This window comes from Hemiscyllium ocellatum, chromosome 28, assembly GCF_020745735.1.
Source record: "Hemiscyllium ocellatum isolate sHemOce1 chromosome 28, sHemOce1.pat.X.cur, whole genome shotgun sequence".
NCBI classification, from domain to species: domain Eukaryota; kingdom Metazoa; phylum Chordata; class Chondrichthyes; order Orectolobiformes; family Hemiscylliidae; genus Hemiscyllium; species Hemiscyllium ocellatum.
The window spans coordinates 5,683,126-5,793,559 of NC_083428.1; the positions used below are offsets into that span (position 1 = coordinate 5,683,126).

The 110,434-nt window shown below is 45.5% G+C and overlaps 3 protein-coding genes across 5 annotated transcripts; 1 reads left to right on the forward strand and 2 right to left on the reverse strand.

Moving 5' to 3' along the window:
* Window positions 1-1,784: 1,784 nt before the first annotated feature.
* Window positions 1,785-25,300, reverse strand: borcs8 (BLOC-1 related complex subunit 8). 3 transcript variants are annotated; one of them, XM_060846067.1, is made up of 6 exons: window positions 25,233-25,300; window positions 21,773-21,885; window positions 19,198-19,262; window positions 14,928-15,035; window positions 12,644-12,671; window positions 1,785-2,398 (listed from the first exon to the last, which is right to left on the reverse strand). In XM_060846067.1, the coding sequence occupies exons 1-6, from the start codon at window positions 25,267-25,269 to the stop codon at window positions 2,312-2,314; spliced, it is 438 nt and encodes a 145-aa protein (XP_060702050.1). In that variant the 5' UTR covers window positions 25,270-25,300; the 3' UTR covers window positions 1,785-2,311. The 3 variants fall into 3 exon arrangements, with proteins under 3 accessions (XP_060702050.1, XP_060702053.1, XP_060702052.1); XM_060846069.1 differs by having other exon boundaries at window positions 2,327-2,398; window positions 12,644-12,729; XM_060846070.1 differs by lacking the exon at window positions 12,644-12,671.
* Window positions 25,301-47,628: 22,328 nt separating this feature from the next.
* Window positions 47,629-56,400, reverse strand: mrpl34 (mitochondrial ribosomal protein L34). Its single transcript, XM_060846460.1, has 2 exons — window positions 56,311-56,400; window positions 47,629-48,064 (listed from the first exon to the last, which is right to left on the reverse strand). Exons 1-2 carry the CDS (start codon window positions 56,343-56,345, stop codon window positions 47,743-47,745), a joined length of 357 nt encoding a protein of 118 aa, XP_060702443.1. The 5' UTR covers window positions 56,346-56,400; the 3' UTR covers window positions 47,629-47,742.
* Window positions 56,401-74,182: 17,782 nt separating this feature from the next.
* LOC132829127 (protein ABHD8-like) lies at window positions 74,183-101,539 on the forward strand. Its single transcript, XM_060846450.1, has 5 exons — window positions 74,183-74,257; window positions 90,596-91,357; window positions 94,776-94,946; window positions 98,963-99,179; window positions 101,187-101,539. The coding sequence occupies exons 1-5, from the start codon at window positions 74,253-74,255 to the stop codon at window positions 101,349-101,351; spliced, it is 1,320 nt and encodes a 439-aa protein (XP_060702433.1). The 5' UTR covers window positions 74,183-74,252; the 3' UTR covers window positions 101,352-101,539.
* The last annotated feature ends 8,895 nt before the right edge of the window (window positions 101,540-110,434 follow it).

Below are 110,434 nucleotides of genomic sequence, written 5' to 3' on the forward strand. Positions count from 1 at the left end.
GTGTTGTCCATACCGGCAGAACAAAAGGAGAGTTTGCCAAGTAAACAGAGGGACTTTGATTTCCTTCATCCTTTAACTAAAGACTGGTGGCCTCACCCATGTCGTCTTGCTCTGCAAGGCCAATCTGAACGCAACCTCCACAGGAACCACCTGAGGGTGTTGGACCCTGTAGCACCTCAGGCTGCCCATTGCATTTGGGAAGTCCAGGCTCAGAGAATCCTACTGATGTTCTAAATAAAAACCAAAAGAACTGCAGATGCTAGCAATCAGAAACAAAAACAGAAATTGCTGGAAAAGCTCAGCAGGTCTGGCAGCTGGAGGGAAATCATAGTTAACATTTCAGGTCCAGTGACTCCTCTTCAGAACTGATGGTAGCTTGGAAAATGTTTTTTGTGTAAAAGATAGTGTGAGGGGGGTGGGGGGAAGGAAGGTGTAAATGATAGGTGGAGATAGAGCCCAAAGAGAGAGAAGAAAAGTTGTACCAACAAAGGAGTGGATAACAATCAGCCTGGGAGAATGAATGGCTGCAAATGGGGAGTGTTAGCCACTAACAATGGGTGGTGTGAGATAGCAGACCATGTGATAACAAGGCCTGGTATATTGTGGTTGGGATAAGGACATGGGAAAAGCCCTAAAACTATCGAGCTCAATTTTGAGTCCAGAAGGCAGTAGAATTCCCAACGAGGTGCCGTTCTGCTTGGTATTTAGCAGTGAAATCAGCACCTCAGCAGATAAGGACAAATAGTGAGAGTTGCCCCACAGCCTGCCATTCTATGACACAGTGTCTTAATATCCCAAGGACTGCAACAGTTCAAGAAGATAGCTCATCTCCACTTTCTGTAGCACAACTTGGGATGTGCAATAAATGCTGACCTCACCAGTGGCACTCACAAGCAAACAAAAATAATTATCCTGAAAGACTGAACAGGTTTGGACTCTTTCCTAATGAAGAGCTTATGCTCAAAATGTCAACTCTTCTGCTCCTTGGATACTGCCTGACCGGCTGTGCTTTTCCAGCAAAACACTTATTTGCTCTGATCTCCAGCATCTGCACTCCTCACTTTCTCCTTGGACTCTTTCCTGTACAGAGGAGATGGTGGAGGGGTGGCCTAATAAGGTTGATGCAGAGAAAATATTTCCATTTGAGAAGGAAAACAGAACGACATAAATAAAAGAAAGTCTCCAACGAATTGGGTGGTTCATAGTGACATGGACCCAGGTTTGATTCCAACCTTGGGCAACAATGGGGAATGTGCATGTTCGCCCTGAACCTACATGGATTTCCTCCAGGTGCTCTAGTTGCCTCCCACAGTCCAAAGATGTCCAGGTGAGGTGGATTAGCCATGGTAAAAACCAGATACATGGAGTAAGGGAAATGGGGTGGAAGGATGGGTCAGCGCAGACTCAGTGGGCCAATAGCATCTTTCTGCACTGTCGGGATACTATGAAATTTAGGATAAGCTTCTTTCACCAGACGCTGTAATATTCACTACCAAAGGGAATGGTCACGATGTGTAGAACTGATGCATTTAAGGAGAAGCTGGATAAACACTTGAGGGTGCAAGGCATGGGATACGGTGATAGTGACAAAAGGGGGGGAGAAGACTCCTATGGAGCATAAACACTTACAGATACCCAGTGGACTGAATGGCCTCTTGCTGTGCTGTAATATCTAATGTAATTTAAAGTAAGTCAGTGCAGGCTTCCAGGGAACTGGTGGGGCATGAGCTGGACTAAAGTATGGAATGGGGTTACCTGAAATAAAAGATAGAAAACCAACACAGTTTGACCTGTCTCTCTCCAAACATTTATTTATGACAGTATACATGCACAGGTGCTACAGTCAAGGCAAACCCATAGAAGAAATGACAAGTAACCCTCCTCAAGCAGTTTCTTCTCTCAGCACTCTCTGTGTCCCAAGATCGGAAGTGAGGATTTTTAAGCAAATAAAAAACTGGACAATGTTATACAGGAAGCACTCCTGGCACCCTGGAGAGGGAGTTATTAGCCAGGACGATAAAGGGAGCAGATTTCCTTCATACAGTAACTCAAGTTAGTTCTTTACTCTCTGAGAATAAGCATTGTTGGGGGTTGGAGAGGCAGACCTTTGGGAAAGTTATGACTCACATGAATTAACTTCTCCGCATCAGCTTCAGTGCTGTTGTAAACTGCCGATGGGAAGAACGTGAAGCTGGTTTTTTGTAAAAGCTGCGTTCGGCAAAGTAAAAAGATATTGTCTTAAGCTTGTGAAAATGTACATACAAACACACCCACGTGAAAATACAACAGTGCCGTTAACTGTCCAACTCTTTCAGAACCTTATCCCGTCTGATCCCTTTTCTTCACATGACCCAGAACGAGCTTTGCGACCATTGTTCACTGAATACACCATCCAACACTGCAGAGAAACCAAACCAAACATCATCCACATTAGTGTCAGACTCAGTGGGAAAACAACCCTGTTTTGTAAACATTGACCCTAAAGACCAGAGAGCACAAGTTGACAGTTAACACTTTCAAAAGAAAAATTAAATACAAGAAACTTTGTTTTAACAGGTGTCTTATAAACTTGATAAACTGGTAAAAATTATACACCTCAGATACTAAAGTTTACTGTATGATCCTGATCTCCACAATGTCAGATTAGTCAGGCAAAGGTGAAAATGAGAAGGCTCTCTGCCAGTAAATTTCATTCAAGGCAAAGTTGCATACTTTAGTGATGCATACTAAATCTAACAGTGACATGTATATCCCCTGCTTATGTTTCTATTAGTTAATGTGTGTATTTACACTGATTATGTGGACCTCTTGATCAACTGAAATATTTGATCAAATGGTACACTCCTGGTCCCATAGGTGTTGATTAATAAATGGTTTTCTGTACTTGAGAGGCCAAATCATTTAAGGCTCTGAGGAAAGGGAGGGCAGAGAGGATCTTGGTTTATCATCTCATCCAAAAGCCAGACCCTCATGAGCATTCCCTCATGGAGGCCATGTCAACCTGGATCAGGGCCACCCATCTCCAGAGTGTTAAACCTACAACCTTCCCGTAAGACTGCTGACCCCTATAACTGATGAACACTTTGATAGGGCATTGTGTGATAGCATTTTCATTTTGATCTAATGCTGTACGGTGAGAAGTGGCTGAGGGAAAACAGCAAATCTGAAGAGCAGTTTTGAAACAAGGGTCGATCTTCCTTTCTCAAGTCATAGGCAAGAATATTAAATCATAGGACACAAGATTGAAAGCGATGCCTTCAATTGACTGTACAGCACTCGAAATGAGTAATGTTTGAAATCTTCTGAGGGTTAAACGGCAGCTAATAAATGGAAATGCTTTGGAACGTTAAAAATATAGTTAAATGCTCTCTGCAAAATCAATTTGTCTAGCCTCAGACCAGATCTTCTCTGACAGGAATCCAATATGTGGAGCAAGAGGAGGCCATTCAGCCCCTTGAGCTGGTTCTGCCATTCAAGTAGTTGGGAATGTCATGTTGCAGCTGTACAGGACATTGGTGAGGCCCTTTTTAGAACACTATGTACAATTCTGGTCACTCTCCTATAGGAAATATGTTGTGAAACGTGAGAGGATGTATGAACGATTTACAAGGATGGTGCCAGGACTGGAGGGTTTGAGTTACAAGGACAGGATGAATAGACTGGGGCTGTTTTCTCTGGAGCATTGGAAGCTGAGGAGCGTGGATGGGGTAAATAGACTCCCCTGAGGTGGAGTCGTCCAAAACTAGAGGGCATAAGGTGAGAGGGGGAATATTTAAAAGAGACCCGCAGGGTAACTTTCTCATGCAGAGGGTGGGTGCATGTATGGAACAAGCTGTCAGAGGAAGTGATGGAGGTGGGTACAGTTACACCAATTAAAAGGAATCTGACTGCTACATGAATAGAAAGGATTTGGCCCAAATGCTGGCAAAAGGGACGAGGTCAGATTGGGATGTCTGGTCGGCGCGGACAAGTTGGGTTGAAGGGTGTGTTTCCGTGCTGCATGACTCTAAGTAACTCATGGCTGATCTGCTTCCAACTCCAGCCACCTGTATTGGTTTCATCGTCTTAAAACTCTTGACCAACCAAAAGTTCTCAATCTTGACTTGAACCATGTGATCGGTTCCCAGCATCTACAGCAATTTGGAAGGGGAAGGGTCAGATCGCATGACATTTTTATGCAACGTTTCCTGATTTCATCCTTTGTATCGGGATCCCCCATCACAGGAAATGGTTTCTCTACTGAGCCTATCACCCTGAACATTACAATTTGATTACCCCATAATCTATCACATTCAAGAAAATACAGAGCTAGTCAGTGCAACCTTTTCTCATAATTAAACCAATTTCACTCTGGTCAGTCTACAGTGCAATCCCTCCAAGCCACAATAAGATGCAATGCTCAGACTGGATTGTCTCTCACTGCCAATAGCATTACTCCTGGGTAGCTGGTATGAATGTCTCCCAGGAGGTACAGGAGGTATCGTTCTATCTAGTTTTTTGCTGCACCTGTCACGGGAGTATTTGATGGAGACAATGTCAAGGTAGCTTTACTTTTGGTTTACTTTGAGTTTGAGTGCATTTTACCCTGTCCTGGGAGTGTTTGATGAGTGCAGTATAGAAGTAGAGTCGAAAAGCGTGGCGCTGGAAAAGCAGAGCAGGTCAGGCAGGATACAAGGAGCAGGAGAATCAACGGTTCGGGCATAAGCTGTCCGTCAGGAATGGTGTGTGTGGGTGTGTGTGTGTGTGTGTGTGTGTGTGTGTTGGGGGGGGGGCTGAAAGATCAATAGCTTTGCCAGCATCACACTTTTAAACTCTGACTCGCCAGCATCTGCAGTCCTCATTTTCTCACAGTGTAGGGGTAGCTTTATTCTGGATCTTATCCCGTGCTGTAGCTGGTCTCAGTATCTCAGATGTTGACACAAGAAGCAATGAATTGAGAGGAACAGCTTCCTGATTTTGCCAGTTGCAGTGCTAATGCTCAGAGAATTTGGGCATACCTTATTGCCAGGTCGGTGGGATCTTACATGGAGATTCCTGTGTTTTCTTTTCCAGCTTTATCCATTTACGTGCTGTTGGAGTTTGAGAAGGAGAGTGCAATGGCAAGTGCCGGAGTCCTTGCTGCTGGGGTGCTGGTGCTCTTCATTATCATCATCCACGCCACGGTGAAGGCTCGGTGCGCTGGCAGGACCCGGCACCCTGAGCGTGGCACCACCATGTTCGAGAATAACCGCACTCCGAGAGATGGCTGGCCAGAACCGGAGCGTTCGGATCCCCAGGCTGAGGATGAGGAGTCGCGTATGCCCGCCTTTCGCAGGGAGACAGCCTACGAGCGCTACCGCGAGCAGAAAGCCTTTTACTTGGCCACATCGGCAAGTCACGCCGGGCCTGCGCCAACGGGACGGGATGGGTATGGGCACACCCGGGCGCTTTCGGCAGGACGCAGCATGCCTTGCTCCGGACCCTGGGACGGGGTGACACACGAAATGAGGCGGGTACTGGCACACAAGGGGACTATCTGTCGAAAAGACTCAACACTGGTCTGAGTTTGGTGTCAACCAGCAGAGATCAGACTCGTGCAGTGACTGGCAAAACTGGCACAGATCCCACAGGAGCATGCATGACCCCTTTAGTGAAGACTTTTTAACCCTCTTACCCCCTCCGTTCCCCTACAACCTCACTGTTCAGGTCGGAGAGAGATTTTGGCTGTGATGTTGCAGGTTTCAGGCAGGGTAGGCAATAGGGCATTTGGCACCTCCGTGAATGATGGAACTAACCTCCTGAACCAAACATTAAGGAAAGGAACAGATGGAGCAATGGAGAAGGATGTAAGGGAGAATCAGAATTTAAAACAAAGTTCAGAAGAGGAGTAAAGAGAGGGAAATGATTATTGGATTAAGAAAAGGTTTGATGAGGAAAAGTATGTATATAAAAAAAACTTTTAAAATTCTCTTTAACAATTTACTACCTAAAGAAATGAGATTCTGCAGATTTAACTGTTGCATTCCAGGGCCGAAATTAAGCAAGAATGTAAACTTCCCATTAAAAAGTTACTTACGCTGTTAAGATGCAATTCTGATTTTCTGCATTGAACTGAATTCATGCACAAAATGCAACAATTTCACAAAACTCAGGGGGAAATTACAGGCAAGCTGCTGTATACACGTGGCTAATGGTGGGGGGGGGGAATGGTGGTGCATATACAGTCCAGCAGCTTACAGTCATGAGCAATTCATGAGGCATCATTTCTTGCCACATGCTTTGATAAATATGAGGCCCGTGAAAGTATTTTGGCAGCAAGGTCTGGGTCAATGCCATAGTGGCAGGAGTCCCACCTTCATCAGGAAGGGAAACGGTACAAAAACTGCCAAAAAGGCACCAGGCATAAGTGGAGATGTTTACCGTATTTAATTACTGACTAGGGCAATTTTTTGTTTGCTTATAAGGGCAGGTACAATTAATCCAAGGAGGAGAAGCATGTCTTAATGACACTGCTCTTTAACCTAAAAATACTGATTTATTTTGCAGACATACGTATATATTTTTAACTAACACTTTTTCCACGTTGCAATGCCAGGATTATTTAAAAAAGTAGCAGCTGTCCTCGACAACTTGTCGTTTATATTCAAGTCTTACAAAGTATCATCAAGCTGAATGACACAGGAAGGCATCACATCTGAGCCTTTCTCCAGCTGATGAACCACAGGGAAAAGTTTGATGGATTTTCCATGTGAACCCTTACCTCACAGCCCAGGGGGTGTGAGGCTGACCCCCTCTCAATCTATTAATCCAAACAATTCCCTGATCTTTTTCATGAGAAGACTGAGGTGACAATTGGCATGGTGATAACTTCCTGTTTTTGGAAGAGTACCAATCCCAGGAGACCAAAAGCATAAAATCCAAAAAACATACAGAAAGATTCCCGTTTCCTGGAATACTATCAAATGGTACATAAGCCACAGTTTTAGGACATTTTCCTGACTTTCACTCTCAGTTATTATTCCATGACAATCCATCTATTCAGCACAATCACTATCCATCTTCTATCTCTGCCTCATATAAAGGAACCTGTGTCAGCAAAGAATCACCAACAAATTCTTCGTGACAAGCCCCATCTGTCAAATGGCAGCATCTGGACAGTCACAATGACAGTGGTCCTTGCTGAACAGGTTCAGGACAAGCCAGGGTCACTGCACAGCCAACCTCCATGGTTAGGACCTCAGTTTAAACCAACCCCCCCACCCCGTTACACGTCTGGAGAAGAACAAACATTGCTGCACATTACCCTCTACAGTGTAAATGGTGGACACATCATCTCAACCTCAACAAACAAGGAGGCTTCCAGAATTTGACATTTACAAAATAAATAAATTCACGATTTGGAATGCCACAAATGCAGATTCATGTCAACTTACTTGTGCTGGTCACAGATGCCCTTGGCAACTCCAGAACAACAAACAGAAGCTTTGGGCTTCACTGTGGCACCTCCACCATCAAACAGCCGACCAATGTTCACTGCCAAAGATGACAGCCAGACCATGGGCAATTGGGTGGGTTACTCCATCTCCTGCAGGGTCGCAATTCTGCTCAATCCTCTCCTCTGAACAACAGCTAACACCCACATCTTTTAGTGGATGGGTGGGGAAGGGAGGGCATGTCATGCCAACAGCATCTCTGGAGGCTTCGAGATCACGTGTGCTCCTCCTCTCCAAAAGCGATCAGCTCTCTCCACCTCAGCCTCGATTCTGGCCTGGGAAAACTCTTTATTGGTCTGATCCAGTGGGTTCACCATTCAGTGTGAATACAAATAAAGCGATTCATTGTCACATTAACGCACCCTTGACATTGCTGATTGGGTCAAGTGATAATCAGGTATTTTGGAGGTGGAATCCGGATTGAGGTATCAGGAAGAAATGAAGAAGAATAAATGATTGCCTCAAACTCACCTAACTTTGTAAGGCTGAGCATGATGTTCATACCACTCAATCTCTTCAAGCTCAGGACATGTTTTACACCGCTTCCTGCGGTGGTTTATAAAAGAAGTCACTTGGTAACTCTTGTCCAATCAAGTGAATTTAAAAAAACACACGAAGCAAGCCCGGTTGCAATCAGCATTATTTTCACTTGTTGCCTCCAGAACACGGGTAGCAAGAAGCATGTGTTTAGCTACACAAGTTAAAAAGGAAGAGATACTGACTCCTTAACTAATCAGCAAGACCCAGCAGTCTTGGTAATGAGGCGCTGAATGTGTTCAACTCTGGTGCTGTTAGCCAGGAAAATGTAACTTATCGGCACCCTGACCAGGTTATTGTTCAAAAAGACTGATGTCTCTTTAACGCCTGTATCACCAGACTGAACCCACTAGTTGCATCGCAAAGGGAGGCTATTTAGCTATTGAAACCATACTGGGTCTCTGTACACCAATTCAGGCACTCCCATTCCCTCTCCCTATCCTAGAAGCCCGACCTGTTTAGTCCTCTCAAGCACCAATGCAATTTCCTTTGAAAGTTACAGATTGTCTCACTTCCACCAATCTAGTCGGCATCCTCCCACTCCCTCTTCGCTCAGTACTGGCTCATCATTGTTCAATCTTTTTCAATCTGATTTGTCTGTATCACTTGTACTGCTGATGTTCTCAGACTGCTTCACCAGTACCTCCGAAGGGTCATTCCCTGTGCAACGCTGCTCTGATCTCTAACCTGCCATTTCCGTCTCCATCACAACTACTCCACCTTCCTTTCTCCTGTTTCACTGCTGGTTTCCTCTCTGTAGTTTTAAATGCCACATCCTTCAGTCTCCCAGGAGTTGCCAATGCACCAGTATTGTCCCTGAGGCTCCAGCAATCAAAAAGGTGATTTTCAGAACTCTGCTGTGAGCAACTCTAGGAAAATAAACTTAATGCTTTAAATCAAAGTTGATTTCTTTGTCCCTGTTTTGTTTGGACATTATTCATTATGAAAACTTTAGAAAACGGGTCAAAGACAACATTCAAGGGGACCAGTTCAAAGCTCATTTGGTTTCCATTGGCTGTGGAAGGTGGTGCCATACGGGAGGCAATGCCCTAGTAGTGTTATCACAAGAATATTAATCCAGAGACCCAGCTCTGGAGACCATGGCAGATGGTGGAATTTGAATTCAGGTAGAAATCTGGAATTAAGGGTCTAATAATGATCATGAAACTATTGTCGATGGTTCGAAAAACCCATCTTGTTCATTAATGTCCTTGAGGGAAAGAAGCTATCATCCTTACCTGGTCTGGCCCACATTGTGACTTCACACCCACAGCAATGTTGCTGACTCTTTACTGCCCTCTGAGTAATAAATGCTGGCCTAGCCAGTGACACCCTCATCCCATGAATGAATAAACAAAGTATGAAGATGCTGGACAACCATTCATGGCAGTGTGTGTGGGGGTAATATTTCTGATGCTACTGTGCCTAGAGATTTTGTCACAGGAATAGTAACCCTGAGGCTGCACTACACAGTGACACAAATTAAGATCCCCCCACATCAACTGGAAATTTTAAAACTTAACAAATCAAATATAATTCAAATAAGACAGTAAGAAACCACTGATATAAATGAATAAAGTAAAACCTCCTTTGATTCACTAATGTCCTTTGGGGAGGGAAATCTGTCGTCCTTACCCAGTCTAACACACATATGACTCCAGGAACACAGCAATGTAGTTGACTAAATGTAGATTGATAAATTCTTGATCTCACAAGGAATTAAGGGCTACAGGGAGAGTGCTGGTAAGTGGAGTTGAAATGCCCATCAGCCATGATTGAATGGCGGAGTGGACTCGATGGGCCAAATGGTCTTACTTCCACTCTTATGTCTTATGGACTCTTGAGTACCCTGTGAAATAAGCTAGAGAGACCCGGCAATTATGTACAGACAATAAATAACGGCCCAGCCAGTGAGACCATGACCCAAGTGAATAAAAAATACTCAGTTGTCAAATGAACATACGTTTCCCAGGCAAAGGGAGGTCATTCAGTCCCATGAGTCTACTCCACCACCCAATAACAGCATGGGAACACCACCACATGCAACTTCTTCTCCAAGCCACTTGTCATCCCAACTTGCTGTTCCTTCACGGTCACTGGGTCAAAATCCTGGCATTTCCTCCCTAATGACATTGTGGGTCTACCTCCAGCACATGGACTACAATGGTTCAAGGCGGCAGCACACCGTCACCTTTTCAAGGGATGAGCAATACATGCTGGCCCAGCCAGCAATGCTCACAGACCACGAGGTAATAAAAAATAATTTCACCCTTTGCTTATCAATAATCTATCTCCCTCAGTCTGCATTCACCATCTTTTGAGGAAGACATGTCCAAAGACTCATGAGGGTGATTTAATCAATACCTAACCCCACGCTGGACATGGCTGGGAAATTTGAAACACTGCAGTGTAGGGGCAGCTTTACTCTGTATCTAACCTCACTCTCTACCTGCCCTGGAGATTTAGATGGGGATGGTTTAGAAATGGGGAATCTGGTGAAATGGCAGGAGAACTGAAATAATGTGATGTTCTGTGGGGGAAAAAAAAGCCTTCTTAACTGTCTTAAATGGACAATTCTTGTTGTTTGAAACAATGGCCTTGGATTCTAGGTTCTCCCATAAGTAGCAGCATTTGTTCCACATCCACCCTGTCAAGACCTCTCAGGGTTATAACTGAAAACGGCAAATGCTGGAGATCACAGAGGGTCAAGGCAGCATCTATATGCTTTAATCGAGTATCCTCTTAGTCTTATATACTCCAGCAGACACAAGCTAAAACTGTTCAACTCTTCCTCATAAGACAAGCCCCCATTCCAGGTAAATCTGGTAAATCTCTTGTGATCTGCTTCCAACACATTTACACCTTCCTTAAGTAAGGAAAAGCTAAACTGTATACAGTATTCCTGATGTGGTCTCACCAATGCCCTGAACAAGTACAGAATAACCTTCCTCCCACTATATTCAATTTCCCTCCCTTATATTCTGTCAGCTTTCCTAATCAGTCACTGAATGTTTTTTACAATTCACGCACAAGAACACCCAAATCCTTCTGCATTTCAAGAGCTCTGCAATCTCAGGAAATGGCTCAATATTATCTTCTCAAAGAAAATTAGTGATGGGCAATAATATTCACAGCAATATTCCCATCCCACGGATAAACAAAACTAATACATTCAATAGAGTTGCAACCCTAAATGATGCAGATTGATGCCAACAGTGTGGACTGAATTTCCATGCCAGATGAGATTACCATGAAAAGACTCTAGCTTCACCTGAGGTGTGATGACCCTCAGGTTAAACCACTACCAGTCATCTCCCTCTGCAATGAGAACAGTCCGATGGTCTTGTAAACTATGGCGACTTCACCTTACCTTTAACCCTGAAATCCTTGCATTCACTCTTAATACATTCTCTCTCCTAGGACCTCAAAGCTCAGAAATCCTCACCTTCCTTAGTCTTGTGTTCATTCTCCTCATGAGGAAAGGTGGAGATTGTACTTAGGAGAAAGTGAGGACTGCAGATGCTGGAGATCAGAGTTGACAAGTATGGCACAGGAAAAACACAGCAGGTCAGGCAGCATCCAAGGAGCAGGAAAATCGATGTTTTGGGCCTAAGCCATTCATCAGGAATTGTACTCAGTAGAGGTTAGCAGAATAAAAGGCGACTTTGTAGAAATATAAAACTCTGATAGGGCTGGAAAGGATGGGCACTCAGAACACGTTTACCCTCATTGAAGAATCTAGAAGGAGGGGAGTACACTTTCTAAGTAAGAAGGAGAAATTTCTTCTGTCAGGAGACTGGCAGTGTTTGGAATTCTCTGCCCCAGGGAGCAGTTGAGGCTGAGTTATTGAAATCGGTCATGGGTGTGTTAGACAGATTTTTGATCAAGGAGTCAAAATTTTTTTTTGGTGGGGTGGGGGCACGAAGGCCACAATTTGATCAGCCAAGACCTTCCTGATTGGTAGAACAGGTTTGAGAGGACAAGTGCCCGGCTCCCACTCCTTTTTCTTATGATCTAACTTCGATCTTCCTGTATGTGAACTTTTGAAATCTGTGTTTGATGTCACTTCCTCTTGATGTACCTCAAACCTATTTATTCTATGTGATCAATTGATCTGCAATTTAACAAAGCAACAGTCCTGGGCTTAAATGCTCAAGATATTTAAATATGTCCACAATCCTTGTTAGCGATACAGACTTGCCCCTGCTCTGATACTACAGATTGGGGAGAATGTGGAGATGGTTAAACAGCCTGTGGAGGGAGGGAAATGGGAGAGAAAAATATAACTCTTGACACACGAGCAGAACTTCCAAACTTGAGGTAATTTTCATTCCCGTGATAATAAAGCCAAAGCCTTGAAGTGTAAACAAATCAACTGCAGATTCAGACATTGCCTTCAATTTTGGACTGCCACTAATCCTTCCCGATACAAAGTAAAGGCATACTTATTATTTACGCAAACCTTGAACATATTTATTATGGTTAAAATATCTTATGAGAATGCTCAAAAATGATGGCAGCTGGAAGGTCTGCATCTATCAAGCATTCATCACATTTCAACTTTACTTGAAGCTGCGTAGGCCCCAAGCCTGGCATTAGATTTTGGTTGAGCTCCCGGTTTCAGAAATACTAACCTGGAAAGGAAGGGGCGCACGCTTGGCTCTGCACTCAGGAAGAAGAGAAGGAGGGAGGTTCAGGAACTGCCTGTATAACAACGGAACTGTAACAGACACTCACATCACTAAAGCTGCATGCAGTGGTGGGGAGAAAGAAAAGAAAATGCCAAACTGCAACAAAATCACTGGAGTACTGAGGGTGCATTTTAACATCGTGCAATTTAATGAAGCTACAAGTGGGAGACAAACTTGGCCCTGCCACACATACAATGTTAGCCAGTCCTTCAGATTCTGAAAATCTAACATCCCACAAATGCTTAGGAATGAGATAGATTTCTTTCAGGTCATCATGACACTGAGAGTAATTTAAAATATGAGGTGTAATGAGATAGCATGCTCCAGAATAAAATGGTGACTGCCTCAATAGCTTGCTTGAGATTATTAATAAGGACTCTCCTTCTCAATCTCTCTGCTCTCCTGAGGTGTGGTGACCCTCAGGTTAAACCAGCACCAGTCACCTCTCTCTAATGAGAGAGCAGGTCTATGGTTCTGTAAGATTATGGCAACTTTTGCCACCACCAAGGGTAGATCTCAGGTCATAACCATAACAGATGTATGAATAGACCCTGAGACATAGGAACAGGAGTAGGCCATTCAGCCCAATGAGTTTGTTCCATCATTCAACGAGAATCATGGCAGATCTGATAACGCTCTAACTTCACTTTCCTGCTTTTGCACATAGCCCTCAATAACTCTTGAATAGGAATGATAGGTCATTAGCCCCTCAAACCGTCCAATAAGATTACAGCTCATACCTGACTTCACACTCTTGCTCTAATACCAAACAATTCATTCCCTCAGGATCGGAAACCTACGCATCCATCTCACTCTTGAACTCAAAGATGGAGCATCAACACCTCGCTGCAGTAGAGAATTCCAAAGATTCACGATGCCTTGATGGGAGAAAATGTCTCATCTCTATTCTGAATGTCCAACTCCTTAATCTGAAAATTGACCTTTTAGCTCCAGATTCTTGGGGAAGGGGAAGGAACAACCTCAGGCCATCTACCCTGTCAAAAAAGCTGAGAATTTTGCGCATTTCAATAAATTATATCTTAATCTCCTAACCTCCAGAAATATTGACTCATTCTATCCAATCTCTTGGTCTGTCATAGACTCATTCATAAAAGAATGATTCCCACAATTAGTCAATTATCAACCAGAATTTCTGCATTATCTTTCTTTGGCAGAGTGGAGTGGACATCAAGGAAGAATAAGATAGCATTCTGAGGATCTTGGTACCATTGGCTGTCAGGGCTCAGTTCTGAAGAATGGCCTCTTGTACTGAGGTATAAGGGTAGAGGGGAAGTATCCATGGAGCAGCACTCTAACAAGAAGTTGGGTAATGCTGCGGGGGTGGGGGCAGGGTGAAAGTTTAATTTCTTCAGAAACTGAGGTTAAAAAATTCCTGGGAGAAACTAGTTAGATACACCATGATTGCCACATGGACTGCAGACTATAGTCTTTCAGCACTGAAGAAAACCTTTCACTGAGCAACATAAACATGTGGATGGTTTTGATGCAATCAAACACTGTTTCCATACAGAAGAACTTTTTGGGGTCTCCCTCTCATACCCTATAGCCTAACAAAATGCAGGAGTGCTGATAGAAGCACAGGATGTAGGGAGTGGGGAAAAGACACAAATATTAAAACAGGCACTTGATGCCACAATGGACACTCAGTACTCTCAGAACTAAAATTGCTACAAACAAAAAATTTCAATCAAACATCATAAATATATAATCCCCGCAGGAGGTTTCATTAAATCGCATTTCTTCACCATTGTCTTTGTAGTGTACGTCTCTGTATCTTTGTAAAAACAGAGTGTACATATGCACTTGCTGCCATGTGCACATTGTTAGTAGCTGAGAGAAAGGCGTAATCAGAAAATACATCAGCTGTAATCACTGCAAATTGTTTGTCAACCGTTGCTTTTAAATTTGCCAATGTCATCAGTCACACTGCAATTGCAAGCTATGGCCACTATGCGGCTCTGATTTACCTTTATGTCTCCTTTCTTCCCTCCTCCCCCAAGAAGTTGTCAGGTCTCTTCTCAGTCAGGCCAGACCGTTTATCTAATGTAATTCTACCTTCACTCCAATATAATGAGGTTCCGTGACTCTCCTGATTTCAATGATACCTCCTGACATACACCCAAGCTGACAACGGAATGATCAAAATTAAAAAACGGGGGCTGGAAACGATGGGCGCACCAAGCTGAACCCATGACCCTCACAGTACCTGCGGCTCTGCAGAGAGCTCATCTGGTCCTTAATGCTGATAGCGTGTCGGAGTAGCCCCTCAATGTTCTTGAAGTAAGCCCCACTGTTGGACATACTCTTCACAGCACTACAGAGAGAGTGGAGGTGGAGGTGGAGGAAACAAAAAGCAGAATTAATTCCTTCACTTTAGAGCAGTGGGTTAGTTCGCAGTGCTTAGATACTGGAGTGACAGGCCTGACAGCTGAGAAAAAAGACTGCTCTGTCTGTTGGTCAGAAGAACACTGCTCTGTTAAATGAGTTAGGGTTTCCAACGAGGTCCCACTGGAAATATGCCACAAAAGTACAATTCAGGAACACACCATCTCTATATCGGAGCAGGACTGTCCCTGTCCTGGAAGTGATTGTGGGGGATGTTGTAGGAGTTTCCTTCTGTATCTACCTCAGTGCATTTTTTTAATTCCCCCGAGGAATTAGGCCGACACTGGGGCAGCATTTATTGCCTGTCCCTAGCTGTCTTTGCGAAACTGGTGGCGGTGAGTTGCCTTCCTGAACCGCTGCAGTCCATGTGCTGAGGGTTGACCCACAATGGCATTAGGGAGAGAATTCCAGGATTTTGAGGCAGCAACGCTGAAGGAACTGGTGACAAATTCCCTAGTCAGGAATATGATTTGTGTTGGACTGGGGTGTACAAAGTTAAAAATCACACAACACCAGGTTATAGTCCAACAGGTTTAATTGGAAGCACACTAGCTTTCGGAGCATCGCTCCGAAATCTAGTGTGCTTCCAATTAAACCTGTTGGACTATAACCTGGTGTTGTGTGATTTTTAACCAAGTCAGGATAGTGAGTGGTGTGGAGGGGAACTTGCAGGTGGTGGTGTTCCCATGTACTTGTTGCTCTTGTCTTTCTAGTTGGAAGTGGTCATGGTTGAGAGTGTGGTATTGGAAAAGCATAGTAGATCAGGCAGCATCTGAGGAGCAGAAGAATCGATGTTTTAGGCATAAGCCCTTCATCAGGAATGAAGCTTGTGGGCTGGGGGAGGGCTGAGAGATAAATGGGTGAGGGGTGGGGACATCTACTACAAGCCACCAACTCCCACAGCTACTTGGACTACACCTCCTCCCACCCTATCCCCTGTAAAAATGCCATCTCTTATTCCCAATTCTGCCACCTTTGCTGCATCTGTTCCCAGGAGGGATAATTCCATCTCAGAAAATCCCACATGGTCCCCCTTCTTCCAAGATCGCAATTTCCCTTCCCATGAGGTTAACGATGCCCTCCAGCACATCTCCTCCACTTTCCACACCTCCACCCTTGAACCCACCCTTCCCAACACAAGGAAAACCCACCCCCTTCCCACTTATCTCTCAGCCCCACGGCCCACAAGCCTCATTCCTGCTGAAGGGTTTATGGCCAAAACGACAATTCTCCTGCTCCTCGGATGCTGCCTGACCTGCTGTGCTTTTCCAGATCTCAGATACTGGAGTGACAGGCTTGACAGCTGAGAAAAAAGGCTACTCTGTTTGTTGGTCAGAAGAACACTGCTCTGTTAAATGAGTTAGGGTTTCCAACGAGGTCCCACTGGCTCAGATCTCCAGCATCTGCATTCCTCACTTTCTCCTGGAAGTGGTCATGGGTTTGGAAGTTGCTGTCTAAGGATCTTCAGTGAAGGAGGTGGCTCTGGAAATCGTGGACGCATTGGTAATCATTTTCCAATGTTCTATAGATTCAGGATCAGTTCCTGCGAATTGGAGGGTGGCTAATGTTGCCCCACTTTTCAAGAAAGCAGAGAAAGAGAAAACAGGGAATTATAGACCGGTTAGCCTGACGTCAGTGGTTGGAAAGATGCTGGAGTCAATTATAAAAGATGAAATTATGACTCATTTGGGTAGCAGTAACTGGATAGGTCAGAGTCAGCATGGATTTACGAAGGGGAAATCGTACTTGACTAATCTTCTGGAAGTTTTTGAGGATGTAACTATGAAGATGGACAAGGGAGAGCTAGTGGATGTAGTGAACCTGGACTTTCAGAAAGCCTTTGATAAAGTCCCACATGGGAGATTAGTGAGCAAAATTAGGCCACAAAGTACTGGGGGCAAAATACTGACATGGACTGAACATTGGCTGGCTGACAGAAAGCAAAGAGTAGTGATAAACAGGTTCCATTCGGAATGGCAGGCGGTAACCAGTGGTATATCATAAAGTTTGGTGCTGGGACTGCAGCTGTTTACAATATACATTAATGATACTGATGAAGGTATTAAGAATAATATTAGCAAATTTGCTGATGACACAAAGCTGGGTGGCAGGGTGAAATGTGAGGAGGATGTTATGAGAATACAGGGTGACTTGGACAGGCTAAGTGGGTGGACGGATGCATGGCAGATGCAGTTTAATGTGGATAAATGTGTGGCTATCCACTTTGGTGGCAAGAGCAGGAAGGCAGATTACTATCTAAATGGAGTCAGGTTGGGTAAATGGGAAGTACAACGAGATCTAGGTGCTCTTGTACATCAGTCAATGAAAACAAGCATGCAAGTACAGCAGGCAGTGAAGAAAGCTAATGACATGCTGGCCTTCATAACAAGAGGAATGGAGTATAGGAGCAAAGAGGCCCTTCCATAGCTGTACAGGGCCCTGCTGAGACCGCATCTGGAGTATTGTGTGTAGTTTTGGTCTCCAAATTTGTGGAAGGACATTCTGGCTATTGAGGGAGCACAGTGTAGTTCACGAGGTCAATTCCCCGAATGGTGGGACTATCATATGTTGAAAGATTGGAGCAACTGGGCTTGTACACTTGAGTTTATATGGATGAGAGAGGATGCATTGAGACGTATAAGATAATTAAAGGATTGGACACTCTGGAGACAGGAAGCATGTTTTTGCTGATGGGTGAGTCCAGAACCAGAGAGGACAGTTTAAAAATAAGGGATAGGCCATTTAGAACAGAGTTGAGGAGAAACGTCTTCACCCAAAGAGTGGTGGCTGTGCAGAATGCTCTGCCCCAGAAGGTACTGGAGGCCAAGTCTGTGGATATTTTCAAGAAAAAGATGGATAGAGCTCTTAAAGATAGTGGAATGAAGGGTTATGGGGATAAGGCAAGAACAGGATATTATTGTGGACGATCATAGCGAATGGTAGCACTGGCTCGAAGGGCCAAATGGCCTACTCCTGTACCTATTGTCAATTGAGTGAGTCTTGGAGCAGCACAAGGGTGGACGAGTGAGTCCTGGAGTGGTGTGAGGGGGAGCAAGTCCCAGAGCGGTGCGAGGGGGGGAGCGAGGGAGTCCCAGAGCGGTGCGGGGGGGGGAGCGAGGGAGTCCCAGAGCGGTGCGGGGGGGGGGAGCGAGGGAGTCCCAGAGCGGTGCGGGGGGGGGAGCGAGGGAGTCCCAGAGCGGTGCGGGGGGGGGAGCGAGGGAGTCCCAGAGCGGTGCGAGGGGGGGAGCGAGGGAGTCCCAGAGCGGTGCGAGGGGGAGTGAGGGAGTCCCAGAGCGGTGCGGGGGGGGGAGCGAGGGAGTCCCAGAGCGGTGCGAGGGGGGGAGCGAGGGAGTCCCAGAGCGGTGCGAGGGGGAGTGAGGGAGTCCCAGAGCGGTGCGAGGGAGGGAGTGAGTGAGTCCTGCAGCAGCGCTGTGGGGAGCGAGTGAGTCCTGGAGCAGCGCGATGGGGAGTGAGTGAGTCCTGGAGCAGCACGATGGGGAGTGAGTGAGTCCTGGAGCAGCACGATGGGGAGTGAGTGAGTCCTGGAGCAGCGCAACATACCTTTGTGCAGCTGAGTGCGAGCATGCAGCAGACTGGAAGCTGGACAGTCGCTGGACTATGGCCTGGCACAGCTAGTCAGACCACAGCTGAGCTGGGCTGCTGCAATGTAATGTCTATTTGAAATTCTTTACTAGATTGTAATGTCAATCCTTTAACTATGTTATAACTATCTTATTTCTAACTTATTTTTTAGGCACTGTAAGTAATGACACTACTTTTCCTTTTATTCCACTTATCCCTCTTTTGTATCCAAGATTTGTACCTAGATACTTTTACTTAAGATGGCGCCATTAGCGGCAGCCATTATAAAATCTTTTCACTGTACTCCTGCACTGGGGTACACATAACAAAAAATGATATTCTACTCTACAGAGACAGACCTTCCTTATTAGAAGCCCAGATTATCAAAGCATCCTCTGATCTCGAGGCTGTAACAATTAGCATGTATAACTAGGGTTGACATGAGCACCTTATACTCAGTCCCTTTCACACAGTAAATAAGACTGCCTTGGCTTTCTGAGTAGTCTCACCTGCAGGCGTATTCCACAGTGTAGATCGCACCTTGGCACTGCTCCTCCACTCCTTGCATGTCTGTCTGCAGGGGGAGCAAAAAGACGTCATTCTAACCCACAACATCATTGAGTAAACACAACATTGTATGATCAAACGCCCTTGCCTTCATAAAGCTAGTCAGAGCAGAACCATGCCTGCTTCATTCCCTGTGCCACTCATCCTATGGGATGGTTTCCTTGGGACTGACACCCGGGTATCAACACCAAATCAAACCGAAGTGGACCTGTGACTGCATGACAGTGGTTTACCCACCATGTACTGTGATACTTCCCAGGGTCAGGGCAGAAATGTTTGTTTTTAGCCGTCACCTGCATGTGATGGAATAGCCACATCTGAGTGGGCGAGCTGATCCCTGTGCGTTTACCGTGTTACACACAAGGACGTGCAGGTACACTGGTCTGTGCAGCTTCCCCTCTCTGGCTGACCACCAATTTGTGGAAGAGAAGGAATTACCATGACCACCTTCTACTCTTTACTCTCCTATTTCATATCCAATTATTCCTTTATTTGTTCCTGGCATGCTGCTATCCCTGACTGGCGCAGCATTTATTGCCCATCCCTAAGTGTCTTGGAGAAGGTGATGATGAGACACTTTCTTGAACCACTGCAGTGCCTATGCTGTGGGGACACCCACAATGCCGCAGTCCTCGCGCTGTAGGAACACCCACAATGCTGCAGTCCCCGTGCTGTAGGGACACCCACAATGCCGCAGTCCTCGCGCTGTAGGAACACCCACAATGCAGCAGTGCCCGTGCTGTAGGGACACCCACAATGCTGCAGTGCCCGTGCTGTAGGGACACCCACAATACAGCAGTGCCCGTGCTGTGGGAACACCCACAATGCAGCAGTGCCCGTGCTGTAGGGACACCCACAATGCAGCAGTCCTCGCGCTGTAGGGACACCCACAATGCAGCAGTGCCCGTGCTGTGGGAACACCCACAATGCAGCAGTGCCCGTGCTGTGGGAACACCCACAATGCTGCAGTCCCCGTGCTGTGGGAACACCCACAATGCTGCAGTCCCCGTGCTGTAGGGACACCCACAATGCTGCAGTGCCCGTGCTGTAGGGACACCCACAATGCCGCAGTCCTCGCGCTGTAGGAACACCCACAATGCTGCAGTCCCCGTGCTATAGGGACACCCACAATGCTGCAGTCCTCGCGCTGTAGGGACACCCACAATGCCGCAGTCCCCGTGCTATAGGGACACCCACAATGCTGCAGTCCCCGTGCTGTAGGGACACCCACAATGCTGCAGTCCCCGTGCTGTAGGGACACCCACAATGCCGCAGTCCTCGTGCTATAGGGACACCCACAATGCAGCAGTCCCCACGCTGTAGGGACACCCACAATGCAGCAGTGCCCGTGCTGTGGGAACACCCACAATGCTGCAGTCCCCGTGCTGTAGGGACACCCACAGACGCAGTCCTCGTGCTGTAGGGACACCCACAATGCCGCAGTCCTCGTGCTGTAGGAACACCCACAATGCCGCAGTCTGCGTGCCGTAGGGACACCCACAATGCTGCAGTTCCCATGCTGTAGGGACACCCACAATGCCACAGTTCCCATGCTGTAGGGACACCCACAATGCTGGAATGGATGGCATTCCAGTATTTTGACCCTGAAGGAGCAGCGATATATTTCCAGGTTAGGATGGCGAGTAGCTACCGTAGTGGTGGTATTGCCATGCGTCTGCTGCCTAACAAGCAGACAGCGAGGAGCCGGGTGTCTGTAGGGCAATGCCCTGTCTAGAATGCACAGCTGCGCAGCCGCTCTGATCTTCTGCGCATGATGATCGGCTCACAGATCGTAACGTTAGCTTGTGTTTCCAGAAATCACTGCTGTACACGGGGTGGTGGGTGGGGGGTGTGGCAATACAGCTGGTAACAAAATTCAAGAGAATGCTGCTGCAGGGTCAACACTGACATTCCCTCAAAACTGCTCAACTACTCGGACGGTCTGCACACACCGATCAGTGTACCACACAGAGGACCACACCACAAAAATCAAACCACTCCATGGGTGAACATCCATGCTGCAGGAGAAATGGACATGATCCCTGTTGACTCAGGGAACTATATGATGTCTGTCTGGGGTGCCAAACTGGTAATCTCAATTTCAATGGATATTAATCTTCCCGATCCTAGCCAGAGGTCACACCAGTGTGATCAGGTTTTCATGGCTCTGAGGATTGTGGGAAGGGGAGGAATTTTTTTTTTAAAGTCAGAAACAAGCCTACTTGTGGTCACCATGCAGAAAGTCCAGCTGGGACGCTCAGAGCTGTCTAAGAGAAATTATGGTTTCTGCAATGAAACAGTTTCCGCTGACAGCAAATATCAAGCATTGCTGATAAGGTAATTGGGACGGAAGAGGAACTTGGAACGGAGGGCTAGCAGTGGGAGGAATGGAAGGTGAGTAAGAGTTTACTCGATTGATATTTCATCAGTACTGGACGATGTGAATGGCACAATTGGAACAGATGTAATTAAACTGCAACTTAATAATTCCACAGCGCTCCCTAAAACTCTCCTCACCTTGTGCTGCACCAGCTCTGGGAGGGATCGCCGCACGTGCTCCTGCAGTCGGTACAGAGCCAATGATGGCTCGTTGGCCAAGAAGTACATACTTTCAGTGAATTTATCTGTAACTGGAGAACAGAGCAGAAGTCAAACTGGGAGAGATTTGTGGGGCTTCTGATAGACAGCTGTGTCTCATGATTTATCCCACAAAAGTTATTGAGACAATTTGCACTTATATAGGACCAGACATGTTGCAAAAAACATAATGAGGCCCTTTAGGCCTTACTTAAGCAATTTCAAAACTGACACTTTTATTTTCACATCCCTCCATGGTCTTACCCTCTGTATCTCTATCATCTCGTCCAGATCCACATGATGACTGTGCCATCATCCACACCACCACCTCCCTATATTTTTTGGCATCTCTTTCCTTCCTGAAATCACTCTTTAAAATCCTGTTAGCTCCAAGCTTCCATTTATCATCCTAATGTTCCTGTAACTTGATGCCAACTGTTTTTAAGAGAACCATTTGGGACATTTTATTACATAGCCAACACTTTAATAACACAAATGTTTGGGACATTGAGGCAAATGTGTTCCCTTAGCTTCAACTGAAGATTAGCCATTTGAAGGCAGCCCACATTTCTACCACTTCAATATTTCTAATACTATTTTGTTAGAAAAGACAAAACATTAAAATCAGCAATGCAGGACTTCTTAATAACTATATATTATTTTTAAAATGATCATGCGTTCTCTCAGCATTGTGTAAAATTGTCGTCCAAAATGATTAACCGTTTCTTTCCCTGCTTGGGCTACTTTCCCTGGAGTATCAGAGGTTGAGAGGTGACCTTATCGAGACTTATAAGGTCATGAGGAACATGGTTAGGGTAAATAGCCAAGGTCTTTTTTTCCCCAGAGCAGGGAAGTTCAGAACTAGCGGGCATAGGTTTAATGTGAGAGGGGAAAGATATAATAGGGACCAAAGGGGAACCTTTCCATGCAGAGGGTGGTGTGTGCATGGAATGAGCCGCCAGAGGAAGTGTGGAGGCTGTTACAATTACAACATTTAAAAGGCATCTAAATGGGTATATGAATAGGAAGGGTTTAGAGGGATAGGGGTCAAATGCTGGCAAATGGGATTAATGTATGATATCTGGACGTCATGGATAAGTTGAACCAAAGAGTCTGCTTCCATGCTGTATGTTTCTATGACTCTAGAAATTAATTTTCCCGGCATTGAATCAAGTAATTAAGATACCACACAATGAATAAAATGGCAATTGAGGTTCTGGAGAGTAAACAAAGATCCTACTTTGCAGGTCGAATGAAGTGGCGCTGAGTGCTGTGTATCATGGATAAGAAAGGACACACTCTTTCTTTGATGGCCCTCCATCCTCACTCCCCACGCACTGACACTAAGATCTCTCTCCCTCAGGATTATGTTGGGGGATGGGGGGGGGAAATGTGTTGGAGGATGGGGGGAGAGAGTGTGTTGGGGGATGGGGGGGGTCAAAGAGTGTTGGGGGATGAAGGGGAGGATACTGGGGGATGGGGGGTTGAAGGATGGGGGGGAACAGTGTTGGGGGATGGGGTGAGTGTTGGGGATCAGGGTGTGTTGGGGGTTGGGGGAGGAGTGTCTGTTGGGGAAAGGGGGAAGTGTGTGTTGCGGATGGGGGTGTGTGTGTTGGGGGATGGGGGAAAGAGTGTTGGGGGATGGGGGAAAGAGTGTTGGGGGATGGGGGAAAGAGTGTTGGGGGATGGGAGAAAGAGTGTTGGGGGATGGGAGAAAGAGTGTTGGGGGATGGGGAAAAGAGTGTTGGGGGATGGGGGGAAGAGTGTTGGGGGATGGGGGGAAGAGTGTTGGGGGATGGGGGGAAGAATGTTGGGGGATGGGGGGAAGAATGTTGGGGGATGGGGGGAAGAGTGTTGGGGGATGGGGGGAAGAGTGTTGGGGGATGGGGGGAAGAGTGTTGGGGGATGGGGGGAAAGAGTGTTGGAGGATGGGGGGAGAGTGTGTGTTGGGGGATGGGGGGAGAGAGTGTGTTGGGGGATGGGGGGGTCAAAGAGTGTTGGGGGATGAAGGGGAGGATACTGGGGGATGGGGGGTTGAAGGATGGGGGGGGAACAGTGTTGGGGGATGGGGTGAGTGTTGGGGATCAGGGTGTGTTGGGGGTTGGGGGAGGAGTGTCTGTTGGGGAAAGGGGGAAGTGTGTGTTGCGGATGGGGGTGTGTGTGTTGGGGGATGGGGGGAAGAGTGTTGGGGGATGTGGGGGAAGAGTGTTGGGGGATGGGGGAAGAGTGTTGGGGGATGGGGGGGAAGAGTGTTGGGGGATGGGGGGGAAGAGTGTTGGGGGATGGGGGGAAGAGTGTTGGGGGATGGGGGGGAAGAGTGTTGGGGGATGGGGGGGAAGAGTGTTGGGGGATGGGGGGGAAGAGTGTTGGGGGATGGGGGGGAAGAGTGTTGGGGGATGGGGGGAAGAGTGTTGGGGGATGGGGGGGAAGAGTGTTGGGGGATGGGGGGGAAGAGTGTTGGGGGATGGGGGGGAAGAGTGTTGGGGGATGGGGGGGAAGAGTGTTGGGGGATGGGGGGGAAGAGTGTTGGGGGATGGGGGGGGAAGAGTGTTGGGGGATGGGGGGAAAGAGTGTTGGGGGATGGGGGGAAGAGTGTTGGGGGATGGGGGGAAGAGTGTTGGTGATGGGGGAAAAGAGTGTGGGGGAAAGAGTGTGTTGGGGATGGGGGAAGTGTGTGTTGGGGGATGGGGGAAGTGTGTGTTGGGGGATGGGGGAAGTGTGTGTTGGGGGATGGGGGAAGTGTGTGTTGGGGGATGGGGTAAGTGTGTGTTGGGGGATGGGGTAAGTGTGTGTTGGGGGATGGGGGAAGTGTGTGTTGGGGGATGGGGGAAGTGTGTGTTGGGGGATGGGGTAAGTGTGTGTTGGGGGATGGGGGAAGAGTGTGTTGGGGGATGGGGGAAGAGTGTTGGGGTTTGGGGGTGGAAGAGTGTTGGGGTTTGGGGGTGGAAGAGTGTTGGGGGATGGCGGGGGAAATGTGTTGGGGGATGGCGGGGGAAATGTGTTGGGGATGGGGGGAGAGTGTTGGGGGATGGGGGAAAGAGTGTGTTGGGGGATGGGGGAAAGAGTGTGTTGGGGGATGGGGGAAAGAGTGTGTTGGGGGATGGGGGGAGGAGTGTTGGGGTTTTTTGGGGGGGTTGGGGGGGGTGTGTACAGCTCCCCCACCTGGCCCATATCCGAACCGTCACTGATCCCGCTCCGGCTGTAAATGGCCTTTTTTTGTTTTAAATAATTAAAGTGCGGAGGAACACTTCCCGGGGACGCGCCAGGCGCTACGCGAATGCAATGTCCGCTCTCCGCAGCCGATTCTTTCCCCTCTCCCCCGGGGGGTGGGGAGGTTCCCACTGGCTGCCCCTCGCTGAGTGTTTTATATTGTGAGCGGGTTCTGTGAGGAAACTCTCACCTTTCTTCACTTTCAGGTACATCTCCTGGTCCTCCATCTTCCATCCGCCCCATCCCCAGGAAGTGCTCACCCCTCCTCCCTCCCCCTCCAGGAAAGGAAACCAGGGCCAGCAACAATAGTTCCGCCTTCTCCCCCTGCTCCCAGACAAAGGAATCCCTTCAACTGTCCCTTATTTGATTCATTTAAACTTCATTCTAATTCCTCGTCTATTTTTTGACCAAGGTTTTCCTTTCGACTGCTTCCCCTTGTGTGGCAAAATCAAATTAAAGTCAAGACTCATTCCTGTGGTCATTTAAAACAATGCCATGATGTGGAGATGCTAGAGTTGGACTTGGATGGACAGAGTTAAAAATCACACCACACCAGGTCCAGCAGGTTTATTTGGAAATACAAATAAAACCTGTTCACCTATAACCTGGTGTTGTGTGATTTTTAAATTTAAAACAACTGAAACGAACAGAAGCAAAAATTGCTGGAGAAACGTAGCAGCTTGGGCAAATAGATGCCAATTTCCAATAAGATTGAAATAAAACGGAGGGCTGGGGATGGTGGAGATCAGAAACACACAAAAACAGAAAGTGCTGGAGAAACTCAGCATGTTCAGGAACAGTTTCTTCCCCATTGTTATCAGATTTCTGAATGGGCCCCTCAAATTCCAAATCTAACGTTGATCTTGCTTTCTGTGCACCCTCTTTGCAATTGTAATGTTGTATTTCTCGCTCTAATCTATCATCCTTGTGCACTTTGTATGATATGATCTGCACGCAAAACAAAACTTTTCACTGTAAATGTACATGTAACAATAATAAATCAGATCAAATCAGGTCTGGCAAATAAAAAATCAATTTCTAATTAAATTAAAACAAAACAAAGGACTACAGATGCTGGAGATTTGAAACACACAAACAGAAATTGCTGGAGAAACCCATAAAGCCCTTCCTCAGATGCCGCCAGACCTGCAGAGTTTCTCCAGGAATTTCTGCTTTTACTTGTTTCTTCAGTGCCTTCCTATCAAAACTCTCTCGCATATTTGGTGCTGCCCAATCTCCAGGATTGCCCTGGCATTTCCAGGACTTCCATATTAATTTCCAGGACACAACCAAGTAAAGTATGGTTGAGATGTTTGAAGAAATTGTGAGAGTTATGGAGATGTTTTACTATTTATATGTATTAAAAGTGTTCCAGCCTAGCAAGAAATAGGATTTACACTCACTACCAATCATCAGTGCTGCTGTGAGGCACAGTGGTTAGCACTGCTGCCTCACAGCGCCAGAGACCTGGGTTCAATTCCTGCCTCAGGCGACTGACTGTGTGGAGTTTGCACGTTCTCCCCGCGTCTGCGTGCCAAGTCAGAAAGGCAAGGTCACAGTGATCATGGGAGACTTCAATATGCAGGTGGACTGGGTAAATAATGTTGCCAGTGGATCCAAAGAAAGGGAATTCATGGAATGCTTACAGGATGGCTTTTTGGAACAGCTTGTCATGGAGCCCACAAGGGAGCAGGCTATTCTGGACCTAGTGCTATGTAATGAACCAGACTTCATAAAAAATCTTAAAGTAAGGGAACACTTAGGAAGCAGCGATCATAATATGGTAGAGTTCAATCTGCAGTTTGAAAGAGAGAAGGCAAAATCGGGTGTAATGGTGTTACAGTTAGATAAAGGTAATTATGAGGGCATGAAAGAGGAACTGATGAAAATAGACTGGAAGCAGAGCCTAGCGGGGAAGACAGTAGAGCAAAAATGGCAGGCGTTTGCGGGTATATTTGAGGACACTGTACAGAGGTTCATCCCCAAGAAAAGAAAGATTATATGAGGAGGGATTAGACAACCATGGCTGACAAAGGAATTCAGGAAATGTACTAAAGAAAAAGAGAGATCCTATAAAGTGGCCAAGAGCACTGGGAAATCAGAAGATTGGGAAGGCGAAACAAACAAACAGAGGATAACAAAGAGAGAAATAAGGAAGGAGAGGATCAAATATGAAGGTAGGCTAGCCAGTAATATTAGAAATGATAGTAAAAGTTTCTTTCAATACATAAGAAACAAACAACAGGCAAAAGTAGACATTGGGCCACTTCAAACTGATGCAGGAGGCCTAGTGATGGGAGATAAGGAAATAGCAGGAGAACTTAACAAGTACTTTGCGTCAGTCTTCACAGTGGAAGACATGAGTAATATCCCATCAATTAAAGGGAGTCAGGGGGCTGACTCTTTTGCCATTATAAAAGAGAAAGTGCTAGAAAAGCTAAAAGATCTTAAAATTGATAAATCTCCTGGCCTCGATGGGCTACATCCGAGAGTTCTGAGGGAGGTGGTTGAGGAAATAGCAGAGGCATTTGTTGAGATCTTTCAAAAGTCACTGGAGTCAGGGAAAGTCCTGGACAATTGGAAGATCGCTGTTGTAACCCCCTTGTTCAAGAAAAGATCTAGACAAAAGATGGAAAATTATAGGCCAATTAGCCTAACTTCAGTTGTTGGTAAAATTCTAGAATTCATCATTAAGGATGAGGTTTCTAAATTCTTGGAAGGGCAGAGTCGGATTAGAACAAGTCAACATGGATTTAGTAAGGTGAGGGCCCATGGTGTTCAAGGTGAGCTACTGGTATGGATTGAGGATTGGCTGTCTGACAGAAGGCAGAGAGTTGAGATAAAACGTTCTTTTTTGGAATGGCAGCCGGTGACAAGCGGTGTCCCGCAGGGTTCAGTGTTGAGGCCGCAGCTGTTCATGTTATATATTAATGATCTGGATGAAGGGACTGGGGGCATTCTAGCGAAGTTTGCCGATGATATGAAGTTAGGTGGACAGGCAGGTAGTACTGAGGAAGTGGGGAGGCTGCAGAAGGATCTAGACAGTTTGGGAGAGTGGTCCAGGAAATGGCTGATGGAATTCAACGTGAGCAAATGCGAGGTCTTGCACTTTGGAAAAAAGAATACAAGCGTGGACTACTTTCTAAAAGGTGAGAAAATTCATAAAGTCAAAGTACAAAGGGATCTGGGAGTGCTAGTCGAGGATTCTCTGAAGGTAAACACGCAGGTTGAGTCCGTGATTAAGAAAGCGAATGCAATGTTGTCATTTATCTCAAGAGGGTTGGAATATAAAAGCACCGTTGTGCTACTGAGACTTTATAAAGCTCTAGTTAGGCCCCATTTGGAGTACTGTGTCCAGTTTTGGTCCCCACACCTCAGGAAGGATATACTGGCACTGGAGTGTGTCCAGCAGAAATTCACACGGATGATCCCTGGAATGGTTGGTCTAACATACGAGGAACGGCTGAGAATCCTGGGATTGTATTCATTGGAGTTTAGAAGATTAAGGGAGATGTAATAGAAACTTACAAGATAATACATGGCTTGGAAAGGGTGGACGCTAGGAAATTGTTTCCATTAGGCAAGGAGACTAGGACCTGTGAACACAGCCTGAGAATTAGAGGGGGTAAATTCAGAACAGAAATGCGGAGACATTTCTTCAGCCAGAGAGTGGTGGGCCTGTGGAATTCATTGCCGCAGAGTGCAGTGGAGGCCGGGACGCTAAATGTCTTCAAGGCAGAGATTGATAAATTCTTGATGTCACAAGGAATTAAGGGCTACGGGGAGAATGTGGGTAAGTGGAGTTGAAATGCCCATCAGCCATATTTGAATAGCTGAGTGGACTCGATGGGCCGAATGGCTTTACTTTCACTCCTATGTCTTATGGTCTTATAGTCCAGAACCTCAGGATAATGGTAGGTGGTGAAATTTGAATTCAAAAAAAGCTCATCTAGTACTGACCATCAAACCGCTGTCATTAAAAACCCATTGGATGGGCTTTGGGGGAGGAAATCTGCTATCATTACAGGTTCTGGCCTGGGCGTGACTGAAAACTAACAGCAATGTTGTTGACTCTGAACTGTCTCCAGGGAAATTAGGGATGGGCAATAAATGCTGGTCCAGTCTGCCATGTCCACAACCTAAAAAAGGCTGAGGATGCTTTAGGTTAATTGGAAACTTCAAGAACGTGATCAGTAGATTTTTGTTGAGGAAGGGGAAGTGGGTTTTGAAGAACCCAGTGGACATGCCTGATGGTAGGGCAATCCTGGGGTATGAATCAAGGTGGGGTATGTCGCAGGAACAGGAGTTGACTAGCCTTCTCCTGTTTCTGTCTTTGGAATGTCCAGTTAAGAGAGATGGCACATGTGAGAATGCGAAGTGTACTGCTTTCCACCTCTTCTGGGTTTGTGAGGTGTTAAACAGCTTCGGTTTGAGCTTGTGTTTCTTGCCACTTGTCAGTAAATGAGAGTATGTTTACGAATTTGAGCAAGGGTTGAATTGTGACAGCTGCCGTGGGGCAGCATTCTGACATATTCCTCTCCACACTCACACACAAGCTCCTGCCAAATTTGCCAAAGATCCTGGGAGGGTTCAGATTAAATCCATCTGATGAACTCAGCCTTGGTAGGGTCATAGAATTATACAGCACGGGAACACACCCATTGGTCCAACTCATCCGTGCCAACTAAACTGAATTTGTCCCAATCACCAGCATTTGGCCCATATCCCTCTAAACCCTTCCTATTTGTGTACCCATCCAGATGTCTTTTAAATGTGGTAACTGTACCAGCCTCCACCACTTCCTCTGGCAACTCGTTCCAAACACATGCCACCCTCTGTTGAAAAAGTTATCCCTCAGGTCCTTTTTAAATCCCATCTTAAACCTCTGCCCAACTCTGGGAAAAAGACCTTGGCTGTTCACCCTATCCATGCTCCACGTGATTTTACAAACCTCCATAAGGTCACCCCTCATCCTCCAACGCTCTGGAGAAAATAGCCGCAGCCTATCCAGCCTCTTCCTAGAGCTCAAACCCCCCAACCCTGGCAATATAGCTGATCCCCTATGAGCAGCATTAAACAACCTGTCAAGGTTCCCACTCCACCAATGATACCTGCCACATTGGTGTGAATGTCACATGAGGACAAAATTGCAGGTGATTGTGATACCTTACCCGGTCCAGCAGCCCGCTGCTCATCACTGCCTCAGCTTCTGTAAGTAAACAATGACCATTTGCTGATGCATTGGTGGAAATTCAGAAAACTGCAGAAACTGTTTCACACGAGGTGATTCAGCCCCTTCAATTGGTTTCTATGCGTGGCAGGAAGGATCATGGGGGGGATGGGTAGTTAGCACCTTTGTTCAAGAAAGTGACAAACAGGAGGAAGGGTCCACTCTGCTCAAGCTGATGCTCTACGCTTCCCCTCCCCGCCCTCTCCAAACCGTGTGACCTCAAAACATCTAAAATGAAATAACGGCTTGTTTTAATGATACAGCGTTCAGAATGTCCTGCTAGGGTGATTGAATGAGCACTCTGTTTGAATAGGTCTCAGGTTTCAACTGAATATTAATGACACCAACTGGCAGTTCTTGTGCAAGAGCAGGGTGCCAGGCTGTTAACTTGCTGTATCTAATTCACTGAGATATATTTACAGTCTTCATTTCTTTTCTGTTCCTTATTTTTTTTCTCTCTGCACTTCTCACCCCCTCTCCTGACATTGTGTTAACTCATGCAGGGGCGTACTTCTAGGTCAGAAGCATAGGCTTGTAGATCATAACTGAAGCCCTTCTGTGCTTCCTGACACCACTGACTGCCTAGTGCAGTTATTCCGATTAGATGTCCTCCACCAACTCTTCCTGAAAATCCTGTGAATTTTCTCCCATTAGAATATTTCTCTTTTGAAAGTTAATAAGGCACCTGCTTCCATCTTTTCAGAAAGTGCATTGCAGCTCATAATATAATAACTCGCTGTGTCCTCATAGTGCCTTTGGCTCTATCAGCTAGCTCAGAGGAAATTAACAAGGACAAGGATTTAACCTTCCTGTGTTGCCTCTGAGGCTACGCTGCACAAACTTGGACACTTCCCATGGCCAGGAAAACAAACCACTAACATCACCCTCACTCACCCCTAAACCCCAGCCACAACAGCACATCCTCATTATCTTGTGCCTGCACCATATACTCACTTCTGACCTTTCATAATCAGCACCAGGACAGTTCTTAAAGATGTCCAGATTGCATTAGACTCACAGTCTGAGGCTTTCATCATTTCATAAAGTGAACAGCTGGAAACTAGGTCAGATTCCTCATCGCTCCTCCACTCACCGGCAGAACCTGGGAGGGGTGGGGGTTGGTGTGGGTAGACAGTTTGTTTTTTTATTTTGCAGTCTCCTGTTTCAGTTGAAGCTTTGCAATCTGCTCTGACACTCAAAATAATTACAATTACCCTCGCTTAGTTTAAATTCCAGGGTCACCATCACCCACACTGGGCCGAGTATATCTTAATATACAAAATTAAACTCTTGCTTTGGCCACAATCAGCAGTGGGTGTGCAAATTGTGCTCAGAATTATCTTATTTGTCACAGAGTCATAGAGATGCACAGCATGGAAACTGACCCTTCGATCTGACTTACCCATGCCAACCAGATATCCTAACCTAATCTCGTCCCATTTACCAGTACTTGACCCATATCTCTCAAAAGACTTCCTATTCACATACCCATCCAGATGTCTTTTAAATGTTGTAATTGAACCAGCCTCCATCAGTTCCTCTGGCAGCTCATTCCTTACACACACCACTCTCTGGTGTGTGTGAAAAAGTTGCCCCCTAGGCCCCTTTTAAATCTTTCCCCTCTCACCCTAAACCTATACTCTCTAGCTCTAGACCCCTTCTCCCCAGGGAAAAGACTTACCCTATCCTCATGATTTTATAAAACTCTATAAGGTCACACCTCAGCCTCCAATGCTCTAGGAAATACACCCCCAGACTATTGTTTAGTATTGCTAAGTAAATAAATTCTGTGTGCTGGGAATCCCACTCCATCTCCGACTCATTGACTGGCACAGCAGTGTCTGGAAGCTGATTAGACAATGTTTACCAGATTGGTGCTTGGAAGAAGTGGATTATCTTATGATAGATTGCACAAGTTGGGTATGCTTCCACTGGATAAATACCAAAAGAACTGTGGAAGCTGTAAATCAGGAACAAAAGCAAAAATTGCTGGAAAAATTCAGCAGGTCTGGCAATATCTGTAGAGAGAAATCAGAGTTAACATTTCGAGTCAAGTGCCCCTTCCTCAGTTCTGATGTTGCCAGACCTGCTGAGCTTTTCCAGCATTTTCTGCTTTTGTTTCCACTGGAGTTTACCAGTGTGATAGTGACTTGATTGAGTGCAGACATGTGTTTACTCTTGCTGAATTAGGGGGCACTGTTTAAAAACTAGTCGCCCTTTCAGGACAGAGATGACAAGACTTTTTTCTGTCTGAGGTTATGCAACTTTGTTACACTCTGCCTTGGAAGCCAGTGTAAGTGGGGTCATTTCCATAGTTTAAAGGCTTCATATTCTTGTTAGGCAAGCAAATGGTTACCAGAAGGAGGAAAGGCTGAGGGACTTGAGGCTGTTTTCATTAGAGAGAAGAAGATTGAGAGTTGACTTAACTGAGACATATAAGATAATTAGAGGGTTAGATAGAGTGGACAGTGAGAGCCTTTTTCCTTGGATGGTGATGGCCAACACAAGGGGATGTGGCTTTAAATTGAGGAGTGACATATATATGACAGATATCAGAGGTAGTTTCTTGACTTAGAGAGTAGTCGGGGCATGAAATGGCCTATCTGCAACAGTCGTACACTCACCAACTTGAAGGGCATTTAAATGGTCACTGGGTAGACACATGGATGATAATGTGATAGTGTAGGTTAGATGGGCATCAGACTGGTTCCACAGGTCGGCGCAACATCGAGGGCCAAAGGGCCTGTACTGCGCTGTCATGTGCTATGTCCTTTCGACTGTGGATGTTGCTGGTGTGTCAGGCATGTGTTGTCTATCCCAAACTGTCCCTGGTGGATGGAATGTGAGGCAGTCTCAGAGATATATAAAGTAGAGGAAGGTGATGCTGTTACTCTGGATGAGTAATTCAGCAACTCAGGGACAGGGGACATGGGTTCGAATCCTATTATGGCACATGGTTAAATTTAATTCAATAAAGAGCTGTTGTAAAGTTATAATAAATCCCCTCATTCAGAGGTGATGGCCTAGTGGTATAATTGCTGTATTGTTATTCCAGAGACCTGCTTAATGTTCTGGGCACCCAGGTTCAAAACCTGTCACAGCAGATGGTAGAATTTTAATTCAACAACAAAAAAATGGAATTAAGAGTCTGATGATGAATGTGAAACTATTGTTGACAGTTGGGGAAAAAAAATCTGGTCCCTTTAGGGAAGGAAACTGTCTGGTCTGGCCTATGTATGACTCCAGACCCACAGCAATGTGGTTGACACTGAACTGCCCTTGAGGTATGGGCAATAAATGCTTGCCTAGTTAGTGACACCTTCATCCCATGAATGAATAAAAATATGTAACCATTGTTATGAAAACCCATCTGGTTCAATAGTGCCTTTTAGCGAAGGGAAGGAAATCTGCCATCTTTACCTGGTCTGGCCCATGTGTGACCCCAGACAGTTGGGGAGGTGGTGGAGCAGTGGTAACTGGACAATTGACCGTGAGGCTTTGGCCAAAGTTCTGACGCCTGTGTTTTAACTCATATTGAATCTTGTTCTCCTAACACCTCACTCACTCACTGACCCACAACTGGCTCCAAGTAAAGCACCATCTTATTCTTAAAGTGCTCACCCTCATTTTATAAACTTCTCTAACTCTGTAATCTCCTCCAGCCTTACAACCCTCTGAGATATCTGTGCTGCTCAAATTTTGGTCTCTTGATCCTGTCTGATTTTAAACACCTCACTCTAATCCCGTAAGGTGCTCTTTAAAACAGGGTTCTCTGACTGAGCTGTCAGACACCTGACTCAATAACTCTTTATATGATTCAGTGCCACATTTTGTTTCCAAATGCCACTGTGAAGCATATTGGGATATTACATTGAAGGTGTAAGTGACTGTTGTATTAATTAACCAGTTGGGTTTTCACCATCCCAGAATCTCCCAGATTTTCTTTAAAACGAGAGCCAATGCTCAAAATGCCATAACGGTATCTGAATTTACGTTCTTCTGAATTATTCATCCTTATTGCTCACCCACTAACTGCTGCACTACCCTGCCTGTTGAGATCTGTTAACTCAGCACAGAGTGCATGGGACTTAAACCTGGGCCTCCCTCCTCTCCCTGCATCAGTTCCATTAACCTAAGGTACCATTGATTTCTGTAATTTCTCTTGAAGTCGTCTTCTTGCATTATTAATGAAGGTGATATCTGATCTCTATTCCTGTGAGGGATTTAATGGCCTATTGTTGGGCTATGAACAGCAGCAGTTTGATATGATGCTCAAACATTGCTTCCCACGAATTACGCATTACAAGTTCCACTAATGTTGAGTGAGGGATACCATGCACCTCCATCAATGCAGCACTCAGCAAAGACAGGAAATGCCGCAGTGACAAAAAGCAAACCTTCAGGAATTCTCTGCCTTTGCCTCATTGTTAAATTCTGTTTCTGCTTCTTCCATTTTGGAACTTACGATGATATGCCTGAGTCTTTGAACAAAAGTGAGAGCAGGATTGTTTCCTGGAATCCCCTCCCTAATGGCATTGTGGGTCTACCTACAGCACATGCAGCGGTTCAAGAAGGCAGCTCACCCCCACCTTCTCAAGGGGAAACTAGGCACGGGCAATAAATGCTGGACCCAGTGAGTGACGTCTGTGTCTCATGAGAGAATTTTTAAATGTCACAGAACCACAAAATTCTGATAGTGCAGAAGGAGGTCATAAAGCCCATTGTGTCTGAGTTAGCTTTCTGATTGAGAGACTAACAATCTCCCTGCACATTATGTTTTCAAATGACCATCAAATTGCCTTTGGACTGAACCTGTCTCCATTGCTCACTTAGGCAGTGCACTTCAGACCCCAACTACTCCCCATGTTAAAAAGATTTTCCTCATTTCACTTTAACTTGTTTCACTAATTACTTTAAACCTGTGCCTTCTCATCCTCAATGCCTTCATGAGCAGGAACATTTTTCATCTGTTATCGCTAACCAGGCAGGTTATGATTTTTAACACTTCAATCAGATCTTCTCTCAGCTTGCTCTTCTCCAAGAAAAGACCCGCTTTTCCAATCTAGCTTCACTGAAATTCCTCATGCTGGGACCTGTCTTGTAAACCTACTCTGTACTTTTTCCAATGCCTTCATGTCCTTCCAGAACTCTTTGAGAAATACTCCAGCTGAGGGAAATCTAATGTCCTTTCTAATACTTAATTTAATATTCAATTCACTTTGGAAGCCAACCCAACTCAAAGCCAATCATCAACTTTCTAGATTCCCTCACTCTGTAGACCTCTATACATAAACTCCAAGAGCTAACTTTACATTGTCTCTTTCCTTAATGAAGGAATTAATGACACCATAAGCAAAAAGGTCCAAGGTCTTTTTGTGCGTTAATGCTTAGTCATAGAGTCATAGAGATGTACAGCATGGAAACAGACCCTTCGGTCCAACCCGTCCATATATCCTAACCCAATCTAGTCCCACCTGCCAGCACCCAGCCCATATCCCTCCAAACCCTTCCTATTCATATACCCATTCAAATGCCTCTTAAATGTTGCAATTGTACCAGCCTCCACCACTTCCTCTGGCAGCACATTCCATATCTGAACCACCCTCTGTGAAAAAGTTGCCCATAGGTCTCTTTTATATCTTTCCCCTCTCACCCTAAACCTATACCCTCTAGTTCTGGACTTCCTGATCCTAGGGAAAAGATCTTCGAGGAGAAAGTGAGGACTGCAGATGCTGGAGATCAGAGCTGAAAATGTGTTGCTGGAAAAGCGCAGCAGGTCAGGCAGCATCCAAGGAGCAGGAGATTCGACGTTTCAGGCATAAGCCCTTCTTCAGGAATCATTCTTTGCCTACTGGTTTAATGGACAGATGGAGGAATTAAAGGATGGACACATAGGTGGATGGATGATTGATTTATTAGAATTATAATTTGACTTTATTGTCAGGTGTAGTCAAGTAAAGGGATACAGGAGTTCAGTGAAAAGTTTACAATGTTGCCATTCATGGCACCATCTTAGGTATAAGGTACCCAGATACAAAATTTTAGGTGAAGAGTCGAAAAATAAAGAAACATTAAAAGTTCAACATTACAGTAGTAAATAAGAAATAAAAAGTTCCAAATTGTAGGCCTTCTTCAGCCTTGGGCCTGCAGTGGCTCCACACTGGGCTTTCCCTATGAGTGCTTGATCTCCCTCCCATGATGGGCTCGATCTCTCCATCCCTGTGTCTCCGCGCTGCCGTCTTGCCACTGGCCACCAGAGTTCTGCTCCAGGCCCCCTCTAGCTGCTTGAACAATTCCACCGACTGCCAGAGGTTTGCCCAGTCACACCAACCACTTCATGGTTGACTGGCAAAGTCCTGGCTCTGGGTCCCCAGTTGCTACCATCCGAGCTCCCTCCAGAAGGCGAGTAGAGAGAGAGAAAAATAACTAACAAAAATAAAAGAAAAAAGTAGGAAAATAAGAAATAAAAGCAGTCGGAGCACACAAGCTGTGGCTCAAGAGCCCTACTCCACTGCCATATTGCTATGCACAACTGCTGAGATCATAGTTACACTCACCATGGCAATATATGCCTAACTTTGATGATAGTTCAAATAAAACATGTAATAAAGGTGCTTGCGGTAGTGTCCCTATCTCAGATCCATGTGGCCTAAATTCAAGTCTCATCTGCTCCAGAGATTAAATATTGTTGAACATGTTAGTGAGGAAAATATCACTAAAATAAGTAATTAAAGTTCATAATTTAACTATAGGCAATCACTGACGTAAGGTAATAAGAGATTGCCCAATTATGAGGGTCACTGAACCTGAAACATTAACTCTGATTTCTCTCCACAGTTGCTGCCACACCTGCTGAGCTTTTCCAGCAACTTCTGTTTTTGTTTCTGATTTCTAGCATTCACAGATCTTTCGGTTTTTATTTGCATTGTTTTCAGAAATATAGATTGATGCCAACAGCATGCGTTCAATTTCTGCACCAGTTGAAATCACCATGAAGAACTCTCCTTCTCAATCTTCCTCCTTCCCTGAGGCATGGTAACCCTCAGGTTAAACCACCACCTCTAATGGACAGTGGGACTGTGGTGACCTTACCTTTGATTATAACTGATTGCAAAATCCAGGTCTCCTAAATTTACAGAATTTGCACCTTGCATTTTGTCTGTGGATCAAATGCTATCCGACTGAGTTCATTAAATTCTCAATCATTGAAATACTATTTACAAATTTCATAAAGTATGGATTTGGGCTGTATTATAGTCTATCCATTCAATATCTAAAGGCTCAGGCACATAATTCTTTGAAATTTGCATCACAGGTAGCTAAAAAGATGTTTAGCATGCTTGTCTTCATTGCTCAGACCTTTGAGTATAGGAGTTGGGAGGTTGAAGTTATACAGGATGTTGATGAGACCTCTTCTGTAGTATTGGGTCCAGTCCTGGTCACCCTATTGTTAAACTGAAGAGGGTTCAGAAAATATTTACCAGGATGTTCCTGGGAATGGAGGGTTTGAGTTATAAAAATAGGTTGGATAGGATAGGACGTTTTTCACTGGAGTATCGGAGGTTGAGGGGGGTGACCTTACAAAGGGTTATAAAATCATTAGGGGCATAGATAAGGTGAATAGCAAAGGTCATTTCCCTAAGGTGGGGGAGTTCAAAACCAGGGGGCATATTTTTAAGGTACAAGGAGAAAGATTAAAAAAGGACATGAGGGGCAACATTTTTTACACAGGGAATGGTTCGTGTATGGAATGATCTGCCAGAGGAAATAAGGATGCAGATACAGTAGCAATCTTGGAAATGAAAGTTTTGTAGGGATATGGGCTAAATGCAGGCAAGTGGAACTAGCTTAGGCAGGGAACATGGTTGGACCAGACTGGTTGGACTGAAGGGTTTGTTTCCATGCTGTATGACTCTATTCAAACACCAGAACCTCAGACTCATTTCCATCCTCTGTCCATTTTTGGATCAGGCAGAAACCTGACAGCTGTGAAATGAAATGCAACATGAATGAAACCAATGGCTAGAGATGCTCATTTATTGAACTGAGAATAAATTCTTGATTGATGCAGCGAGTCGAGGATCACTGTCACTTTGGGCATTAGGAACATTGTCTACAATTCATTCCAAGGAGCTAGCATAAATTGCTCAGTTCTGAAGAAGGGTCAGTTGACCTGAAACGTTAGCTCTGATTTCTCTCCAGATACTTCCAGACCTGCTGAACTTCTCCAGCAATTTCTATTTTTGTTTCTGATTTACAGCATATGCAGTTCTTTTGGTTTTCAGAAATTGCTCATCTTTTGTGACCCTTGAGAAAGTGTTGTGGAGTCAACTTCTTCAATTGCTTCTGACTTTGGAATAAAAGACAGAAAGGAGCTCCAGTAGTTTGAAGCAGTGACAGTAAAGGAACGGTGATGCATTTCCAAATCAGGAAGGGGCATAACTTGAAAGTGATGGTTTCATACAAACCTGCTGCTGTCATCCATCCAGCTGGTGGAGCTTGTGGATTTGGAAGGTGCTGTAGAGAAATCTTTGCTGCAGGATATCATTTACTGAGCATACACACTGCACCTGGTGCTCAAGGTCATTGTGAGACCCTTGGCTCTGTGCTCCATTGGGAAATTCTAGGCAGAAAGAATTTAATTTCTACAACACCTTTCACATCCTCAGGATGTCCCAAAGCCAATGAAGCGCTTTTTGAAGTGCAGCTAATTTTGTAACATAGGGAATACAACAGCCAAATTGTGTACAGAAAGTTCCCAAACAGCAAAGAAATCATGATCGAGTATAAGAGATGTTAATACATATTGTTTAGGACACCAGAGTTAACTCCTTTGCTCTTCTTTGATATAGTAACATAAAATTTTCATCTTCCATCTATCCGAAAGGGCAGATAGATACTTGACTTAATAACTCATTCAATTACACTTGGCGGTATAGAACATAGAACAATACAGTGCAGAACAGGCCCTTCGGCCCTCAATGTTGTCATGACCTGTGAACTATTCTCAGCTCGTCCCCCTACACTATCTCATCATCATCCATGTACTTATCCAAGGATTGCTTAGATCTCCCTAATGTGGCTGAGTTAACTACATTGGCAGGTAGGGTATCCCACACCCTTACCACTCTCTGAGTAAAGAACCTTCCTCTGACATCAGTCTTAAATCTATCACCTGTTAATCTGTAGTTATGCCCCCTTGTACAAGCTGACGTCATCATCTTAGGAAAAAGTCTACCCTATCTAATCCTCTGATCATCTTGTATGTCTCTATCAAATCACTTCTGAGCTCTCAGCCTTTCCTCATAAGATCTTCCCTCCAGACCAGGCAACATTCTGGTAAATCTCTTCTGCAGCTTTTCCAATACTACCACATCCTTCCCGAAATATGGCGACCAGAACTGTACACAATATTCCAAGTGTGGCCGCACTAGCATTTTATATAGATGCAGCATAATATTGCGGCTCCAGAACTCAATCCCTCTACAAATGAAACCTAACACACTATATGCCTTCTTAGCAGCATTATCAACCTGGCAACTTTCAGGCATCTATGTACATGGACTCCAAGATCCCTCTGCACATCTACACTACCAAGAATCTTTCCATTGACCCAGTACTCTGCCTTCCTGTTATTCTTCCCAAAGTGTATCACCATCATTTAGCTGCATTGAATTCCATTTGCCACCTCTCAGCCCAATTCTGCAGTTTATCCAAGTCCTCCTGCAACCTGTAACATTTTTCAAAACTGTCCACTACTCCACCAACTTTAGTGTCATCTGCAAATTTACTAATCCATCCACCTACTCCTGCATCTAAGTCATTTATAAAAATGACAAACAGCAGCAGTCCCAAAACAGTAACCGGACTCCAAGCTGAATATTTTCCATCAACCGCCACTCACTGCCTTCTTTCAGAAAGCCAGTTTCTAATCTAAACTGCTAAATCACCCTCAATCCCATGCCTCTGCATTTTTTCCAACAGCCTACCATGTGGAACCTTATCAAAGGCTTTACTAAAGTCCATGTATACCATGTCAACTACCCTACCCTCATCTACATGTTTGGTCACCTTCTCAAAAAACTCAATGAGGTTTGTGAGGCACGACCTGCCGTTGACGAAACCATGTTGACTATGTGAAATCAAATTATTGCTTGCTAGATGATTATAAATCTCATCTCCTATAATCCTTTCCAAAACTGTTCCTACAACAGAAGTAAGGCTCACTGGTCTATAATTACCTGGGTCATCTCTACTGCCCTTCTTGAACAAGGGTTGAAAAATGTATTGCTAGAAAAGCGCAGCAGGTCAGGCAGCATTCAAGGAGCAGGAGAATCAACATTTCGGGCATAAGTCCTTCTTGAACAAAGGCACAACATTTGCAACCTCCAATCCTCTGGTACTAAGCCTGTAGACAATGGTGACTCAAATATCAAAGCCAAAGGCTTTGCTATCTCCTCCCTAGCTTCCCAGAGAATCCGCGGATAAATCCCATCCAGCCCGGGGGCTTGTGTCCTTTCTCTCCTTCTAGAATTGGTAATACCTGTTCATAACTAACCTCGATCCTTTCTAGCCTAATATCTCATACCTCATTCTTCTCCTCTACAATATTCTCCTCTTTCTGAGGGAAAACCGATGAGAAATGTTCGTTTAGAACCTCTCTGATCTCCAAGGGTCTACATTCAACTTACCACTTCCGTCTTTGACTGGCCCTATTCCTACCCTAGTCAGCTTATAGACTGTTGAAATCTTTGAAATGGGTCTTGAATCCATAACATCCTGACTCAGGATCAAGGGAGAGCTACACAATGAGTCATAGCTGACAAGGGAAAGATGCCATGCTGAGAACAGGACCTGACTCCTGGATATTTAAAAAATTATTGTCTGAGTGGGCAGAGTCAACGTAGACTTATGAGGGAAACCTTGTTTGACAAACTTGATTTTTTTTTTAAGGATGTCACAAGCAGAGTCCAATAAAGGGGAATAAATGGATATGGTGCTATTTGGATTTTTAGAAGGTTTTTAGCAAAATCCTACAAAAAGAGATTAGCAACCAAACGTCGAATGCATGGAATTGGGGATAGTATACAAGCAAGGACTGAGGATTGGTGAACAGGCAGAGCGCAGAAAGTAGAAGTAGAGGGGTCATTCTTAAGTTAGCAGGATGTGACCAGTGAGATACTACAAAGATCAATACTTACACTCCAGAAGTTCACAATCTATTTTAATGATTTGGACATAATAATTTCAAATTTGTAGATGGTGTGAATGAATTGTGAGCAGAATGTAAAGAGGGCTTGGGGGATTTTGACAGGCTGTGAGTGGGCAAGACTATGACAGATGAAATAGTGTGGTTAAGTGTGAGGTTACCCACATTAGTAGGAGGAGGTAGAGAACATTTGTTGAATGGTGAGAGATTGGAAAAGTGTTTGTATCTAAAGGAAGCTGGGCGTCCTCAATCATAAGTCACTGAAAGTAACATGTAGGTGCAACAAGCAATTTGAAAGGCAGACAACATGTTAGTCTTCAGAGCAACAAGAGTTAAGTACAAGAGCAAAGAAGTCTTGATTCAACTACATAGAAGTCTAGTGAGACTGCAGTGTTTTCTGCAGTTCCTGTCCCCTTGCCTAAAGAAGAATATACTTGTCATAGATTCCTGAGATAGTAGGACTGACCACTGAGGAGATCTCATGAACATTTACAAAATTCTGAAAGTAATAGACAGAGTCAATGCAGAAAGACAGTTTCCCTGTCTATAGGGTCTAGAACCATATGGCACAGTCTCAACTAAAGAGCAAGCCATTTAGGACCAAGATGAGGAGGAACTTCTTCAAAGAGTAATGAATCTTTTGAATTGCCTATTCCAGAAGGCTATGGAAGTCCAGTCATTAATTTGAATACAGAGAAAGACATCTAGTTACAAATGATGTCCAGGGATTTGGGACTAGCATAGTAATATGGTATTGATTAGTTGTGATCTAGAATGGTGGTGCAGGTTTGAGGGGCGGAATGGTTTGTTCTTATGTTCTCTGATTCCGATGAACAGGAAAGTGATTAGATCACCTTCAGGGCCAAAGATAGAGCAAAAGAAAGTTAACACGGCTGAATCCAACATGTACGCTGCTTGGAAATGCACTTGATGGGATAGAACAGATAAACCAACAGGAATGTCTGCACAAGCTCAGAAGAATGCAAGACAGAAAGGCACAAGGATTGTGCTGTACGTGGGTGATTGATGGCTGATATCAGGATCTTCAGAGATTGTGGCTAGGAAAGTTTGCAAGGTTACAATGAATAAGCAGAAGAGTGAGACTAATTGATAGCTCTTCCATATGGCAGGATGGGATGAATGGCCTCATCCTGCACTGTAAAAGTTATTGATACTGGATGCATTTAAGAAACAGCCTGTGCTTCAATGGAGAGATGGTAGAATTGTAATACCAAGTAAAAAATGAGGTCTGCAGATGCTGGAGATCACAGCTGCAAATGTGTTGCTGGTCAAAGCACAGCAGGCCAGGCAGCATCTCAGGCAGCATCTATTCCTGAGATGCTGCCTGGCCTGCTGTGCTTTGACCAGCAACACATTTGCAGAATTGTAATACCAGGCTGGTGGAGGAGAAATGCGCTCATGGGCCTTTGGCATTGATATAAAGCTTTGATAGCAGCAAAATATATTTAATTCACAGTGGCCTTCCTCCACAAAAGTGAAGGACGGATTCAATCTCTCCAGAAACAAGCAAAATTCGGTGCCAAACCACTGTCGCCAGGTTTAACTTACTGTCTGCCAGAGAAGCACTATGGAACTGGCCTCCATCCAGTTCCCATTTATCTTTCAGGACGACTCCTTCACAAACTATGAACCACGGTCTTGTTCCCCAGATCCTCCTTGCCTACTACTTCCAGACCCCATCTTTCTGTTATTCATCCAGACCCCCTCCCCTTGCTATCTAACCAGAGTACAAAAATTAAAGGTTTTCAAATTCAAATTCAACCACAAATTCAACCCAAACTCTGGATCAGATATGTCGATGACACGTTTGTAATCATCAAAAACACGGAAATAGAAAAAACACACCGGATCATCAACGCCACACTCACAGGAATCCAATTCACGAGAGAATAAGAAAAGGATAGCCAACTCCCATTCCTAGACGTGATAGTACAGAGAACACCGAACGAAGAATTCACCACAAGGGTACACAGGAAAACAACACACACAGACCAAGTCCTAAACTATGAAAGTAACCACCCCAACACACACAAACGAAGCTGCATCAGGACACTATTCAAAAGAACCACAACACACTGCAGTACACCAGAACTGCAAAAAGAGGAAGAGGAACACCTATACAAGGTATTCGCCAAAAACGGATACCCGCGCAACTTTATCAACAGATGCCTAAGAGACAGACCACGGAACGAGGACATGCCACAACCAAAAGGACTAGCCACACTACCATACATCAGGAGCGTTTCAGAACTGACAGCCAGACTACTGTGACCCTTAGGACTCATAACGGCACACAAACCAACAGCCACGCTCAGACAACAACTTACTAGAACAAAGGAGCCGATACCCAACATGAGCAAAACTAATGTAGTTTACAAAATACCATGCAAGGACTGCACAAAACACTATATAGGACAAACAGGAAGACAGCTAACAATCCGCATACATGAACATCAACTAGCCACGAAACGACACAACCAGCTATCCCTAGTAGCCACACACGCAGACAAGCAACATGAATTCGACTGGGAAAACACTACTATCATAGGACAAGCCAGACAGAGAACAGCAAGGGAATTCCTAGAGGCATGGCATTCATCCACAAACTCCATCAACAAACACATCGACCTGACCCAATATACCAACCACTACAGCGGACAGCTGAAACTGACACCCGGAAGCGGCAAGGACAGACCACTATAAATACCGGAAGAAACATCAAAGAAGCGCTTCGCAGGAGGCTCCAGAGCACTGATGATGTCGCTTAGCCAGGGGACGAAACGTTTGCAACAAAAACTTCCAGCTTGGCGAACAGAACCACAACAGAATATAAAAATCCCAAGTGTTGGTAAAACTGTACAAGGCACTAGTTAGTGTCGAGAAAAGCACAGGTCAGGCAGCATCCAAGGACTATAAGAATTGATGTGAACCGTCGATTCTTCTGCTCCTCAGATGCTGCCTGACCTGCTGTGCTTTTCCAGCACCACACTCTCGACTCTGATCTCCGGCATCTGCAGTCCTCACTTTCTCCTAAGGCATTAGTTAGACCACAACAGAATTATTAACAAGTTAGGTCCCCTGGCCTTAAGCAAAATATACTGGCATTGGAGGAATGTCCAAAAATTGATCCCGGGTATGGAGGGATTATCTTACAAGGAGAGGTTCTATCTATACTCATTGGTATTTAGAAGAATGAGAGTTGACTTTATTGAAACATACAATGTTGCATTCTTGTTTGCTGGAGATGCTCATTATTGGTTTGACCTCCTTTATTCCACAATTATTGATATGTCAAGCCAAAAACATACTGACATAACCGTCCCTATTTGTTGCTGTCATTTTACTGTCGAGCCTGATGTTTTCACCTGAATTACTTTCATTCCAATGGTTACCAGAGGAAAAGACAGCATCTCTGCTTTGCCTTTAAGGTATACCAGGGTGGAGTGGATGCTTAGTGGTACAGAACTGAATGCTGCTGAAATAAAGGACATGTTGTCAAAGCTTTTCATCTTGCACTCATCAGGAAATTTTGCAAAATATCAATTCAAAGGAAAAAAAAACATTTAAACTGTTTAAGAGTACAATGATTGATAGAGGTGTTCATTTGCCAACCGAATAGTATTATCTTCTTGTGCAGGATGACTTTCCCACTTATTAGTAAATATTTTGAAACGACCAATTCAGATGTGAAAACCCCTGCAGTATGTGGAACTTGAACCCGTACCTTCTGCCACTGTGCCACAAAAGACCGGCCCTTGTATTTGTATTCTTGCAAAATGTCCTGATGAATGCAAGGAGAAAAGCTTTGTCAAAACATGTCTTGTGGAATTCTTTGCTACAGAGAGCAGCTGATGCCAAAACATTCAATGTTTTCAAGAAGGAGATAGATATAGTTCTTAGGGCCAAAAAGATCAAAGGGCATAGGGAGGAAGTTGGATCAGAGTTTGATGATAAACCATAATCATACAGAATGGCACAGCTGGCTTGAAGGGCCAAATGGCCTATTCCAGCTCCTATTTTCTATATTTCTTATTGCACAAGTAATCAACGACTGAAATCCACATGCATGAATACAAGTATTGGGATTGCTAAAGATACAGGAGCACAATTTGGCCATTTGGCCCATCAAGGGTCTAGTCTACCACTCAATCACGATGCTCATGTTTCTGAACTCCATTCTCTTGTCTTCTCCCCGTAACCTATGATCCCCGTCCTGATCAAGACCTATCTCTATCTTCAATACATTCAATGATTTGGCCGCCACAGTCTTCTGTGGCTATGAGTCCTACAGAATCACCACCCTCTAGCAGAAGCAATTCCTCATCTCAGTTCTAAAGGGTCATCTCTTCACTCTGAGGCTGTGCCCTCAGGTTCTAGTCTATCCAACCAGTGGAAATATCTTCTCCATGCCCACTCTATCCATGCCTTTCAGTATTCTGTAAGCTTCAATCAGATCACCCCTCATCCTTCTCAACTCCAATGAGTCCAGAGCCAGAGTCCACAACTGCTCCTCATATGGTCCTTCATCCCTGGGATCAATCTCATAAACCTCTCTGGACCCCTCCAATGTCAGCACATCATTCCTTAGATATAGGGTCCCAAACTGCTCACAATATTCCAAATGCAGTCTGACCAGAACCTTATACAGTCTTGGCAGTACATCTCTGCTCTTATATTCTAGACTGATGGTAAATTTTAAGAGAAATAGTCACTAAGTGAGAAAGCTATTAGCTCCATCTGGACTTCCAAATAGACACGTGACTAGTGGCTAATTTGTTTCACAAAGGTATTATTGGAAATTAGTTTGGACAGTTTCATCCCAAACCCGAACAAATCATTCTGGCACCAAATACTACTCTAAAAACTTTAGAATGTTGGCTGATATGGCAAACAAACCTGCTGCCTTAACACTACTGATCGATTTTGTTCCTGACATTTTGCAAGGTCCTCTGTTAAGTTACTCCATTTTGAATAAGTAATGGAAAGAGAGAGAAAAAACATTCAAAACTTTCACATGAGGCTACCTGTAATGGAGTGGGTCTTGCACTCAAATCCAGGAGCACTTGTTGCTGAAAAGAGTGCAAAAAGTTAAATTCAGCAGCATTTAAATTATGTGCCCTGATTTACTCAAGGTTTTGCTGAAATGCAATGGTTTAAAAATCATTTAACATAATCTATACGTGGCAATAAGCCTTTTGTGTCAACACGGTGGCACAGTGGCTAGCACTGCTGTCTTACAGCACCTGAGACCTGGGTTCAATTCCTGACTCAGGCGACTGACTGTGTGGAGTTTGCACGTTCTCCCCGTGCCTGCGTGGGTTTACTCCGGGTGCTCCGGTTTCCTCCCACAGTCCAAAGATGTGCGGGTCAGGTGAATTGGCCATGCTAAATTGCCCGTAGTGTTAGGTAAGGGGTATGGGTGGGTTGCGGGTCGGTGTGGACTTGTTGGGCCGAAGGGCCTGTTTCCACACTGTATGTATTCTAATCTAATCTAATCCCTTCCATATGAGAGGCTGGACATTGAGTGTCAGAGGACTATTCAGCAATTGGGGCATCACATCAAAGGAGAAAGTGAGGACAGCAGATGCTGGAGATCAGAGCTGAAAATGTGTTGCTGGAAAATCGCAGCAGGTCAGGCAGCATCCAAGGAGCAGGAGAATCTTCAGAAGGGCTCATGCCCGAAATGTCGATTCTCCTGCTCCTTGAATGCTACCTGACCTGCTGCACAGCATCACATCAAAGGACATATTTTGCATGTTTCCAACAGGAGCTGCAGATGATTAACAACTTTGCTCCGTCCATCTTAGGTGATTCAAGGCAAATTGTGGTCACCCAAATGTTTCGAGATGGGTATCTGCTAGATTAAGATGCACGTAGCTATTAACATCAAGTAGTGTGGCGCTGGAAAAGCACAGATCAGGCAGCATCCAAGGAGCAGCAGAGCTGACATTTCGTCGACTCTCCTGCTCCTCGGATGTTGCCCGACCTGCTCTCCAGAGCCACACTTTTTGACTCTGACTCCCCAGCATCTGCAGTCCTCACTTTCTCTCAGTAATTATTAATGTGCTAATCAGTCAGCAACGTCCCCCCATTCTAAACTGATAATGCCCCAAATAAGAACAGACATTCTATAAGCCCAAAAGAGTTTAATACAATATGTACACTGGCATTCAAAGTGTGGCAATGGTGCTGTGGCTCGCCTATTCCCAGTCAATACACGCCTCCAAAGATCAGGTGAACTCAGTAGGTCAATGATTTCCGTCCCTTGAGCATCCTGCGCAGTATCACCTCGATGCCACCCCGGGTACTGATACGCTTCTTCCAGCCATGAGTCCGTATCCTCTTGATGACCTTTGGTTGGTACTCAGTGCCACGTTTCTTCGTCCGGACCTGCCCCTTGCTCCAAGGGAAAAGCCGGGAGCTCAAGCCACCAGTCTCTAGCTGGCTCACCGATGGACTCAGGGTCAAGAGGCCACTGGGCCGTGACAGGAGGGTGCTGCTGAACTTGTACAGACTGGAGCTCGATGGTACAACAGGGGCCAAGAACAGCACTCGCCCCCACCTGCAGGAAGCAGCAAAGATGACAGAGGTTACATGAGTGAGCATTAATGCAAATATTCCAGTCTTAACTAAACATATGCCCAGAGTCTTTTTTCTCATTCTTTTAATGCCATACCAATGAACTACTTTGGCTATGTATGTTGATAAACAGTTGGTCAGGAAATAAAGTAAGAGAACTTAAGTTAGAGAAAAGAGAAAGAGACTGCAGAGATCAGTCTCCATTTGCAAATCATACACTTCTCCCCATATCATACTGTGATAAATGTTATTGTGAATTCTATATCTATAATGAAAGCTATGTAAACCTAAGAGTCATAGAGATGTACAGAACGAAACAGACCCTTAAGTCCAGCCTGTCCATTCCCGAAGAAGGGCTTATGCCCGAAACGTTGAATCTCCTGTTCCTTGGATGCTGCCTGATCTGCTGCGCTTTTCCAGCAACACATTTTCAGCATAAGTTAATCTAGTCTCATTTGTTAGCTTAGTCCATATCCCTTTAAACCCTTCATATTCATATACCCATTCAGATGCCTTTTAAATGTTGTAATTGTACCAGCCTCCATCACTTCCTCTAGCAGCTCAATCCATACACGCACCACCCTCTTGTCCCTCAGGTCCCTTTTAAATCTTTCTCCTCTCACCTAAACCTATGCCATCTAGGTTTGAACTCCCCTACCCTGGGAAAAAGACATTGACTATTCACCCCAACCATTCATGATTTTATAAATCTCTATAAGGTCACCCCAGGGAAAATAGCCCTAACCAATTCAGCCTCTCTCTATAAGTCAGACTCTCCAACCTTGGCAACATCCTTGAAAGGGTTCAGAAAAGATTTACAAGTTTAACAAAATCTTTCCTACAGCATGTCACACTAAAATTGGACTCTCTCTCCAGTAGGGTTGCTGTATGATGTTATTAGGCAGTATCCGCTTTGGACCGCCAAAGGCATTTATTATTCTATAATCTGGTACTAAATGTGTGCAGATGTAAGATTTTTAATATGTATAAAACTATCTAGCTTTAACAGAGGCCCACATTTTGTTCAAGTGTGTTGTCAGAATATTCATAACTCTTTTTTTTATTAAGGGTGTGTAGGGACCATTAAAACAGTAGTGGAACAACACCGTGTATAACAGTATTACAAATCTTGCTGCTCTAATGTAGTAGCAGACCAATGCTACTGATTAATTTCGATATGAGACGTGGTGAAGGGTGAGGGTGTGGTAAGAATACATAGAGAAACTGCTTCCATGAATGTGGCCAGAGGACATGGATTTAAAATAGTCAGCAAAAGAGCCAAGTCACATCAGAAGACAAAGATGTTTCCACTGGTAGGGGAGACCAGAACTTAGGGCGGCACGGTGGCTCAGTGGTTAGCACTGCTGCCTCACAGCACCAGGGACACAGGTTCAATTCCAGCCTCAGGTGACTGTCTGTGTGGAGTTTACACATTCTCCCCGTGTCTGTGTAGGCTTCCTCCCACACTCCAAAGAAGTGCAGGCCAGGTGAATTGGCCACGCGGAATTGCCCATAGTGTTAGGGGCATTAGTCAGATGGAAATGGTACTGGGTGGGTTACTCTTCGGAGGGTCGCTGTGGACTGGTTGGGCCAAAAGGGCCTATTTCCACACTGTAGGGAATCTACTCTAATCTTACAGCTATAAAAATAATACAACCACTAATAAATCCAATGGTGAATTCAGGATAAACCTTTTTATCCAAAAGACAACATGGCAGTTACTGAAGGTGAAAAGTATACATGCATTTATGAAGCTCGATAAGTACCTGAAGGAGAAAATAATAGATTTATCGACAAAAAAAACTCACAGAACATGGACATCACTGGCCAAGCCAGCACTTATTGTCCATCCCTAACTGCTCTTGAGCAAGTGGTGGTGGTACCTTCTTTAATCGGTGTAGTCCCTGCTGATAGGTTTACTTTATGGGTGATATATGGAATGGCGCGAGAAAGCTTGTGGAGCATCAACAGCATGCAACAGTTGGGCCAAATGGCCTATTCCGGTAAGATGGCAGTGGAGTAGGGCTTCTGAGCTCAAGGCATGTCTGCTCCTCTTTCCAGTTCTTTTCTCTTTACTCATTTTTTAGCTTCTCTTTTATTTTACTTGGCTCTTGTTGAAGAGCTTGATTCCAGCAACAGCATCAGCAAGTGGTCCCGTGGCCGTCAGCGAATGGTCCCAGCGCGGTCCCGTGGCCATCGGCGAATGGTCCCAGCGCGGTCCCATGGCCATCGGCGAATGGTCCCAGCGCGGTCCCGTGGCCATCGGCGAATGGTCCCAGCGCGGTCCCGTGGCCATCGGCGAATGGTCCCAGCGCGGTCCCGTGGCCATCGGTGAATGGTCCCAGCACGGTCCCATGGCCATCCTAGTGCCTACTCATGGCTGCTATGGCAGAGGTAAGTCGGGGTTCCCGGGTGGCATCTGCATCCAGACTCATGGAAAGGTGCATTTGAACCCAGTACTAGGGTGCAGCATTGGTGAGATGGGCCCGAAGCAGACTCATCCAGCAGCACAGTCAGGTTTGGGCTGGTGCGGTACTCAGCAGCATCTGCATGGGCGGGCTCCAGACAGTGTTCATGGCAAGGACATCGATGGAGTCAAGATGACACCAAAGAGTGACAACTTCTGTTCCAGAGGCGGTGACAGCACAGCAAAAGGGACTCATGCCTAGCCACTAGGCCAATGGCAAAGCACTTCACAACGAGGACTGGAAAGGTGAACACTTTTTCTCTATTCTCCTGCCTGTATATTCTATGTTTTGGTTTATTCTTCTGTGTTTTAAGATGGTGCTGGAGAGTGACAACACTATACAACACTTTCACTGTATTTTCTAACAAAGTACATGTGACAATGAATAAAACAAACCAAATAAATAAATCAAATATTCCAGTCCTGCAAATACTGCAGGACTCCACATCATAAGCTTTCTTTAAGAAAAGCAATTTCATTCCCTAGCAGCCTTCCTCTTTTGTCTATCTTTCCTCTCTTGGATAATGGCATTTTCTTTGCCAAGAGGCTTTCTAATTGAAAAATTGCATAGTTTGGCCCATTCATTGATGCGTGGGCAACATAAGAACTAGCTTGGCTACATGCCGAGTTCAACTCCAGAAAAATGGAACAAGACTGTCTCTCACTCTCTCCTGCCAGCTGGAAAGACTTAATTCCATTTGGATACAGTCAGCAGTCTAATTTATTTTTTGATTGCAAGCCCATAGAGCGATCTCACTCAGAGAGACCAAGAGAACAGCAAAACAGGTACAATCCATCTATTGCTGACTCCTAATTTCATTGCTGCCAGGGTCTGCAGAGTACAAAACACAGTTAACATTTCACAGTGACTTTTCACAAAAGGTCTCTGTTTCTCTCTCCATGCATGCTGTTTGAGTTGCTTAGTATTTTCAGCACTTGCTGTTTTTCATATTTCTAACTCCTGCTGTATTTGATTCCATTTTGTTTTTGGAATTTTCTATAAATATTTTACTTGCCCATATTCACCACCAGCCCCATCTCCATCACCCAAGATGCACATCAAGCATTACTCCAGAATGTCCCACCAACTTAACTTTACTAAATCGGTTATATCTGGTCTTATTTAATGTCATGTTTTACCAATTTAAATGCCTTAGCATTTATGTATAATGGGAACCTTGTTTATGAATTATACAGCAGCTCCCACTCTGATTGGTATAAGTTAGTGGAAAATGGTGATTGTTGTGGGGGGGGGGGGGTAGTGGAGAGAGATAAATGATGCTCTCGGCCAGCTATAATGGATAATTATTAATGTTTTTATGCTTGGGAGGGATAAGCAGCTATCATAAAATGGTTGTAGTACAGAAGGCGGCCATTTGATTTCTCTTATCTGTAAGAGCAACTCAACTCATTTCCCCTCACCTCTCTTCCCTGTACTGTTTTTTTTCAGATAATTACTCAACTTTCTTTTGAAAGTCACAACTGAAGGTGCTTTCACCATTGACTAAGGCAGTGCATAAATCTTCCAAACACTCAACGTGTTTAAAAAAAACAGATTTATCTTCATGTCACCATTACTTCTTACGCCAACGCCAATGCCTTCTGGTTCTAGACTCTTCTGCTAAGAGAGATATTTTCTCCGTATCTCCTTTGGTCCGAGTGAACATACAGCACAATAAGTTTACATCGAAAGTTTCCTTCGTAAATGTGAAATTTATAAAGGCATGATACAAAACAGGGGGATAAACGGAAGACTCTTAGATGGAAACCAAATTACATCCATTCTCTCTCTTTCTCTCGCTATCTATCCTATCGCCAATTTAATTTCTGGTTAGCAGTTCATCCACATTGTTTACCAAGTGTGTTCATCATGACAGCATTAAAAATAATAGACAGAACATAATTTTTGTTCAAAGAAATTTGAAGTATTTACTTTAAAATATTTTTTATTACCAGCCCTTTCAGAGACCTCTAGAGTTAATAAACACCAGCATAAGTGAGTTTGGACACATGGTACTGTTCCTGTCAGACCCCACCAGAGAAAAGCTGACCTCTGCATGATTCTGTGCTCGATGGATGCGGTGGGATGGGTTCAGAAAGCGGGTAGTGGCCCATCAGGGGCTGCTTAACCCAACTTTGTTTGTTTAAAAAAAGTGTGAAGTGGTTAGTCAAGTATTCAGAATGCTGGGATTTCCAAAGAGAGGCCCTAAGTACAAAAAGTAAGGAAATTACAAGGAACCTTTAATCAAGTGATTCAGCTGCAACTAGTGTTGAATCCAGTTTTTGGTACCATGACTTACAAACGGTGGGAAGACTTTCAAAAGATTCATATAAGTAGTTCCAGGAATGAGGGAATTCAGTTGCCTGAATAACTTACAAACATACGAGTTAGGAGCAGGAGTACACCATTTGGCCCCTCAAGCCTAACCCACCATTCAATGAGGTCATGGCCGATCTGATGGTGGCCTCAACTTTATATTCCCACCTGCTTCCAAAAAATTTGACTCCTTTGTTAGTCAAGGAATTATCTACAAGAAAGCAATCTTAAAATCATTTGAGGCACGGTGATGGCCTAGTGGTATTATTTTGACTTTTAAACCGGAGACTGGGTAATGCCTTGGGGACCTGGGCTCAAATCTGGTCATGGCAGATGGTGGGATTTGAATTCAATAACAATCTAAAAGTAAGAGACTAATGATGACCATGAAACCATTGTCAGAAAAAACCTATCTGGGTTCACTGCTCTTCAGAGAAGGAAATCTGCCATCCTTACTCGTTTTGGTCTATATGTGACTTCAGACCCACAGACTTTCAACTGCCCTCTGGGCAATTAGGGATGGCAATATATGCTGGCCCAGACAGTGACAACCATATGAATATTAAAAAACCCACCATCAAACTGGCACTTTGCAGCCTTCTGGACTTAATATCGAGTTTAACACCTTTAAAATGTGAATCAATTCTTTGAGCTATAGAATGAGGCTGAATAGGCTGGGGCTGTTTTCCCTGAATCATCAGAGGCTGAGAGGTGACCTTATGGAGGTTTATAAAATAATGCTGGGTATGGATAAGGTATATAAAGGTCTCTTCCCTGGGGTGAGGGGAGTCTAGAACGAGAGGACATCGGTTTAGGATGAGAGGAGAAAGATTTAAAAGGGACCTAAAGGGCAACCTTTTCACACAGAGGGTGGTGCATGGAGGAATAAGCTGCCAGAGGAAGTGGTGGAGGCTGGTACAATTACAACATTGAAAAGACATGACCTGGAGGTGCTAGTATTGGACTGGGGTGGACAAAGTTGGACTCAAGGAGAAAGTGAGGACTGTAGATGCTGGATATCAGAGTCGAGAGTGTGGTGCTGGAAAAGCACAGTTGGTCAGGCAGCATCCGACCAGCAGGAGAATCAGCATTTCGAGCACAAGCCAGGCATCAGGAAGTTGGACTACAGCCTGGTGCTGTGTGAATTTTAATAAGTAAAAGGCATCTGGATGGGTAAATGAATAGGAAGGGTTTAGAGGGATATGGGCCAAGTGCTGGCAAATGGGACTAGATTAGGTTAGGATATTTGGTTGGAGGCTGGGATATCACAGCAAGCCAGGCAGCATCAGGAGGTGGAGAAATGGACATTTTTGGTAGAACCCTCTTTCAGGACTGAGGGAGGATGTAAGGGGAGCTACTGACAAGGGGGTGGGATGGGGTGGGGAAGCAGGGTGGTGAGGTGCACACAGGCAAAGACAGTAGAGGATACAAATCTCATTGGTTGATGGGAGGAATGAATCCAGGTGGCTGAGAGGAATGGAAGACCTATCCCCACCTCTCCACCCTTCCCCCACCATCCCCTTTATCTGAAGTTCCCCTTACACCCACCCCCAGTCCTAAAGAAGGGTTACACTCAAAATGTCAACTTCTCCACCTCCTGATGCTGCCTGGCTTGCCATGTTTTCCCAGCCTCCTGTTTGTCTGCATTGAATTCCAGCATCTGCAGCCTTTTTGTCTCTAACCTTGGATATCAGTTTGAGTTGGACTGAAGGTTCTGTTTCCGTGCTGTACATCTCTCCGACACCATGACCACCCCTCCCCCAGTTACTGTCCTTTGAAGTCTGGCAGGAGTCTCATCGGTTTCACATTCCCATCACTTCATGTAAATTTCACTCCAACACCCACTACCCCCCTCACCCCAAACTGTAAAACAGGGGTGACACAGTGGCTCAGTAGTTAGCACTGCTGCCTCACAGCACCAGGGTCCCAGGTTCAATTCCTGCCTCAGGTAACTGTCTGTGTGGAATTTGCACATTCTCCCCGTGTCTGCGTGGGTTTCCTCCGTGTGCTCCTGTTTCCACCCACAGTCCAAAGATGTGCAGGTTAGGGTGAATTGGCCAGGCTAAATCGCTCGTAGCGTTAGTCAGAGGGAAATGGGTCTGGGCGGGTTACTCTTCAAAGGGTCGGTGTGGACTGGTTGGGCTGAAGGGCCTGTTTCCAACCTGTAGAGAATATAACCTAATCTAAACAACTGCTGTCCCCTCCAACACTTCAGAGGCTCTGATGAAGACACATCTAGAGTAGAAACATTAGCTCTCCCTCTCCGTGAATACTGCCTGACCCAGTGAGATCTCCAGCATTGATTACTTTCAGTCCAGATTCCAGCATCAGCAGAGATTTGTTCCCACATTTCTGTTCACAACTGCTGTGGTTCTGTTCGCCGAGCTGGGAGTTTGTGTTGCAAACGTTTCGTCCCCTTTCTACTGAAGCACTGAGGATGTCTAGGTCACCCTAGACATTTGTGTTGCAAACATTTCGTCCCCTTTCTAGGTGACATCTTCAGTAGACGGGGGACGAAACGTTTGCAACACAAACTCCCAGCTCGGTGAACGGAACCACAACAACGAGCACCCGAGCTACAAATCTTCTCCCAAACTCTGTCCACAACTTGACCTCAATGTGTTGCTGGTTAAAGCGCAGCAGGTCAGGCAGCATCCAAGGAACAGGAAATTCGACGTTTCAGGCAAAAGCCCTTCATCAGGGCTTTTCCTGATTTCCTGATGAAGGGATTTTGCCCGAAATGTCAAATTTCCTGTTCCTTGGATGCTGCCTGACCTGCTGTGCTTTAACCAGCAACACATTTTCAGCTCTGATCTCCAGCATCTGCAGACCTCACTTTTTACTCAATAAAGTGGGCGGCACGGTGGTTAGCACCGCTGCCTCACAGCGCCTGAGACCCGGGTTCAATTCCCGACTCAGGCGACTGACTGTGTGGAGTTTGCACGTTCTCCCCGTGTCTGCGTGGGTTTCCTCCGGGTGCTCCGGTTTCCTCCCACAGTCACAAAGATGTGCGGGTCAGGTGAATTGGCCAAGCTAAATTGCCCGTAGTGTTAGGTAGGGGGTAAATGTAGGGGTATGGGTGGGTTGCGCTTCGGCGGGTCGGTATGGACTTGTTGGGCCGAAGGGCCTGTTTCCACACTGTAAGTAATCTAATCTAATCTAAAGCCCTGAAGGCTGTAAAGTGCCTGGTCTGATGGTGGTGGGTTTTATATGGGTGCCACTGTCTGGGTCAGTATTTATTGCCCATCCCTCAGTGCCCAGAGGCGGGTTCAGAGTTCACCACATTGCTGTGGCTCTGCACTCACACCCTCTTCCACTGACACCATCCACGCTTCTGTCAGCTTCTATTCTGACTTCAGTCACTGCTGTGGGCACAACGTATACACCTTTTCACGTCAAGGAACGCCTGACAATAAATCTATCCTCTATTCCGCTCCCCGGGTACCTGCAGCCCCGCCACACCGCCCTCGCGAAGCTCATCGCCGCACTCGACCCTCAGGCTCCGCTTTGAGGCCTAAGTGCCCACCCACCAACTTTCCAACGTTTTATTGGTCCATGCATTACCCAATAACAGGTTACTTTGCGGGATGGGCTACTGCGCACGCGTGGGCGCTAAGCATTCTGGGGGTTGTAGTTCAGTGGTGCACAAACCTTATTGTTCAAACTCATAGAGTCCCTGCAGTGTGGAAACAGGCCAGTCGGCCCAATTAGTCCACACAGACCCTCCGAAGAGTAACCCACCCAGACTCGTTGTTCAAACACAGAATCTTAAAATCCCTGCTGTATGGAAACAGGCCATTTGGCCCAACTAGTCCACACTGACCCTTCAAACAGAAATGCACCCACTCTCATTCCCCTACCGTGTCACTCTACATTTCTCCTGGCTAATGCACCTAGCCTACACATCTCTGGACACAATGTGTAATCTAGCATGGCCAATTCACCAAACCTGTACATCTTTGAACTGTGGGAGGAAACTGGAACAACCAGATAAATTCCACACAGACAATGGGAGAATATCCAAACTACACACAGGTTCCAGCCCAAGACTGGAATCGAGCCTCAGTCCCTGGTGCAGTGAGGCAATCATGCTAATCACTGAATCACCGTGCTGCAAAAATAGCTGGAGGAACTCTGCAGATCTGGCAGCATCTGTGCAGAGAAAGCAGAACCTCAGTTCTGAAGAAGATTCATTGGCAAATCAGGGCAGGACTCATACATCTAATGGTAACGTCCTAGGGAATGTTCCTGACCAAAGAGAATTTGGAGTGCAAGTTCATAACTCCTTGAAAGTGAAGTTTCACCTTGATAAGGATAGTGAGGAAAACGTGCAGTATGCTTTCCTTTATTGTTTAGAGCATTGAGTACGAGAGTTGGCAGTTCATGTTGTGGCTGTACAGGACATTGTTTTGGCCACTTTTGGAATATTGTGTACAATTCTGGTCTCCCTCTATCAGCAGGATGTGAAACTTGAAAGGTTTCATAAAAGATTCACAAGGATGTTGCCAGGGTTGGAGTTTTGAGCTAATGGGAGAGGCTGAATAGGCTGGGGCTGTTTTCCCTGGAGCGTCGGAGGATGGGGGTGACATTATAGAGATTTATAAAATCATGAGGGGCATGGATAGAATAAGTAGACAAGGCTCTTTCCTTGGGTTGGGAGAATCCAGAACAAGAGGGCATTGGTTTCGGGTGAGAGGGGAAAGATTTAAAAGGGACCTAAGGGGTAACTTTTTCACGCAAAGGGTGATGGGTGTATGGAATGAGTAGCCAGAGGAAATGTTGGAGGCTGGTACAATGACAACACTTAAAAGGCATCTGGATGGTTATACAAATAGGAAAGGTTTGGCTGGATATGGGCCGGGTGCTGGCGGGTGGGACTAGATTGGGTTGGGAAATTTGGTTGGCATGGACGAGTTGGACTGAAGGGTCTGTTTCCATGCTGTACCTCTCTATGGCTCTATAACTCTATGACTTTCTCTCCACAAAGACAAAAAACCTACAGATGCTGGAATTCAAAATAGGCAGGCAGGAGGCTGGAAGAACACAGCAAGTCAGGCAGCATCAGGAGGTGGAAAGTTCGACATTTCAGGTGTAACCCTTCTTTCGAACCTGAAGAAGGGTTAAACCCGAAACGTCAACTTCTCTGCCTCCCGATGCTGTCTGACTTGTTGTGTTCTTCCAGCCTCCTGCCTGCCTATTCTCTCCACAGATGCTGAGAAACCAGCTGAGTTTTTTTTCCCAGCAGTTTCTGTTTTTGCTTTGGATTTCCAGGATCTGCAGTTCTCTTGAGTTTTTGTTGCTCAAAACGTAACTGGTAACTTTGTGAATGTTACAGCAGGGGAGGTGGCTGTTCAGCCCATCGTGCCTGTGCTGGTTCATTTTTATGTGGCACTTTCATCATCTTAAGTTGTTCCACTGTTCTTGGCAGGAGTATGATCAAAAGTGAATTGAGGAACAGAAGGAAACAGGACAGGTGACTGAAAACTTGTTAGCTTTAAAGTACACAAGAAAATATTTGTATTTATATGGCATCTTCCATGAAGTCAGGATGTACCAAAATACTTTACATCTAAGAAAAGGATTATCAGGAATTGTTAAATGCAGCAGATTTGTGTACAGAAAACATCCTTAAACAGCAATGTGATAATGACCATAAAATCCATTTTTGAGTTACAGATAAGTTACCGTAGTTCAACTATACCATAGGGAGAGAGGGATATTAGACTACTGTGTGGAAACAGGCCCTTCAACCCAACCAGTCCTCCGAAGAGTAACCCACTTCCCTATCCCTAATCCATCCAGCACAATGGCATGGTCAATTCATCTAACCTGCACATCTTTGGACAGTGGGAGGAAACCAGACCAAACCCACGCAGACATGGGGAGAATATACAAACTCCACACAGACAGTCACCTGAGGTTAGGATTGAACCTGGGACCCTGGTGCTGTGAGGCAGCAGTGCTAACCACTGAGCCACCATGCCTCCCTCACTAGGCAACTGGTGGTGGTTTAACTTGAGGGTCACCACAACTCAGGCAGAAAGATGTTGAGAAGGAGAATCCCTCAGAGTAACCTCAGCTGCTAGCAGTAATTGAACTCTCATTCTCCCCTTTAACCCTTGATTCCCTTACTGATTAAAAATCAGTCTATCTCAGGCTTGACTATACTTCAACCTCTACAGTGGTCTGGCAGTAAAAAAATTCATAGATTCAATATCCACTGAGAGAAAAACTCATTCTCTTCTCTGTTTTAAATGGGCAATTTCTTATTCTGAGATAATGCCCTCTGGTCCGAGGGACTCCGAAAAGGGGAAACTTTGAATACAATGAGTACAAGAGCAGCTGCCCTCATAAGAAGGTCTCCTCATGTCTGAGATCAGCCAAGTGACTCTGACTACTGCCAATTTCCTTAGATAAGGTGACCAAAACTGGTCACAGTATTCTAGGTATGGCCTAACTAGTGCCTTGAGTAGTTTTAGCACGACTTCCCTAGTTATATACATTACTCCCTTTGAAATAAGCCCCAACATTTCATTTACCTTCCTTATTGTTGCTCATATTCAATTAGTCGACCAATCAAGTTAAAACACTTTATCTTCTGTGTCAACAATGCATTCTCATCCCTCTGGTGTCTAAAGTTTCAGAATTAACTCAGGAGAAGAGGGAAAAGAGTTGCTTCAAAACAAAAGCAAACCACTTGAGTCTCACCTTCACGAGCGCTGATGCCACCTGCATCTTATGAGATTAGTACCTTGCCACCTGTTAGTTTTTTCCATGTACAACTTGCTTACACTGGACAGATGAGACACATTCATTCTTCAGTAGTATAAGATCACATGAGTATGATGGTGAATTTGCATGTGTTACTATTACGGTTTATAAGCTACTGTTATAGTGGCTAATATTAAACTTTGAAAATGGTAGTCATGATTTGGAGGTGCTGGTGTTGGACTGGGGTGTATAAAGTTAAAAATCACATATCAGGTTGTCAACCACCTGATGAAGGAGCAGCGCTCCAAAACCTAATGCTTTCAAATAAACCCGTTGGACTTTAACCTGGTGTTGTGTGATTTTTAACTTTGAAAATGGTAGTAATCCTTCATTTTTGAATGGGGCCCATTATACATTCTTTCCAGAGTTAATTTTCTATTTTTTTTTGATGAGGTTAGATTCCCTACAGTGTGAAAACAAGCCCTTCGGCCCAACCCGTCCGTGCCGACCCTCCAAAGAGTAACCCACCCAGACCCATTTCCCCTCTGCCTAATACACCGAACACTATGGGCAATTTAGCATGGCCAATTCACCTGGCCTGCACATCTTTGGACTGTGGGAGGAAACCGGAGCACCCAGAGGAAACCCACGCAGACACGGGGAGAATGTGCAAACTCCACACAGACAGTCGCCTGAGGCTGGAATTCCTGAGACCCTGGTATTGTGAGGCAACAGTGCTAACCACTGAGCCACCGTGCCGATGAGATACAATGTACAATTCGGGCATCTCTTGTATAGCACATTAAACCAAGAATATTGTGTAGATTCAGCCATTCAGTCCATCGAGCCTTTTTCACCATTCAGTGAGTTTTGAGATGATCTGAGGCCTAACCCTCGACTTACTGCAGATGGGTTTGGGGTGAGCTGTCTGCCATGATTCTGTCTCCATAATTTTCTGTCCATAGTTCACGGGTGGCTTCAGCCTGCTCAGAGACTGGGGTAAGATTGCTGGCATATCCTTTCCCCTTTTTGGACAAAGTATGTTAAAGTCTGAAAATGTGTAGCTGGAAAAGCGCAGCAGGTCAGGCAGCATCCATGGAACAGGAGAATCGATGTTTCGGGCATGAGCCCTTCTTCAGAAGGCTCATGCCCGAAACGTCGACTCTCCTGCTCCTTGGATGCTGCCTGACCTGCTGCGCTTTTCCAGCAACACATTTTACAGCTCTGATCTTCAGCATCTGCAGTCCTCACTTTCTCCTATGTTAAGTCTGGTCAATGATGTCATTATGGATTGTTAATGTCTTTGTTAAGGTTAAGAGAAACAGGTAGGGGATGTTAACTGAATGTGGAATGAGAGGAATAAGATGGGGCCCTCTTGTTCTGCATGGTTGCGCCACTACCCTGGTCTAGGAGGCCTAAGTTCAGGACTCACCTGGTCAGAGGTGGGTAATAACATAAAATCATAGAGATGTACAGCACGGAAACAGACCCTTCGGTCCAACTCATCCATAGCGACCAGATATCCCAACCTAATCAATTCCCGTTTGCCAGCATTTGGCCCACATCCCTCCAAACCCTTCCTATTCATATACCCATCCAGATGCCTTTTAAATGTTGTCATTATACAGCTTCCACCACTTCCTCTGGCAGTTCATTCCATACACACACCACCCTCTGCATGAGAATGTTGCCCCTTAGGTCCTTTTTATATCTTTCCCCTCTCATCCTAAACCTATGCCATTTCATTCTGGACTCCCCCACCCCAGGGAAAAGACCCTGTCTATTTACCCTATCCAATCCCCTCATGATTTTATAAACCTCTCTCTGATCACCCCTCAGCCTCCGACGCTGCAGGAATACAGCCTCAGCCTCTCCCTGTAGCTCAAATCCTCCAACCCTGGCAACTCCTTGTAAATCTTTTCTGAACCCTTTCATGTTTCACAACATCCTTCCGATAGGAAGGTAACCAGAATTGCATACAACATTGCAAAAGTTGTCTAAACAATGCCCTGTACAAGCACAACATGACCTCCCAATGCTTGTGCTCAGTGCTCTGTCCAATAAAAGAAAGCATACTAAACGCCTTCTTCACTATTCTACCTACTGCAACTCGACTTTCGAGGAGCTATGAACCTGCACTCCAAGGTCTCTTTGTTCAGCAACACTCCCCAGGATCTTACCATTAAGTGTCTAAGTCCCGCTCTGATGTGTCTTTTCAAAATGCAGCACTTCACATTTATCTAAATTAAACTGCATCTGCCAATCCACAGCCCCTGGGCCCATCTGATCCCTGTTGCCATGTGTTCAATTCCTCTCTCTCTCTATTCCTCGCCTTGCTAGCACATGATATAGGACAGATGTCAGAGGTAGTTTCTTTACTCAGAGTAATAGAGGTGTGGGGTGCACTGCCTGCAACAGCTGTACACTCGGCAACTTTAAGGGCATTTAAATGCTCATTGGATAGGCATATGGACAAGAATGGAATAGTGTAGATTAGATGGGCTTCAGATTGGTTTCACAGGGCGGCGCAACATTGAGGGCCGAAGGGCCTGTACTGTCCTGTGATGATCCATGTTCTATACTTAAGGTCCCATTGTAGTCTGAGGTGACCTTCTTCACTGTTCACTAGACTTCCAATTTTGGTGTCATCTGCAAACTTGCTAACTATACCTCCTATGTTCACATCTAAATCACTTATATAAATGATGGAAAGCAATGGACCAGCACTGATCCTTGTGGCACTCCACTGGTCACAGGCCTCCAGTCTGAAAAACAACCCTCCACCACCACACTCTGTCTTCTACCTTTGAGCCAGTTCTGTATCCAAATGGCTAGTTCTCCCTGTATTCCATGAGATCTAATCTTGCTAATCAGTCTCCCATGGGGAATCTTGTCGAACGCCTTACTGAAGTCCATATAGATCACATCTACTGCTCTGCCCTCATCGATTTTCTTTATTACTTCTTCAAAAAACTCAATCAAGTTTGTGAAACATGATTTCCCACGCACAAAGCCATGTGACTATCCCTAATCAGTCCTTGCCTTTCCAAATGCATGTACATCCTGTCCCTCAGGATTCCCTCCAACAACTTGCCCACCACTGAGATCAGGTTCACTGGTCTGTAGTTCCCTGGCTTGTCCTTACCACTCTTCTTAAAGAGTGGCACCACGTTAGCCAACCTCCAGTCTTCCGGCACTTCACCTGTGACAATCGATGATATAAATATCTCAGTAAGAGGCCCACAATCACTTCCCTAGCTTTCCACAGAGTTCTAGGGTACAGCTGATCAGGTCCTGGGAATTTATTCACTTTTATTTGTTTCAAGACTTCCAGCACTTCCTCCTGTGTAATGTGGACCTTTTTCATCTTTGAACATGTTGATTAGAGAATAATGTAACGAGAGGAGTAAGAGCTGCTGGTGGTGTAGTGGTAATACCTCTATGTCTGAACCAGGAGGCCCATCTACTCCTGAGATCTATAATAACAGCTCTGAACAGGTTAATTAGAAATATATGTTAATAAAAAATGCAGCCCCTGAGCCCTCTTTGGTGCAGAGGTAGTGTCCCTAACCCTGAACTTGGAGGCCCAGGTTCAAGTCCCACATGCTTCAGAGGTGTGAACATCTCTGAACAGGCTGAGTAGAAAACTCACTCCAGGAGCAGTAAGTAAATATAGTCACTCCAGGAAAAGAGACATGCTTTGGATTGTGACTCAATAACTGGCTTGAAATCTATTAGCAAGATAAACTGAGAACGGTTGTGTTTTGCTCAGATTCAATGACCCACCTTAGACTGATCATGCTTAAACTCAAAGAATTCTCGATCATACACTTAATTGGTACTGACAGTTCCCATCTGAACCATCAAAGGGAGAGCAAGCATTTGTTTGATTTTAACATGAATTTCTGATTAAAGTCTTAAATCTGACGAAAATTGAATGCCCATTCTTATTAGTTTGCTCAATCACATTCCAGACTAAATTATTGTGTTAATGCTTAATAAATTCATTATTGCATTATGGACACACATCCTGACAGAAATGTTTTTCACTGTGGAACTATCCCTCTGTTCGAGAGCCTGGAAAATCAGCTTTTGTTGTATTCTCCAAAATTCCATTTTTATTTGCCCCAAGAAATTATTCAAACACAAATTGCTGTGCAATAATATATTAAGTTATTTTGGCATGGCATGCATTGTCTGAAAGGATGCTGGAAGCAAATAATTATTAACTTTCAAATGAAAATTGGATAAATACTCAGAGGGAAGATATTACAGGGCAATCAAATAAATACTTGCATTTCTATAGCACCCTCGATAACATCATAAAGTTCTTTGCAGCCAGTTGGAATATAGTCACTGCTGTATTGCAGGGAATATGGTAACCAATTCACTTGCAGAAAGTTCCCAAAATAGCAAAGTGGCGACGACAAGATATTCTGTTATAGTGATGTTGTTGGAACAATAAAATTTTCCAGGGCACCAAATATTTCCCTCATTCTTCTTTTAACTAGTGTGATAGGATCTTTTACATTGACCTGAGATGGTAAACAGGTCTTGCTTTAACATCTCATCCAAAAGACAGCATCTCTGAAACTGCAGCACTGACCTGTTACTGCTTTAGAGACTCTGGAGAAACTCAGCAGGTTTGGCAGCATCTGTGGAGAGAAAGCACAGTTAACGTTTTGGATCCAGTGACCCTCCTTCAGAATTGAGTTTCTGCTTTCTCTCCACAGAACCCTATCCCTTTACCCCCAGGGTACGGCAGTCCAAACCTGGAGGGCATAGGTTTAATGTGAGAGGGGAAAGATTAAAGGGCCCTACGGGATAACTGTTACACACAGAGGATGGTGTGTGGATGGAGTGAGCTGTCAGCCAAAGTGGTGGAGGCCGGTACAATTACAACATTTAAAATGCATATGGATGGATACATGAAAAGGAAGAGTTTTGATGGACATGGACCAAATACTGGCAAAAGGGAGTGGATTAATTTAGGATATTTGGTCAGCATTGTTGAGTTGGACTGAAGGGTCTGTTTCTGCACTGTACATCTCGTGACTCTATGAGATGCTGCCAGACCTGCTGAATATTTCCAACAATTCCTGATTTTGTTGATGATTTCCAGCATCTGCAGTGGTTTGGTTTTTTTTGTGTGTACCATGTTAGAGCCACAGCCTAAATTTTAACCAGACATTTACCTTAAAACCAAAAAACATTCCTCTTGCCTTTTGTTGGCTCAGATGTTAACTGGAGTTTCCAGTTCCCAGTAGTCAAACCTTCCAACTCAGAGGTGAGAATGCTACCAACTGAGCCACAAGCAAGGTACAGATACATCGGGGAGTGAGACTAATTGGGTTTCACTTTCAAAGGGCAGCACAGGCGATGGAACAAATGTCCACTCGCTACGCTGTCAGATTCTACAATTGCCACAGAATGTTGTGGACTGAACTGCTGCAACAGGCTGGAAAGAAGGAGAGATTTGTGCAACTGAAGGGCTTGAGAAGATTGGAGAATCATGCTGGGGTTATTAGCAAGCTGCTAGGTTTGTTTTTTTCAGCTCAGTAAAGCTGAAAGTAATGCACCCTAGGGACAGGAATTTTCCACTGAATGAATATCTCCCACATGCTGAGAGGTGAGAGATGAATAAATAGACACACTGGTCGGGAGTCCGGAAGCTAGCTAAATCAAAGGTACATAAAACGATAATTAATGAGTTCACCCATCACCCTTGTAGTCCGTGAGCTACATTAAGTCCCCTCTGGTAAATCATCAGTTTTAAAATTCTCACTGTAATCTTCACAACCCTCTGTAGCTTCAACAGGTTTAATTGGAAGCACTAGCTTTCAAAGTGCTGCTCCTTCATCTGGTGCTCCTTCATCACCTGATGAAGGAGCGTCGCTCCGAAAGCTAGTGCTCCCAATTAAACCTGTTGGACTATTACCTGGTGTTGTGTGATTTTTAACTTTGTATACCCCAGTCCAACACCGGCATTTCTAAATCTCAGTAGCTTCACCTTCCTGCCTGGACCCTCCTCTAGCCCTACAACCTTCAGAGACAATTGCACTCTTTCACTAGAACAAAGAACTGCGGATGCTGAAACAAGCAGAAACAGAAAGTGCTGGAGAAACTCAGCAGACCTGGCAGCATCTGTGGAGAGACAAAGCAGAGTTAATGTTTAGAGTCCAGTGACCTCTCTCCCCAAAGATGCTGCCAGACTTTCTGAGCTCATAAGATATAGGGGTGGAATTAGGCTATTCGGCCCATCGAGACTGCTCCACCATTGGATCATGGCTGATAATGCTCCTCACCCGCATTTTCCTGCCTTATCTCTTCAACCCATTACCAATTAAACATCAATCTAATTCCTCCTTAAATTTACTCACCGTTCCAGCATCCACTGCACTTTAGAGCAGCAAATTCCATAGATTCACAAGCCTCTGGGAGAAGTAGTTTCTCCTCAACTTTGTTTTAAATTTGCTCCCCCTTATCCTAAGACGATGACTTCCTACAATGTTTCTCCAGCAATTTCTGTTCTTGTTTGTTGCACTCTTTACTTCCGGCCTCTTGAACATCGCCGGGTTTAATGGTTCTGCCATTTTTTTTAATGATTAGGCCCTTAAACTCTGAAATTCTCTCCTGAGCCTCTATGTCTCTCTCTTTCTCTCTTCCTTTAAATCTTTGCCTAAAATGTAACTGTCTCTCTAAGCTTGTGGCTACTTAGAGTAAAATCATTTTGTGGAGTTTATTTGCTGTCAAATTTTGCTTGGTAGTTGCTTGGGTGAATTGCCTTGGGATGCTTCACTGAATGGTGCTTTCTAACACCACTCTAATCTTGACTCTAATCTCCAGCATCTGCAATCCTCACGTTTGCCTGCTTCACTGAATGAAAGGTGCTATATAAATGCAACTGATCGTAGGTTCATTGATTGTAGTTAGATAGATAGTTTTGCAAGATGGGTATACATACATAGGTTTAATGATGAATGGAATGTTAGATAGACACAAAGAAGTCAGGATAGATACATAGAACAATAAAATAACATATAAAATGTGAAAATATCTAAAATTTATTCAGCTTATTCACAGCAGTACAGACGTTAGGTGAAAGAGGGGAATTGGTTCAATGCTACAGCAATACGTAGCATTCTGTGAAAAATGTTCCAAAACATGAAGCATAATCTTTTAGATACTGCCCGATTTGATTTTCCATCATTTTCTGCGTTTATTCTGACTGCTGGCAATGCTGATGGAGCATTGCTACATGGGCTGATGAAGATAAAAGAGAAAGTGACACACTCAGAGATGAATTTAATCTCTTTGGAAGTACAAAGAACTCTAGGAACAAAGACAGATATGAATATGATATTGTGACATTTCAACAGTAACAATATTTTACTGAAAATAAAATCAATTAGCTATAAAACACTTTGAGATGACCTGAGATCATGAAAGGTGCTACATAAATGCATGCAGCTACACCTATTAGAAATGATTGAAAAGTCTGGGCTGTTTTCTTAAGAAAAGAAAACACTGAACGGTAGACCTGATGGGGGTTGTTACAATCATGAAGGGCTTCGATAGTGTAGATGTAGAAAGGGTGTTCCTGTCATATGGCGGGTTGTGGGCATTGCCGGCTATGCCAGATTGTCCACCTTGAACTCTCTGTGAGAAGGAGGTGAGCCACCTTCTTGGATGGCCATGGTTTTTATGGTGTAGGTATGACCACAATACTGTCAGAAAAGGGATTCCATGATCTTGACCCAGCAACACTGAAATATCAGTGCAGACCCGATGGGCTGAAGGGCCTTTTCTGCGCTGTATGAATCTGAGAAGAAACAGCAACACAGTTGCACATCAGGTTGATGGATGACTTGGCGAGGGACTTGCAGGTGTATCTTGTCCTTCTCGATGGTAGAGGTTATGGGTTTGGAAGGTGCTGTTGCAGAATCTTTGATGAGTTCCTGCAGTGCATCATGTACGTAGTACACATCAGTGGTGAAGGAAGTGAATGTTGAAGATGTTGTGCCAATGAAGTGGACTGCTTTGTCCGAGATGGTGTCAAGTTTCTTGAGTGTTGTTGGAGCTGTATCCATCCAGGGCAAGTGGGGAGTATTCCATCACACTCCTGACTTGCGCCATGTAGATGATGGACAGGCTCTGGGAAGTCAGGAGGTGAGTTACTCGCTGCAGAATTCCTAGCTTCTGACCTGCTCTTGTAACCATTGTATTTATGTGCCATTTCCAGTTGAATTTCTGGTCAGAGTTAATGTGAGAGATTCTATGGTTGTAATGCCATTAAATGTCATGGGGAGATGGTTAGATTCTGTCTTGTTGGAGATGATCATTGCTTGGAATCTGTGGGGTGCAAATGGTACTTGCTACGTTTCAGCCCCAAGCCTGGATGTTGTCCAGGTTTTGCTGCATTTGGACGTGGACTGCTTCAGTTAGTGTAGGAGTGAACATTCTGCCATCATGAAGCACCCACACTTTGACTTTATGATGGAGGGAAGGTCATTGATGAAGCAGCTTAAGATGGTTGGGTCAAGGACACTACCCTGAGGAACTCCCGCAGTGATGTTATGGGACTGAGATGTTTGACTCCAACAACATCAAACATCATCTTCAGCACGAGGTATAATCCAGCTAGAAGAGAGTTAGGTTGAGGTAGAGAAGAATGGAAGGAGACTCATGTGCAGGATAAAAACTAGATTCAACCAATCTCAGCGGGTCTGTAGCATCTGTGGAGAAAAAGCAGAGTTAATGTTTCAGGTGTAGTGACCCTTCTTCAGAATCTCTCCACAGATGCTGTCAGACTTCCAGATAATTCTATATTAGTCTTTTCTCTTCATAGTTTTTGTTTTCTCAGATCTATCAACCCACTACTTTCCTCAAAATTACATTAATCCAGGGACCAGCGAAGTCATACACTGCAGGAAGGTCTGTGCTCAGCTACTCGACTTCAGCCGGCCAGTGAGGGGGAGGGGACAATTAGCTTCAGCAACCACGGGGAGCTCAACCAGGTCCCTGTTCCCAATGACAAACTTGTGAGCTTTTATAAAATCATACAGTATAGAAGAGGCACATCGGTCTGTAATGCCTAAATTGTACGATTACCTACACTAGTCCCTCTTTCCCACACTAGCCCCATAGTGTTCTGACACTCATCCAAGTACATTTCTAATGGTTTGTTGGAGCAGGTGGTCAGTGTCAGCCATGGTTGAACAGATCATAATATATAAAAGCAGGCATTTGGCATTTTGACCGACTCTGCTATTCATCAAGATCATGGTTGTTCTTCTACCTCCCACCTTCCCACTCTAGCCCCATATCCCTTAATCCCCAAACCCCCATTAAATTCTGGTTTGAACATAATTGATGACTGAACACCCACAAAGACTTATAATCCCATGAAGAAAGGAATTCCTCTTTATCAAAATCCTAAAGGGCTAACCTCTTAACCTGAGGTTGCAAATCCATGTCCTATGTTCCCCATCCAGGGAAAATATTTCCTCAGCATCAGTTCTGTTAAGCCCCTTATGAATGTTATTTGTTTCAGTCAGATCACCTCTCATCCTTCCAAACTCCAGGGAACATAGGCCCTGGTTAACTCAATATCTCCTCATCCCAGGGATCAGTCCGGTTGAGACATCATTATGCTCTCTCTGGGGAAGGCACGTTCTTTGTAAAGTCAGGAGGGGGAAACAGGACAAAATACTCCAAGTATGATGCCCCATTGACATTCAATGTCTGGATACAAAGCTGAAGAGCAGCCACTAACACAAGGTTTTAGAAGGTGACCAGGTGAATGGCAGAGTCGAAAATGAAGAAAGTGAGGACTGCAGATGCTGAAGTTCTTCCAGTTTTTACCATGTTAATTCTGCCTGATTAACTTTAATAATATCTTCAAACACTTTCCCTATGACAGTTGTTAAACTAATCGGCTTGTCATTTCCTGCTTCCTCTCCCACTGTTTTTGACTACAGGAATAACAATGACTATTTTCCAATCTAGTAGGAACTTCTAATCCAGTGGGTTTTGGAAAGACAGGGAAGTGGGATTAATCAGTTCGACATTTTGGGCGTAGCCCTTCATCAGGGACGATGATGAAGGGCTTCCTGATGAAGGGTTTATACCCGAAACATCGACACTCGTGCTTGTCAGATGCTGCTTGTCCTGCTGTGCTTTTCCAGCACCACACTTTTTGACTCTGATCTCCAGCATCTGCAGTGCTCACTTTCTCCCAGGTGAATGGTAGCAAGGAACCACACAATGATGCAATGCAGAATGAGGCTATTTTGCCCAAAGTATGTGCGCCGGCTCTTTGAAAGTATGAACTGATTAATCCCACTTCCCTGTCTTTCCAAAACCCACTGGATTAGGAGAAGTTCCCACTAGATTGGAAAAAAGTAATTGTAATCCCTGTAGTCAAAAACAGTGGGAGGGGAAGCAGGAAATGACAAGCCGATTAGTTTAACAACTATCATAGGGAAAGTGTTTGAAGATTTTATTAAAGTTAATCAGGCAGGATTAACATAGTCAAAACTGGAAGAACTGCGGATGCTGGAAATCAGAAACAAAACCAGAAATTGCTGGAAAATCTCAGCAGGTCTGGTAGCATCTGTGGAGAGAAATCAGAGTTAACTTTTCAGGTCCAGTGACCCTCCTTCAAAACTGATGGTAGCTGTGAAAATTTGCTTTTTTTATACACAAGATAGGATGGGGGTAGGATGCAAAGATGAAATGATAGGTGGAGATAGAGCCCAAAGAGAGGGCAGAGCAGTTGGACAGACAAAGGACTGGATAATGGTCAGTCGACGAGAATGAATAGCTACCACTGTAATGGGAACTATTGATGTCTAATAATTGTTTGTGTGTAATAGCAAACCATGTCTTAACAAGGCCTGGTGTGTGGGGGTTGGGGTAAGGACATGGGAGAAGGTACCTCGAACTCTAAAACTGTTGAACTCGATATTGTGTCCAGATGATTGTCGAGTCCCCAAGCGGAAAGTGAGGTGTTGTTCTTCCAGCTTGTGATGAGCTTCGCTGGAGCACTGCAGCAAGCCTGGGACAGAGAAGTTGTCCAGGAAATAGGGTGGGCTGTTGAAGTGGCAATGATGTGGAGGTACCAGTTTTGGACTGGGGTGGACAAAGTCAGGTTTATTTGAAATCACAAGCTTACGATGTCACCTGATGAAGCAGCAGTGCTCCGAAAGCTTGTGATTTCAAATAAACCTGTTGATCTAGAACCTGGTATCATGTGACTTCTTACTTTGAAGTGGCAAGGGTTAACGTGATTATATTTAACCAGTGTGTTGAGGCTCTTTGAAGAAGTAAGATGTGCTCTGGTAAAAGGGAACCAGTGCTTGCACCCTACATAGATTTCCAGATCATGGTGGCTCAGTGGTTAGCACTGCTGCCTCACAGCGCCAGGGAACCGGGTTCGATTCTAGCCTCAGGCAACTGTCTGTATGGAGTTTGCAAATTCTCCCCGTGTCTGAATGGGTTTCCTCTGAGTGCTCCAGTTTCACCCACAACCCAAAGATGTGCAGATTGGGTGAATTGGCCATGCTAAATTTCCCATAAGGTTCAGGGATGTATAACTTAGATGCATTCATCAGTGGTAAATGTAGAGTAATAGGGTAGGGGAATTGGTGTGGGTGGGATACTCTTTGGAGGGTCAGTGTGGACTTGTCAGGCCAAATGGCCTGTTTCCATACTGTAGGGAATCTATGAAAGATTATTACAGAAAATGAAGAAAAACTCATGGAATGGTAGGTAATACATTGGCATCAATAGAAAATAAGCTGCCTAATAGCAAACACTGAGGGTGGTAGGTGTGTGGAACCCGTTGCCACCAGAGGTGGTAGAGGCAGGCACAGTAGATTCATTTAAGATGCGTCTGGACAGATGCATGAGTAGGTGGGGAGCAGAGGGACACAGATGCTTAGGAATTGGGTGACAGGTTTCGACCGTAGATTTGGATCGGCTCAGGCTTGGAGGGCCGAAGGGCCTGTTCCTGGGCTGTACATTTTCTTTGTTCTTTTTGTTCTTTGAATGGCAATAATTTTTTTTATGTTTGGCAAGATGTAATGTCACAGGGGTCAGTGCTAGGGTCGGAACCTTGTTACAATTTACCTGGATGAAAGAACAGAGGCGTGGTTACTAAATTTGCTGAAGACACAAAGGTAGGCAGGAAAGTAAGTAGTGCAGGGACATAAGGAAACTGCAAGGGCTTATAGATAAATTGAGTGGGCAAAAATCTGGCAAATACTGTACAATGTAGGAAAAGGAAAATTGTCCACTTTGGTAGGAATAATAAATAAAAGGGTATTATCCAAATGGAAAGAGATTGCATAGCACTGAGATGCAGAAGGATCTGGGTGTTCTAGTGTATGAATTGCAAAATATTAGTGTGCAGGTACAGCAAGTAATTAGGAAAGCTAATAGAATGTAATCATTATTATAAGGGGCATTGAATTAAAAACTAGGGATGAAATGCTTCACTTATGGTTAGTGTTGGTGAGAACATATACAGCATTGATCTCCTTAGTTAAGGAACAATGTAAATATGCAATCAGTAGTTCAGAGAAGGTTTACCAGGCTAACACCTGGAATGGGCAGGTTGTCCTATGAGAAAAGCTAGGCTTGCATCTGCTCGAATTGAGAAGAGTAAAAAGCAACTAGGTGGAAACATACAGAATTGTGAAGAGTCTTGACAACTAGGTGAAGGCACTAGCCTCCTGCTGACGTTAGCAGGTGAGTCAATATCATCTTTGGCAAAGTAAAGGAAGAAAAACTGTGTCCACCTCGCATGAAGGTCACTAACCAGGGGATACAGATGGGAAATGGTTTGCAAAAGGACTAGAGGCGATAACAGAGAGAGAGAGAGATAGAGAGAAGAAACATGTAGCAGGAGATTATTACCCACCTGTGAGAATGGGGGAAGCAGATTCAACAACATACATTGGGAGAGGAAATTTGAAGGGGATCAAATTATTCTTGGAAAGGAAAATAATTGCTAGCCTGTTTTTCATCCTATAGCAAGAACGTTGTGAAACTTTAAAGGCTTCTGAAAAGGTTTGGATGAATGTTGCCAGAGTTGGAGGGTATGAGCTCCAGGGAGAGACTGAATAGGCTGGGGCTGTTTTCCCTGGAGTGTCAGGGGCTGAGGGATTTATCAAACCATGAGGGGCATGGACAGGGTAAATAGACAAGATCTTATGGCTGGGGTGGAGGAGTCCTGAACTAGAGGGCATAGGTTTAAGGGAGAGGAGTGAGATTTAAAAGGGACCTGAGGGGCAACTCTTTCATGCAGAGGGTGGTGCGTGTATGGAATGAGCTGCCAGAGGAAGTGTTGGCGGCTGGTAAAATTACAGCATTTAAAAGGCATCTGGATGGGTATATGAATAGGAAGGGTTTGGAGGGACATCAGCCATATGCTAGCAAATGGGGCTAGAGGATATCTGGTTGGCATGGATGAGTTCGACCAAAGGGTCTGTTTCCATGCTGTACATCTCCATGACTCTATGTGCAGAGGATGTTTTCTCTTGTGGGAGAATCTCAAACAAAGGGCCAATATCTAAAAATAAGGGGTCACATATTTATGACAGTGATGTGCACTCTTCTTCATAAGTGTTTGGAATGGTCTTTCTCAAAGGCAGTGGAAACGGATTCTTTGCATATGTTGAAAGCAGAAGTGGATAGAATCTGATAAGCAGGGGGGGCGGGAGGAAGGGGTGAAAGGTTATGGGGGGAGGGAGCTGAGCAGGAATGTAATCAGGCCCCCTGTGATCGAGCAGGCTTGAGAGAGTGATCTACTCCAGCCCATATTTCATAGATTCTCACCCAACAGGCTAGCAATTATTTTCCTTGCAAGAATAATTAGGTCCCCTTTGAATTTCCTCACCCAATGTATGTTATTGAATCTGCTTCCCCCATTCTATCAGGCAGTGTGTAATCACCTGCTACATGTTTCCTCTCTCTCTCTCTGTTATCCCCTCTAGTCCTTTTGCCAATCATTTCCAATCTGTATCCCCTGGTTACTGACCTTCCTGCGAGGTGGAAACAGTTTTTCTTCCTTCACTCTGCCAAGGATGATATTTACTCCCCTGTTAACTTCAGCAGGAGGCTTCACCTAGCTGCGGGGAGAGAAGGTCAGCTAGGGGTGAGATGTGTCAAATCACATCTCCCAGTCAATAACTGGACGGCCAGGTAAATTGCAAGTAGGTCTGCACTGTACAATTGACGCATTTTCCTAATCCTCCCCCCCCCCCCACCTCCTCTCGCCTTATGGAGGAGGAGCAGTCTCGCCGAATTACTGTGATTGACAAGCAGATCACCAGAGGCTGGAGCCAGTTGAGGTGCCAATCCAGATAGAGGCGGCACTGGGGCAGAGCCGATTGGAGTCTCTCCCCTTCGCAGCGATCAAGGACACTGACCGTCCTGCAAGTAACCTGGAGATCCAATATTCAGCGCAGCGGGACACGGGGCAGAGATACAGTGTCCCCCAACAGTTTCTCCCTGGTGCAGTCTGCAATGCCATGATGTACCTGAGGGGAGGATATTGGTCCCAACCTGGGGACACTTTGTAATTTTGTGTTGCAAAATTTCAACACATTTTCTTGAGAACACACGCATTTGTAACCTTTGATGAGGAGCACCCGGAGTTCGCTTTTATGAATGAGGTAAGGGGGAAATTTTAACGCCTTATTTTCGCCCCAGGTTATCGGTTGGTCCGACTGCGAGCCTCTGTCCCGGTTGTTTGTGAATCGGCGGTTACTGCATTCATCTTTCTGGTCGATCCAATCATGCAAAAGAAAATCAGTGCATTGGTCTTAATGTGAAAATAAAACGCGTCTTGGAATCTGAAAATGTATCAGAATATTTGACTTCAGCATAAAATCCACGGACAGCTTGCATTCCCTGCACCGTTCAATGCTGTCGCATTTTTCATTCATATCATAGACACGGTTTGTGCATTTGATTATAGTTTAAAACCTTTTTAGCCTTTAAATAGAGATATATAATTTATAAAGCAACATCGATGTTTTAGGCGATAGGATTAAAACGCCATTGAGTAAATCTCCCGGGATTAGGAAAATACTTCCAATCTGAAGAATGTAGGAAAAGGAATATTTCCCATGGAGCCGAGCACATTTATATTTAATCAAAGGTTTTTTAGAATCACCAGATTAGACACAACGAATCTAGGCAACAAATGTATCTGCTTTCCAGGTGGTTTGCTGTATCTGCCTCGGGTGAATGTACATGCAGATTTTAACAGGGCGAAGTGGGGTTGGGGGTTGGTCTATACTGAAACTGAGCACTCACCGTTTTATCCCTCTCTGCTGTCCCCCACTGCGGGTCGGCTGTCGAGTTGGCAAATCTTGTTAATAAAAAATTCCAACATTTGTCGTTATTCAGACCATTTTACGAACGGCCTATTTGGGAATAAACGAGACACGGTCAGTTCTCGCGCCGGTTCCCAGACTAGCACAAAACTGCAATGGAACTCGCAGTTTTCATCTGAGAGGCTACCAGATGCGGCCATGTGGCGAGTAGAACTACCACAATAATGCAATAGGGGGCGCTCTCTACTGCGGGTGGCACTGAGCTGTACAATAGGACAGTGTAGAGAGAGCTTTACTCTGTAGCTAACCCCATGCTGACCCTCTCCTGGGAATGTTTGATGGAGGACAGTATAAAGGGAGCTTTTTACTCAGTCTAACCCAGTGCCATCCCTGTCCTGGGAATGCTTGAATGTGGATAGTGTAGCAGAAGCTTTACCCTGTATCTAACCCTGTGCTGTCCATGTCCCGGGAGTGTTTGATGGTGACAAGGTGGAGAGACCTTTACTCTGTATCTAACCCCGTGCTATCCCTGTCATGGGAGTGTTTGATGGGGACAGTAATATATGGAACTTAACTCTGTATCTAACCTGATGCTGTCTCTGTCTTGGGATGATTTGAGGGTGCCAGTGTTGGACTGGGGGTGTACAAAGTTAAAAATCACACAACACTATAACCAGTCTTGGGATGTTTGATGGCGAATGGTGTTGAAGAAACATTGCTTTCCGTTCACTTTCAGTTTAAAAGAGTAGAGGAGGCTTTATTGTGTATCTAACCCAATGATGTCCCTGTTTTTGGAGTGATTGCTGCGGACAGTCTACAGGGAGCTTTACTCTGTATCTAGGTCTCTGCTTTAATTATCCTGGGATGTTTGATGGAGATAATGTAGAGAGACCTTTACTTTGCATCCAACCCCATGCTGTCCTTGTCCTGGCAGTATTTGTTGGGACAGCATAGAAAGAGCTTGATAACAAAACAAAGAAAGATCTTGCAATTAACATCTTTCCTGACTTCATGTCATCATGAAACGCCTCACATAGAGTCAATGAAGTTGTTTTGAGTCACTGTCATGAAAGATGTTTCCAGAGGAATAGTTTTGGTTTATTGTTTGTGGTTAGGGTGTAGTATAATGCCACATTCCTGTTTGTGTATAGTGTAGTGTCACACTTTGTTTGTATGTAGTGTATAGTGTTACTTTGACTAAATGATTACCCAGTATCAAAACTCCTCATTTGTTTCCACGTGGGACAGAGTGAGAGATGTTTCTTAGATCGGTCTAGCCCGTCCTCATGTGCAACTGGCTTCAGCTGAGTGATCCACACATCTGACAAAAATCAGGGTGGCTGACCAGGTGACTCTGCTGCCATTACTGACTGTGTCGAGAGTGTGGTGCTGGAAAAGCACAACAGGTCAGGCAGCATCGAGGAGCAGAGGAATCAACATTTCGGGCATAAGCCATTATTGATTGTCCTCTCCTGTATTGGAAGGATTTACAGGTTGACAATCATACAGTTTGACCATATTATAAATGCACCTTCCATGCACAACAAATCAGCTGTGGGACTTGAACCTGGAGTTTCTGGCCCAGAGGTATAGGGACCTTTATTATTAACCCATGTTACCATTGAGAATGGGGAGGAGACTACCTTCATAGATTGGGACGAGAGAGTTGGAGAGTTAGAAGATTAATTACATCAGAAAGAGTTGGAGAGTTAGAAGATTAATTACATTGCATTGATTAGACAGGGCTGAAGTAGGGTTTTCAAAATCTAAGAATTGTGTATTTGTGTAGCATTTTCGCAGCCTCAGGATGTTCCAAAAGCACCTTTACAGCCAATGATGTTTTGTTTTGCAGTGCAGTTACTGTTACAGTGTGAAAAATATACTGCAAGATCCCAAAAACTGCAATATGTTACAAAAAAGGAAATCTGTTTTGGTTTTGACTGTGAGAAAATTATCCATGCTATTGTGGGAGAAAACTCTGCTTTGATCTGGTCTCCCTGAGATGGTGGTAAGTTTAATCTTTCGTCTGACAAGCAGAAAGAAGGTGAGGGTAAGGGTTTCTGTTGTGTTTAAAACCCGGGCAATTCAGTTAGAGCACAGTGAAGAGATAGGGAGAAAATGTGTGTGTTAGAATAATTTGTTTAATGATTAGGAGAAAGAGAACTGAAAATAGTGGTGAGTGATATGATTATGAAATGCATTACATACAGTATCTGTCATTTTCTGTTCAGACCTGGGAGTGTTTACAGGTAACTGTGTGGAGGGGGATTTATTTTGTATCTAACACAGTGCCGTACTGGGAGTCTTTGGTGGGAACAGAGTACAAAAGACAAAGAACAATACAGCGCAGGAACATCATCTTCAGTCCATCGAGACTGCACCAACAAACGAAGCCTGTCTGAACTACAAACCCCATGCCACTAAGTGCTTCATATCTCTCTATTCTCCACCTGTTCATGTATCTATCAAGATGCCTCTTAAACATTGCTACTGTATCTGCTTTTACCACCTCCTCTGGCAGTGCATTCCAGCCATTTACTCCCCACAGTATAAAAAAACTTGCTTCTCACATCTCCTTTAATCTTTCCCTTTTTAACCTGAAACCTATGTCCCCTGTAGTTGACAATTCCATCCTGGGTAAAAGACTCCGACTATCTATTTTATCCATGCCTCTCATAATTTTGTAACCTTCTATCAGGTTGTCCCTCATCCTGTGATGTTCAAGTACAGTAGAGGAAGCTTTATACTGTCTCTAAGCCTGTGCTGTACCTATCCTGGGAGGTGCTGGTGTTGGACTCGGGTGGACAAAGTTAAAAATCACACAAAATAAAGGAAGCTTTACTCTGTACCTAACCCGGTGCTGTCCCTGTCCTGGGAGCGTCTGGTGGGGACTCTGTCGAGACAGCTTTACTTTCCATTTCAAAGAGTAGAGGATGCTTTACTCTGTATCTAACACTGCTGTACTTGTACTGGAAGAGTTTGATGGGGATAGCGTAGGGGGGCATTTAGCATGAAGAAAGACCTTAGATATTTGTGCAGTGTAGATGGTATAATTGTAAAGCAAGTTATCAGCTCTCTCCACAGATATAAAAAATTCAACTTTACTTGACCAGTTAATCTGCCATAAATCATTTTGAAAGCTTTTACATGAAATTTACATACGTTTTGACTGATAGATTTAGAAACAGAAATTATGGGTGAAACTCAGCAGGCCAGGCAGCATCTGAGGTAAGAGAAACAGAGTCACATTTTAAGTTCAATGTGACTTGTCTGATTTCTGTTGAAATGTCTATGATAATGGGAATAGACCATAATCTATACTTCATACATTGATTTGAAAGTGAGAGAGAACATCGTTTCTCTCTGTACTCTGCTGAGGAATTGGCCTGATGATCAGTTTGGGTATGTGCTTGAGTAGGTCACTGTCACTGTAGATAGTGATGAGGAGCTTTCCGGTTGCAGAGATCCCATCATTGACTCCCTCAGGTTGGCTGCAGGTAAGGCTATTAGCACTCAATTCTGTACATTTTGAACAGGTAACCATGTGTACTTGGTCTCTCGAGTTTACCCTGTCATTGAACAAGGTCATGGTTGAAATGATTGATACCTCAACTTAAGTTTTCCTGCCTATCCCCTATACCATTCACTCTGTTGTTAGTCCAGGTACAGAGGGAAGCCTTGGTCAAAGTTAACTCGTGACAGACTCCACAGCCCACACTGAAAGATGCACATGTGTATATGTTGGGTGTTTGGTGTCAACCCTCTGTTGTCAAATAGCCCACCACCCACTCACACCAGGAAGAACGATTGCTTGGGATAGATTGAATGGAGCATCTTAAACTTGTGGAATTTCAACAAGAAAGAAAGTTCAGAGATAGACTGGAGAGAGCAAAGGGGCTCGTTCATAAATTGGGAAATATGATCAGGATATCTGAGGATGATTTACTCCAGGAGGCAAGTGTCTGGCCTTGAGCCTAAGAAATCTTTGGCCACAGCTGATCTTAGCAAGGAGAGTCATTATGTAATAGCCAGAAGCAGAACCACAGAGCAGAGAAGATATACATCTTGGCAATGGGCCAGTCAATGAGAGCAAAGATGGGATAGACTGAGATGTAATGGGTAGGAGACACTGAGTTTGAATTGTTGCCAGTTTGAGAGTGCACCACGAAGATATTTAATCCTCCCTCCCCCAATACTGAATGACAGGTGAGGGAACCTTAGACTTGAATTGAGAGTTGGAAAGTTTACCAATCAATCTAAACTCTTTGTTTCAGCGTATGTGTTAGTGATACTGTGCACAGTTTGTGGAGCAAGGAGTATATAAACATTTTTTGAACTGAATTGAATTGAATTGAATGAATGTTTTTTAGATTAGATTAGATTACTTACAGTGTGGAAACAGGCCCTTCGGCCCAACAAGTCACCGACCCGCCGAAGCGCAACTCACCCATACCCCTACATTTACCCCTTACCTAACACTACGGGAAATTTAGCATGGCCAATTCACCTGACCCGCACATCTTTGGACTGTGGGAGGAAACCGGAGCACCCGGAGGAAACTCACGCAGAGTGCGGGGAGAACGTGCAAACTCCACACAGTCAGTCGGCTGAGTAGGGAATTGAACCCGGGTCTCAGGCGCTGTGAGGCAGCAGCGCTAACTGCTGTGCCACCGTGCCGCCCACAATGTATTGTCATGTGTACCGAGGCATAGTGAAAAACTTGTCTTGTCAGCAATACAGGCAGATCACAGAGTTAAGTAGCATAGATAGTAAATAATAGGTAAATAGCAGTAAACACAGGTGCAGTGAATGTTAAGAGTTTGTCAGTCTGTTCGGTATTCTAACAACAGTAGGGTAGAAACTGTTTTGAAACCAGCTGGTGCGTGTGTTCAGCCTTCTGTACCTTCTCCCCAATGTAGAGGTTGTAGAAAAACATTGCCAGGGTGGGATGGATCTTTGAGAATAAATGTTTGTATTCAAAATTAATCTTCTGTTCATCAAGTCAAGATCAGCCCGCAGTGCAGCAATGTGTACCATCTACAAGGTGTAGCTTAACACGTCTCTCTCAACCACACCTTCCAATCTTGTGGCTTGTGCCATTGAGAAGGATACGGACATCAGATACACAGGAATGTCACCAACTGCAGATTTCATGTCAAGCCACACACAATCCTGACATGGCAATATATTGCTGTTCCTTCACAGTCTCTGGGTCAAAATTCTGGAATCCTCCCATACAGCATTGTGGATGTCACCCAGATCCAGGTGTCGAAAAGCCAGAGTTTGAAGTTTTCGGATCTTTCCCCATGGTCCTAGAATCATTACACTGGACAGTGTTTTACAGTGACCTCTACAGTGACATTACCATTTCCTATATTTAGTCAAAACTCACACAACATCAGGTTATAGTGCTTATTTGGAAGCACTAGCTTTTGGAGCGCTGTTCCTTCATCAGATAGCTGTGGAGCAAGACCAGAAGACACAGAATTTATAGCAAAAGATTACAGTGTCATGCAACTGAAATAAAACATTGAACAAACCTAGATTGCTGACAAGTCTTTTATCTTTTAGAATGGGTTGCAGGTTTCATTTCATTAATATATAAATCCCAGGACTTCTTTTAAGTGACAACCCATTCTAAAAGATGAAAGACTTAATGGCAATCTAGGTTTGTTCAATGTATCACTTAAGTTGCATGACACTAATCTTTTGCTATAAATTCTGTGTCTTATGACCCTGTGTCTGATGAAGGAGCAGCACTCCGAAAGCTAGTGCGTCCAAATAAACCTGTCGGACTATAACCTGGTGTTGCGTGATTTTTAACTTTGTCCACCCTAGTCCAACACTGGCCCTTCCACATCATTTCCTGTATTAGTAACCTGGTCCTCACTGCAGCATGGCTTTATGGGCTGAATACGTTTGGCCTGATCCTGAAATGAGCCTTGAGTATTTGTTTAGGTCAAGAAAAAAGTGACGCTGGAGAGTCAGAGTCGAAATGTGTGTTGCTGGAAAAGCACAGCAGGTCAGGCAGCATCCGAGGAGCAGGAAAATCAATGTCTTCATCAGGAATGTGGGGGGAGAAGGGAGTTGAGAGATAAATAGGAGGGTGGGGGTGGGGCTTGGTGGGAAGGTGATAGGTGGATGCAGGTGGAGGGTAATTATGCTATGAGGGTGGAGTGGATACGAGGGAAGCAAGATGGACAGATAGGACAGCTCAAGAAGGTGGTGCCGAGTTGGAGGATTGGATCTGGGATGAGATGGGGGAGGAGGGGAGATTTGGAAACTAGTGAAGTCGATGTTAATGCTGTGTAGTTGGAGGGTCCCAAGGCGGAAGATAAGGTGTGTTTAGGTCACCAGACATGATGACTGAAATTATTTCCATGAGTGGGAACCGGCTGATCTTTAACAGTAGTCTCTGAGCAACCACGGTATCTGGATACAAACTGGGCTGATAATATTTACAGTACAGAAACAGGCCACTCAGCCCAGGTGCTGTTTTTGGTGCATATATTTCGAGTCTCTCCCATTTAACTTTCTCTCACTTGAGCAATATTACTTTCCATTTGTTTCACTCTCATATATTTATCCAGCTTCCCCTCCTTCTATTCTATTTGCCTCAACTACACGTTGCAGCAGCAAGTGCAACTACATTACCACTCTCTGATGAATTCAGAATTCCTGATTGCATTTGTTTGTGACTCTCTTATTTTAAACTGACTTACATCTGGTCTGCCCCACTAGGTGGAAGCAACTTCTGTGTGCCTGCACTGTCCAATCCCTTCCAGAATATCATCAGGTATAGGAACAGAATTAGGCCATTCGGCCCACAAGTCTGCTCGTCCATTCAATCACAGCGGATATATTCCTCAACCCCCTTCTCCTGCTTTCTCTGTGTAACCCTTGACCCCTTACTAATCAAGAACCTATCTATATCTGTCTTAAATGCACTTTAATGATTTTTCCTCCACAGCTCTCTGCAACAATGAGTTCCACAGATTCACCATCCTCCAGCTGCAGAAATTCCTTCATCTCAGTTCTAAAGGATTGTCCCTTCACTCTGAAGCTGTGCTCTCGGGTCCTAGTCTCTCCCACTAGTGGAAACATCTTCTCCATTTCCACTCTATGCAGGTTTCTCAATATTCTGTAAGTTTTAATCAGAGCCTCTCTCAACCTTCCATCGAGTACAGATCCAGAGACCACAATCACTCCTCGTATGACAAACCCTTCATTCCCAGGATCATGCATGTGAACGTCCTCTGGACAGCCTCCAACACCAGCACATCCTTTCTTAGATACAGGGTCCAAAACTGCTCATAATAATCCAAATGCAGGCTGACCAGAGCTTTATACAGCCTAGTAGTACATCCCTGCTCTTGTATTCTAACTCTCTCAAAATGCTTGCTAACATTGCATTTGCCTTCTTATCTGCTAACTGAACCTCCATGTTAACCTTAGGAGAATCCTGACCTAAGAACCCTAAGACCCGTGATGCTTCAGATTTCTGAAATCTTTCCCCATTCAGAAAATAATCTACTTTTCTATTTTTCCAAAGTACATGCCCTCCTGCTTTCTCACATTTACTCCATCTGCCACTTCTTTCCCCACTTCCCTAGCCTGTCCAAGCCCTTCTGCAACCTCCCTGCTTCCTCATCACCCATCATCTGCAAAGTTAGTAATAATGCTGTCAGTTTCTTCTACCAGATCGTCAATGTAAAACACAAATAGTTGTGGTCCCAACATTGACCCCTGTGGAACTCCACTCATCACCAGCTGCCATTTTGAATAAGATCCCTCTGTCTTAACTGTCTGCCTTCTGTCAATTAGGTAATCCTCTATCCATGACAGTACCTTGCCCCTAACACCATGGGCTTTTACCTTATTTAGTAGTCTCCTGCGTGGCACCTTGTCAAAGGCCTCTGGGAATCCATATAGATCGGGACCACTGGCTCTCCTTTGTCTAACTTACTTGTTATCCGTTCAGAGAATTCTAACAGATTTGTCAGGCCTGATTTCCTCTTGACGAAGCTGTGCTGACTCAGTCCTATTTTACCGTGTCCTTCCAAGTACACTGCAATCTTTTCCTGAATAATGGCCTCTGGAATCTTCCCAATGATTGAGGTTAGGTTAACTGGCCTATAGGTTCCTGCCTTCTGTGTCCCTGCCTTTAGCAAGGTATTGCATTCCGCATTTTCCAGTCCTCTGGGGACCCTCTTTGACTCCAGTGATTCCCGAAAGATCACCCACATGGTCTCCACAATCTTCTTGGCCTCCTCCATTGCCACAACGAATCAAGCTGCAAATTGGAGGAACAACACCTCATCTTCTGCCTGAACAGACTACAGCCCGGAGGACTCAACATTGTGTTCTCCAATTTCAAATAACCTCCCTCCCCATCCTCTCCCCCTCCCTTCCATTCCTCTCATCAGCCTTTCCTTTCAGCTACCAACCGGATTCATTCCTCCTATCTAACAACCAGGTCATGACCTCTACCTGTCTTCACCCATCCCCCACCTCACCATCCTGCTATCCTCACCCCCTTTATCTGCAGCTCCCCTTACACCCACCCCCAATCCTGAGGAAGGGTTATACCTGAAATATTAACTTCTCCACCTCCTGGCTTGCTGTGTTCTTCCATCCTCCGGCTCGTCTACCTTGGATTCCAGCATCTGCAGTTTTTATTTGTCTCCACAATCTTTTTAGCTATCTCCTTCCAAACCCTGGGGTGTAGTCCATCCTGTCTGGGTGATTTATCCATCTGTTTGTTTCCCCAGCACCTTCTGATTAGTAATGGCCACTACACTCACACCGACTCGCTGACCCCTCTGGTTGACTTGCAGCTTGTCCCTCAGTTTTCTTGAAAACTATGTAACTCCTCCTCCTGTTGAACTTCACACCTGACAAACAAAAACAGAAGGTGCTATGGAAACTCAGCAGCTCTGGCAATGTCTGTGGGGGTGGACAGGGAGAGGGAGCGAGAGAGAGAGGGTGAGGGCGAGCGAGATAGAGTTTGGGTCCACTGATCCTAATAGCAGGTGGGAAAGGGCAGTATTTATGCTGAATGGAAAGGGCGTTGGAGGGTAAAGGAGTGAGCAGATTGGTGGAGACAGAACCCAATTGGAAACAAAAGAGAGGATAGGCAGACAAAGGGATTGTTGATAGTCAGCCAGGAAAGAGAGGAAGCTAGCTGGGTGTTAATGGGGACCGTGAGTAGGTTTTTAAAACTGGCTCACAGGATGTAGGCATCACAGGCTAGGCCAGCATTTACTGCCCAACATTAAAAGCCCAGAGGGCAGTTAAGAGTCAACCACATTGCCGTGGGTCGGGAGTCATATGTCAGCCAAAGCAGGTAAGGATGGCAGCTTCCCTCCCTAAACAGGCTAGTGAACAGGATGGGTTTTTCCCAACGATTGGCAGTTTCATGGCCATCATTTAATGCCAATTTTTAAAATCCTCTCCTCCAAATTCAAATTCCACCATCTGCTGTTGCAGGATTCAAACCCAGATCCTCAGAACATTACCCGGGTCTCTGAATTAACACAGCAGGTTAGGCAGCATCCAAGGAACAGGAAATTCGACGTTTCGGGCCAGAGCTCTGCTGTGCTTTAACCAGCAACACATTTTCAGCTCTGATCTCCAGCATCTGCAGACCTCACTTTTTACTCTCTGCATTAACAGTCTGGTGATAATGGCACTAGGCCATCACCTCCCGAGCTGAGCTGAGAGCAACCCATTTCATGACAGGACCCGGAGACATGTGGTTAGGTAATAGATAAGGAAGGAGGTCTTTATGCTGTGAAATTACTCAACTCAATGTTGAAGGTTATAAAGTGTCTATGCGGAAGATGAAGTGTTAGTTAGAACATAGAACATAGAAAAGTACAGCACAGAGTAGGCCCTTCAGCCCACGATGTTGTGCCAAAGATTATTCCTAATCTAAAATAAAATAATCTAACCTACGCACCCTGTTGTTCCTCCACTGAGCCTTGCTGGAGCACTGTAACAAGCCCAAAACAGAAACACATATGATACAAAAAACAGCAATCGCTGGAGAAACTCAGCAGGTCTGGCAGCATCTGTGGAGAAAAAGCAAAGTTAACCTCTCGGGTCCAGTGACCCTTCTTCAGAACTGAGTGTACCTGGGAAAAAGGGTGATATTTACTCTGAAGACAGGGACTGGAGTGGGGGTGGGAAGGAGTGAGTGGATAGCTGGAGCCAGAGCCCAGGAAGAGAAAGAAGCTTAGGCAGTTAAAGGGATTGATGATCATAAGCTAAGGAGAAAGAAAAGTGGATAATTAGGACGACAAGTCGGTGAAATGGGTTGACGGTCCGTGTCATGACAGGGCCGAGGGTGTCGGGGTGGGAGGACATAGAGGAAGATGTTCAGGTTTAAAAATGATTGAACTCCCAATTATTAACATCTGATACAAGCAGCAGGGACTCACAGTTGGTTAATTTCAGAGTGAAATTGGCAAACTCTGGATGAGGTTATCCCTCTCTCCTGTCTGCCCTCTTGTGGGACTATAGAGTAAGTGCAGGGAAATGATTACATTCATGAAGCCTTTCCCAGTGGCTCACTTTGGAATTTCCCCATCCTATGTGGTACAAGCCACACAGAGGCCAAAGATTGATTGGCAGAATTGGGCTTAACCTGTGATGGAAGGGGTCATTTGCTTGGAAGGTGTTGGTCTGAGGATCTTTGTGAATTTCTACAGTTCATTGTGTAGATAGTGTACACTGCTGCTGCAGAGCATCGGTGCAGGAGAGAGTGGATGTGGTGCCAATCAGGCAGCTGCTTTGGCATGGATGGTGTCAAGCTTCTTGAGTGTTGTTGGGGCTGCACCCATCCAGACAAGTGGGGAGTATTCCGTCACATTCCTGATTATGCCTTGCAGATGTTGAATAGGTTTTGGGGATCAGTTGGTGAGTTACTTGCTGCGGTATTCCTAGTCTCTGACTTGCTCTTGTAACCACTCTAATTATATGACCGGTCCAGCTCAATTTCTGGTCAATATTTTTATTGCAAAAATTACTTTATCCTTAAAAAATCCTTATCTCCATTCACAGGTATTAAAGCAATTCCATACCAGCAAAACAAAATTGGGTATTTGTCATTTCCTGCATTTGTAAACACCAAACGCATTTCTTACTTGTGCAGGAAACTCCTCGTACATTGAGGCAATGAGAGGGTCTGATAACTGAACAGACCCTTGTTAAACTTTGGCCGAAAGACCTCAGACTGTGGTCTTTCCCCACTGCGCCTTGGCAATAGCTGCCCCAAGCTTTGGAAGACCAACAAGATTCGACAGGGCAAAGAGCATCTTTCACTGGATTGATGGTTCTCCAGGTGACACTTGATGTTTGTTTCTGTGTGTGGCCCAGGGAACAGGGCAGCACGGTGGCTCAGTGGTTAGCACCGCTGCTTCACAGCGCCAGGAATCCGGGTTCTATTCTAGTCTCGGGCAACAGTCTGTGTGGAGTTTGCATGTTCTCCCTGTGTCTGTGTGGGTTTCCTCCAGATACTCTCGTTTCCTCCCACAGTCCAAAGTTTATGCAGGTCAGGTGAATTGTCCATGCTAAACTGCCCACAGTGATCAGGGATGTGTAGTGTTGGGGCATCAGTTGGGGATAAATGTAGGGGAATGGGTCTGGGTGGGTTACTCTTTGGAGGGTCGGTGTGGACGTCTTGGGCCGAAGGGCCTGTTTCCACAGTGTAGGGATTCTGTTACTGTAGAGCACAGAGTCCCGTGTCATGGAGCTGCTCGGGACGAAATGTGACAAAAACCACTGCATTTCTCTCCAAACTTTCTTTGCAAAGGCACATTCCAGCAGCAGATGTTTGACAGTCTCTACCCCTCCACAGCCTCTTCGAGGGCAGTGTACAGAGAGTCCGGCTACACATGAAGGATCTGACCGGCCTGCCCATCTCACCACCAGCCGAGCGATGTCTTGGAGCTTGTTGGGATGTTCTGGCGATGAGGCCTTCTGCTGAATGACTTTGACAGTCTGCTCAGGGAACCATGCAACAGGATCCACCCTCTCCTTTTCCCTCGGGGTCTTGAGGATGCTACATGCTGACCACTTCCTGATGGATTATGATCAAAAGTGTTTCTTTGTGCTAATTTCTCCATGAAGGACAGGTGATATGGAACAGTCCAACTACTTGGAGTGTTGCTTGGCATGAACCTCAGTCTGCAACACTGGGGACAGGTGGAACCTCTACTCCCATCTATGAGTTACTCCTTACTCCCCCGACCCTCTCTTCTCCATAAAAAAATGACATTTTCCTCACTACCATCAATTCTGAGGAAGGGTCACTGGACCTGAAACATTAACTCTGATTTTTGTCCACAGATGCTGCCAGATCTGCTGAGCTTTTCCAGTGATGTCGGGTTTTCTTTCTAGAATGGTTCTAGTCTACAGTGCCCCTGAATGTGCAACTGGGGGGAGGTACAGTGGAGGTCTGTGTTCTCACTCTCCCCTGATTACAGATGAGCAAAAGGAAGAAAGAAGATTCTCCTTTTATTGCTGATTGCCAGAGTTTGTGAGAAAGGACAGGTGTAAATAATTGATAAGCACCTTTCAGTCCTGTGGTTGAGGTGAGAGATAAATTATGAATAAAAGAATTAAGTTGTCTGGGAGAAGGGTCATGTGAACGGGGATGGTACATCGTGATATTTGAATTTCCACATCTGAAAACCCAGCCTTTCTTTGCTGAATGACCCACATTAGTTAGGACTTAACCAACAGCCATTTGTGATCTCTGATAAGCATCAGTCTATAGACCCTCAACAAGAACAATGTGCATTTATATAGCACCTTTAATGTGATAAAACATTCCCAAGCTGCTTCACAGGAGTGCTATGAGAATTAAATTCGGTACTGAACCATACAAGGGGAGATTAGAACAGGGGACTTGGCCAAAGGGAAGCATCTGTAAGGAGGAGGAGAGAAAGGCTTAAGAAGAGGTTTAAGGAGGCAATTCCAGAGTTTCAGGATGATCCACTTTTGTTAAGGACCACAGAAACTCATTATGCTTTAGAACGCCTGTTCTGGCAATGAATGGTCAATCCTTAAACACTAAAGTCTGTGTTCTTTAGGTTTAGCCCAAAGTCTCATCAAACTCACCTCATTCTCTGGTAGCTGAGGCTCAGTCAATTTATTCTTTCACCGAGGAGCACAGAAGTTTGTAAACTGAAACCCAAAGGCAGTGTAGCACTGATGGCTCAGTGAGGGAGTGCTGCACTGTCAGAGGTGCCATCTCACAGATATGTTACAGAGCCCCTAATGGGCAATATTCCGAGTGTGCTGCCCAGTGTTTATCCCTCACCATCTAAAGCAGATGCTCTGATCATCCATTTCATTTCTGTTTGTGGGAACTTGCTGTGCCCAAGCTATTTGCCTCATTTCACTGCCGCAATATAGTGACTGCATTTTGAAAAGCGTTGGCTGAATTTGTGCATCTAGATAAGGCATGATAGCTGGGCCCTGTGACTTGAAGGATGAAGAGATTTTTACATCAATACTCGCTGAAAATTAGAAGGTTAGAGGACTTGATCCAGGTTTTGTTTAAGAAAGGGGGAACAGTGTGGGATAACAGAGAAACAACTTCACCTGGATGGGGACATTTGGAGAGTGAAATTAGGCAACTCTTGTTCACACTGAGAGTGGTCGAAATTTGGAATTTTCTGTTGATGCTGTCCGTCGCAAGATTAATTTTTATTTTTAAATTTGTGATTAATAGTTATTTCTGCACCAAAGGGACACGACAGAAGGTAGATTTATTTATTTATATTCATTTGTAGGATGTGGCCCTCACTGGATTTGCTATTATTCGTTGCCCATTCCTAACTGCTCAATAAAGAGTCGACCACATTTTGGGAGGACTGTTGTGCTGTAGTGATAGTGTTTTCACCTCAAAGCGAGGAGGCCAGGGTTTGAGTCCCGTCTGCTCCAGAGGTGTGTAAGATGCATGAGATGCAAGTTCCCCTCCAATCCCCTCACCATCCTGACTTGGAAGTACATTGCCATTCCTTCAGTGTCACTGGGTCAAAATCCTGGAATTCCCACCCTAAGGGCATTGTGGGTCAACTACAGCACGTGGACTGCAGCGGTTCAAGAAGGCAACTCACCCCCACCTTCTCAAGGGGCAACCAGGGATGGGCAATAAATATTGGCCCAGCCAGTGATACCTACATCCCATTAGTGAATAAGAGACTCTCCGGACAGGTTGATGAGAAAACGTATACTGCACTGGTAGTGTCAACGAGATGAAAGTGCAAATGCTGGAGATCAGAGTCAAGATCAGAGTGGTGCTTGAAAAGCACAGCAGGTCAGGCAGCATCCGAGGAGCAGGAAAATCGACATTTCTGGCAAAAGCCCTTTATCATTCCTGATTTTTCTGCTCCTCGATACTGCCTGACCTGCTGTGCTTTTCCAGCACCACTGTAATCTTGCACTGGATCAGAACTACTGGGTTCAAATCCCACACACGTCAGATGTGAATTGTAACATGTTCAAAGTTAGTTTAAAGGAGGAGGTCCAACCACATTGCTCTGGGTCTGGAATTACCTGTGGGTCTGGAATTACCTGTGGGCCAGACAGGCTAAGGACAGCAGATTTCCTTTCCTAAAAGGATATTAGTGAACCAGATTGGCTTTTACGTGGTCACAATTGGGCCGGCTATTGTTAAATTCCATATTTTTATTGAATTCAAACTTTTGAGCTCATATCACCATAACATTACCTGGGCACCTGGATTCCTAACCCAGTCACATTAACACTAAGCCACTGCTCCCCCTCAACCTTACAGAGTCAGGTTGCTATGATCTGAGATAGTATAAGAGGCCTCAAATATTTATCTGGTTCCCTCCCTTTTCCTGTAGAGTTGGAAACTGAATCACAAGTATGAGTGGATTGCCTTATGAGGGAAGGCTAGACACACTTGGCCTGTATCCTCTGGAGTTTAGAAGAGTTAAAGGGATAAGATCCTGAGGGGGACTTGATCAGGACTTGGACGTGGGAAGGCGTTTCCTGTTGCAGGACAACCGAGAGCTAGGGGTCAGAGTTTAAAACGAAGGGTCGCACATTTCAGACAAAGTGGAGGAAACACTTTATTGACGTGGAAGTTTGTGAATTTTGGAATTCCTTTCCTCAAAAGGCAACGGATGCAGAATCCTTAAATATTTTAAAGACAGAGACATTTAGATTCTTGATGACCAAGGGAATGAAAGATTATCTGGAATACGCAGGAATGTAGAATTGAGGTTAAAGTCAGATCAGTCACGATCTTATTAAATGGCGGAATGGGCTCGAAGGGCCGAATGGCCTTCTCTTGATTATTGTTCATATGTTTGTGTTAAAGTAAAAAATGAGGTCTGCAGATGCTGGAGATCACAGCTGAAAATGTGTTGCTGGTTAAAACACAGCAGGTTAGGCAGCATCTCAGGAATAGGGAATTCGACGTTTCGAGCATAAGCCTGATGAAGGGCTTATGCTCGAAACGTCGAATTCCCTATTCCTGAGATGCTGCCTAACCTGCTGTGCTTTAACCAGCAACACATTTTCAGCGTATGTTTTTGTTAATTGGTTCAATGGAATACACGCGGGAGTGGTGGTGGTATGTCTGGAAAAGGGATGCTAACCTCTCTGTCTCCAATCTCTGTCCGTTCTCAGGTTCAACATGTTGACCAGTATAACCGATGGGATCATGTGCTGCATCACGGGCAGGGCGCTGAACGTGGTGGGAGCCATCGACAGCGTGGAGTCCAGTGACGGCTATGACTACATCGAGGTGAAACCAGGCCGGATCCTGCGAGTCAAACACATCGTGCCAGGCCGGAGCCCAGCGGAGCAGGAGGAGGAGAGCGTGGTGGCGGAGGAGGGAGGCGAGGGAGAGGAGATGTCCGGTAAAGGGGTGGTGCACTGCAAGCGTAAGATCTCTGTCTACCGCAACGGCCAGGTGGTGATTGAGAACCTCGGCGATGTGATCCGCTCGGAGATCCTGCACTGCCAGAATGGCAACACCGAGCCTGGCAGCACAGTGGAGATCGAGCTCTCCGACGCCAACGTCGCCTCACCCCAGGCCAACGGTGCCGTCCCGGAGCAGGGCACAGTGAAGCGGCGCAAGCGCAAGCCGAAGAAAACGGTGGTGATCGACTGCAAGAAGCGGATCACCAGCTGCAAGGGGAGCCACTCGGACGTGGCACTGTTCTTCATCCATGGCGTCGGTGGCTCCCTAGACATTTGGAAGGAGCAGCTGGACTTCTTTGGCAAGTTGGGATACGAGGTGGTGGCCCCAGACCTTGCTGGGCATGGCTCCAGCACCGCGCCAAAGATCGGAGCTGCCTACACTTTCTATGCCCTCGCTGAGGACATGAGGGCCATCTTTAGGCGCTACGGCAAGAAACGTAACATCCTGATCGGACACTCTTATGGGTAGGTTCACAATTGAGATGCTATCCTGTGGGTAACCTCATCAACTGCTGTTGGCACTGAGCCCACAGGGTCAGTGAGAGGCCCCTTGAATGGAGGGTGTACTTCCTGGGTTGGCAGTGATTCCTGGAATGGCAGAACTGACATATAAGAGGCAGCACAGTGGCTCAGTGGTTAGAACTGCTGCCTCACAACGCCAGAGACCTGGGTTTGATTCCACCCTCGGGCGACACTGTGTGTGGAGTTTGCACGTTCTCCCCGTGTCTGCGTGGGTTTCCTCCGGGTGCTCCGGTTTCCTCCCAATTTCCAAAGGTGTGCAGGTCAGGTGAATTGGCCATGCTAAATTGTCCATCGTGTTAGGTGCATTAGTCAGAGGGGAATGGGTCTGGGTGGGTTACTCTTTGAAAGTCGGTATGGACTTGTTGGGCTGAAGGGCCTGTTTCCGCACGGTAGGGAATCTAATCAAATCATAACAAGGGACTGGATTGTTTAGTATTGTGTTCACTGGGGTTTTGAAGACTGAGGAGAGGGAGGGATCTCATAGAAATCCTGTCAGGAATGGACAGCGTAAACGCAGGAAGGATGTTTCCGATGGTGGGGAAGTCAAGAACCAGGGGATCACAGTTTAAGGACAATGGGTAGGACTGAGGTGAGGAGAAATTTCTTCATCCATAGAGCGGGGAGCCTGTGAAATTCTCTGCTACAGAAAGCAGTTGAATATTTTTAAGGGGTTAGGTACAGTTCGTAGAGCTAAAGGGATTAAAGGGTGTTCGGGAGGAAGTGGGACAGGGTGCTGTGTTGGAGGTTCAGCCATGAATGGCAGAGCACGATCGAAGGGCCGAATGACCTAATCCTGCTTCTACTTTAGATGTTTCTACATGCCCTGTACCTAATAGCTTCTCTTGGTACAGAACACTCTCCCCAGCCCACCATCCTTGTCATGTGAGAGGACAGGATACTGTGGGACTGCGATGCCTCCCAAAGTTGAGCATCAGTGTCCGGGCTCTCCCTCATCTCAAGGTGTTGTGGGACTGTAGAGTGCTGGTGAGAATCTACCTCTCAGTGTCTGCACAGGAAAAGGACAGAGTGAAGGAAGAGGGAGTTGATGCATTCTTTTCAAAAGTGGTTTTGAGACCTATTACAGGGATCCTCCATCTCTGTAAGTTGTTAATTTTTTTAATTTTGAATGATTTTTTTTCACAATATCAAATTTAAACCCAGATGAGAGACTAATTCAGGACTGGACAGGTGAAGGGATAGGGCAAAGAAGGATTCTGGGGTCAGGTGAGACCGAAGGGCTATTGAGGGTTGTGTGGGGTGGTGGTAGAGCTGAGAAACGTGTGGGATTTTGCTGTTTGGATGTCCTGGGATAGATTACATTCAAATAGGAGATTGGACAGCACGGTGGCTCAGTGGTTTGCGCTGGTGCCTCACAGCGCCAGGGACCCGGTTTGATTCTACCCTCAGGCAACTATCTGTGTGGAGTTTGCACATTCTCCCAGTGTCTGCGTGGGTTTCCTCCCACAGTCCAGGGATGTGCAGGTTCGGTGGATTGGGTTGGGTTAGGAGGAGGTGGGTCTGGGTGGGATTCTCTTCAGAGGGTCAATGTGGACTTGATGGGCTGAATGGCCTGTTCCTACACTGGAGGGATTCTTTGATTCTATGGAGCCTGATGTCCATTGGTGTGATTTCTCTAACACCTTTCATAGTCTCAGAGTGCCCCAAAACACTTTGCAGTGAGTAAGGGGAGTCTGATGTGGGTGAACTGTTGTAGGAGATGTGGCTGCCAATTTGAGCACAGCAAGATCCCACAAACAGCAATATGACAATGACTGGATAATCTGTTTTAGTGGTGCTGACTGAGGGACGATCCCAGGACATGGGGGAGGACTCTCAGCAGTATGGGATCATTTACATCCACCTGAGCCGTTCCATTTTGTCATTGGATCTGAAAAAGCAGTCCCTGTGACTGAGCAGCACTTGCTCAGTCCATCACTGAGGTCTGAGTCTCGAGATCCCTGGATTTGGAGTGAATCCGTTCGGATCTAGAAGCACAAATGCTGCCCACTGACACACTCAGAGGTAAAAATGACCAGAAGCTGTTTATGTCTCTGCCATCTCAGAGGGCTGTGGGGAAAATCACACCATGGAGGACATCCTCACTCCTTCTCCCTTTTTTCTCTTGGGCTCTGATGAGAGACAGGTATCGCTGGCTGGGCTCAGCATTAATCACCCGTCCCTAGTTGCTCCTTGAGCTGCCTTCTTGAACCGCTGCAGTCCATGTGGTGTTGGGAACCCACAATGCTCTTAGGGAGGGGGTTCCCTTGGGCAGATCCTACTGTGTGCTTCCCACGCTTTCCCATTAGGCACCCCCACCCCCACTCCCCTGGGCAAATCCCACAGACCAACCCACCCCCACCCCCACTCCCCTGGGCAAATCCCACAGACCAACCCACCCCCACCCCCACTCCCCTGGGCAAATCCCACAGACCAACCCACCCCCACCCCCACTCCCCTGGGCAAATCCCACAGACCAACCCACCCCCACCCCCACCCCCACTCCCCTGGGCAAATCCCACAGACCAACCCACCCCCACCTCCACTCCCCTGGGCAAATCCCACAGACCAACCCACCCCCACCCCCACTCCCCTGGGCAAATCCCACAGACCAACCCACCCCCACTCCCCTGGGCAAATCCCACAGACCAACCCACCCCCACCCCCACTCCCCTGGGCAAATCCCACAGACCAACCCACCCCCACCCCCACCCCCACTCCCCTGGGGTAAATCCCACTGCTCCCCCAAACTCTCCTGGGGTAAATCCCACCAATTCACCTCCCACCCACTGCACCCTTGGGCTAAATGTCACTGCCTCTTCTCCCCCAACTCCCCTAGGGTAAATCCTACTGTGCCACCCCACACCCCCGGGGCATATCCCACTGTTCCCCCCCTCCCCCTCTGCTCCCATGGGGCAAATCCCACTCTGTAACCCTCTCTTCCTTCCTGAGGCTCTTCCCATCCTGTACCCCCTCTGCCCCAGAGATCCCATTGTAAGGCCTCACCCCCCCCCCCCCCCCCCCCAGGGAAAATCCCATTGCACAGGGCTCTCCCTCTCCCTGGGGCAGTTCACACTGTGTGCCACATCCCTATGCCCTATTCTGCAAAATGTCACATGGCGCCACTCTCCAGTATTTTAAGGTCACCCGTGTTCAGATATCCCCTCCACTGGTGCCAGGATTGGGGGTGGGGCACCATGGTCACCCTTGTTCCCCTTACCCTAGGGCAGGTTCTGGTTGGTATGGAGTGATAACTGGAGTAATGTTGCTGGCCTGTGTAAGGAAGGCTGGGATGAGAGGGAGCTTCGAGGCTGGAAGGGGTGAGGGTGTGCCTGGCATCTTACTGGGAATCTCTCTTCCTCAGGGTCTCATTCTGCACGTTTCTGGCTCACGAGTATCCGGATCAAGTCCACAAGGTGGTGATGATCAATGGAGGAGGTCCGACTGCACTGGAACCCAGTTTGTGCTCCATCTTCAACCTGCCCACCTGTGTCCTACACTGCCTCTCGCCCTGTCTCGCGTGGAGCTTCCTCAAGTAAGGACAACCAGCGACCGTTTTGAGGCGGTACTGTCGGAACTGGCCACTGTGGTGGGTTAGATTCCAACCTTTAACCTCTGGGACTCAGCTTTCCATCTATAATGGAAGACTCCTCTGTTTGGACGGTCACCACTTCCCAAATAAAAGCAAAATCCTGCAGATGCTAGAAATCTGAAACAAACACAAAGAATGCTGGAGCCACTTGGCAAGTCTGTGCTGAGAGAAACACAGATGGCATTTCCTTTTGGTATGACTCTTACAGAGGAGCAGAAGTAGGCCATTCGGCCCTTCGAGCCGACTGCATTACAATCACGGCTGATCATCCAACTCAATCGCCTTTTCCTGGTTGTCCCCCATATCCTTTGATCCCTGTAGATTCAACTGCAATATCCATTCATTTCTTGAAATCAGATAATGTTTTGGGCGAGACCGCTTTCTGTGGTAGTGAATTCCACAGGCTCGCCACTCTCTGGGTGGAGACATCTCATAGAAGCACAGAATCCCTACAGTATGGAAACAGGCCCTTCGGCCCAAATGTCCACACTGACCCTCCGAAGTGTAACCCATCCAGACCCATTCCCCTACCCTGTATTTACCCCTGACTAATGCACCTAACACTAGGTGTTCCTGAACACTGTGGGCAATTGAGCATGGCCAATTCCCCTAACCTACACATCTTTGGATTGTGGGAGGAAACCAGAGCACCCAGAGGAAACCCACACAGATAAAGGGAGAATGTGCAGTCTCCACACAGACAGTAGCCCGGGGCTGGAATTGAACCCGGGTCCCTGGCACTGTGAGGCAGCAGTGCTAACCACTGAGCCAGCGTGCTGCCCCCAGTTCCTCACATCTCAGTCCTAAATGATATACCCATGATCTCGTGGTTCTGGTCTACCCAACATCTGGAACATCCTTCCAGCATCTCCTCTGTCTAGCCCTATTAGACTCTTCAGAATTCATACCAGATCCGTAACATTAACTCTTATTTCTCTCTTGACAGATGCTGCCAGACCTGCTGAGTTTCTCCAGCATCCTCTGCTGGGGGGGGGTTTCCATCCCTCTTTTTTTTCACATCCAAATGACATTCCATCCAATAACCCAGTCAAATAACATAAAATATTGAAAGCAAATCTAAAAATAAGAACGACCATGATTTTCCTGACAGATTTGTCCCAGTTGTGCAGTCTACCCTGGAGGCTGGGGAGGGCAGTGTGAGCTGGGTTTGCACTGCACTCAGTTCCCAGGACTGTAGTGAACAGCAGAAAACCTAATGAAGTTTGGCAGGAACTGGCCATCTGGCTTGGAAAGACACAGTTTGTTCTAGAAGATGAAAGTAAACTGTCATTTCACAATAAGGGACATGCACCTGGAGTTTCCGCTGGGATTGGTTCTTTTGATCAACCATATCCTGCTAAAAATGAACACACTGACTCCAAGGCAAATAAAAAGCCCAGTTTCTATTCCTTCCCCGTTTTATTGTTCCCATCATGTTTGCAATTGGGTCCTATCATTGTTTTTTGGGCAAAGGAGGCACCTTCTACATAAGGTGGATGTTGGCTGCGGATCAGTTCAGGTTTAGTTGGGATATCTGCAGTAAATGTTGTCATGATGTTTGGTCACATTTTGCTGGAAAATTGCAACATCACCATTTCCCATTTACAGGGGAGCCTTGATTATCCGAACGTGATGGGCAGGCACTATTTCGTTCAGACAATCGATTATTCGGTCAATCGATTAAATGCCTTTCCTCTGGGGGCTCAGAGTTTTTAAGGTCACCTCCCTGTTTAGGAGACTGCAGCAGCACAGCGCGTGAACCCCACTGCCCCCCCGCCCCCAACCCTGTGCAACACTGTCCCCCCGTCCCCCAAAACCGCTCACCCGTCCCCCAACACCGGCCCCCCGTCCCCCAACACCAGGCCCCATCCCCCAACACCGGCCCCCCGTCCCCCAACACCAGGCCCCCACTCCTAAAACCATCCCCCCGTCCCCCGACACCAGGCCCCATCCCCCAACTTCCGCCCCCGTCCCCCAACACTGCTCCCCTGTCCCCCAAGACCGTCCCCCCGTCCCCGAACACCGTCCCCCGCCCCCAACACCAACCCCCATCCACAACACCATCCACCTGTCCCCCAACACCTGCCCCCGTCCCCCAACATCCGCCCCGTATCCCCCAACACTGCCCATCCGCCCCCAACACCAGCCCCCATCCCCAGACCAGCCCCTTGCTCCCAACACCATCTCCCGCTCCCAACACCACTCCCCACCCCACAACACTATCCCCCCCAACACCAACCCCCGTCCCCCAACACCATTCCCCCATCCCCCAACACCAGCCCCCATCCCCAAAACCAGGCCACCGTCCCCCACCATCCGTCCCCCCGTCCCCCAACAATGTCCCTCGTGCCCCAACATCGTCCCCCGGCCCCCAACACCAGCCCCCCCCGTCCCCAACACCATCCCCCCGTCCCCCAACACCGCCCCCCCTCCCCCAACACCATCCCCCCCGGCCCCCAACACCATCCCCCCGTCCCCCAACACCAGCCCCCCCGTCCCCCAACACCGCCACCCCGTCCCCCAACACCGCCCCCCCCCAACACCTTCCCCCCGTCCCCCAACACCGCCCCCCCCCCCAACACCATCCCCCCCGGCCCCCAACACCATCCCCCCCGTCCCCCAACACCGCCCCCCCCAACACCATCCCCCCCGTCCCCCAACACCGCCACCCAGTCCCCCAACACCAGCCCTCTGTCCTCAACACCACCCCCCTGGCCCCCAACACCATCCCCCCATCCCCCAACACCGCCCCCCCGTCCCCCAACACCGCCCCCCCCAACACCATCCCCCCGTCCCCCAACACCGCCCCCCCATCCCCCAACTCCGCCAGTCCGTCCCCCAACTCCGCCAGTCCATCCCCCAACTCCGCCACCATCCACCTGTCCCCCAACACCTGCCCCCGTCCCCCAACATCTGCCCCGTATCCCCCAACACTGCCCATCCGCCCCCAACACCATCCCCCTGTCCCCCAACACCATTGCCCCGTCCCCAACACCCGCCCCGACCCCAACACCAGCCCCCATCCCCAGACCAGCCTCTTGCCCCCAACACCATCCCCCGCTCCCAACACCATCCCCCCATCCCCAACACCATACCCCCACCCCACAATACCATCCCTCCATCCCCCAACACCAGCCCCCATCCCCAAAACCAGGCCCCCGTCCCCCAACAATGTCCCTCGTGCCCCAACATCGTCCCCGTCCCCCAACACCAGCCCCCGTCCCCCAACACCATCCCCCCGTCCCCCAACACCGCCCCCATCCCCCAACTCCGCCACCCTGTCCCCCAACACTGCCACTCCATCCCCCAACTCCGCCAGTCCGTCCCCCAACACCGCTCCCCGTCCCCCAACACCAGCCCCCCGTCCAACACCGCTCCCCCGTCCCCCAACACCGCCACCCCGTCCCCCAACACCGCTCCCCCGTCCCCCAACACCGCCACCCCGTCCCCCAACACCGCTCCCCGTCCCCCAACACCGCTCCCCGTCCCCCAACACCGCTCCCCCGTCCCCCAACACCGCCACCCCGTCCCCCAATGCTGGCCCCCAATACCGTCCCCCCATCCCACAACACCGCCCACCCCTCCCCCAACACCAGTCCCTCGTCCTCCAACACCGCCTTCCGCCCCCCCAACACTTCCACCCCACCCTCCAACACCGCGCCCCCACGCCTCCCAACACCGCCCCCCCCCCCCCCCCCCATTCCCCAACACCGTCCCCCGTCCCCTAACACAAGTGGAAACTTCTCTGTAGCTATCTTATCAATCCCTTTCAAAACTCAAGGATCTCTATCTGGCCACTCTGCTACATTCAGAGAAAAGAGCCCCCGCTAGTCCAGCCTTTCTTGGAATCTCTCTGTTCTGTTTGTCGGCCTTGTAACAGGTGGGGCCTTGGGAAATCTGCTCGTGCTGTTTATTAATTGACGTGTGTTTCCTCTGCTTTGTTTCTGACATCTCTTTAGAGCGGCATTTGCCCGACAGGGAGCGAAAGAGAAACAGTTGTTGAAGGAGGGGAATGCTTTCAAGGTGACCTCCTTCGTGTTGCAGGCGATGATGAGTGGGCAGTACTGGCCCGAGGGTGATGAGGTCTACCACGCTGAACTGACAGTGCCTGTCCTGCTAGTGCATGGAATGCATGACAAATTTGTCCCTGTGGATGAAGACCAGCGTATGGCTGAGGTAACAAACTCTCTGTTTTTACACTTGCTCAGAATCAACCATGAGTGTGTCCACCCCTGTCCAAACCCTCATTTATGTGTTTAGGTCTTAGCTTGATGATTCTATCATAACTATATAAGGTCTAGGAGCAGGATGAGGCCACTCAGCCCCTTGAGCCTGCTCTGCCAATTAATACAATCACAGTTGATCATATCTCTCCCTCAACTCCAATTTCCTCCCTGCGCCCCATAACCCTTCATTCCTGTTACTGATCGAAAATCTTCCTAACTCCTTCAGTGTACCAGTGTCCACCGCATTCTTGAGGTAGTGAATCCACCCATTCTCCTAAAACTATAACCTCTTGTTCTAGATTGCCCCATATGCTCTCCACGTTCCTACTTTGTCAGTCCCCTTCTGTATCTTATATCCCTCAATTACTTCTCTAATTTTTCTAAACTCCATAGAGAATAGGCCTAACCTGCTCAATCTCTCTCAATAAGTCAAACCCCTTATTTCCGGAATGAAGACCCTCATCTTCCACCCTCCACCTTCATGCTTTCATTCAAAGCTGTGTATCCGGTCTCACACTGTATACTACTTGACCATCACACCCTTGCTCACTGACCCACGTTAGCTTCCAGTCTAGTGACACAGTGACTTTAAAATTCTCCTGCATATTTTAACCTTTCCCTGATTTCACCTTCTCCCTGTAACCTCCTGAGATCTCTGCAGTCCCTCGACCCTGCCTCTTGTTCATCCCACCATGTCCATTGTTGGCGACCAGAACTGAAATCTCTAAAATTGTCTCCTGAAACCTTGCCATCCCTGCAGCTACCCTCATTGGTCAAGCTCATGGTCACTAGCCCAATTGGCTCCTGCTTCAGTCCGTGCCAAATCTTCACTGCTGTATGTTAATTGGGATGTTTTGTGATTGTGTCAAAGGTGCTATATAAATGCAAGTTGTCTTGCCTAATTGAATGGCAGAATAGATTTGAAGGGCTGAGTGGTCCAATGTAGTTTTGTGCTGTACAACCCCAGAGGCTAAAGCAATGCACACACTGCCTGGTGTGGACCTGACCTTGCAGGAAGATCCCAGGATGAATCCAGGGATCCTGTTGAGGGAGCTGCTATTGTAGAGGTGGGACATTACAGATCCCTCTGGTGCTCCAGGGTCTGAGTGTTAGATGTGCCAGGGACTCTACTCCTGCTGGAACGTACCTGGGTCTAGGAGGAATGTGAGCTGAGTAACAGGAGACCAGTCCTTACGTTGGTCTTCAAACATAATTCAAACGCCTCCCTTTGCTCACTGATTACAGCCGGCCATGTAACACACCCACTGAGGAGGGGAGCAAGTAACAGAAATTGGTAGAGAGAGGGGCACAGTGGCTGCAATGTGACTCAGTTACTTGGAACAATACTCCAAAGAACAAGACAAATGCTTCAGATCCTTGGGCTCCAATTCACATCTGGCAGTAGAGAGTTTAAATCCAATTACAATGAATTTAGAGTTGAAAGCTCAACTCCACAATGGTGACCATGAGACTACCATTAATTATTGTAAGTATGCATTTGATTCATTAATGTCTTTTAGAGAAGGAAATCTGCCATCCTCACCTAGGCTGGCCAACATGTGACTCCAAACCCACAGCAATACAGTTGACCATTACTAATTGAGTCACATTGAGCCTTCTGAAATGGCTTAAGCAAGCAGTTTGTGGACAATAAGAGATGGACAACAAATGCTGGCCTTGCTAGCAACACCCATGTCTTAGGAAAGAATAACCTGGGAACAGAGATGTGCAGGTTAGGTGGATTGGCCATGGGGAGTCTGGGGTTATGGGGATAAGGTAGGGATCTGGGTTTGGGTGGGATGCTGTTTGGAGAGAGTCGGTGCAGACTGGTTGGGCTGAATAGCCTCTGCAATGTAGAGAGATTCTGTGCTTCTGGAAGGGCTGCTGGTTGGAAAGGAGGGTGCATCTGTTTAATAGCGATGTTCAGTTAACTAACCACCCTCTCTTTTACCAAAAGATCTTGCTGATTGCGTTCCTGAAGGTCATCGATGAGGGGAGTCACATGGTTATGATGGAGTGCCCAGAAACTGTGAACACATTACTGCATGAGTTCCTGCTTTGGGAACCAGAGATTACTGCGACTGAACAAGTAGAAGCAAAACAGACAACAGAAAATAAATAAAGCAGCACAGACGGTATAATGATTTTTCTTCGGACTTTGAGAAAAGTGCCGATTGAGGGAATCTGTCCAAGATTCTAAATGGTTTGCAGCCATTTGAGGTGGTCAAGAGGATTTAACTTGCGTCTGGGCCTTACCTGGGGTTCCACATGACGACACAGAGAGTGAAACCTGTACAATGTATATTTCGATTAACGGCAGCTAAATGTGGTGGTTTTTATCATCAGTTGTGTATTTTTTTTAACAAAACAAATCACCACATGATCTGAAAACAGCATTAACAGAAAGAGCAAAGGATTCAGATGGTGTATTGTGAGAAGTAGAAGTTGCCAAGTCTTAAGGATTGTTTTGAGGTCTCTGAGAAGTGACAGTTGACAGCAAAGAGCTATCCAAAGGTGTGAGGAAGAATCAGGTTATTTTGCAGTTGGCCGTCTGAGGCAAGGATGGGCAGATTGGGTGACCAGTGCTGGGAGGAGGCAGTGATGACGTACCCTTGCTCACCAGAGATTCCAAACATAGAGCACCACATTCCAGGCTAAGGTCAGGCTCCTTGGACTGGTCAATGGCTACATTATTAATTGATAAGACGTGTAGCTGCAATTGGTGCACACGTCCACATTTGTAATTGGCTGTTCCTCTATTTGCAATCTGAAGAGGGGGAATGGAAGCAGGAAGAATGAGGACTTTGTGGGCATTGCCAGGTGATTATTTATGCCACACTTGGGGTAGCAGGGTCACATTTTAACACGTTTTATTGAGATTACACGTGTTCTTTGTTGTGCAATGCTTTCTGAAGTCTTCGACTAGCTTTGCTGTAGGTTTTCTACTGGTCTGGTCACCTGCTTTGCTGTAGAATTGGGTGATACTTCAATCCCTCATCCCAACTGTCCAACAATCTGTTTCTTCTGAGACTGATTGAATCCTGAGCATTAATAGACTTGTGCCACAAGACAATCCTTGTAACATGTTATTGTGCATTTTACCCTGGTAAATGCAATGCACTGTTATATAATATACAGAATGTTAGTTATTTACAGTATAAATTCAGTGAGTATTATGTAACATGGACTGTTATTTATATTATACAGAGATAATAATATGGAATATATTGGTCCCCAAAGGTTCCACAGCATACATTGTTTTATAAAAAAGATGGATTCACAGGAGGAATTCTGAGAGCTATTGATACTAGAGTTTTAGTAATTTTTAACAATCTTTACTTAGCCCTTGATTAGCTTCCAGCCTGTAACTTACTCATGGATACCTGTTGTTCTGTAGATAAGCCAGCACATTCCTGCAATCAGATCAACTTGTATCAACATATATTTAGTCAGCCCGTTTGGACACATGATAACACACCTCCAGACAGCTGGGAGTGGAACCCAGTCTTTCAGGTACTAAGATAGAGACAGTCCCACCAAACCACAACTCCCTCCTGGCTAGATAATTTCCTGATCAAGCAGGTACTTTCACACATCTCTGGAGCAAGTGGGACTTGAATCCAAACCTCTTCGCTCACAGAGACGTATGGCATGGAAACTGACTCTTTGATCCAACTCATCCACATCGACCAGATATGCTAATCTAATCTAGTCCCATTTGTCAGTATTTGACCCACATCCCTCTAAACCGTTCCTATTCCTATACCCTTCCACGTGCCTTTTAAATGTTGTAATTGTACCAGCCTCCACCACTTCCTCTGGCAGCTCTTTCCATACATGCACCACCCTTTGTGTGAAAATGCTGCCCCTTAGGTCCCTTCTAAATCTTATCCCTCTCACCTTAAACCTATGCCCTCTGGTTTTGAACTCCCCTCCCTAGGGAAAAGATCTTTAGTACTCACTCTATCTATTCCCTTCATGAAGTCCTCACTTCACTCCTAACTATCCTTTATTCTACAATATAGAACCTTTTAACTGGATATCAGCCAGTATCTCTCACTGAGTCATTTATGCTGTGCTTTATTGTGAGGGGAATTGAAAGCAAGAATAGGGAGGTCATGTTTTAGTTATGCAGGCCACTGATGAGCCTGCAACTGGAGTACTGTGTATTATACTTACAGTAGGATGTAAATACATTGGAAGCAGAAAAGGTTTCCTCCAATAATATCCAGAATAAGCCTGTACCCTCTGCAGCATGGAGAGCCAAAAGGGACTTAATTTGAAATATACAAGATCCTAAGGGATCTATAACCAGACGGTCAGAGTTTAGAAATAAGGGGCTGCCTATTTAGGTCAGAAAACATTTTTCCTCTCAGAGGATTGAGAGCCTTTTGAATTCCTTTCCTCAAAAGGAAATGGATGCAATATCTTTAAATATATTTTAAGGCAGATAGATTCTCGATGACCAAGGGGGCGAAAGATTATTGGGGTGGTGGGGGGTGGGAATACGCAGGAATATAGAGTTGAAGTTAAAATCAGATCAGCCATGATCTTATTGAATGGGGGAGCAGCCTCGCAGGGCTGAGTGGCCTACTCTTCCTCTGTGTTTGTTTATTCATATCCTAAATATTAACTTCAACAACTCTTCAATTAGATTCCAATCTGTTGTGGTTCTGTTCGCCGAGCTGGGAATTTGTGTTGCAGACGTTTCGTCCCCTGTCTAGGTGACATCCTCAGTGCTTGGGAGCCTCCTGTGAAGCGCTTCTGTGATTTATCACTATAAATGCCGGAGGAAACATCACAGAAGCGCTTCACAGGAGGCTCCCAAGCACGGAGGATGTCACCTAGACAGGGGACGAAACGTCTGCAACACAAATTCCCAGCTCGGTGAACAGAACCACAACAACGAGCACCCGAGCCACAAATCTTCGCACAAACTTAGATTCCAATCTGTAACTTACTCCCATGCATTTGCTATTCTACATCAAATCTCTCTCAGTGATAAACTCTAGCCTGCAACTAATCCCTAAGTACTTGCTACTCCTTATTAAATTAACCTGAATTCCACACAATGTGTCACTTCTGGGTATCTATTGTTTTCATATTTGCTTGAAGTTTTATGGTGGGTCAATGTTCAGAGTTGAGGGTCCCACTTGTAAAGCACGTGGTGGTGGGCAGCAATGACTTTACTTTGGGAAAAATGTTATTTTTAATAATTAATCTCAATTGGTAATGACAACACTACCTTGCATTGAACAGCTAAATATGTAAATGGGTATGAAATCAAAGTAGGAGGGGATATTCACAAAAGCAGAGGTGTAACAAAGGGTCACTCCTCAATGTGAGAGAGTTTGAAATCCAGCCAAGAAGCTGGTTATGATTTGGATTTTGGGGCGGCACTGCTACCTCACAGCACCAGGGACCTGGGTTCGATTCCACTATAGCAATTTCCCTGTGTCTGCATGAATGCTGCAGTTTCCTCCCACAGTCCAAAGATGTGCAGTTTAGGTGGATTGGCCGTGGCAAATTGCTCCTTAGTGTCCAGGGATATGCAGACTAGGTGGATTAGGTAAGGGAAATGCAGGGATGGGGTGGGTCTGTTTTGGAGGGTTGGAATAGACTGACTGACCTGCTTCCACACTGTAGAAATTCTATAAATTAAGCGTTATGTTAATTTCTTAATTTCTTGGGTTAACAGCTTGTTTCTAGAATTCACAAACTTTTGCTAGTAATTAACACATTTTAGTCTGCTTTACAAATAAAGCAGATACTATTCAAGTGAGGTGTTGGTATAACGAGAATGTCACTGGACTAGTAATCCAGAGACCCAGGATGATAACCCGGGCACATGAGTTAAAACCCCAACAAGGCACCTAGTGGAACTTACTTTCATGTTGAGAGTTTCGGCTGATGTGAAATTCTCACTGTTGTTTTAAGAACCCACCTGGTTCAGTACTGTCCATTAGAGTCTTGGAGATGTACAGCATGGAAACAGACCCCTCGGTCCAACCTGTCCATGCCGACCAGATAACCCAACCCAATCTAGTCCCACCTGCCACACCTGACCCATAATCCTCCAAACCTTTCCTATTCATATACCCATCCAGATGCCTTTTAAATGTTGCAGTTGTACTCACATCCACCACATCCTCTGGCAGCTCATTCCATACATGCACCACCCTCTGAGTGAAACAATTGCCTCTTAGATCTCTTTTATATCTTTCCCCTCTCACCCTATAACTATGCCCTCTAGTTCTGGACTCTCCTATCTCAGGGAAGAGACTTTGTCTATTTATCCGATCCATGCCCTCATTAGGGAAGGAAAATCTGCTGATCTGGTTTATATGGGACCACAGACCCACACAATGTAGTTGACTCTTAACTGCCCTTTGAACCGGTCAAGCAAACCACCCCGTCCAAGGTAGTTAGAGATGGATAACAAATGCTGCCCATAGCTCAAAGAATTTTGGAAAAATAAATAAGACCTTAGAAGTGTTTGATCTTTACTTTGTGATATGTGGTGGTAATGACCATCATTTGATTGCTCCTTGAATCTCTGAGGTAACCATGGGAGATGGGACAGAAATCCGGGAAGGTTTGAATCGATTGTTTTCTGTTCAGGATTGTTTGTCTCTGCACCTTGGGAGGTTGGTTTTGTTCATTTACTCTCAGGGAGGAGCCAGCTCATGTTGACCTCATGACCGCCAGCCTCCTCCTAAGATGGCTGTGGGTGGAATGCTAATCCACCCGAGGATTCCAGCATCAATCCCCGTTGAACACTGACAAAGTGTATATGCTACAGCCAGTCACTGTGACCTGGAAGAGGGCCACTAACGCTGGATTATTATCCAGTGGTTGGCAAGTGGAAACATCTGCTGAGGACAGGCGATTGGTGTGAATTACACACTGCTACATGTGTTCTCTGGGCTAACTCGATGAATGATGGCCCTGAAGGGGGCTGTTTTTGGAGCAAGTCAGCCCTACCTTAAAACAAAGACATTTGGGCAGGGAAAATAATTTGATTGACAAGACATGATTGAAATTGAAGGCTGCAACATCTTATCGCAAAACTCCAAGATTTTTTGCAAAATGTGCATTTTTTTGCATAAATATTGCACATGTTCCAGGAATTTCACAAATATATCACCTTTAAGCTTCCTGTTGTTTCTTTCCCCTAAAAAACTTTTAGCTCCAAATCTTCTGTTCTAAATGCTCCACCTCTTCACAGTTAGAAACCAAACTGTCTCACACCACACTCTACACTTGAACTCCGTCTTCCCCAGGACCCACAGCTTTGAAGAACTCTTTACCTTTCTTGGTCTCTCCTCTCCGTGTTACCCACCAAGTGACTATTCACCCACCCCTCATTTTCGCTATTCCTTTCGAACATGAAAGTTTTGGCTTCTTATGCCTGGTGGGTCGGGTGCAAGGTTTATTTAGATTATGTGCACAGATACTTTGATACTTTTACACATTTTCTAAGTTAATGTGTCCTTAAATTTACCCTGCACTGTGTTTTCCAGTGTTGGAGATTCAGATAGGCAAAGCATGCCCAGGTTCGATGATTGAGCAATGCAATACTTCTTGGATATTTTTCTAAGCGGGTTGTATTATCCTGTGTGTTCTGGTCCTGATCTTAAACTCAACCCTGCTGGGATTCCATCTGCCGCTGCCTGATGGGACAAGGCTGCCCAGTTTGACCACATGCAGCTGGGAATAGACCAGGAGCACAGGAATATCCTGACACAGTGCAGATTGCAGTCTCACTCAGAATGTAACTCTTGCCAGGAACCAAAAAGACACAGAACTGAACTTTGGGACCGAGACTTAAATCAGAAATAGTATTCTGGTTTCTGAACGTTAGGAATGCATTATGGAGACTCAAGATGGGGTTTGTTTTACCAGCCACATAGTAAGGTGGGATTTAGAAGAGAAGGCCATTCAACCCATCCAACATGTTCTACCATTCAATAAAATCTGGCTGTAGGCCCCATCTTTCCATCTTCATTACCCTTGACTTCCATTGTTATCAAAAATATCTCTATTGAGCTTTGAATAAACTCTAAGATCCATTATCAACTGCTCCCTGTGCAAGAGAATTCCACATTGTAATGGCCCTCTAAAGGGAAAAAAAAATCAGGGGGGGTGTTTCTCTTGCAAGGGAAACCTCATACTTTTTCAACTGTGTTAGAATTTTACAGTGTGGAAACAGGCCCTTCGGCCCAACAAATTCACACCGACCCGCAACCCACCCATTCCCCTACATTTACCCCTTTACCTAACACTACGGGCAATATAGCATGGCCAATTCACCTAACCTGCACATCTTTGGACTGTGGGAGGAAACCGGAGCACCCGGAGGAAACCCACGCAGACACGGGGAGAATGTGCAAACTCCACACAGACAGTCAGGAATTGAACCCAGGTCTCTGGCGCTGTGAGGCAGCAGTGCTAACCACTGTGCCACCGTGCCGCCCAGGTCTTCATCATCATTTGGATTGTAATCCATTGAAGAGTTGCTTGCCCACTTTAAAACCTGTTGTCTACTCAATTAGTTAGAAGGTTTGGGCAGGTTCTACAATCTAGATGCCAAAATACTGCTTGGATGTCAAAATTTGTCTTCCCCCAACGCATACACACAGACATTCCACATTTTGCGGAGTCCAACATTGAGAAGGAACAAATCTTCAAAGTTAGGATGGATGGGTGAGCAGTCTGCTTTTGTGTCTCAGTTTCACAGACAGGTTGGTCGTATTCAGATGAATGTGTCTGAGGGCAGTTCCGCGCTGCTACAACAAGTGTCAAAATGGAACCCATGAAGGTTCATAGGAATGGGGAATGTTTCATTAGTTGCCAGTGATCCCTTGTCCAACATTCTATTGACTTCAATAGAACTAGTGGTTACTGCTAACAAATGGACAATTCTGTAGTCCCAACCTCTGTCCAATTCCACCTCAAAAAATTTTAGATTAGTGTTATTCACATACACAGGGAGTAGAGAGAGAAGGAATATAGATATATAGCCTGTACCTTGGAACATGTTTTTAATGTTTAGATGAGCTGGAGCAATGAGACAATTCAATGTTACCAGATCCCAGTCCAGGCATTATATTAATAGTCATACAGTACAGAAACAGACCCTTCAGACCAACCATTCCATGCTGACGATAATCCCAAACTAAACTGGTGTCACATTCCTCCAAACATTTCTTATTCATTTACTTAATGTCTGTTAAACATTGTAACAGCACGCACATCTACCACTTCCTCTGGAAGTTCATTCCACACACGAACCACTCTGTGTGTAAGATCTTTCTCCTCTCACCTTAAAAATAATGTCCCCTGGTCTCAAAATCCCTCTCACTAGGGAAATGATACCTGCCATTCTCCTTATTTATACCCCTCATGATTTTATAAACCTCTGCAAGGTCACTTCTTAACCTCCTACACTCCAGTGAAAAAAATAGTCCCAGCCTCTCCTTGTAACTCAAACCCTCCATTCCCAGGAACAGCCTTGAAAATCTGTTCTGAACCCCCATCAATCTAACAATATCCTTCCATAACAGAGACCAGAACTGAACACTGCATCCAGAAGAGGCCTCACCAATGTCCTGTACAATCTCAAGATAACATTGTGAGTGGGTACATTTCACCGTGTTCAGCCAATGTTAGACCATCGATCCTTGCATTGCCCTCTTCCAGACTGTTTCAGCAACTTGGACAGCACCTTGAAGATTGAAAACGTTATTTTGGTGCACTTGGCAATAATGTCGAGTCAGACAGAAAGAGGCCAATTGGCCCATCACTCCCTGTGCTGGCTCGTTGAAGCACCTTTTCATTAGTCCCCGTCCCTTGCTCATTTCTTACAGCACTGTTTTCCTTTGAACTATTTAACCAAGTAATTCTCTTTTTAAAGCTACTATTGAATAGATTTCTATGCAGTGCAGTTGCATCCTGATTGATTAATTTGAAAAGTTTCTCACATTCCCCCCTAATTCTTATGCCAACTTATTTTAAATGTTTGTTCACTGACCAGTCTAAACGTACTCCATCAAAACCCTGTAAGGTTTGGAAACACCTTTGCATTGCCTTCTACCCTTGCAGACATTGGCATGGGAAAGCGGGGATTTCAGTAAAAATATTTCTTTGTTTCATAGTGGAACATCCTCCGTTGCTGCAGTTTGATTAATGGGGTTACGAGAGCAACAAACCCCCTGGAGAATTGTTCAACCTTTTGTGGTCGCAAATCAAATTTGCTGCCCCACTGTTCTCGTCTCTATATTTCTATATATACACACACGCGCCAGTATGTACATACATATATAAGCATATATTTTTGTGATTCAGTGAAGGAGCTACGTACTACCTGCTATACTGCTCAATACTAACATATTCTGTGTCACAGTGAGGGAACAAAATAATTTATAGGAGTTTATTAATAATTCTGTATTATTTGTGATGTCTCACTGTGGTATAAAACTGAAAACAGTTGAATAAAAATAAGCTGCTACCTATGAGTGTTTGATTAATGACCCATGGATTGCAATGGATAGTACTTGCATTGTATAAATATACTCCAACATGTGATAGCAGTGCTGTAGAAGGTGCACAAAGGACTTGGCAGGATTGAGACATTATAACAAGCAACAAAGATAGAACAGACTGAGCCTTTTGCACTAGAAGAGTTTGAGTGGTTAATTGGTCTATTTAAAGTGGTCCTTAAGCCAATGAAAGGTTTTGATAGAGTGGACATAGAGAAGATGATTAAGCCTTACAGGAGATGGATAATCAATCATAAATCCCAAAAAAAATTCAAAATTATTTAACCAACGTTTCTTACTGGAATGTAGGAGGTTGAGAGGTGACCTTGTAAAAGTCTATAAAGTTATGAGGGTATAGATAGCATTAATGGCAATTGTCCTTTCCCTAGGCTGGGGGATTTCAAGACCATGGAGCACATTTTTAAGGCAAGAGGAGAGAAATTTTAAATGAAAGACATGAGAGGCATATGTGGAATGAACTTCCAGAGGGAGTGGTGGATGTGAATACAATTACAATGTTTAAAAACACTTTGATAAATTCATGAATCGGAATAATTTGGAGGGTTATGGGCCAAGGATAGGCAGGTGGGACTAGTTTAGTTTAGGATTTTGGTCGGCATGGACTGGTTGGACTGAAGGGTCTGTTTCCGTGCTGTGTGACTGT

Coding starts and splice junctions, on each gene's coding strand:
- borcs8 (XM_060846067.1), bottom strand. CDS start 25,269: ATGGAGGACCAGGAGATGTACCTGAAAGTGAAGAAAG. Junction 19,263..21,772: donor CAGAGCTGGTGCAGCACAAG/GTGAGGAGAGTT, acceptor CTCCCCCTGCAG/ACAGACATGCAAGGAGTGGA. Junction 2,399..12,643: donor GTGCGCCCCTTCCTTTCCAG/GTTAGTATTTCT, acceptor GTTTCTCTGCAG/TGTTGGATGGTGTATTCAGT.
- mrpl34 (XM_060846460.1), bottom strand. CDS start 56,345: ATGAGCTTCGCGAGGGCGGTGTGGCGGGGCTGCAG. Junction 48,065..56,310: donor GCGGTGTGGCGGGGCTGCAG/GTACCCGGGGAG, acceptor TGCTTCCTGCAG/GTGGGGGCGAGTGCTGTTCT.
- LOC132829127 (XM_060846450.1), top strand. Junction 91,358..94,775: donor CTGATCGGACACTCTTATGG/GTAGGTTCACAA, acceptor TCTCTTCCTCAG/GGTCTCATTCTGCACGTTTC. Junction 94,947..98,962: donor CTCGCGTGGAGCTTCCTCAA/GTAAGGACAACC, acceptor ACATCTCTTTAG/AGCGGCATTTGCCCGACAGG.